The 141,675-nt window shown below is 41.1% G+C and overlaps 7 protein-coding genes, 2 long non-coding RNA genes and 2 other non-coding genes across 16 annotated transcripts in view; 4 read left to right on the top strand and 7 right to left on the bottom strand.

Moving 5' to 3' along the window:
- Nucleotides 1-3,318, bottom strand: part of rpl4 (ribosomal protein L4) — a 4,286-nt gene extending 968 nt beyond the window's left edge. Inside the window, exons 1-6 of the mRNA XM_088299248.1 lie at nucleotides 3,151-3,318; nucleotides 1,720-1,891; nucleotides 1,533-1,639; nucleotides 1,184-1,322; nucleotides 798-922; nucleotides 552-681 (exon numbers count right to left, since the gene is read on the bottom strand). Coding sequence (XP_088155374.1) covers nucleotides 552-681; nucleotides 798-922; nucleotides 1,184-1,322; nucleotides 1,533-1,639; nucleotides 1,720-1,891; nucleotides 3,151-3,153 — 676 coding nt within the window. The 5' untranslated portion in view covers nucleotides 3,154-3,318. The remainder of the gene's footprint in view (nucleotides 1-551; nucleotides 682-797; nucleotides 923-1,183; nucleotides 1,323-1,532; nucleotides 1,640-1,719; nucleotides 1,892-3,150) is intronic.
- LOC148335088 (small nucleolar RNA SNORD16) lies at nucleotides 1,013-1,112 on the bottom strand. Its single transcript, XR_015844176.1, has one exon. It is a non-coding gene; the product is annotated as a small nucleolar RNA SNORD16 (small nucleolar RNA).
- LOC148335087 (small nucleolar RNA SNORD16) lies at nucleotides 1,384-1,482 on the bottom strand. Its single transcript, XR_015844177.1, has one exon. It is a non-coding gene; the product is annotated as a small nucleolar RNA SNORD16 (small nucleolar RNA).
- Nucleotides 3,319-3,648: 330 nt separating the features above from the next.
- Nucleotides 3,649-8,946, top strand: zwilch (zwilch kinetochore protein). Its single transcript, XM_088298931.1, has 18 exons — nucleotides 3,649-3,773; nucleotides 3,894-3,936; nucleotides 4,010-4,105; nucleotides 4,208-4,332; nucleotides 4,809-4,996; nucleotides 5,097-5,173; nucleotides 5,237-5,392; nucleotides 5,474-5,545; nucleotides 5,851-5,944; nucleotides 6,024-6,076; nucleotides 6,554-6,647; nucleotides 6,730-6,809; nucleotides 6,899-7,055; nucleotides 7,327-7,355; nucleotides 7,423-7,559; nucleotides 7,637-7,732; nucleotides 8,411-8,526; nucleotides 8,610-8,946. Exons 1-18 carry the CDS (start codon nucleotides 3,724-3,726, stop codon nucleotides 8,696-8,698), a joined length of 1,752 nt encoding a protein of 583 aa, XP_088155057.1. The 5' UTR covers nucleotides 3,649-3,723; the 3' UTR covers nucleotides 8,699-8,946.
- lctlb (lactase-like b) lies at nucleotides 8,818-16,348 on the bottom strand. 4 transcript variants are annotated; one of them, XR_015844107.1, is made up of 16 exons: nucleotides 16,029-16,347; nucleotides 14,838-15,012; nucleotides 14,082-14,242; nucleotides 13,922-14,009; nucleotides 13,567-13,676; nucleotides 13,355-13,483; nucleotides 13,178-13,273; nucleotides 12,699-12,753; nucleotides 12,460-12,621; nucleotides 10,986-11,263; nucleotides 10,785-10,911; nucleotides 10,500-10,699; nucleotides 9,966-10,029; nucleotides 9,603-9,680; nucleotides 9,290-9,334; nucleotides 9,030-9,129 (listed from the first exon to the last, which is right to left on the bottom strand). XR_015844107.1 is itself a non-coding variant. In XM_088298926.1 (15 exons), the coding sequence occupies exons 2-15, from the start codon at nucleotides 14,962-14,964 to the stop codon at nucleotides 9,014-9,016; spliced, it is 1,758 nt and encodes a 585-aa protein (XP_088155052.1). In that variant the 5' UTR covers nucleotides 14,965-15,012; nucleotides 16,029-16,348; the 3' UTR covers nucleotides 8,818-9,013. The 4 variants fall into 4 exon arrangements, 3 of the variants coding, with proteins under 3 accessions (XP_088155052.1, XP_088155054.1, XP_088155053.1); XM_088298926.1 differs by lacking the exon at nucleotides 9,603-9,680 and having other exon boundaries at nucleotides 8,818-9,129; nucleotides 16,029-16,348; XM_088298928.1 differs by lacking the exon at nucleotides 9,290-9,334 and having other exon boundaries at nucleotides 8,818-9,129.
- A 47-nt stretch (nucleotides 16,349-16,395) lies between these two features.
- snapc5 (small nuclear RNA activating complex, polypeptide 5) lies at nucleotides 16,396-19,153 on the bottom strand. Its single transcript, XM_088298930.1, has 4 exons — nucleotides 19,002-19,153; nucleotides 17,407-17,527; nucleotides 17,248-17,328; nucleotides 16,396-17,134 (listed from the first exon to the last, which is right to left on the bottom strand). Exons 1-4 carry the CDS (start codon nucleotides 19,103-19,105, stop codon nucleotides 16,928-16,930), a joined length of 513 nt encoding a protein of 170 aa, XP_088155056.1. The 5' UTR covers nucleotides 19,106-19,153; the 3' UTR covers nucleotides 16,396-16,927.
- Nucleotides 19,154-36,577: 17,424 nt separating this feature from the next.
- LOC148335082 (uncharacterized) lies at nucleotides 36,578-36,999 on the top strand. The gene is made up of 3 exons (XR_015844097.1): nucleotides 36,578-36,637; nucleotides 36,741-36,792; nucleotides 36,944-36,999. It is a non-coding gene; the product is annotated as an uncharacterized LOC148335082 (long non-coding RNA).
- Nucleotides 37,000-71,133: 34,134 nt separating this feature from the next.
- On the top strand, nucleotides 71,134-96,631 carry smad6b (SMAD family member 6b). Of its 2 annotated transcripts, XM_088298777.1 has the most exons (4): nucleotides 71,135-72,550; nucleotides 75,996-76,052; nucleotides 76,499-76,576; nucleotides 95,730-96,631. In XM_088298777.1, exons 1-4 carry the CDS (start codon nucleotides 71,782-71,784, stop codon nucleotides 96,269-96,271), a joined length of 1,446 nt encoding a protein of 481 aa, XP_088154903.1. In that variant the 5' UTR covers nucleotides 71,135-71,781; the 3' UTR covers nucleotides 96,272-96,631. The 2 variants fall into 2 exon arrangements, with proteins under 2 accessions (XP_088154904.1, XP_088154903.1); XM_088298778.1 differs by lacking the exon at nucleotides 76,499-76,576 and having other exon boundaries at nucleotides 71,134-72,550.
- A 3,037-nt stretch (nucleotides 96,632-99,668) lies between these two features.
- Nucleotides 99,669-101,762, bottom strand: LOC148335080 (uncharacterized). The gene is made up of 3 exons (XR_015844039.1): nucleotides 101,558-101,762; nucleotides 100,452-100,596; nucleotides 99,669-100,309 (listed from the first exon to the last, which is right to left on the bottom strand). It is a non-coding gene; the product is annotated as an uncharacterized LOC148335080 (long non-coding RNA).
- smad3b (SMAD family member 3b) lies at nucleotides 101,595-133,548 on the top strand. Of its 2 annotated transcripts, XM_088298051.1 has the most exons (14): nucleotides 101,595-101,804; nucleotides 102,220-102,287; nucleotides 117,629-117,695; nucleotides 119,081-119,187; nucleotides 122,739-122,800; nucleotides 125,283-125,767; nucleotides 127,184-127,377; nucleotides 127,464-127,598; nucleotides 127,863-127,937; nucleotides 128,033-128,083; nucleotides 129,957-130,169; nucleotides 130,452-130,589; nucleotides 131,034-131,178; nucleotides 131,977-133,548. In XM_088298051.1, the coding sequence occupies exons 6-14, from the start codon at nucleotides 125,565-125,567 to the stop codon at nucleotides 132,098-132,100; spliced, it is 1,278 nt and encodes a 425-aa protein (XP_088154177.1). In that variant the 5' UTR covers nucleotides 101,595-101,804; nucleotides 102,220-102,287; nucleotides 117,629-117,695; nucleotides 119,081-119,187; nucleotides 122,739-122,800; nucleotides 125,283-125,564; the 3' UTR covers nucleotides 132,101-133,548. The 2 variants fall into 2 exon arrangements, with proteins under 2 accessions (XP_088154177.1, XP_088154178.1); XM_088298052.1 differs by lacking the exons at nucleotides 117,629-117,695; nucleotides 119,081-119,187.
- A 518-nt stretch (nucleotides 133,549-134,066) lies between these two features.
- Nucleotides 134,067-137,178, bottom strand: aagab (alpha and gamma adaptin binding protein). The gene is made up of 10 exons (XM_088298053.1): nucleotides 137,000-137,178; nucleotides 136,532-136,722; nucleotides 136,362-136,458; nucleotides 136,184-136,273; nucleotides 135,487-135,570; nucleotides 135,322-135,401; nucleotides 135,156-135,243; nucleotides 134,796-134,900; nucleotides 134,653-134,702; nucleotides 134,067-134,561 (listed from the first exon to the last, which is right to left on the bottom strand). The coding sequence occupies exons 1-10, from the start codon at nucleotides 137,088-137,090 to the stop codon at nucleotides 134,487-134,489; spliced, it is 951 nt and encodes a 316-aa protein (XP_088154179.1). The 5' UTR covers nucleotides 137,091-137,178; the 3' UTR covers nucleotides 134,067-134,486.
- Between the last annotated feature and the right edge of the window lie 4,497 nt (nucleotides 137,179-141,675).

The following is a 141,675-nucleotide window of genomic DNA, read 5'->3' as shown; positions in this document are numbered from 1 at the left end:
ATAATCAAAACCAATCACAATTTTTAGTAGATCGGTACTGGGTTAAAAAAAAAAAAATCTGAATTTAAATTGACAGTCATGACAAATGAAAACAGGAGCTTAATCGGATGCGTCCATTCATCCAATTGTACGTGCGCTCATCAAGAGACACTCAACAGGAAGTCACGGCTCCCTGGTAGTAAATGCACATTCACGTCAGGGTCCATTCGAGGTCGTACAAGTTTGCCTGTACTGTTCTAGTCGCAAGGCAATTTTAATCATTTGCGATCTGTGCGGCACCAGTTAAATGAAATGAAAAGATTTGGTTTATTTGGTATGAAAAACTGCCACACCACACCTATGGCCGTATAAAAAGGTATGTTGGGATCCCACATTCAGGAAAAAAAGTTGAGAATTTGGGTCGAGAATGTGTATCAGCACACATGCCCAAGTGACTTGGACTGTGTTGCATATGCTCTACACTAAGAAAAACAAGGAACACACGGTAGCCTTTGAAGATTTTTTGGAAACTGCTCATAACCACTTCTAGCATCAACAATATGAAAACTTACCAGGAATATTTCTGAATGCCTTTGTGACACCAGCATCTTGGTTATAAATGACACAAGGCCCTCTGCGTTGAATGCGTCGACGATTACGCATTTTCCCCTTTCCAGCACGCATGCGCTGAGAGGCATAGACCTATAAAGGGAGATCTTTGTTAGAGCACGGCAAAAACTGTTGAGCACATTGATATACTCCACGATTATTTCTTTACCATTGTGTAAAATAATGAAACTCTTGGAACTTTTGACTACCTTTTTTATGTCATTCCACGCTTTAAGTTTTTTTAACAGGAGCACTGCCTCTTTCGTCTTCTTGTAGGCCTCAACCTTGTCTTCGACCACCAAAGGCACCTCTGGGATTTCCTCAACACGGTGTCCTGTTGAGAAAGTCACGTCAACATTTGGCACACCACTCCACGACTAAAGGGTTTAGTAACTAAACTAACTAACTAAACTTTAGTTGAACTTGCTCAGATTTAAACACACATCACTACCCCGAGACAGCATTGAGACAGCAGGCAACTGTCACTGTTCACAGAGTCAGACGCAAATTACACCATCATGGCAAGTGGTGACAACTTTCCCAATGTACTGAATCATAAATTAAGGATTGTGATCCATTTGAGGTATAAACTCACCCTTGGACATGACGAGTGCGGGGATGGCAGACGCAGCCAGAGCAGAGCAAATGGCATAACGCTTCTGGGTCGTGTTGATTTTACGGTGCCAACGGCGCCAGGTCTTGGTGGGGGCAAACATGCGTCCTCCACGACACATCTTGTAGAAAAGTCAAGATTATAACGCAATCACTGACAGTATTTAAAATACTACACTTGAATGCTCAGAAACAATGTTCATCAGTCAACTGAGTCAGTATTTGACAGCAGGCATTCTGTCACTGGACACAGTGTCGGACGCAAATTACACCATCAGCGCACGTGTGACCATTACCTAGAAGAAGCACATTGTCACATTGAAAAAAGATACGTTTCCAAAGGCACCCTGGCCGGAACGGTGAGTACCTCCACCTCTCACACGAGGAATACGGGCCACAGCCCTTCCTGTACCCCAGGACTCTGCACTGGTCTGGTGGCCTAAAATACACAGGTTACTGTGTTAACATCACGATACAAAAAGTTTACATGAGGTGATGACAGGTGTTTATTGCACTCACCTGCCAGCTCACTGACTGCATAGGGCTGGCGACTGTTCTTGCGCATGTTGGTATGCACAAAATTCACAACATCAGGGCGAATGGGAGCCCTGAACACGGCAGGCAGGACAATATTCTTGCCTGAGGAGTCTCCTTTCTCGGAGTAAACCGAGATTAGGGGTCGGGCACAGGCCTATAACGAAAAATCATTACTTAGCCTCAACCGCTATTTGATATTAAGAGTACACCAAGTCATTATGCAGATTTTCATTCATTCCATTTCAGCCCGCCGGTTACAATTGTGATCAACAAGAGTAACTGAATTCATAGGGCTCTAAATATAATACCGAGCAATCTTTCAAATTATTTTAAGTAAATATTGACAGAATACAGTGTTGGGGTGATGTTTATGTAGTGGTGCATGTTTGGAATAAATTGTCACATGACCGAAGTTATTTATTTCCTGGTTGCCCTTTGAGAAAATGACCGCCTCAAGAACTCATAAAAAAAAAAGGTTAGCAAAGTATGCTTAAATATTCATAGGACAATGATTTTCAGTACACATTATTTTTAGGGTGTTTGGTAATTATATATTAATCTGCAATCGTTCAAAAGTGATTGGTGTTTTCAAAATGAGCAAAAATATGCATGGTCACAATAGTGACCTGTAGGATAGAGCACTGTAGCTTGGTGCACACATAGCTCTCTATACATACAAATATCTTGTTGTATCCAAGTAATCTCTTCTGTAGATTCCCTTTGAGTGACGCTCTTGATATTTTGGGATTAGGTCATGACAACATTGCAGTTGTGCTTTTTCACAATTAATACTTTTGATCACTTGAAAGGACAACCAAATGACACCTTACTTTGATGTTTACAGAAATGAAAAAAAAAAAAAATCGGGATTAAATGGGTTAATGGCAATCAAATGGATGCAATAAGATTCCGCGTAATCGTCCTACTTGAAACTTTAATCCAGTTTACCAAACAATAAAGACAGTTTTAACTTAATTCGCAGAATGAATACCGTAGCTATCTTTTACGTGCATATTTCAAATACACCAAACGGGGCCTGTTAGCCCACAGAGGTTAGCCTAACTACGCAGGCCTCAAACGCGTACCGCATTTACGTTCAGACATAGCCATGACACAAATATAACTCTAAAACTACATAAAAAAATTGGTCACCAGGGGGCTAGACTAACGTTAACTGTAAACGTGAATTATTTGATTTCCACGGAAGGGTTACGGAAAAAGCCGACACACGTGTCACAATGAGACTAGCTAGTTCAAAATGGCTCCTCGTGCTACTTGCTGTGGCAGGGAGCAATGCACTCGAAAGTTGATATACAAATGTAAATAGCAATACTAGCTGGTAAGATGAAGATGCCGTTGTGAAAATAACTTGACACATACAATACACAAATAGGATTACAAGTGTTTCCTCACCATAGTCGCTATTTGAATTTCGGCTCGCCGGGAACCACGCTCCTCTCGCTATGGCGGCCACAGAAAAAAGGAAGTCACTCAAGTCAGTAATTCACCCATAAAGGTTTATGCCTCCGCCGAAAGGAAACCACTTCCGCCAAAAGCCAAACGCTAACAAAGAAGTTGTAACAACGACAAAATATAAAATAAATTACGTTTTATATTGCTATTTAAGCAATTGATTTATGATTTTACATTCTGAAGATCTAAACGTGTACATTTACGATGGTGCATTTTATAGGAACTATTTCTTTACGCCATGTTGTCGAACGTGGCCTTAAAAAACGGAAGTACTTTCGGAACATGACGGTATTATTTTATATAGTAGATTAATTTCCAAAATTAACGCAAAACAGCGCGGTTTTCTTGAATATATTTCTCCATAATTTATTTATTTTCCTCATTATTTATTTGAAAGTATTACTCTGAGTTGAACTCTGACCTTGTGACGTCATTACTTACAGAGCGCGCGACAGTCGAAATCAAAACAGCAGCTCCCAAGTTGGAGTCGCAATAAAAGCCTTTTCCCCACTAATGGCCACCAAGGTTTTAGCAAGTGTGAAAGAGTTTTTTAGTACACTCAAGTGAGTACTATGTTTTGTTAGATGGTATGCGCTGTTAGAATGTTGAAATCGATAAGCCTTGTTTTGGTAGCCGTTCGTTGTGAAGTGCGTTGAATATTATTCGTGGTTCTCTGTTTATAGGACTCTTCAAGACGATAAAAGCATTCATGGTTGCACTTATGAGGTAATTGCATTTTCTGACGAGGCTGAGTTTTCTCGTCATTTTCTTATTGAGTTGTGAGTACATCTTGTTTCAGGAAGACATCCAAATATTTAAAAAGGATGGCGATAAAATTGCAGTTCTGAATTTATTGGACTACGGGAACCAGGAAGTTTTCATTTGTGAAAAAGCTGTGAGAACCGCTCAATATCACGAACATCTCTGTTGTTTGCCCAAAAATTTAACAAACTAACTTTTTTTTTTAATCCTGTGTATTATTTCTGTTTTCTCATAGGTTCCTAAACTAAACGACTCTGACGATGAATCGACGCTTGAGAAATCAAACTGCATAGACAGCTTTGTGTTAGCTGCCCGTGAAACTGAACTGGCACCACACCCTCTCACCATCCAAAAAGCAAGGTGCTTGCGTTTAAACAAGACCCCAAATTATAAAACCATATTTTATCTAGCCAAATAATCTCATGAGAGGGTCACCAACTTTTTTTTTTTTTTTAAACCAAATGCTACTTCTTGTGTACTGATTAATGGAAAGTGCTCCCAGTCTGATACACATTTCTGAAACAACAAATGTGAAGTCACTAATCATGTCACTGCTTTCTCACAGTACCTTAATTCTCTACATCGATTGAATGTATTAAGAAGCCAATCTGTATCGGTACGCATCACTTTTGTTCTATACATTTCTGCAAGTGTTTACATTTTTTCATTCTTAGGAAATTATGTCTATCACTGGTGAGCCGTTTATAGAACAGGTACACGCCGGGCTACTCATGTGGTCCTTCGGGGTGACTATTTGCCTACAGGCATCATTGTAATGCCCTCTGGTCTATTGTAACAGAATTTTTTTTTTCTCCCGGTTTGTTTTTATTTTTAAGGCAGCTGCTGTCTTGGTACACGCTATCTCAAAATGGCAATGTTCATGCTGTGGATGATCCTGCCCTACAACCTCTGTGGATACGATGTGACATGACAGATCCAGTTCGTACAACCTGGTTTGGAGCTGAAGGTCTCTGCGTGGCCAGTAAAGTGTCTGGTGTCAAGTTATACTCTGTTACATGCACAGGTATTATATATGGATGAAATGCTTAATTCATCTTGAGACACAATGAACCAATGTAACAATGAATGTGACTTTAAAAAAAAAAATCCAATGTAACTGTTAGGCCCTGTGGACAAAAGTGCACTCATAACTTTAAACGAGCTAAAACGAGAGCACAAGAAACGACACCACCCATCCACGGTAAACCAACATCCTACTATTCTACTTGGTGCTTTCTGTTAACTCCTTTTTGGTTGCCTCTAGATGTCAATTAAAGGAAGCGCTCGGTTCATCATGCTTGGCTCCGCTGTGGTTGAAAACACAACAATTGTGTCACAAAGCAGTGTGACTGTAGATTTCAAGTGGAACCATGTCGAGAAGGTCCTCGAGACACCCCCGCAGTCCTCTACAGCTACACTAGTAAGCTGAATTTACACTCAAATGCCACCTGCTCTCAAACCGTAACGGACACTTGGTAACAAACCATTTAAAATGTTGCAGAATATTCAACTTGTCTGTGGAGACACAAAGAGCCCCATGTTTGAGATGTTCAGGGAGCTGCAGTTTCTTCAGGTGATTATGGAGAATTTTCATACATGTTATCAACGATCCTGTAAAGCAAAATAAATGTTTTGTACTTGCTGTGTGGCTGAGGATAAGCCGTGCAGCGAATGGATGGATACGTTTGACGCACCACAGATAAGAGTGTTTTAACAATTCAGTGCTGTAGATAGCAGTGCGGGCATCCACTATAAATGCATTCATGATGGAGATTCTTACCTTCAAAACTGAATTGTTGGTGTGAAAAACAGTTCAATTCTCTGGCACCCTCAATTTTAAACTCTTCCTGTGTTTGTTTATTTATTTTGTTCTTTCAGATTCTTGCTGAAGGTTTAAGAACGGGTGAGGTGGAGTGGTTGGAGCCGTTGGAAAGCAAGTCTACAGTGGAACTGACCAAGGAATACCTTGAAGGTATTTATTTATTTATTTTTTACAGGTTTTGCATGATTACCTATAATAATGTTTTATTTGTTTTTTTATTTTCTTGAAGACCTACAGAGCATCACAAAGTTACAGAGGGAGCATGGTTCAAAACCAACACAGGTACAGTAGAGCCGGGGGGGTATTTTCAGAAAGTATCTATTGATAAGCTTTTGTGTGTCCGTAAGAAAAAAAAATGGATTAAAAACAAAAGGTATACACTTGCTATTCATCGGTCAATGAAAATATACAATGAAATACAACATTCTTTATATGGCGCATTTCACAACAGCTAGAGCTGTAACAAAAATTCAGTATAACATAAAATATCAATAATTAACAACAAAGTCCGGGAAAACAATACATGAAAAATGAATTAATGGTACTAACATATACATTAATAAGCAGAAATGTGGCAGTCTCATGTTGGGTCGAAAGCCAAAGAATAAAAATGGGTCTTCAAACATAAAAGTGAACTATAACTTAAAATTATCTTGTCATTTTTGCTGCTTCTAACATTGTAGCACATTTTCACCCACTGAGTGGGATTAATAATGTCCCCCCCGTGCTGTCTATCATGTTTTTTGTTTGTTTTTAAAGACAGACCCAGAAACTGGCCCTCCGCTTTTGAACTCTTTCTTGGAACGAGGCGATTTGGATTTTGCGGAGCAGCTGTGGGTTCGCATGAGAAAGAGTGAGTCAGTTCCGTCATTAGAGAAACCGGGATTCATGTGGTCGTAACCCAACTCAGACAGCGGTAAATAAACATATTTCAGGTGTTGCCTCCTATCAAGACATTGGAGACAGCTTGAAATTGGTCATCGAGGCCCTGACTAACGGCTACATCAAGCCATGGGTGAGGCTTCTCTCAACTGGTTAAAAAAGAGAAACGACAGGCTGTGTCATTGAATGCCCTGTCATTTATATTATTTGTATTGCCACCAGATTCACAGAGACAGCAGCAGCTCTCTCTGCAAACTCATCCTACAGTCGTACCACCAGAAGATGGGGCATGTGTCGCTTACAGGCCTCATGCCTGTCCAAATGTTGTTAGAAATGGGCCTGGACAAGATGAGGAAAGATTTCTTCAACTACCTCATTGGTACACTCCAAACAACACTTGGAATCAGTATTTTGTGCTCAGCAGATGGTTATTATTGATGATGTTGGTTTGTGTCGACCAAATAGAGTGCACTACCCGGCTGCAATCCGCAAAGGCCATGTTGTTTCAGTCTGAATTTGTCTTCTGAAGAAGACCAGCGTCAGCCATTAAAAATGCTTGCAGTTATTTATATAGAAGGATTGTCCGTGTGTGTGAGAAGTTGTATAGGAAAGGCATTGTGTTTTACGGTATTCCATCTTTTTTTCCACAGGGGAAGAATTGACAACTCCAAACAACTTGGTAAGCTCGAAGACATTTTGCCATTGGCTGTAGAGCAGATATTGAGTATATGTTTGACTCCGCACAGCGTTATTACATGAGTACAGAGGTGGATCTGCAGGAGCAGGTTGTCCGCCTGAGGAAACTGCACCATCTCGTGGAAGTAATTGTGACCTGCAGAACATTCTTTGATATGCCCTCTGACAGCCTTTTCCTCCTTACACTGTAAGTCAAGTTTGCGAATCACATTTTTTTTTTTTAAACCCATTGCTAAAATTTTACTCCATGCTCTTCTCCATTAGGTCGGGTTTACAGCACTACAAAACATCCCCCTATGATGAGACACATGAGTTCAAACTGCAAATCCAACCGGCGATGATCACCCATTTCTACCACAAGTAAGGAAGACAGCTGTCTGCGCAAGACCTGCTCCATTATGTCCAAACTTTCACTTCAAATGCAGCACCCGTGACTTGAAAAGTGCTGTATTATCGTTGGTTTCATTTTCATTCATGTTTTGTTGTTTTAAATATATCTGCAAGTAAGAAATTAAGCTTCCACCATAGCCGCTTCATTAGTTAGATCTGCACTAGGGATAGAAAAAGTAGTTGGTTTGTTTGCGTGATAGCATGTTTTGGCTTAAAGAGAAAGCGGAATCCCGTGCAGCAATTGCTAATTGTATCGAATGAAATACTGTAACACCATCACTTTAATCGAATAACATTTTTGGGTGTTTAATATCCTGGGCATTGGAACAATCTCATATCAGCACTGAACAAAAATGTCATAAAAGTATTTATGCTAAATTAATAAGGATTCCATCTTAACGTATGCACAATTGTAATTACCGTGAAATGTAGACCTGTTTTGATGGGCGCAAAGCTAAAACATTTTTTAAATTATTATTACACATTTTCAGGCAAAGTATAATCGGCTATTATGATTTGTTGCACACCTGATGACCTCTAACTCCACACTTTGTGAATCACTGCATTTAAGCTGTGTTGATGACCCTGTTGTGGTGTCCAGTGGGTTTACAGTCTCCGTGTTTCTATTTGTTCATGTTTTTCCGACAGTGAGCTTCCAGTTGTGTGGGCAGTGGAAGTGTCCAGTGGGCAAGGGCCTCACAAAGTCAAGACAATCTTACAAGTCAGCAACAGACCAGCTGTGGATCACATTATCTTTGAAGGTGGTGAGTTTTGTCCACCCAAACACTTCCAACTGGAAATACCAAATAATGTTTATATAACATAATTTTTCATTCTTCACTTTTAGATCATCCAAATGAAATCATGGAAAATGATAGGAATGAGTCTGTGTGGTTCTCCACCTTGGTGTGCTGCAGCCTTGTCAACTTTGCCTGAATTTACACAACACAGCAATAAAATAGATGCTTCTTTTCATTCTCGTTTCACAAACCTCCCAGGAATCATTTTGTTTCCTGGCAACTTCAACGACCTTGAAGCAAAAACAAAACAGTGAGGGTATTTCACAGCAATGTTTTAATCGGGGAAGATTCCAAAATTTGCTGATTTCTTTGTTATAGCAAACACCGTTTCCACATCAAATTGAAATTCAATCAAAAAGAATGTTTTTATGTGAACACACAATCCATTAAATATCTGATTCACTTCTTCTCTGAGTGGTTGTGTATTGTGGGGTTGTGAATGTTGCAGCGTTTAGTTCCGCCTCTGTAGCAGGAACATGAGGAAGATGGCACTCAGTAAAATGGAGAGAGTGCACACAGTCGGAACAACGATCTCGGTTACCATCTCCATGTGGCTGGTCAGCGGGTCTGTAAAGAAGACAGTATTTTAGAAACTTAACAGCATACCTTGGGTTAGACGCTGCCAATAAAGAATGTCGCAGCACTCAAAGGGTTTGAGTTTTTCAAAAATGTTTAATATTATTTATCGTCCTTATCTTAGCACTTTTGAGCACAGGTGGTGTCTTACCATGTATAAGTCTTAGAATATTGGCAGCAGTACTCCGCTGATCCTCTATTAAAAAAAGAGAAATAACTCAGAGTTGATTAACAATAATTGATAACCCTTTGAGAACTGCAAGCATCTACTAGGAACTATTGAAATAAGCAGCTATGCACCACCACCAGGCAAAATGTCATCACTATTCGATAGCCATCTTGTTTTGTGAACCCGGAAATATGGCCAAATGTTTCATCCTGATTAGGTGACACACTTCATGCAAGTTAGTAAAATGGCGAAGCGGAAGATCACAAAACGACACACGTGAAGTGAAGACTTGTACCCTCAATCAAGTTCTAAACTTCATCATGCACAGGCCAAACCCTTGGCTTTTCTGCATGTTCCGTTGCTTTTCTTCTAGCTGAGGGGGCAAACAAAGAAGATTTCTCACATTTCCTTTGCTCGATTTTGTATTTCCAGTGCCTAAGCTTACTTTAACTCTGCCAAGGTCATTTTTTGTTTACAGAACCACACTAAACGTGCAAAAGGGTTGTCACATCTATAAAGTCAGAATGTGTGTTCTAATGAACAGTTAACCTCTGAAGTTTTATATTTTAGGTCGGAATCTTAATTTGTTTACCCCAGCTAGTTGTTAGTGATAGCAATGTTTTTTTTTTGGTTTGTTCTTTTTTAATCGCAGACTGACCTGCAGCAAGAAGCTGGTTACTTGATGAGCATGTCTCCACAGCTTTCCTCCTCCAGTTCTCAACCTGTGAAGTTGCACAGCACAATTCGAACATTTATTAGTGGGATTCGCACTAGGGTACGATATTTATTCTTTCTTCAGTTGTAGACAGGTAGGTAGCTTCTAAAACGTAGGGCGTTACAGAGGGCAATAAATCATGGTTTTAGTCTTCCTCATTTTGCTAGCTTGTGGGTTTCATATTAGCGTAATTCGACCGAGACAATTAGCATATTGACATCCGTTAAGGGACCGATGTAACCAACCAAAAGTTTTTCAAAATAAAATAATTTTTCAACCGCGAATAATAAACAAACCGGAAGTGCTGATACAGTTTTTTCCCTTCATTTTTGCGCATGACTGGACACAGACAATGTTCGATTAATCTTTCTTTTTTTTTTTTTTTTTTTTAAATAATACATTGAGGTCTACATATGCAGAGTAATGATGAGTGATGAATGATTAGACTCTGATTTGATCATAGTGAGTGCCTCCTACCTCTCTCTGATTGGGAAATCCATTGGAGCTGATGATGCGCTTGTAAAACTGAACGGAAGCTTTAGGATAGCGAGGCTTGTTCTTGTTCCTGAAGTCCACGTAATACAAGCCAAACCTCTCACTGAAGCCTTCATCCCACTCAAACTTGTCCAGCATGGACCATGCGGTGTAACCTTTGAGATTCACGCCATCTCTGAGAGCTGAGCGCAGGATGAGAATGAAATTCAGTTCACTGCCAAATGCATGACTCCAAAACAAACCAAAAAAACGCTTTAACGTCTTCACCTTTTAGCATCTCGTTGATGTAGTCTTTAAAGTACTGTATCCTCCAGTCATCACACAGCTCTGTGCATTGCATCTTCTCAGAGACTCCATTCTCAGTCACATAAATCATTGGGTTACCATACTGAGTCTAAAAAAAGGAATTAAATCAGTACTTCTTTTTTGGTCTAAATATCGTGAGCTGAAACGTTCAGCACCAGTCACCTTAACAAAATTGAGCATGCGTCTGAACCCCCACGGCACAGAATAGAGCCACTCCGAGCCGGGGTCAGGCCACTGGGGGTCAACCAGCTCGGCCAAGTCGCGGTCCATGAAGAAGCTGCTGGTGCCGCGGCCCGACGGGTTATTCTTCTGGGTGATGTAGCGTGTAGTGAAGTGACTGATGCCCAGGAAGTCGCAAGTGCCCTTCATGTAGCTCTTCTCCTGGGGAGAGAACGTGGGCAGGCGAGATGCCCCGAGACCCTGCTGAACACTCTTCCGACCTGCACGCAAATCACTCTCGGTTATTATACAGGCAGGACTGACGCGAAGGTATTTTGTGTTTTTTGTGGTACACTGAAGACATTTGGGTTTCTGATTAAAAGATGAATGTCAGACAAAAGTTCAGAATTCCATCTTGTATTTCATGGTATGTGTGTTCAACATCTCAGGACAGAGCAGAGCTTTTGTTTGAAAGTATTGGAACATGTGTCTCATGAGTGCTTCTAGATGCGTAGTTGTTGCCTTTTTTGGTCTCTTGCTTAATCATTAGATGGCCATGATTCAATAACTGCATTTGCTGTTAAGCAAACATGAAGACCAGGGAGCTGTCTGTGGGAGAAAAGCAAACTATTTTGAATCTGAAAAGAGGGAAATCAATCAGACCTATTGTACAAACATTGGGCATAGCCAATTCAACAGTTTGGAATGTTCTGAAAAATAAAAACCACTGGTGTACTAAGCAACCGACATCCAACAGGTCAGCCAAAGGGTATCAAATTAGCAGTTCATGACAGAAACAGTGTGACAGCTGCGAAGAAACAACAGTCAGTGACATCACTGCCAACCTCCACAGCGCAGGGGTGAAGGTATAACAATCCTCTCCTTCAAGAAGCTTGTGATAAGAAATACAGACCATACTCCTATCATTCCATAATATGCATACCACGCCACGCATCAGCAAAAAGAATCAGAAGGCCAGAATGGAGTTTGCAAAAAAAAAAAAAAAAAAGTGAAGTGGTGAGACTAAGATTAACCTCGACCAAAAGTGATGGAAAGGCCAAAACACTTCATCGGGGAGAAAAATGGAAAGTCTTCGACGGGCAAAGCCAATCACTGGACCTTAACCCAATAGAGTATGCATTTCACATCCCGAGGAGGAGATTGACGGGAGAAACCCCCAGAAGCAGAGAAAAAGTGAAAGAGGCTGCAGTAAAGTCCTGGAAAAATATTTTGAATGAAGGATGCAACAGTCAGGAAGTCAGCGCGTGGCAAGCTTGATGATGCAAAAACTAAATGTTGCGCCATCTACATTTTAGTCACTTGAATTGAATTTAATATCTGTTCCAATACTTTTGCTCACCTAAAAAGTGCGTAGCTTCAAACAAATGTGGCTCTGTCCTGAGTTAATACAACTAAATGTAAAAATGACATTTCTGGAGTAATTGCAATTGCGCTTGGCAGTAAACTGTCAACTTGCCAATGAAGTCTTTCATCACTTGAGGGTAGTCTCCGTGAAAGATGGGCGTTGCAAACCAGCCGAGGGAGAACTGCACGTATCGCTCGGCTGCTTCGATGTCCTTCTGGTTGCTGATGTCTACAGGCTCCCCCCAGTCTGCTGTCAGGGAGATGCCCACAAGACCTGCAAATGCAAGGGGGCGGAGCTAAAAAAAATGCATTGGGAGAAATATACAGTGTGCTCAATGAGTGATCGTCTACCGTTTTGTTTTGGCCTCCACTGCTTATCATACGTGTGCCAAACTTTAGCATGAGCCTGTGGGGAAACAATATTGCATATTTGAGATTATTTTTGTATTTTTTTTATCCTTCTCATTTCAGCTTCTCAACAGCTTCAATCAAAGCAGACTGATCATTTTTGTGTCGAATCAAAATGAAGTATTTGCTTGTACTTTGGAATGCCTGCGTGGGTTTTCTCCATGTACTCTGGTTTCCTCCCACATTCCAACAACATGGTAGGTTAATTGAGCACTGTAAATCGTCCTTCGGTGTGATTGTGAGTATGAATGTTTGTCTTTGTGTGCCCTGTGATTGGCTGGCAACCAGTTCACGGTGTACCAACATCAACATGAATCAATTATTAAAATAATCTTTAGTGTCAGCCCATATGTAGATGGTTTCTATAATTACAAGGTGATAGTTTCGGTGTTAAGAACCAGATTAAGCACCACTTGTCGTACCTTAATAATGTGATGGGCAGCTCGGTATGCACCAGTTCCTCTCGTCCTCAGTCCAGGAGCATGCTCACCTGTTTCATAACCTTCCACTGCCACAGACTAGATAAGAAAGATAAATATGTCAGGCCTTATACAGCAGAACGGTTGAATACGATACGACGGAATGCGAAGCAAGATTACCCATGGATTACTGAATGTAATCCAATACTTGACTCGGTTGCCAAATCTTTCAAAGCACAGGTTGGCAAAGTCATTAAAATGGTTGACCATGCTTATATTCTGCCATCCGCCATATCGCTCTTGTAAGACCTAAAAAAAAAAAAGAAAATGAAGGGACTGAATAAGGGCATTTATTATTTGGGTGGCTCTGCTTGTATTCCATGTTCACCAACCTGTGGTAGATCCCAGTGATACAAAGTCACAATGGGAGTGATCTTGCTCCCCAGCAGGTGATCAATCAGATCGTCATAGTACTGAATTCCTTTTTCATTAATGTGATCAGCTGTGAATTCAATTTTAGAAAATACAATTCATCACATGACTTTTACAAATTACGCAATCGGTGTTCTTTTGTTCCATTCTTTTCAGGTCAGCTTTACAGTTGCCACTGATGGTGCGTGTGTGCGTGTGTGTGTGTGTGTGTTGTGATGAAGAGAATGGGAAATTTCAGCCATCAGTCAGTTTCCCCTCTACATGAATGATTGAAGCAGAGGGAGAATGTATGTGTCGCTCATTTTAGTGGCTCACACTTGATGCCTGTGGGAATGAGTCGAGGCCAAGAGATGGAAAATCGATAGTGGTTAAGCTTGAGTTCCCTCATCAGTGACACGTCATCCTGTCCAACATAAGAAGCAATGAACTACTTGGTTGTGAAATGTGACTTGTCATAACCTCTGGATCCCCCTACCTTGACTTTATAGTAACCCTCACAAGACGAATCCCCCGTGTCATTTTGTTGGATTTTGCCCCTCTTGTGACTGAACACGTCCCAGATGCTCAGGCCTTTTCCATCTTTATCCCAGGCTCCTTCTGTTTGATAGGCTGAACTGCCGGCACCCCACGAAAATCCTGATAGACAAAAACAATAACGATCATTCGCTGATAATCACACAAGGTCTGCTCAAAATGGTTTTAAATTTGTAGTCCCAATGAAGATGACTATAAGATGCTCTCTGTATCTTCTATGCTAATTGTGGAAATACCAGTGGCGGGCCGTCAAGGCCTACAAGGCTATCTCTACTGGCCTAAAAAACAAAAAAAAGATCATATTCTTCACGTTGATCTCACGTTGTATTTTTAGGTGAGAGTTTTTATCCAATCAGAATTCCGCTAGCTTGTGTTGCTAGGCAGGTTTCACAATACCAGTAGCGCGCACTATTCTTTCTTGCTTTTTTAAACCACGATGGCCGAAGGAGGGAAAAGTGCGGATTTAATTGCAGACTCACCTGCGAGGCCATTTTCTTGACGGACCTTTGAAGAAGTAGCTCGGTCGTGCAACACTTAGTAGTGTGTAAGTGTTCATCTGTATATTATTTCTCCAGCCGTGGTGTCATAAATGACGGTATTATGAGGGGGAATTATTCAAGTAGGACTAAGTAGGACTTCACTGAAGGCCCAGGTGTGAAGTGCACGGCCCGCCACTGGGAAATACGTATCATCATACCAGCTGGAAAAGTGCCATAATAGAAGGAGCCGTGGTCGTTCTTTGTCCAGTCGAAGTCCTCAGTCGCAGACACACACAGCACCAACACAAGCACATGGCAAACGGTGAGCGCACTGCCAGACCACATGGTATTCTTCAGCCTTCAGCACCCTTGCGGTCTGCTTGTTGTCCACTTCTGCCACATAATACACGACATATATCAAGAGTTGGCAAACTTTTTGATTCGTGGGCCACAATGGGTCCTAAAATTTGCCAGAGGGGCCAGACCAGGAGGAGATGAATGGAGTGTTTTGGTAACATCGCCTCATCAGAGAAAAAAAATACATATAGTATATAGCGAAAAAATACTATAATTGTATTGTATTTTAAATGAAAATGAACAAAAGCATTACAACAAAATATCTGTTTAGAGTGCGCCTCCTAGTGGGCCCCCTCAGAAAATGTTTTGGGTATTTGGGGGGGGTGAGGAAAACTTATATTTAATATTAACCGCGTTTTTCAACAATATTTTGGATTTGCAAAAAATTAAAAATTCACCACCAATTTTTTTTCCTGAAATCAAGGCCTGCCAGTAGCCCATCTCTGGCAAGAAGCATGTGATGGCCACTGAGGGGTCCTTCATCCCAAACACACAACTCCACTCCCCCATTGAAACTCGATGGCCTGTGAACTCATCTTGCTGAGGCTGACAGAACTCACACAACTATGATTTCACGTCTGTAAGCAAAAAAACATCACCATGCACATTTTGGTCTAACTTACGACCCCCACAGATATTGATAATTTTTAAAATAGATTTGATTTGAATTGATGCAAATGGAGATTCATGTCCACATTTATTGCAATAAGAAAATGATGCACCATAAAAAAAGTCGTACATTAATATTTATACTCTCACAAGCCACCTGCAATGCTCTGGATTATTTTAATGCAACCTTAAGAGACATTGTCCATTAATTTTATGACAATTATAATGCACATAATATTTTACAGCACCTATTTGATGCACATTTTAAAGCGGCATTGTTAAACTAACAACATTTTAAGACTTCTATAATTCCCGCACTATACATTTTAATGTCAATAAAATGCACTTTTATATCATATATTTACATTTGCATTATTAAAACGTTTAATACGACATTTAATGAGAAAACATGTTTAAATGTAGCAAACTCCAATCCAATTTACCTGGCTGTCTTTTATGAAGAGCTCATTTGTCAGAGGTGTGAGTGTTAGCTTAGTCCAGTCCCAGTGCAAATGTTTTTTTTCGTCCTGGGACTGCGGCCCACCAAGGGTAAAGCTGAGCACAGGATGTATAGACGAAAGCTCCTCTATTTTGGCCTGCCTCCCGTAGTAGTGCACGCGTGTGCAGAGCTGGTCCTGCTATGAGTTTCAAAGCTGCTCCTATTGTGAGGCCCGCTGTATTGTTGTAGCTGTAAGAAAATGCTGAATGGTTTGTTGGCAGAAAGTGTTTACACTGCATAACCCATTGGCCGAAGGTACAGCAAGAATGAAACCATTGCTATTGGCTGGTCATAGAAAAATGAAACAAGAACGCTTTTACACATTATTTAATGGGAAAATCATTTACGATCATAATTGTCACCAATGTATAATGCAGATCAGTTACAAATGTAAATAAAAATTACCTTCTAGAACATAAAAACACATGCAAAAACGTTGATTTTGTGCTTATGATATTTTTATATAACCCAGCCATACCGTTTAATGCTAACAGGCACATTTCAACAGTTGATTTGTGGTTTTCAGTTGAACAGTGGCACCTAATTGTCAGATTGGTAGAAAAGAAGCCGCTAAACATCACCAGCTATTTTGGTGTAACATTTCCAACTACATTTGAAACACAGATTGCACAACATACTGAAATCCTAACGTCTTTCTGCAGCTAATAGAGAGGGTACGATGAGCGCCACATTTGAATCCAACAAGCCACAAACTCAGCGACAATAAATTAACTTTCTCAAATAAAAATACTACGCCGGTGGACAAATAACCACATCTATGTAACGTGGTGTCGGATTGTTTAAATACTGAGGTCACATTCAGCATTAAGGAAACTAAGCAGCTCAGTAATCGTCATCATCTATCTCATCATTCCCATCAGGCACAAACCCAAACTCATTGTCATCATCTTCATCCTCCTCTTCCTCCTCATCATCATCATCATCTTTGTCTTCGTCTTCTTCCTCTTCCTCCTCCATATCATAATCAGCAGCAGTGTTCAGTAGAAGCTTGGTGCAGTTAATCTTGTTTTCATCGTCCAGGTTGACATCCTGAAGAGATAAGAACAGAAGGTTTAGTATCATCTTAGTCTGTAAAGACACTATTTTTTAATGCAGGTCATTTTTCACTTCATCTGGTGAATGGACACAGTCTGGTATGCTACCTCAATTTCTGGAATTGGGTATTCAGCTGGTCCTTCCTCAGTTTGAGCTCTTATGATTGATTTCAAGGCACCTTCTTCAAACTAAAACACAGAGTGAACATACTTAATGTAGACTAAAAGCCATTAGTGCCACAACCATTGCTCAAATCTAACGCTCACCTTTAACCTGTTCAGCTGGTCTTGTAGCATGACTTTGATTTTGAGGAGAGTCTCCTCTTCCTTTTTCAACTCCTGTAGACGGCTGTGCATTTTTACTGGTTTTATACCAGCATTCCACAACCTGAAATTTAATTTAGATACGTTTATATTCAACTTTAGTTTCATAGCATATCACAAACGGCAATGCATATCCTAACTAAAAATAAGTGGATGAGTGGTCGGAAAATAGCACTACTGCATTTAACTAAAAGGTATATAAATGCATACATAAGGTGTGTCAGAAAACTTCCTGCACTAGTGTCACAAAGGATAGATTTCAAAACCAAAATGAAAACTAACAGCTCTCCCCTACAGCGTGGGGCAGACCACCAACCAGCACGTCTACATAGAGATCCTCCCGCATTTGCTTCCTTGATTGCAAGACGAGGGAGGCAGAGGTTTTGGCGGGACAATCTATGGCTGCTTCACCTGTACAACGTACTCACTCAAGAAGCCCTGAGTTTCTGACAGCTTTCGGTCGAGGAAAATGTTGACGTTCTGGAACAACAGCTTCCTTGCTCACCCGACCAAGAATTTTGTCATTTTTGTCCTATTTCCCAAGCTCAAGGGGATCATCAAGTGGACTTGTTTTGACCACGCGGACGACAGTAAGATGGCCCTGATGATGGAGTAACAGACGATCCCTGAAGAACCCTTCAAATAGTGCATGAAGCACTAAGAGAAGGTCTCTAGGGCAGGGGTGGGCATACTTTTTGATTGGCGGTCCACAATGGGGTCTAAAATTTGACAGAGGGGCCGGACCAGAAGCAGATGGATGGAGTGTTTTGGTAACCTCCCCTCATCGGAGAAAAAAAATACATTTAATTTTAAATGAAAGTGAACAAAAGCATTACAACAATATATATGTCTTTGAAAAACAACAGTATTTAGAAAATAAAACATTAACACGGTTTATTCATTTAATTTTTTTCAAGTACGGCGGGCCGGATTAAAACGTTTAACGGGCCGCATCTGGTACCCGGGCCGTAGTTTGCACGCGGCTGCTCTCGAGGATTTCTTGTTGTTTGGATGTGGAACAAAACATCAGTGGCACCAGTTCTGAAACTTCTCTGACACACCTCACGTTAGCACAAGTTAGGCGTTCCTACAGAAATGTTATGAACAGGCTATGATATTGATCAGAATCAATATAATAAGAGAGCTATATTCTAACTATTCAGGGCACTATGCACGGACGTATACAATATGCAATAGTGCAATGTGACGATTTAAAATATCTAACATAATCGCAGTGTGAACAAACAGTAGAGGAGATGGATTGTGAATACTGTACATAATGAATACAAATGCCATTTTCCTCATACGCAAATGTGTAACAAAGCGGGCGATTTATTTGCAAAATAGTATTGCGCAGTATAGCGTTGCGCGCCGTTCAATTTTCAAAAACGACGAAAACGATGCCAACTAGAAGAACTGTGACGTTACAAAAATTAAGTTTTAAATGGAAACAATCTGTTCACAATTTGGAATGAGAGCAGCCCGCAAAATGACGGCGTATTTCCGATATATTCCCCTAACCAGACTATTAACATTACCTCTGTTGGCAGTCGTGTTTACAGTTGCATATTAACAGAGAACAATGTGACGGAAACGGCGGAAAGTAGTCTCTGTTTTTAAATTCCTTAATATAAAGGAGCATACGGGAGAAAAACACCACTTCCTATTTACTTCCTTATTCAAGCGTCACTTCCGCATGCTTTAATGTTGTAGGAAATTTTAAAATCCCCAACCGACACGGGAGTCTTTATTTTCGAAGGGATAACTTTACTTTTGAGGACTTTCACCTGTAATAGAAACATATTTTAGCTTTCTTTACATTCTTCACCCTTTCAACGTTTTTTGTTTGACCAATTTAGCGCTGGAACCGAAGATGTTTAATAAGTCAATGAATGTACGACATTCAAACCGTACTTAAATGCAACGTCAGTTCTGCTTGTTGTCTAGCGACATCTCGTGGTAAACAACGGTAATAAGCACCAAGTACTGAAGTACAAGACTTCGAACTTGTATTTGGTTTTATCAGGTAAGACATCTTTACCCGATATTTATTTCGATTGAAACACAATTGGAATTTGTCATATTTGTTTGAGACGAAAAAAAAAGTCACCTACACTTTCGTGCACAGTAGTTCACGTTTATCCAAACTAGTTTTGTGTTGGATTCGACTGCCAATGCACACCCACGTGTTTCCCAAACGTAAGTGTCAACTGATGACGTTACACTTTTTGTAAAGCTAGCTTAGCACAACCCTACTCAGTCAAAACGTACAGAGTTCACGACAGCTAGGACTCAGAAGGCACGGTGTGCTACCTCCTTTCACCTGCATTGTATGCTTAGTTGTGCCTGCTAATTGTCTGTCCTTCCAAGTACTGTAAGTGAATGCAACGGCAACATTTAAATTACATTAGATTTGCTGAGGTACACAACATAATTGTCCTCCCCTCCTCGAGGCCTGCATGTAAATATTCATCAGTCTTCATTACACCGAAGGAGAAGGAGTGAAAAGATAATAAATCACAGATGGTGATCATTGATGAAAACAAGATCTGAAATGCCAAAAACATGTCAGAGGTGCGGAGCCTATTAGGGTCTTTATATGATTCCTTGGCTAAATCCATCCAGATGTGACCATTCATAATCACAGCACACTGGCATGACTGGAGAGAAGCCGAAGCCCCGCCCCGAGGAACAATAGACTTGTTTCTCGTCGCATCCATGTCAAAAGAAGTGCTAGAAATAGTAGCTTGGCCTACCCTTCCAATCATTCGGCATGTGAGTTCAACACGGGTTAAGTGATGTCACATGTCAATGTTCGGATCTACATTTACCCAGTATGTCCAAATCATGACCAAAAGTCACATATACTAGTAGACTGTGAAAAAATAACCAGAAGAACACCTGAATCTCACATGCATGTTTTGCATTGTTATTATGTATAATAGCATCCATCCATTATCTAAGCCGCTTTTCCTCACAAGGGTCGCGGGAATGCAGGAGCCTAACCCAGCTGTCTTAAGGCAGTAGGCAGTACACCCTGGACTGGTTGCCAACCAATCGCAGGGCACACAAAGATGAACAACCATCCTTGCTCACAATCACACAGAGGGGCAACTCAGCGTGTCCAATCGACCTGCCATGCATGTTTTTGGAATGTGGGAGGGACACAGGAGTACCCGCAGAAAACACATACCGGCACGGAGAGAACCTGCAAGCTCCACACAGGAAGGCCAAAGCTAGAATCGAACCCTGCGCCTCTTCACTTTGAGGCCTTCATGCTAACTGGTCATTCACTGTGCCTCCATCTACAATATATATATTTTTTAATTAGTTATATAAATAATAATAAATAAATATGGTTGTTTTTCAGATTTTCCTCAATCGTAAGGCATTCTGAAACTTAACCCCTGAAATACACTAAGTACTGCTGTACTTTGCTTTACAGGTTCCTTAGTATTGCATTTGTGTTTATGAATTTATCAACCATTTATTATTAGAGTTGATGTGTTCCGCGTGCATTTATGTACAGAGCCATGCATGATCGCACTTGGCCTTGCTTGGGAGAATGAAACTGGAGCTGTGTGTCAGTATAGTCACGCCCTGAAGGATTTGGGGAGGTCAGATGAAAAAGTGCTCTGAGAAGCCAGGACAGCCACTGCAGCTGCCGGCCTCTCCGGCACCCACACGAGAGGCCCCGCTGTGGCACCCGTGTTTCCGTGTGGTAGCTTGCAAGTGGCTAATGCGACGCAGTTATCACCCCAGATGCAGTTGCATTCTTCTTGTCATCACACATACTGCTCCAACAGTTCCTTCCTGAATCAAAGCCGCCAGCGTAGCTTAATGGCAGCTGAGGCCAAGGCTCCGTCGCCCGACATGTGGCTGTGAGCGGCCGTCTGCTATGCTCGTGGAGCGTTTGAAGGTGCTCCCACCGTCTGTGGAATGCCGGCCGTGCTGGGCGTTTTGGAAAAGGGGCCTCCCAAAAGGAGAGGAGGAAAGGAGGCGGGGGGGGGAACATAAAAGGCAAGGGGGTGACCTTTGAACAGCGCAGTCGGGCCCGTAAAACGAAGCGTAAGAGCGTTGCAAAAGTGCAGGGATGAAGAGTGAGAGAAGTTGATTATCCAGAGTGAAAGATGATACCTTGAGAGTTTGCGCTGTAATAGGGTAGTGAATGGTTAGAAAGGTCATGTGGTTGTTGTTTCTAGAACTTGACTACATTTCAGTTCTTAAACCAAAGCCGCCATTATGACAGCATTGTAGTAACAATTGCTGCCGTTTCACAAACGAACGCGTTATTGATTGCTGCGATGTGCTCTAGGTCAGGTGAAGGGAAATGAGGGGGTGGCAGATCCAGGATGTTCTCTCTCAAGCGTTCCAGTGAGGTGGACGGGAGCCTCGGGCGCCTGTGAAAGGAAAGACTCATGTGATTCGGGGGCCTTTGTTTCCAAGGAACTACCTCAGCCTTTACATATCCGTTTCCGACCTCCCACACACATACAGTATAGTCGTGCATATCTGCACGCACACACTTCTGGCCGATGGTTCCAGATTGTGTTCACTCTCATCATCACGTTTGAGAGACATTCAGATATGGATGCATATGACGCTGCCGATAACTACTAAGTTGCTGAATGTCATAGAAATGCTAACCATAAATTTACTCGGAGAGACGGAAACAGACATTCAAAACCCAAATCTCAGAACTGTTCATATAAATTGTTTTGTTTATTTTTTTTACCTTTAGCCTAAAAAATAATGTTTTCACATAATAGGATACTCCTTTGCATTTTGCTCTTATAACAATGAGTAGCAAGGTAACCTGAAGTTCACACTACCATCGAAGCTTTGCGTTGACATTTTGTTGGTTACTGACAAATTTATGCCGTTTTCTTGAGCATGCGTTAATGTGAGATTATACCTTAATTATCAAACATCATGTCGATTATCCCATGATGGCACTTGGTTTATAAAAAAAAGAAAAAAAAAGAAATTATTTTGGCTCTATTGTCTTCAAAATGAAACAGAAATAGTATGGTGTTTACTTGCATGTTTTGAATTTCCGGACTATAAGCCGCTTCATTTTTTCCGAGATCTTGAACCATGCGGCCAATACAATGGTGCAGCTTTTCTGTGGATTATAGTTCTATAGTTCAGAAAATACGCGAAATAAATCTTTATTTATTTATTTTTATTTTTTTTCCTGGGTCTGTTCTGTTTTAATTAGCAAAGTTGTTGACCTGTTAAAAGGCACTGTTTTAACAATCTGTTTACGTACCTTTATGTGCATTCACAGTACAAAATCATTCTGTACATCCAGTAAACTCATTTTTTTTCAACATGGAAAACTGTGGCTGATAGTCTGGTGCGGCTTGTATATCTTTTTATTTATTTATTTATTTATTTGTTTATTTATTTATTAATTTATTATTATTTTAATTTCTTTTTTTAATTTTTTTTCTCCCAAAAGAAAGAGTTGCTGCGGCTTATATACAAGTTCGCCTTATGGCCCGAAAATACGGTACATTTATATATGTGTAGAATATAATACCGCAGCATCCAGTCCAACAGGGGGAGCTAACTTTACCATGGATGTTCACATTTGATACATCAAATCACTCCCATGCCAATGGAAAACCATGAATGGCCAGTTGAGCCGAGCGGAAAAGGGCCATTCATTTCTGCGAGTATAATGCATGACTCTTCTTTTTAATGGTGGACTTTACAATTCAGTGCAGATCCCAATAAAGATTGTGCGGCTTTAGAAGAGATCTGCGATACTTTACTGAGTGTCACTTTTGTGTTCTGTTATCACTCATTGAGCAGGAAGTACTTTTAAGACGCATGAGCTTATCCTTGAGACGGCACATTGAAAGCTACTATTGCATCCCGGCGGACATGTTGTCACTAGATCAGAAGGTGATTGATAGTAGCGTTAATCATAGATGAACTACAGGACTGGGATGTGTTTCACAGTGTTTTTTTTTGTCCTTTAGCACTCTGTGTGTGTGCGTGCGTGCGTGTGTCTGTACGTTACTCTGATGGCAGTGATGCTGTTTTCATTTAGCTGGTGTCGTCGTAGTTAAAGCCAAGCGTTACGTTTGTTTCATACGTCGGTATCACTTATGTCTCAACAACTGCTGTAGAAATGAAAACGCAACTTATTTTTCGTGAAATCTATTGATCTTAAGATTTTGTAGCAACACCCCCCCCACACCCAAAATCCAAGAAATTGTTTTCATAAATGGCAATGAAACCACGTTTTACGCCAAAAAGTCATAATGTTGTTTGTGACGTTACAAAGTTTTTACTTCCACTCTTTTCGCGTTCTCCTTTCAATGGAAACCAGTTTTCTCTTGCTACCCTCGCGAGTTCCCAAGATATGATTTTTTTGCCAAGTCACACGCAGTAGACTTAGAAACACCCTGTCTAGTTGTGTCCCGTGTTCAGATGTGACTTATTTCATGCGGGACTGGTTGAAATAGTCTATCCGCCCAAGTCTATTGCACTGCGCGAAATGGAAAAGATTTACAGAATGTTTTGATCTCATGGAAGTGGGAAAGTCAGTGTGTGTGTTTTGAGAACAAGACAGATGCCTGGAAAACTGAACAGAGGCCGAACGTGTTGGCAGATCCAGGATGTAAGGCGATCCAATGTAACCGCAGTAAAACGATTGAGGCTGGGCTGAAATGGAATGAGCGGCTTCTCGCTGCAGGCAGTTGAATGCCACGGGTCACGGCATGACGATTTGGCCCTGGTATGATGTGGTTTGCTCAGGCAGAGTGGGCGGCAGTTTGGAACCCATGCTGCAATGAAGTCCTCTATCACAACTGAAATTTGTAAACTAATTGGCCACCCGTATAGAGCGTTCTTGTTCCACTGCCCTTTCTCCATGGAGCGAGCAAGAATACCTCCACGAGGACAAGACTGTAGCGTGATTAATGACTTTCCTTTCCTCTCCCTCGTATTGTAACCCTCCCCAAGCTGGTTCTTCGGCGGGTCCTTCTCCTCCCTTGATACCTCAAGTTAAACATGCTTGTAATGTCACACCAGCCAGGAGAAAATGATTATTTCTCTGCTGTTGTCGTTTGACAATGATTCCATCGATCATATTTGTCTGTGTCTCTGTTAGAATTGCCTCGCCACATAATGTGATGAAAGATGCTTTGGAATGGGTTATGATGGGCCTTGCATGTCACACGTAGGCCTTTGGTGAAGTCCTACTTAGTCCGACTTGAATAACCCCCCTCATTTTGCCATCATTTATGACACTACAGCTGGAGAAATAATATACAGAAAGACTTACGACTGAGCGTTGGACGACCTAGCTTCTTTTGGAAGGTCCGTCTTGAAAATGGCCTCGCAAGTGTATCCGCAGTTAAATCCACACTCTTTCCTCCTTCAGCCATTGTGGTTTAAAAAAAGCAAGAATATATGATAGATTTTCGAACGGTCGCCAGTTACGACTTCCTGGTGTGTTGATTCCGTATAGCGCTGTCCCCTCACGAGTGAGTGTCCAATCACAAGCCTGACTGTCATCAACTCGTGATCTGATTGGCTATTGCAACTGTCTATCAACTGTAAACACCCCTCACAAATACAGAATAGTATAGTGTGTGCCACTGGTATTATGAAATCTGCCTGGCAACATGAGCTTGCTGAATTCTGGTTGGATAAAAACTCTAACCTAAAAATTCAACACTCGGATATAATAGTACGTCAATGTGAAGAATATGATGATGTTTTCTTAATTATGGTAGGCCAGCAGAGAAGGCTTTGACGCCCCACCACTGGATGAATCCCTCTGACTCGTTTTACCTCAGACTGAAAGATGAAATTAACAAAAGACATTTTTGTTCTCCACAATGTAGTTGGAACACTAAATCCTGAACTGCCACGCTTTTTGATGCGAAATAATTCTGCCAGCCAATGAATGAACTGTATGTTTGGCTCCAGGTCATGTGTTGATTTCACTTTGAATCAACGTGCAAAGGTAGTAACAATGTGAATAAGCCAGAATGTGAAAAAGAATGCTTTCCATTCTGCTTAATTTTCATGCAAGTGTGCCACTTTTTAGTGCGAGAAAAAAATAGACTTATCATTTCGTCTTCAGCAAATACTGCCAATAAAGGCATTTGAGCATTCCTCACATTCTTCTCTGAAAGACTATTGGATTCCAGAGAGGCAAGTTTAAAGGTATTTGTAAACGTCTATTCATTGCCTTGAATTTAAAGTGAGCAACGTGAAGCAGATCAAGATTGAAAGCATGAAAATGGCAAACCTTGATTTGAGGCAAGGCAACGAACGGATAGCGTCAGACTGATTATATATTTTTTTTCTTCAACTCAATAATCGGGAAAGTTGTTGTCTGCTTCCGTAGATCAAAGCGCATCCCTGCTGATGCCAACTTCCACACTGATGACTTGGTGGCAAACAGAGAGTAAATGAAGCCAAACCCAGAAGCAGGGGGAAATCCAAAAAACAAAACATTGAATAAACTGTCAATTGTTTTTTCTTTTTTTTGAAGGGAGGAAAAAAACTATTAGAATCACAAGTCCAATTTTGGGGAATTTGTTTTGAGGCCATATCGTTAAGCCCTACTTTCTATAACCTGTTTTGGAAATTGTTCTCTACTATTGGAGGCCTTGCTGTGTGAAAAGGGAATTATTATTATTATTTTTTTTAAATCTTGTTGTTAAAGTACAGAATCAAGCGTCCACTCTAATTCTCTTTCCCTCATTATGTCCCTTCATTTGTTAAATTTTTTTTGGGTGATGCCCTTTCACCAAATTATCACAAAGCATTAATAACTATCAGTTTTTTGGGTAGTTGGGTTATCACATTTCATGGTACAAGATAGGACAGTAATCATATTTTAGAAGGCAGAAGTGGGCCATTGATCGGAAAAACAAAAGCATACATTTACAAAGCGTCAAATCTAATAACACACTTGGCCCCTATCTTGCTCACGCCGCGTAATATGTGGGATGAATGTGCTCGACTGATATTCATGATATAAATTTAATTAGCTGGGCCGAGTAAAGCGGATTTTAATCATCAAGTTATCAGGCAGTACAGTATCTTGGACTTGCAAGAGACATCTTTGAGAAGGCCAATGTCAGTTAAATACAGTACGATATAGTTGACTCGTTTACTGCCATTGACGGCTAAAGACGTCAAAGATTTTTTTTTTTTTTTTTTAACTCAGCGGGTCGTGAATGAATTACTTACACTGAAAACGGTAGTCTGTGCACATGAAGATCATGTAGTGTTGAGTCTGGTTACATGTCCAACATAGCAAAAGATGTTTTGGTGCTCAGTAGATTTCCTGTGAAGTCCAGAATTGCAAAGCGTTGATTTCACCACACAACTGTGAAGGTAGCGGCCGATGCTAATGACGGTGCAAGACTGAGAGGCCTCATTGGTTGGAGGAATGTGAGAACATGGTGACAAAACCATTTATTTACAGGCACTTCCACTGTGAGGTCTCGCACCAGCGGCCCAAGCGCAAACCCAGAGAAGACACGTTTGTGTATGAACGCTGCAGCGCGAGCGCCACTCCCTTTGATCGCCCCGAGTGACAGTGGTCCTGATCTCCGCGAACACCACGCATCTTGTCCGATATTCCGAGTGTACAAAGTGAGACATTCCAGACATGCGAGCTGCCTGTGACGAATGATAACCCATTTTCAGCCTTCCAGTGCAGTGGGCCTCTTGGCATGATAAATGAAGTTTTCCCCGTATAGTTCAACTTCAGCAACCAGGTCACCATTGCGGGATGGTTTGTCTTGGATTGCTTTGCAGGATTATTTTATGTCTGTAAATCTCTGGGTTGCGGCTATGATATATTTCATGTTGACTTTTTGCACTCGGGATGCCGAATTCATTGTGGGGGCGATGTGTCATCAGTTTATTGCTGATTGGATTAAATGAAGTTGATTACAGATCCTAGACACCATAATAAAAAAACTTGCTGTTTATTCAAGCCAGAATCTCTAGACACGCAGTATAAATGCCATCTACTACTGCCAGATTAGTGAGTGAATATCAGATAATTCTGTTGCTTTTGATAGTATTCCAATGTGTCATTTTTTTATTTGGCTGGATAGATGAAATATGTTTTCTCATTTCACAGTTAAAAAGTCCAAGGTTCTGCTCCATGTTGAAAAAAAAATCATAAAAGTTCAGCAATTTCTGTTCTGGTTGAACAAATTGTGCAAAAAGTGATGCTGTTCCTCTGTTTTCTTACCACGTCACACTCTCCCAAATGTGTTTTAACATGGCGGATTGGCTTCTACTTGGTAAAGAAGATTATTTTTGTACCCACTTGCCTGATGAATTATTTTTTACCATTCGGCGTAATTACTAGCTGGTGAAATAACAAAGATAATGTGTTTTTTCTATCCTAATATATAATGGGTGCTTTGAAATTCGGCTGACCCGCCCGATTTACAAGTTGTTCATGGTACGAGCATTGTTTGAGCGGTGAACTCGGCTCACTTTCGGCAGCAGTTTTGCAGATAGTAAACATTACTTTAAAAAAAAAGGCTTTGAGGTATTTAATGCCACTCCAAATTGAAAGAGAATGACGTGTTTTGTTTTTAAAGCAACCACTCAACTTTACCTTCCCAGAGCTAAATAACAACATTGGCATAGATCGTTATAACCGTCGTAATGGATATTTGGCCACAAATGGTGCATTGACACATGTAGACACACAATATAACAATACTCACAGGCGTATTTTCTTTATCGTCCTGTGGAATAAAACAACTGTTTTTGCAGTCTACAGAGTCACTGACAGTTGTTGTGATAATCTTTTTCGTCTGGGTCTTCCTTCATGTCTCTATTATACTGCCTCCAAGTGGCCAAATTCCAGACATCCGGAGTCATCTTAAGTGAATGATGGCACACAAATTATTTACATTCTGTTTAAATATGTTATGACGATATGTTTCATAAAGTAAATATTATAAAGTGTTATTTTTTTTGTTGAGATCTGGGGGACTAAGATTTTAACACATTTCTAACCAGGGTTGTTAATAATTATGGAGGACAGCGATTCAACTCTTCTAATCTTTTCAACTGAAAATTTACAACATGACGTTTAATTTCTAAATCAAAAGTAAATGTGGATTAAGTTTTCTCTAAATGTGCTTGACTATCATAACAAATATGAACAACTTGCTGTGTCGACAGAGGATCCTGCCAGAAGTGGCGTATTCACCTTTCGCCCATTACTGGACAAAGTTGAAGCGGTCTGTCATGACTCTGGGTTACATTGTTGGGCCAGGCAGGAAGTGTTATGGAGGGGCTGTGGGGGCATTGCTAGGCAACAGGGTGGGCAACTTGGCGTAATGAGCGCAGGGCTCAGGAGCTGTCTGCTCAGTGTTCCAGGCCCTGACGAGAACAGACAGGCTGGCCCGGGACGGCCTGCGTGGAGCTGCCACCACGGCCACCTGCTCACAGCAATCATCACCAGCGCTCTGGCCAGCCACTGATACATCATACAGCCCCAATTAAGAGCTCGGCACGTCCCCCTCCAGCCAGCCATCACGAACACTACAGCGAGTCTGACAAGGCTGCCTTTTTTCCCCTGAACAATCTCTAATTAACAACATTGGTCGTGGCGAAGTTAGGCTGCTGAAGAGGCCCGGCCTCCGCTCGGGTAATCAGCTTAAATACAAGTTTATTTCCTGCCCCCTGTGCCTCGCTGCTTCCAGCAGCGATTGCATTTTTGTATCTGTTTACCTCCAATTTCCTCCCAGTGCTAATGTGTCTTGCAGACACACTGTCACTTCCACTTGAGGCGGCGTTGGCTGATCTTGAGATCTGACAGCCCCGGTGCAGGGATGGAAGTTGTTTTTGAGCAGCGACGTGGTTCTCAATATACGATGAGGATGAAAAACTGGGAATCGTGGATTTAATAATTGCAACTTTCACTCAGGATTGAGGTGCCATCAAACCAAATCCTCGAGCTGAAATGTAGCTCGTGAGGTGACCTCATTACCAGAGCAGGATTAAGTGTGTTTCAGCCGAGGGCAGAGAAGGCGGTGGAATTTCCTTTCATTGGGGAGGTGTTATTGTTGGAGAACTGAATAGAAACCGAGCAAGCGAGATGAAATGTCTTTAGTCCTGATGCACGGCTGCCACTACTGATTGTATGGAATTATGTTTAATCATGTGTCTCGACAAATTCAAACAAACGTCATATTGGCTTGTAGACCAGACGTGACAAATACGAGTGCAGTTGATAGCCGTTATTATAGGATACATTTGCCATTGCGTTTTTCATCCCAGTGCTCAGGGTGTCTCTTCTGGTTTACGCAAAAGTGAAAAAATGGATTTCCATCGTTGAGTTTTCCATGGTTTCATGTAATTATTAAAGTTTGTAATAATACAGCAATGCGCATGACTTATTGCTTTGATCATTCCCTCCTCTAGCTACTTAAACAAGTCCTTTTGTACTGGATTTTGTTACTTATTGCATTTGATATTGCAACAGGCTTTTTTTCCCCCTCTGTTGCTGTGAGTGATATGCGTGTGTGTTCTAAAGCTTGGTCGTGTGGGTGTAATTTTCTTGGCTTGTCTCATCCAATGCAAATTGACGGGTACGGTCTTCTCCACTCAATAGATTAATGACTTGGGGGGTAATTCACAGACTAAGCAGCAGAGGGCGCTGTTTATCAAAAGCATGAGAACAACCGCAGTCCTGTTTTTGTTTAAACTGCACTGAAAATATTTTTTTGCCTTCAAGGTGATTTGCAACCTTCATGGCCCAAGGCTCTGTAAACAAATGAATTGAAGGTGTCCAATGAAATTGAAGTACAGTTTATGATGCGCTATATGAAGTCAGTCACAAGCTTTCGGCAGCTCATCCAGAGGAAGCCACTTGAGGAGTTCCTGGAAACACCTCTCAGATGAGACACAATGCAAACACAACGTTTCCTGTCCCAGTGAAGCACACAACCAGGTAGCCTGTCCAGCTCTTGCATCATTTATGTTCCGCTCCTTGAAATTCACTTGGAATTTGTGAAATGAGTCCTAAGGGCAGTTGTAACCTTTCGTATTATAGAAATGTCATACATGACTCCTGTTTTATTTTTTTTTTCTGCTTTTTTTCCATCTTTCTTTTTTTTTAAAAGAATTTAGGAGGCTGTGTTGGCTGCTTTCATTGCCTGCCATGCATGGAAACTTGCTCGTTGCCCAACACCTAATCTTTTCCTGACCGAAAAGTGGTTTCAATGCTGGATGTTCAACAAATCCATACATGAGGGGGATTTGGGTGTGCGTCTGAAAAGAGGGGAGCAGTCCCGCACTGAGCCTCACTTCTTGCCTGCGTTAGGTCATAGGGCTTGAAAGGGGAGGGAGTCAGTCAGCACCTCAAACCTCGATGCTCTGGTAGCGCCACTATGATTGATTGTTAGGAAAGTGCCCTTTTTTCCCCCCTTTCATGAACGATGGATTTGTACAGGAGGATAGACGGGTGGAATGCTGTTTCTTACATTGCTCCTGAAAACATGGGGATTGACTTAAGGGGCATTTACGAACCAAGCAGTATGGTAACAAAAATCCGCAAAACACTCTGTAGTCTGTTCATTGTTCAGAATTGTGAATTTTGCCATGAGATCATTTCAACTTGACTTTATTCCCCCCGATAGCCAAAAGCATGACACAAACAATGACGATCGGGATGAATTTAAGCATTTTCTCCTCCCTCGTGAGCAACGTTGGCAAAAATCCGACTGGCGGATGTCTCTGAAGGATTGTCCTGAGCGACTGTCGTGATATGTGTTGCGTGTCTTTGCGCCATGATCTGCTTGGATCGCAAATATTAAACTTGTTGAATATATAAGTCTTGCGTGTGGTTAACAGTTCGGCCAAGACGATAGTGGCCAATTAGGAACTGTCCTTAAGTCCGTACTGGTGCCAGATAAAAACAGTAGAACAACTGGTTGCGTTTGTCTAACATGCCTCCTAAGTCATTCACAACGTTAAAAATGTCTGGGAGAAAAAGTTTGCAACCACAATGTACTTACCAGCTAAATATTAGCTTTTTTCTGCCATATCTTTTTTTTTTCTGGCAGTCTATTGCTTCTCACAGGTCATTCTTGGTACTGTGGTGTGTCGCGTTTTTTATTTCGAGTACACGACACGCATTTTTTTTTTCTTTGTTAAAAATCGATATGCGCGTGTCTTGCTGTATTTCTTTCTGTGAAGCCAGTCCTTTAAAAAAAAAAAATCATAAAAGATGGACAAATGTTTGATAGCGTGTGGTTTGTTGTGGCTCTCTGAATGGTCGTTTTTTTTTTGTGGTTTTTTTCCCATGAAGTCAAAGTAAAGCGTTTGACATTTTAAACTTAAGCCTGGCTACTGATCTCTCCTCCTCAAAATCCCTGCCCCCTGGCTGGGATCTGCGTGTGAATTGTGAATCAAATGAGTGGCTTAAACGTGGCTCAGCTTCTCTCCCGCTCTTGTCCTCACCCTCTCATGGTTTAGTACACAGGTGCCTGACTGACGTCTCATTGCTGAACCAAGAAACCCAGAAGTGAATAGAAAGAACAATATTACCTACAAAAATCCCTTCCTGCCTAAACCTCATGGTCTACGAACGAATATGTCATCTATGAGATTCTTTAAAAGCCACAACAGCCAAATTATAAATAGTGAATTGTAAACACAGCTTTTTACTCCCCAAACAGCACCAAATGCAGCTTTTGTTACAAAGTGTACCGGAACCCTTCTCAGACTTGTCACACGAGGCCAATTCGCAGATGAGCTAGGACCGGTGTCACACTGTCCAGATGGGTGTATTTATTTCAATTGATCCCTTTGTACAAATTAAACGCAACATAAGATCCTTATTTTGGCTCTCAATTGCTTCTTCACACAGCCGCGTGTGTCGCTTATGTGTTTATTCACAGTTGCTGTCACTCTCTCTCTCTGTGTCTCTCTCTCAGTTTGAGGGCCAGCACGCGCAACATTTCATTCTGCTCAAAGTGCAAATATTTGAATTTAATACGCACGGTACTTGAGCCGGTTCGGGATGACGAAAACCCACTTCCTCCGTTTCTTCGTCCATCCTTTAAAGAAAAAAAATACTCATCATCATCCATACTTTGTTTCTTTAAAATGGGCGGCGCCCTTTTGGCAGGCACAAACGGACTGCTCCGTGCCTCCTGGGACAAAATGCCCATTTTTTTTAATTTTTTTTTTTAGTTTGTATAAATTAGAATTAAATATTGAAAACTCACCTAACAACCAATGAAACATCTCTAACCAAAAGGTAAAGGTACTTAATAATGCCAAAAATCCCTTCTCCAAAGAAAGCAATGCAACTACTTTCTTTCCTCAAGCGTTTCTTTCGAAAGTATTTCGTCAAAGGATGGGTACAGAAATGATTTCCTTGGAAATACGGTGGAAGCGCCAATAGCGGATTTGGACTTCAGGCAGGAGTTCCTGGAAAAACATGCCTGACAAGTCAAACGAAAAACTTGGTCCCACCGCCAACGTCACAGAACAGATAGTGTTCGACTTTGGAGCTTCTCCTATAACCATCAGTCGCCATGATTTGTTGCCTCAACTAAGGAATGCTCTGTGGTTATTATGCCGCTTCAAGGTCAACGAAAACCTTTAGATGTGAAGTGAAGGACAGTGGCCCGATGGTGTCAGTTTGTTATTGTACTGCATGCCTCATGGCTGCAGCACGTCACTTTCCATCACTTTCCCAGGTTAGCCCCTGAGAGGCTTTAGGCGGCCCTGCTGTTTACAATACCTCCCATTCAGCCCACTGCTCCTCAATGAAATGTCTATTTATAGAGTCCGCTGGCGTGCATAGAGTCATCTGCTTGTTCGGAACGAGGTCTGGTGGTTTTGACAAGGTTAGCTGGATTAAGGCATTGGTGGGAGGGGGTCTGAAGGACAGGTCACAAGGGCCGGTTGGGGGGTGAGAAGGCCACCAGGAGAAGATTGGTCGCCCTGACTTTATTTGATGGTCAGCGTCGGCCCACTATTTAGTTAAATGCTGAGCAGGTGATGAAGCAGTGTTAGCTAAACATTTACTCAATGCCCCAAACTCCAGTTTTATCCCTTTAATGTGGCCGGCGTGTCTGCACTTCAAGCAACCCTGATGCCAAATATGCACCGATTTCTCCTCTAATGACGGGAAGCCAACATGAAACGAGACCTGTTTGAACCACCGAGCGGTATCGTGCACATTGGTCTAACGTGTTACAACGCTCTCCTCTTATGACCCTACCCCGTCACTGAGCCAATGGCCGCTGCCAACGGCCATATCCTCCTGTATCCGATCACAAACTCACTTTCGCAACTCAAACCCTGGAAAATATTTTGTATTCGGCACAGAATGTTTTTGACTAATGCAGCAATTACAATTAGTGGTTGTAAAACAAATAACAAAACTCTGTTTTATGGGAAATGTTTTTTGGCAGAGTTCAATTGAATGAGAGTGAGGGATTGAAGATTGGTCATTTCCTTCCAGAGTTTTTTTCCTTTTATATTTTTGTTTTGAGTCCTTGCTGTTTTCGTCACCGCGGCGCTTCAGCCAACTTGTCCAGCTCTATTGTGCTGCTGGCCTTTCTTTGAACCTGTGTAGCTATAAACATGGCTAAGTGCTCTCCTGCAGAAGCAGGCCCGCAAGAGGACAATACTGTGACAGGAATTTGTTGTACACTGTCGCCAGCCACACGCTTAATTAAACTGGTGCAGCGAGCGGAGATGGGTCTCAGTGGAGCAATAGATCAGAGCTCACTTAAATACAACCTCTGACTTGAGATTGCAACACTTTCGTAAAGCGATCTTACCAGCATTTCCTGTTCATACGCAAATTTATCAACACTTCTGAATTTATACGACCCTTTACACTAACGTTAGTCATTTAATTGACCTTTTTCCTCTGCATTCATGCAGTTTACACACAACATTAATACACAACAGTGTGGAACATTCATGGCTGTGTGAAAAGTGATAACAAATTCAACACAATGGTGTCCTTTTAGATTCCAGGAAACATATCATCAAAATCATCATCTGCCGCCAAAGTTCGTCTGCCCTGAGGCCAATCTCTTCTCGGAGCCTTGCTGCTCAGCCAAAACCTAAACAGCCAGCTGAACTTTCCCTCTCCTTTCATATCAAAATGGAGCCTCTAGTTGAGCTCCGTAAGCTGCTGATTTTGTTTCAAAGACTTTTTGGCCAGCTATCACCTTAGTATCGCCCAGAAAAAACATTGTCACTGTGTGGTCAGGATAAGCTGCTTTGGGATATAGTGCAAATGAATGCCAGTGTGGTCATGTTTGGACAATTTAGAAAAGGCTAGAGCAGAAAAACCCTCAAAGTCATCTAAACATAGGAACTCCTAAACCTTCGAGGCTCTCACGGTCTTGACTGAGTTGCAAGATGACAGACAATCCCTGCCGTAACTAAAGACAGAAACTATCCGGAGGAATGGACAGCTTTGAACATTTTTAGGCCTTACAAGTCTGTTTTTTTTTTTTTTTTAGCACTATTTGAACACTCTAAGTTTGACCAGGTGGTTAAATTCTCTTGTTGGTCTATCACAGGTGTGGGCAAACTACGGCCCGGGGGCCATATGCGGCCCGTTAAACGTTTTAATCCGGCCCGCTGAACTTGAAAATAATTAAATGAATAAACCTTGTTCATGTTTTATTTTCTAAATACTGTGGTTTTTCAAAGACATATATTTTGTTGGAATGTTTTTGTTTACTTTCATTTAAAATTAAATGTTTTTTTTTTTCCGATGAGGTGAGGTTACCAAAACACTCCATCCATCTGCTCCTGGTCCGGCACCTTTGTCAAATTTTAGAACCCACTATGGCCCGCCAATAAAAAAGTTTGCCCACCACTGGTCTATCATGTATATTTTTAAAGTGTACGTGCTCTGCCTCACTTCTACACACAGTCTTGTAATATAAGCGAGTATAAAAACAGTGACTCGACATACATACTTATGGTGGCAGCAAAGTTCACCGCAAGCGATAGTTTCAGCGATAGTAAACAATACTAAAAGCCCGTTGAATTATTCTTTACACTTTTTAATAGTTACTGCTGTATTTTTTTTAATCATTGAAAGTATAATAGTGTAGAATGTATGGATTAATGAGATCCAATTATTTTTAGTTAGAAGGGTGAACTTGTAAGTCAAAGCTCGACTATACTTTTTTTTTTTTACTATGCTCAAGAAGAATATTCACATTTGCACTTTACTTCGTTATTCATATTTCTGGCAACTTGCACTTAAACTCTACCACATTTCACAAATAAAATGTTTACTGTTTCCGTGATACATTTTCATAAACCATCTTCCTTAATCATTAATACAAAATAAAAGTCTGAAGAAATTGTTCCATGACGTGATGCCAGAACCACAGTGCACAAAGTGGATGTCGGAAGCAAATCCTCTCTTTAAATACCTTTTAATTTACTTACTTGTGTCTATTTAATATAAAAAAAATTTGCTTTTATAATTTAGTACAGAAAAAAAGTCTGATTTTTAAAGACTACCAAAGTTATTTTGTGCTGCCACCCAGAAAGCCGCTTAATGAATAAACAGGGTCAAAAAAAGTTCTTTTAAACACACCAGTTCGTCTAAACACAAAACCCGACTCAAGTACAATAGATGCGGTTTGACAATTTATCATCGTACATCATCAAGACATTTTGTTTACCGTGGTTGTGCTCCTGAATACAACATTGCGTCCTCAACATGTGGAGATTGCTAAACCGAAAGGACGTTCTGTTCCCAAATTGGACCACTCTGTCTGGTTGAGAGGACTGAAATCTTCCCAGTCTGAGTTTTGGGTTTACTCTGATCAGAGACAGCTTCATTCATGTCTTCAATTAATGCCTCCACAACCCTCCAGTCATTTTCCACTCTCTAATTTATCTAATAGCTGGGGCAGGGAGGCTGGGAGTAGCACAGCCAGCTTTGCACTGCTCATTAGCTCCAGCACCACGGCCTGTGCTGGATTTAACTTAATAATGAAGCCAAATTAACAGCAACACTGGCCTTGTTCCAGGTGCATTGTGGGCGAACGTTTGGATGAGTGGAAGTGGCGGGGGGGGGAGAACCTGGACAGCTGAGGGGGGAAACGCTAACAACTAAAACATCACTCAAGGAAGTGGAAAGAGATGCTTGCTCAAGGTGAGTCCACATTTGAAACAGTCATACACATATTTACTAAACAATCCTACTGTTTATACTAAAACATAAAAACACATTGATTACTCACCACTGACTCTGACAGGTGATATATGACAACGTTTGCAGAGGGGAGGATGACTGCATGTGCCTGGGAGGTGAGTCTCTCCTCGCTCTCCTCATTAACACCAAATGCAGCTGACATTGCTTTTTAGTTGGGGACATTATTAAGGATTACCTCTCACATCTACCAATGAAATGCTCCCATACACAATACAGATGATTATTATTGTTTTGTTTTTTTTTCAGATCATACAACCTATTGGAATGCGCTCGTAACTGAAGTGTACTCATGTTTCTGGCTGTTGGTGGACATTTTAGATTGAATTACCGTATTTTACGACGCTACTTTTTTCTAGATTTTGAACCATGCGGCTAATACAGCGGTGCAGCTTTTCTGTGGATTTTTCTTTCACCAGTAGGGGCGCTCTATGGTTCAGAAAATTTTTTTTTTTTTCTCTTGGGTCTGTTCTGTTTAATTAGCAAAGTTGTTGGCGTGTTAAGAGGCACTGTTTTAACTGTTTATGTACCTTCATGTGCATTCACAGTACAAAATCGTTCAGTATATGCCGTAAACAACTATTTTTTTTCAACATAGAAAACTGCGGCTTATAGTCTGGTGCAGCTTGTGCATCTTTTTTTCCCCCCCAAGGAGTTTCTGCGTGTTTTATACAAGTGCGTCTTATGGTCCAGAAAGTACGGTACTAGGAAAGGTTTAATATCGTTTTAATATCCTGTCATATACTCAACTAAATCATACTGAAGGCGTGAACAGATCATAATACACTGAAATCCTTTCACAAATCCTCCTGCATTGCGCTTCATTTTGGTCCATTTCGTACCGAGCTTCAAGGACAGATATCTATGTTGTATTTTATCTTTTTGGCACAAGTTACAATTCTGGATCGATGGTCATAATTACCATCACTCTTTGCTCTCACTGGAACCCTTCTGTTCTTTTTCTTTGCCTTTTTCGTGGCGGCATCAATGAACACATGATTGAAGTTTTTTTTATTTAAATTTTTAAAAATTCTTGAGTGCTTATGAGTCGGCATATTTCTAAAATAAGAAAAAAAAATAATGAGTAGGTAACCAAACTGATTATGGCAGAAGTAATAATGACACTAATTTTGATTATTAACGAAATCACGATTCAATTATTCATTGATTTCAAACCGTGGTTTTTATTCAACTATCAAAGCTCAAGTGTAAATAAAACTTAAAAGAGCACCCAGAAAACAAATGAATAACTAAATAAAATATTAAAATGGGGAGCGGCATGAACGTGGTGTCACAGCTACAGAATGCGCGTGGGAAATTCGATTCCAGTCTGAAAATTATTTTTCAGAGGCTAGCAAGAATTCCTATTGTGAACAGCTAAAGTGTTAATCTGCTTTTCATAAAATGCGTGAGTCATAAATGATCAAATGAAAAGGCGATTGTCAAAGATATTCGGGGTCAAAATGCTGCCAAGTGCAGCTTTATCAAGAACGTGTCAAAACTGTTGAATTTGTTGGCCCAAATGTATTTACTCTTTTTTTTTTTTTTTTTTTTTCAAAAACACCCATCTGAGGTACATTTCATGTTATGAGGATTTTATTATTCCCATGATTCATTGATTTAATTTGAAATGAGGTTGGTTTATGTTCATGGTACCCTTTTTAAAAGGCACACAATTAACTATCATCTTTGCAAATACATTTCAAAGCCCTCCACATTCTCCTAATATTTTCCTTTGTCATAAATTGATTTTTGTTCTTGTCGTTTAAGTGACTCAAACCAAAGCATTTGTATAATCATTTTATAATACATTATAATTTTTCACCTTGCAATACTCGTGTGTGAGATGGCGGACTTGTGTTTTTTATGTGTGCATTTATACGAGCAGGTCACAGCCCTCAGTGTTTAGGCAAAGCAAACACACTGTCATTACTGGTATGATTATGGGTCACGCCGAGTTTGAGCAAATATTCTCGAGTCTTTGTTTATTTTTAGATGTTTGCGCTACACAAATGAACACTGCAGTTGCCATAGAGCAGAGTCTGCTTTCATCCCTGACCTGTCCTCGTAGTTAATTAAAATATCAAGCAAGCAAAAGAATACGGGGATTTTCCAATGCCATAGATCGTCGCTTTTGATGGATTTCCAGGACATAGGATGTGGGGTAATAATCAATTCCTTTAGTGGTATTATTTTGGTTGGTTGTGTGCAACTGATTGCTGATTGAGGCAGCCTTTAGGAATCGTTGATCTCATCTTTGCAGTCGAAATAGGCTGTGTTTTGCACGTTGATGTAGACTCAATGATTTCAATAATCAGGCATCTGTATTTGTCATAGATTCTCTCATTGCACATAACCTTTAATTTACACTGTCAAATTGACTTCTTTTTTTTTTTTCAAACGTTGCATTAACTGTAGTCCTATGTTCTATTTTCATGCCAGATGAAAATAAAAGTTGTTCTGGATGGAAATGTTGATGCAAGCCTTGGCTGAGGAGGATCGCATTTCTAAAAGACGCACATCTGCCATCCTCCACGCTGATGGTAAGATAGCCAATAATTAGTACTCAAGATTGTGTGTGTGTGTGTGTGTGTGCGCAACTAGTGACAAAATGCATTCCTGTGTGTGATCACATGCAGTTCTGTGGCAACATTACACTCTGATCTGTAGTTCATCTGGAGCATGCCTGACTCTTTTAGCGGAATTAGAGGCAAATCAAGTAGAACACTTATATGGCTTGTTTAATGTACTAAGCAACTTAAATGACAAACTTTGCGTTCCTGTTTTGTCAACAACTCTCAAAAACAAATATAATCGTATCTACACAAGTGTCGATACACAAGGTCGCTCATCTTTTTATTGGTGATCTGGTTTCAAAGTAAACCCAAGTGACACGTTAACAGAATGCCTGTTCAGCGTCAGAAGGGAGAGGGGGGGGGGTTGACCCGATGGCAACGCTGTTGTCTCGGTAATTACAAGCCTCCCTTGTGGATATTACTGAAATCCCTGCGATCCAGCCGGCCTGGGCGGCCTCTCTCTTGCATTGTCGTACAGGCAGAAGCGGGTCGGGGAGAAAAAAAAAAAATCTGCGTACCAAAAAAGAAAAAAAAAACAAGCCCTCTCCATCTTTCTGCTCAAATTCAACAAGACCAGCACTGTTTTGAATTCATAGTGATGTTTTAGTTTTCCTTTTCCACCTGCATTTTTTTAATAGGCAGTACTTCTGGTATTTTGATAATTAATAATCCTCTCAGTCTCAGGGGTTTCTCATCACATCATTGAATCTTTTTATTTATGCAATAGAAATACAAATTATTTACCTTATATACTGCACACAGTCAGTGAATTTTTGGTTCTCCTCCCTCTGGACGTAATTGCTACATAGCTGCGGCACCAGTGGAAGATTACCAATGGAAACTCCAACTGGGATGAAACAGTTTTCAGATTTACTGCCTCTGGCACTGGTGCAAATGTCATGTAACACTTTGAGCACTGAAGCAGTAGCTCCTATGTTCAACTGTATGGTAAAATAAGTTATGTTTTATGACTAAAGCTATAATTACACGTCCATGTACAGTAATTTGGAACAATATATGGAATGCTGTGAAGTTGTGTTATGGCTACCGCTTTGCATGGCGATTGGTTGCGAGTAATCACACGCTGTTGACAAACTAAACGTGATTTGTGCTTCTCTGTAAGCCAGTCAACTGTCAGTGAAGCATCCACTCACCTCTGTCTGTTGTTGTTGCTATGACAACCACGTCAACAATCCCATGAAGCCAGATCTTCCACGAAGCGAAAATGTTCCCAAACATACGGACGATTGTCATTGCTGCTTTATTAGATTTAGTAGTGGACCCCCAAAATAAGAAATCCAGTGTCTGATGTGAAATATTTTTTTCCAAGCACTGTGTTGAAACATTTGCGGGGTTAAATTAAATTGTGCAGGGTTACCTAATATTGTGGCCAGTGCATTTATAAATTGATGAAGAAATAGAATACAAAACTAAATAGATCGTCATTTTCTTCCGCATGTCATGGTTGCTTTAAATAAATCATTTTTAGTTAGCTCGCATTTATTTACATTGAGGTTTTTTTGTATTTTTACAAACAACATGTAATGTTACACAAACAAAGCTGTATTTCTAAATGAAAGAAACTTTTACTAGATTTTTTTTTAGGCTAAAGCAAACATTGATTCCATAGTACATAAATAATATAATTTTAGCGAGCAAACGTCAAAATTGTTAAACCAACATGAAGACGCCAGTGTATGAAGAGCAACCACTGATTTTAACAGAGTAATGTCAATAAATATTTGTTCAAACTGGTTTGTTTTTTCCTACTAATACAACCTTTTTCATCTCAATTCCAAATTCATTCTCATAATATTTAGACTTCCCTTCTTTCAGTCCGACCGTCATCCTCCTTGTTCAATAGATTGTGAAGATGATGCTTTGATTGTTGCCTTTAGTATATTACTAACGCGAAAAAGTCAGCTGTGTCTAAAATTTGCATAAAGCTGAAGAAATGACTGGTTTGAATGTTGCTCCCTCTGGGTTCAACTCTGTCCTAGGAGCTGCCTACCATCTCCTCCCTTATCTTAATGACCATTAACCGCTTCTGCTTTGTGTCAGCTTGAAGGAAGGGACTGGAAGAGGGAGAAAAAAAAAAGTGTAAAAATGGAGACCGAAGACCCATAGAGATAGTGAGGATAGTGAGAGAGAGAGAGAAGGCCTGCGAGAGAAAATTCCTCTCGGCCGATAAGCGGGAGAAGGAGATCCAGTTTACTGCACAGATAGGGTAGGAATGTGTGGCCAGATGATGATGACCGTGTTGTCCCTATCTCGGCCTGCCAAGACACATCACTGCTGCTCGTCCAAGCTACTGATTTCCCAGCAGAAGAATACTGCATTTGTTGTGCGCTTTCATGACTGTGCCTGGAATGGCTGTCTTACTTCTGCACTATAATAATCATGCACCCCTCATTAGTGTATATTGCTACCGCAGTGTAGTGACATCCAGCCAAAAACACTATACCGGCATACTCGGTATGTGCAACCTCTCCATCTTGTGGTATATAAAATATTCATACATTCCTGTTGTCTAATTTTAGTGTGATGAGTATGCGCCACAAACTTCAGGGCTCAATGCGCCTTCCCCTTGAAAACACACAATTTCATGTGAATTATCGGTCAGCTACAATAGCAACAACATTGACATGAGAGGAAATGGAATCCAGCCCAGACTCGATGGAGCTTGGCCAGGTAGTCAGAGAGGGCATTTAAGCCCTGCAACTGAGCTCCCAGCGTTTTAATTTACAATAAATCACAGTGCATAGATGGCTCCTAAAAAGGCCTGCACAGACACTGTCTGTAGGTCAGAGACGGAGAGAAAGAGCAGATTGGGTTAGTGGGAGCCAGGGCTGAATGAGGCTCAGACTCCCACTCAGCTGTCTCCAGAGGAAATCAAACAAGCCAGTGCGGTTCATTATTTCGTCAGTCGACTCAGCGGCAGAGAGCACTGGCGACACGGCCATTTATTCGGAGTCTCCACTGACCTCGTTTAGCGTGGCTTATAATCAGAGGAGCCGCTTGGCTGCTGTGTAGTGGCATTGCGACTCGAAAGGTCAAGATCTTGGTTGCTTCACATCAAGAAAAGCTCTCCCAACTTGCGCATCTTTTGAGGATGGACCGGCACTCAGTGAAACATGTCTTGTGATCAGACGGATTAAACGGCAGGAAGATGCTGCACCCATGCCATGTTTGAATTGTGAATCGAAAAGCATCACAAATCTAATTTGGGAGTTTGAATCCATTTGGGAGTTGATTTTGGCATCTCATACTTTGAGTCACTCTGGTGTGAATGGAACCGTCCACCCCAGAGCCTAATGGCAACATTCATTCACGTGCAGCATCTTGCGTCATTATCCATGAACCAGGAAGGAAGGAAACTGTTTTTTCCAAATTCCCATAAAAAAATAAGGAAAATTGAAAAAATTAATTCCAGTCATGCGCAGTTCGATGGACGAGTGCTTTGCATCATTTACTCACAATTGTGAGGGTTGTAGCTTGAATCTTAGTTCTGGTCTTCCTGTGTGGAGTTCGTATGATCTGACCATGCCCAGGAGACCAAAGTCTGCAAGGATGGGCTCCAATGATGGACAGGCGACATACAAAATGGATGCATCAAATTCCAGAGCCAAAATGACAGTCATGAAAGCTTTATTATTTAAATTACCAAATAGTATGGTGAAATACTCTTGATATTTAAATATAAAATGTGGACATATGCCAGGAAAACGACAATTTTAATGCCTAATGTTAGAATCCTAAGAGAAACCTGCAGTTTTATTTTTTTAATTATCCGGCAAATATCAATCAAAAACGTGCATGAGAACTGGGGGCAGAAACGGATGCAAATAGTGCCTTACTAGTCGGCACGTTCAGACGCCAGTCTCCTCACTATCACCGCAGCCCGATGAAGCAGATACTACAGGCAGCCCTCACTGCTTCGCAGTCTGCCGTTAGGCGTGACTCGATGGGTGGAGTTGAGTGTTGCTGATATGTGCGTGTGGGGTGGGGATGGCGCGAGAGCTTACATTCTCTTGTGGGAAACAGACGAGAAAATCAGCTAGTGTGTCGAAGACAAAGTGGCACCAGTGGGGCACCACCCAGGCGCAAAGCTAACTAGAGACGTGGGTCATAAATGTTATCACCCAGGCTCCTGTGACATACTAACTTTATCTTACTCATTAAGGTCAGCCCATTGTGTTTCGTCGTCTGGGCTGAATCATCGTCTACACCAGTTTAGGACGGGGTAGAGAACCAGTTTGAGAACATTGGGCATTGTTTGGAAAGTATGTAATCAAATAAAGCCAAAGCCAGACAGGTTTATGATTTATATGTTGAGGAAAGCTAATGGGGCGCTGTGGTGCTATCAACTGCTGCAATACGAGCTACGCTGTTATCTCTTTCTGTCGTATTGCCCCCCCTCGCCCCTCTTGTAATGGTATGTCCCAGTAGCAGGCATGAGGCGCAGGTTACGTGATGTACAAATGATGTTTGACGCGTTCCTAGGCAATTTTTGTCGTTAGCTCATTTCGCGAGTGGGACGATTCGTGAGCTGGACTAAAATCATCCTCCGGCCTTTGTTAATCGTCCCCTTTTTTTTTTTTAAATTCGTCACCCACTTACCCCCGCCCCAAAAATGGGCGTCCGCCGTTCCGCCCATGCCCCGCCCAGCTCTGACAATTTCCAACCATTGGCAGCTATTTTGCGTCATGTGTAAGTAAGATTGTGACAAAAATGTTTGTCATCCATTTGAAATATGATATAATGCATTGCAGCGCCGACTGTAATGTATAATTCGGGTGATCTAGACTGTAACGATATTTTATGGAGTCTCCTTCCTGGTGCAGCCGTGAGAATTCTCATATGTGAGGAAGAGCTTCCCACTGAGACAGTTGACTTTAATATGGCTGGCCAGATGTCTTGAATTTTTTTGAAGTACATTGTTAAACTACAAAGCACCTAATTACACCGAGTGTTATAGTCAAGAGCTCGGAGAATCTTTTAATTGGATAGTCATGAAAATGAAAAGTTGGTCCACATTTAAGTTGAGAGGTTGTCAAGTGCCACATGCAGAGTTGTTATAAGATTAATAACGGCAGTCGTGGGAACAAGATTTTGATCTCCATTAACGTGCATTAACCCACCAGGAATGCTACGTAACATTCTAGTTAAGGTAAACCATTAAAAGGGAGGCAGAGTGAGCTCCGCTTACATTAACTTCTGAGCGCAACCTATAATCAACAAGCTCATGCTTCAACAGTTTTCTTTAGTTATCCTCCCTGACGCACTGTCGCTCCGATACGCCACTTCTTTGGGGACACTCTGAATAACCAAACGGCACATTTGAACAACATTCTGAGTTTCCTACGACACCCACGAGAAGAGGATGACTATTTTGGGGTGATGTGCTCTAATGTTTAATGATCACGTATTTTTTTTGTAAAAAAAAAAAAAAAGGATTGCAAGGAAGAAAAGTTGCAAGAGTGGGAACCCTGAGCATTAATCATACTGCCACCTCGGTGGGTTAGAGAAAGGTGATATGGAGTCATAACACTGTCTAGGTAGGTGATTTATGTCAGCCCTTTTGAAAACATCTCAGACTGGCACACAGCACGGATATTGCTGAATATCCATCCATCCATTTTCCAAGCCACTTCTCCTCACGAGGTTCACGGGGGGTCCTGGAGCCTATCCCAGCTATTTTCGGACCGTAGGCGGGGGACACCCTGAACTGGTTGCCAGCCAATTGCAGGGCACGCATAAACGAACAACCATCCGCGCTTACAATCACACCTAGGGACAATTTAGCGTGTTCGATCAACCTATCATGCATGTTTTTTGGAACGTGGGAGGAAACCGGAGTACCCGGAGAAAACCCACGCATGCACGGGGAGAACATGCAAACTCCATACGGGAAGGCCGGTGTTGATCCCACGACCTCTTTCCCAATTACTCTTCAGTGAGTTGCTTCAAGGCATATCTTCCATTTTGTTGTCATCCAGGAGTGAGGAAACATCAACAGATTCTAAAGTGGATTATTGAAAATACATTGCCCAACCCCCCCCGCCCCCACATCCCGACCTTCATTCCAAACAACACACTATTAAACACATCCTCCGAGCCCAGTGATCACAGTGACATCTTGTTCTTCATTCCTTTGGTGTGCCATAAAAGAGTGTTGGTATTGGTCCTCATCCATATTTGTGATTGTTTCTGTCTTTGAAAAAGCACACTTGATGATGATTGTGTAACTCTCCAGCACAGAGGCAGAGATATTGGAAACAGATGTGGCCGCTTCAAAATATGGGCGGGGTAGTCATGTAATGGGTGGGGTGCTTGAGTTTTTTGGGGATTTTTTTTTTTTTTTTTTTGGGTTCTGGGTAGGACATTCCTCCATTATTGATTGCTGATGCTGTTTGCTTGCGACATGGTTCTAAAAGTCAGGTTAGGTCTAGGAAATAGGGACTTTATTTATCACACTGTAGCTGAAGTTCCACCTTTGTAAAGCCATTTAGGACTTTGATGAAAGGCCGGCTTAGCATTGACTCCTATTTTCGAACACGTTCAAGAGTTGATATGTTGGTCCTGATGTAGACATAGAAACGTACGTATGACGACCTCACCTCAATATCTCAGAGGAAACAATGGTGTTTGAGATGTTTTCAACTACGAGGGAGGGGAAGAAGAAAAAACGTCTTTGTGAAAGTTGGAATGCAAAGCATTCCCCACAATGCCGCACTGCTGCAATTACTCCAGCGACTGGTGCCGGGCCAAGACAATGAGACGACAGCTTGCCGTGTTGAGTGGGAGAGCAGCTCAATTCCCATCTTTCTTCGGCTAGCTTGTTGTAAGCTATAAAACAAATCGGATATTGTTTGTTTTAAAAGAGGTAAATTTATTTCTTGTGTTTGTTAAAAAAAAAAATACATGGAAAGAGGACCTTGAAAAAAATAATCACATTCATTTGCAATCGCAATATTGAGGGGAAGAAAATCACAATTGGATTATTTTTCAAAATCAGTTTGTCCAAAATCCTGACTAGGGCTGAACAATTGAGATTTTTCTGACATATATGAATGATCTGCATCACGTAGCTCGTTGCTGCTGCTGTGCACGGATTTACATGTTATACAAAAAAAAGTCCATGCTGCTGCAGCACAAGCTAGCTAGCATTTAAGCAGCCTTGATAGAAATTACTTCCGGGAGAACGGATGACCTTTTTTTTTGGGAAAATCAGTATCGGTTAGTGTGTTCTGCTTCGTGGGGGCTCCAGAGCTCTTAAAAAAAAAAAAAAAAAAAAGGCAGCTTTGACGATCTCCAAACCACGTTGTCTGAGATCGCAATTTCTGTCCCAAAAGGATAAAACATTCAGCCCTAATCCTGCCTGAAAGATTTCATTCAATTCAATTCATTGGCAACAGTCACGCTTTGTGAAGAGAGACCGAATAGAAAAGAGGCAAGATTAGCCCGGCAGCGGGGAGTAAAGGCGGCGGGAAGGCCAGTGTTGCCAGAGTGTCTGCCTCCCTCTGCCTTTCCGACTGCCTCAGAGCGCCGCCTGCCCTCCCACCGCTGTTATCAGCTGGCTCAGCAGCGGCAAAGAAATGGCTAAACAAGGCACTGTTTATCTCGCAGACTGTATTCACTGCACATCCCAGCCGCTTGACTGTGGCACCACTTAAATCTGCCTGGCTCTACAAAGAAAGGGTCTGCAGACCTGCTCGCAACAACAGTCTGCATGGAGGTGCCTGGGGCGAAGATCAATGAGCGACAGTGTCCCTGCCCTATGAGGCACCGCAGAACCAACAGCGCCCGCTCACCTCTCAAAATCGAGATTTTTATTTTTTGAATCCCACATCAACTCTGTATGATATTTTATGGTATCATTTTATTGTAGTTGTCAAATTTAATTCAAACGTAATTGTCATGTAAGGAGCAGAATTTGGGCCCAGTAGCAGGCGAAAACTTTATGAAACAAATAATAACAGAGAAGAAGGCTAGATGCGGAAGGTATGAAGAATGCTCGCCATTTTGAATTCTTAATATCGGACAAAATAAATGTAATTTACGTCCCATCGCAATTAATCAATTACTCACTCATTCAAGACAACACTTGACAACAGAAGTCAGATTATGTTTCCTTTAATCAATATGAATGGAAGTCAACCTTAATGGTTGCCATGCCAATATCGTAAAATTATACAGTCTGACTGACTCTAATGATGGTATATTAAGATGAGGATAATGTTAATGTGTAAAAGTTCCATTACTACATCTGCCATACAGTGCAGCCGGCCGCGATACTGAGTAATCCAATGATTATAATAATGATGATAATAGTACCCGATGAACGACTTGACCCATTGACTGACCAACCGACGATTGCAAGTTGGTTAAAGAAAATGACGTACCGACGAATGACGGGTGGTGACAAATAACGGACTGGCAAAATGTAGTAAAATGCCCATTACACATTGTTATATAATTATTATCATTAAATCCTGATATTTTAATCTTGAAAAGTTTACTTGCATTTCTGATTGAAACAGTTAGTAAAAAATTGTTGATCAGTGTAATCAATAAATGTGAATATTTTGTAAATGTACTTTCTGTTTTTTCCAAAAATTGGAAAGATTTTGAATTGGCATTATTTGAGATTTATTTGGTCTCAGATATACTGGTCCGGCCCACTTGAGATCGAATGAGTTTGTCACCCCTGTTCTAACTCATCCAAAAATTTCAAAAGAGAATACAAATGTTTAACGTTGATATGGTCCCCAAATGGCACGACAGCACATTTGGACGTTGCTACCTCAGTGGATTCGAATCTTGTGCACAGCAAAGCCGATGTTTACATTAGGTACACAGCTTCCAAATTTTGGAGGTGTTTGTATTATGGAGGTGTGGTGCAGTGAGAAATGTATTTGTCATGCAAGCGGCTTTGAATCCGGTGCGGGACTTTGCCCACAATAGGTTTTTTTTTCCTTCAGAACTCTCTTGGCGCTGTAAGCATTCTTTCTCTCAGTCACACGCACACACACACACACACACATTGAACTGTCCCAGTCTTATCTGCAGACCGAGGAGCTCAGACTCCAGCATGTGCAGACAGCACTATCTAAGCGCTCCACATCTTTGCACACGAGAGATCCGTTTCAGGCATACTGACCCTGAGCTGAACACCCTGCATACTTCATATTTGTCAGAACAAATTTCTCTTGTTTTTTTCCCCTTCCTGAGAAATTCAAGGATAATGTCATGCCTTTTTGCCCCACATGGCTTTTCCCCCAGTCTGTTTATCGATGAGAAATTAGACTTAGTTTATTGTCATTTTGACTTTTTATGAAATGTGTTTGGTTCATTGTTACAAGCATCACCACAGAGGATCTGTCGGTTCGTTTGAGCAGAAAAGTGCCTGAAGAGACACCACCACGTTTTAGGCAGGAATTAGCAGCTCAACGTTTTTTTTTTATGCAAAGCAGGATGACCTGTTCAGTGACATAAACTCGGCATCGCCCAAGCTCTAGTGCAGGCGTGGGCAAACTATGGCCCGGGGGCCACGTGCGGCCCATTAAATGTTTTAATCCGGACCGCCAAACTTGAAAAAAATTAACTGAATAAACCTTGTTCATGTTTTATTTTCTAAATAATGTGGTGTGTCAAACACAGATGTTTTGTTGTAATACTTTTGTTTATTTTCATTTAAAATTATGTATTTCTTTTCTCCAATGAGGTGAGGTTACCAAAACACTCCATCCAACTGCCCCTTGGTCAAATTTTAGAACCCATTGTGGCCCGCCAATCAAAAAGTTTGCCCACTCCTGTTCTAGTGTAAGCTCTCTTGCATTTTGCTGACCGGTCCCAAGTGCTCGCCACAGCAGAGCTCCACCAGATTCCTTGTCACGTAGCCCGTTGCTAGACCTTACATAATAGGAGTTCTTCGATACTTCCTGGATCTTCAATATCACACTACGTTGACTTATCAGCACCACTTGATGAAATGCATGTTTGGGATGCCCAACGAGTGTTGCGGTGTCACTCCTCCGTCATTGCCACATGTGAGACACTCTGTCTTATCTGACCTTTGTGGCCAAGAAGAGTGACGTTTATATGGTCCTGCTTCCTGTTTGGGGATATTTATGATTTGTAGCTTCATGTTGCTTCCAATAATTAGTTCATCGTAAATGAGCAGAGATTTGTTTAGGGTGTTTCTGAAGTGTATGGCTTTAAAAGCATAACATAATAAATTTTCTGTAAGCACTTAGTCAAAGCCCGTCTGTAAACACAGCACGGGATGAGAACCAGCCACTTCTTTCACTAATGGCGGCCATGGAAGAGAATTTACTGTTTACAAAGCGGACAAAACAGTCTGTGATCATTGCGCCATGAATAATGAATACTTTTTCGAAGATGACTCGCTTAAGTAGAGTCATTGGTTATTAATCATTTTGGCTTTGGCAGTACACTGCTTCTAGCTACTTAAATTTTCAGGCTAGTCCTTGAACAATTTATCCTTTGCCTTACAAGAGATTATATTCACTTTACTTATGTATAATTGGGGGACAGTCCCAACATTTTCGCCATCCGTTTTCCAACGGTCACTGGGTGAGACTGTCTAGTGTGGATTCGTTGATTCTGCATAGCGCTGCCCTTTCAATGAGTGTCGAATCACATAACGTGTCCATCACCTTCAAGAAGGCCTTAGGGTCACCAACTCGTGATATGATTGGCTCGCGCAACTTTCTATAAAATCTAAGAGCCCGTTCTGGCAAGACAACCCGGAGCGCAAAAGATGTTAAATCAATGTTGAATTAGGAGTCAGATGGTTGATTGTTGGTATTTCTTTAGTTATAGTTGAAGTCTGATGGTTAATCAACGTTTGTTCAGCATTTTGTCTGCATTGAAGTTTGTGATTCAAAGATGCTGTTGAATTTTCAATGTATTTTGGTTGAATTTAGAAATTTGAAAGCTCAATGTTTAGTCTTAACGTAGATTCAACGCTTAAGCTGAACCATACTGCAACATTGACTCACCCCTATTTTGCTATCAGGGAAGACAGCTGAATTCTGATTAAATGAACTTTTGTCATAAATATGATCCTGAGCTCTTGATTTTTTTTTTTTTTTAGGCCATCAGAGAAGGCCTTGAAGTCCTTAACCGTCCACCACACATTGTTCTAAAACCACTTGCTGCACTTTTGAGTCTTCCTACTCTCACAAAGAACAATCTTAAAGCTGCTTTTTATCAAGGATAATTGGGGAAATGTCTCATTGAGAAAAAGTGTAAAACATGAAATAAGGTTGAGCGTAGGAGAGAATGATTTTGTGTAAGAAGCATATGAGTACCAATAAGAGGGCAAATTTAATATATAGATGTAAAGTGGAGTAAGGGATTAGAGGAAAAAGACATCCTGAAGCTGGACCAGGTCGCAATCCTGTCAGCGGCCGGGCCTTTCTCCCTGCACCTCTGGGGCTGTGGCTATAAAATGAAGGCTTGTCTGAGTTCTCGTTGGAACATCACAGAGTGCTTGGAAAAACAATGCCCCACGGGCTACTTTTATGAACCCAGCTAGGATTGCCAGCCTTCACCTCACTTCTGCTAGCCAGCTAAAGGAAATTTTGCACACTGACCAGAGTAAGAAGAAATTACTGTACACGCGATTACATCTTACGATTTTTCACTTTGGGATCCTTTAGTCACACGCTACTTTGCACTTTCTTTTCTCCTGCTAGCTCCTCTGTCATAACATACATAAGCCTGCTGATTGATGGTCATGTGAGATGCACTCGGGAGGATATCTGACTCAGGATTTTCCGTTAATAGGATTTGAAGCGTGCTTTCGATAGGTGGTGGTTTTGTGGTGAAGTAAAAGAATATGTCATGCTGGTTGTGTGCGTAAATAACACAGTAGTGTTCGACAGCAGTGTACAACTTGGAGGAACGATTGCGAAGGTACCTCAAGGGCTGGGATAACTGGAACCAACATTGTAAGAAGAAGTCTGATTTTTAAAGTCATGGTTGTCCGAGACGACGAGTGACGGTCGGGATCTGGTTCAGTTTGAAAATTGGATCGCGAGTGCAGTGTTGCGACACTGTGAATGTAACAGCCAATTAAAAGTGCACGTGAGGTTTCAAGCACACATATAAATATGTTTAGGGGTTATAAGCTTAAGCAAGATCCAGCCTGCTGTCATGGCACCAAAGCCTGGACCACACACACAATGTGGAAGTCGCTGCATTTTTTTTTTTTAGCCAATCAGATTTTAGCTTCACTGCTCAATGCCTTCTAGAAGGCCCGGTGACAAGTGAGTTTCACCGTCGTCTGATTTGGTTCGATACGTTTAGCTTCTGATTGGTTGAGCTCTCTGCGCATCAAAGCTTGATTTATGATGCCGGTAAATGTCAGACCACGATTGGGTCATAATTAGGTTCTTCTGAAAATGCCTTCCATACGAAAGTAAAATCGGTACTCCGTGAAATCCGTGATTGAATCTAAAATGAATCAAAGTGAATCGAAAATCCAATCGAATCGGGCCCTTGCGTATCGAATTGAATCCATTTTGCAAATGTGAATCCATACATTGTGTTTTACAATACATAACCAAGACATAACCCCAATCTACCACCGAAATGGGATATTGTAGCTGCAAAGTGGAGCTTGAAATGACATTTATATCCATTTTGAGGTTATTTTTGATTCATCACCATATAACACTGAATCATCAGCTTTGCATGTTCCTTTACCGTTCCAAACTATATCGAGGCAGATTAAATTGACCCGTACGCCTTTGTGACTTCAGTTACCTTCAACTTGATCTGCGCTGACGTTTAGACAGGAAGGGCCAAAAGGCAAGCACAGATAAGTACCCTTATTTTTTTCCCAGGGTTTCCTGTTTGAGGCCATCCGTTGCCTGGGCTTGCGCAAATCCCCTTAAAACCGCTGGAGTCAGTCAGGGTGTATCAGGCCCCTGGATCTGCTGTGTGCAGGGCAGGGTGGTGGCCTGTGGTCCGGAGCCGGCCATGGGGAGAGGACAGCTACTGTGAGGGCGCCGAGAGAGTGGGGAGTCACTCAGCCGCAGAAACCCTGTGTTTGTGTATGGAGCGCAGTGCTCTTATCTCCCGCCTGTACTGACGCCACACTCTTCCTGTTTCAAATCTTTACCGCTGATTTTCGCTTCACTCTTGCCTCAGACTCCAGCCAGTCGCGTTGTTTTTATGGCATTCTTGTTCTTTTCAATGGTGATTAGATAGAGTTACTGTGGCGGCATTAAACATCGAGGCATTTCTGGTTTAACAGCACATGAACATGATAACAAACATGAGTTCGACGGTATTAGCCCGCTTTGGCCGCTTTTAAACAATTTTTGATCTCTTCATAGGGAATTTTAAGACATGCATTCTTTTTCCAGCTCGCAGCAACAGTTGGCAATAAGACGCTGGAGAGCAAATATGTGGTAAATAATTTTCTCACTTATTTTACCTGGTCAAAAATGCCAGAATATTAGAAATGATCAGACAATTTGACAACAATGTCATTTTGAAAGTTCTTCCCTTGGGGTGAGAACGAAGCAGCAGGCATCTGTCAGCTCTTCAAATTCATTAAAAAGTGAATAATTGTTACGATGAGCAAATGCGATGCCTCTTGTGGTACCGTTTTTTTGTGTGAAGCAAGTCATGTATTTTCATTGCATTTATTTGTTGTTGTTGTTAATCCAGTTTCACTATTCACGATTGATATCAGATTGGAGAGCTTCACTTAAAAAAAATAAAAATAATGAGCACCGTAAACCAGTCATTTATGAAAGGGAGAAATTTTATGATAGGAATTCCTTCAACAGAGTTTGGATGTCATAACCAATTAGGTATTTTAGATTTGTGGACTTCACAGTTTTGGAGCTATCTGCAGTTTTGATGTAAACTAACAGGCCTCCTTGATAGTTCTGTGGGGAGTTAACACGTCAGGCGAGATTGCGGCGTCTTTCATGCTGTCATTATTGAGCCTATTTAGCCTGTCTTTGTAAACATAGTGATAAAACACTCCCTAAGTGAGAAGCGCTCAGACACCAGGAGCGTCATAATAGCATAACATGACATAAGAATACATCAACTCACGCCATAAGAAGACCCATACTTACTCCTTTTCATTGGATTGTTTTCATTTACGGCCTAGAAGTGTTTGCCGTCTATTTACAGGAATTTTGACAAATAGGATGCACTATAATTGGTTTCATTTATCAAACTGCATTTTATTTCTACAACCCTTCAGTTTTTTAATAATAGTTTTAACACCCAACTTCATTGATTGCTGCTGTTAAAGTCGCAGGTTGTTTTAAGGGCAAAAAGTTAACATATATGAAATGTTTCAGGGCTTTGATAGCATTTCAAAAAATATTCAGAACAATAATAAGGGCAGTAATGCTTTTGGTCTCTTTACATTATATGTGATAAACAAATTTAAAACTTGAAGCTATCTGAGTCGTGTCACCAGCTTAACTGTATTTATAAAGCACTTGAGACTTAAGACAACCACCGCTGTAAACAAAGTGCTGTGCAACAAACAATAAAACAAATTGATAATCAACACAGTAAAAAGCAGAAAAACAGCAAAACCCCCAAAAATGAGTCTCATGCTGAGTCCAAAGCCAAAGAATCAAAATGAGTTTTAAGACGAGTTGTGAAGCAAAGGGGCTTGCTTAACATTTAGTGGGAGGTTATTCCAAAGAGGGCGACCGGCAACGGAAGAGGCTTGATCGCCTCTGAGCCTTCGCTTAGTCCTTGATACCTCCTAGGCACCTGGCAGACCAGTTTAAGATTTGAAAACAAATAAAAGGATCTTAAAAAGAACACTAAAATGTACAGGGAGCCAGTCAAAGGCGTTATGCGCTCCCTCTTATGAGCAGCAGCATTTTGGACCAACTGGAGATTCTTGATGGAGGATTGTCCGACTCCAAAATGAAGTGCATTACAGTGATCCTGTCGAGTTGTGACACTGGCATGATTTACTGAATTTCTTTTTTTTATCGTAAAGGTATAAAAGCCATTAGTGAACTTATGAAACGATAAGCTGACTAAGCAATTAAATAGGCGGACATGAAGATGCATGCGCTTAACTTTGTGGCTGAGCATTTCCTTCAGCTTTACATGCCCGGTTTACTCAAATTGTTGTCTTAAAAACATCCAGACTTTCAATCTTGCGGTGATATAATGCTGCACAACGTTTTAGTTGCATTTTAGATTTGCTCTCATACTATTTTCAACATTTTCAATTGGTTAATAGTGCGTAAAATGACAGTATTGGGACAGACCAATAATGTCAAATATAAAATTGACCGTTTTTGTACGTACACGGTTTCCACCTGAAAGTGACGATGTGTACAATTGATGTCAAATGTTACAACAATAATGTGCATGGTTGTGGATCAGAATGTATAGTTTTGCAAACACGCGTGACATGATTGATTCCTGGTCACTGAAACTGGATTTTAGTCTCCTACTTTGTTTCCAAGGAAGTAGCTCACAAATCATACCGAGAGGCATTGTATAAGATCTAATGAGTGATATGGTTCATGCTGTGAGGTAACGCCGTAGGGAATGTGTCATGTAACAAAAACTTGCAGTAAATATTGCATCACAGCAATTATATTGCCCGGCTTGCTTTTTATTTTTTTTTCCCTCCTGCCTCTCAAAGCAAAAACATTCATCTAAAATACATAAACACTGAAAGATTTCCCCTACTTGTTATTTTCTAGCGTCACTACCAGTCTGCCTGCCTGGCTGCCTGGATGGCTGATTTTGATGGCGCCAAGTGCTGTGCAAATCTGCCCTAATCAGGAACAGCGAGGGGCAGTCTCTATCACATAGGGTTTCTTTCCCTTTCCTTTGTTTTCCACCGATTTCCTTCCTCGTTTTCTTAGATATTGTCTCCCCACTGATGCAAGTCCAAACAGAGGCATATTTAGAAAGTAAACAGATGAATGAGGGGAGGTTCTGCGCCTGGCGTCCATGGAGTCAGGCGCAGAGCGGAGACGTCTCGCATCCACCCACCCTGGTCTGACATAGGCTGTAAATATACAGCATGACAAATGGCGCGGTGTGGCGGCAGCTCCCCAACCAAGTTCTGGCAAGCGGGCCTGATGCCTAAGAGACCAGTCAACAGGCCATGTTTGATTCCGTGTCATAAGAGAAGCATTGTTTATAGGACGGAGAGAGGCTGGAACAAAAACACTAATAACCTTGAGGGGGGTGGCATGCTGGGAAATCCCTTCGTTTCTGGCTTGGGCTTGTTGTTATATAATACTGTATAATGATAAAAGTACATGTTGCCTTTGGACATCCTCACGGTTTGCCAGTTTTCTTCTGAAATTACAGAACTTAGGAAGAACATGTATTTGCCGCAACGTTGCTACACCTGCGCAATGTAGAAAGTAATGGAATTAAACGGAGCGGAATCAAATTGTTATTTTTTTTTTTTAAAGAACAAAGATTAGACATGTCAGAGAGGTTTTGGCAAGAGGTGTGCACTACGGATGTGTTTCTAATACTTTGTCCCGCTGTCATGATGCTAAATACGGTAACACTTCTCAGTATGATGCAGTGCTGGCTTACACCGCTGGTAACGACAACCATAAATAATAATCATAACAAACATGCAAATTAATATTTCGCAGACATCCGCATTCCAGATTTGAGCCTTGATGCTTTTTCTACTTTAGTTATATTAAAAATAATAATAAACATAAACATTGGAAATAAGTATGAATTCAAATACGTGTATAAGTACATTTTAGAGCAGCCATGGGCAAACTGTGGTTTGGGGGCCACATGCGGCCCGTTAAACGTTTTAATCTGGCCCGCTGAATTTGAAAAAAATTAAATGAATAAACCTTGTTAATGTTTTATTTTCTAAATACTGTGGTTTTTCAAAGACATATATATTGTTGTAATGCTTTTGTTCACTTTCATTTCAAATGAATTTTTTTTCATCGAGGAGGTGAGGTTACCAAAACACTCCATCCATCTGCTCCAGGTCCGGCCCCTCTGTCAAATTTTAGACCCCATTGTGGCCCACCAATCAAAACGTTTTAGAGTGTAATGAGGAAAAAAAGATGAGTGAGGGTGTTTTATAAGGAAACGTTTTTTTGAGGCTGCTCTGCACAACCTTGCAAATGTCCTCACTCTTTCAAGCTTATCCTTTCTTCCAACATTTCCTTCCCACGTCTTTTTAAGCACCGGTGACTTAAGTCGCAGTGCACCACCTATTTCTAGCCCTGAGTCGGCTCTCTGGACCAAGGTCACACAGGGAGACCTCCAGCGCCAGACTGGCAGGCGATTCACAGTTTCCTCCAAGATGTGAGATCAAATAAGAGGTTGGGAATCACTTTCATTTACGAATCTTAATCACCAACTACTCCTGTCCAATCAGGAGACAGATTTTTCAATCATGGAGCATGATGAAAATGATGTTTTGTGTCCGCTTCTGTTTTTTTGTTGACTGTCTCACCTTTCAACAAACACAATACCATCCTCATATTATATTTCAGCTAGCTCGATTATGAAAAAAATTATTAATCATGATTATTTTAGTAATAATTGAAATTGCGATTATTCAAATGATTTTTTGTACAAAACAAATGCAAACAATATAAGGACAATATGGTTTCCTCGTATAAACAAACATTTTACTTTCCATACACTTATAAATTGCCGCAGAAGAATTTCAAGAGAACTCCCAAATTTTGAACTCCTGTATACTCACTATAGTATTGGACATTGTAAAATGAGTTCTATTTTATGTTTTTAATCATGTTTGATTTATAATAACGTTTACTCTATATAATAACCATTTTTTTACGATTATGCTAATTTGGAAATCGTTGCGTATAATAATTGTAATTGTAATTGAATTTCGATTAATAGCGCAGCCCTAATTTCAGCCACAGTTTTTTTTTGCAGCAGCAGCAGCAGTCAAATGGAATCTGGAACTCACTTACTCATGCTCGGGACGTGTGCCCACTGTATAGTGTGTCCCTCTTTTGGTGATCGACTTTTAGCACCGGACATGGGCTATGAAGACAACCCGATTGTTTTTTTTAATTTGTCGCTGTCATGGAACCTTTTTCTCTCCATTCCCAGCCCAAAAGAAAAATAATGTCAAGATGTCACTAACAAGCGCATTGATTGGGTCGCAATACCAGCTATGTCTTCGTTTCATGGCGCCTGGACTTATAGGTAACTACAGAACATTTGTCTTTGACAGGACTTTTCTCAAAGCTTGAACACTTGTCTTGCATTCCTGTTCAAGCCAAAGTTAGGGTGTAAATCTTCTTCATCTGCCGTGGACTTGGAAAAGAAATGACTTCATAGGTTTTGTTATACTTTTTACAATGTTTTCTGTCCATGGCGAAATCTTTGGAGATGGTCTGTTAGTTATTTGCCACCCCACATCACATCACATCACGTCACGTCGTGTAGCTTTCATGTGAAATTGAGCTGCAGGTATGTCAGGAATCCTCAGTCCTTCCATCTGTATTTTCAATAAGGTTTTCTTCCCTAGGTTCATTCACTCACTTGATCTCACACTGCCTCAAGCACAGGGCCGTTAAGCGTACGCTGGAACTGCTCGCTTTCAATGCACGATTCAATGCCTCCTGTTCTTCCATGTTATTGACATTGCATGGAGCCGAGCAGTAGAATTTGACCACTAGGCATGGTAATTAGCCTTGTCATGTATAATCAAAGCAGGCATTGTGGATGGGTGAAGTGGAAACTATGCACTGTGGAGAAAGATAGTCACTGAGCCAACAACCAGCGGGGTTTAAATCTGACTCTGGGTTTGAAACATTCAATTGATCGATTTTAATGGATTTTCCGTTTCACAGCCCAATATTGAGTCATAAAACAATATGTAACCGACATAAAACGTAGGTTGGAAAAGCTGTTTATTTAGAGGTAATACCTCATTCCGCCGCAAGGTGGCGCATATCTAATACGTGGTCAGAAAAACACATCTGTCAATGTTGTGATCAAATGAAGTAAACTCTCGTCCAAAATAGTGATTAGGTCACTCATTTGAGTATATAATGAGTATGTTTGCTTATTTGGACAACAAATTGTATGCGTATCTCCCATTCCCTCTCAAAGATTGCAAGATTTATTTATTTTATTATTTCAAGGGAATGCTTTTTTTATGCGCATTTATGTACTTCCATGTCATCTTTCAGGTAAACAAAAGCAACAAAGATGGAGCGTGTTCACCCTGTGGGTGAGTTTAATTGAATTTTACTTTGAACTTAGTTTGAAATCCAAAGACGTAAAATGAATTCTTCATATTAAACATGGTTTCCAAAACAAACGAAAGACATCTGAAGCTTAACAAAAGAGGACATGACCGCAAAATGCGTTCCAAGACCTCCTCCATGATGATTGCCGTCTGCGACTTACTGTCGTCTGTCAAACAGCCGCACATCAGAGGCTAGAATAGCCAAACTGACCTGGAAGTACGTAAACATGCATTAAAAAAAAAAAAAACATTATGAGGAAGCTCAATTTTTGCAAGGGAACACAATCTTTCCAAGGTAATGCAAAGTTTTTTGCGAGGGAACACGAAGCTTTATTTTTTTTCTTCCATGTTACCTTAGGGGCTCCGTATGAACCTGAAGGCATTTAAAATAAACACCAGCCCCTATTTCACAACCCTTACAGGCTTCCTGTTGCTTTGTTTCTTACGATGAAGACAGAATGTCACCATCCGCTCTACAATATTGAATAGATCCCATTCTGTCCAGACCTGTCAATGCATTGGAAAATGTTTGCATTTTTGGGTTGGAGTCACTCAATATCTGCCGCCTTCCTTGCAAATCTCTATACCATTAACAGCAATGGCTGTGATGACATGCGCTTCCTGTAAAGGCCCCGTCTCAGATGGTTTGCTTTGGCTGTTGGTGCCTGTAGCTCTTGGTCTTGAGGCCCTTGTCTATTTCAGGAGGTCATTTGGAGCCGGACACTCTGTCTCCCCGTTGCAGCCAGTCTCCTGATACCGCTATCTACTGCCGGCTTTTAACAGGGAGTAACGGCAATTTATTTGAGTGACGCCAAGCAAGCGCAGTTATCAGGACCCCAACGCCAGATTAGCTGCTCGGGCTCCTAATGAACATCCTTGAACAGGGAAATGGAGGGGGAGAGTATCAGTGAATAACACCATTATTCATGGAAGTGTCAAGATGGTACTTATGGCTTAAAATTTGTCACATAGGCAGAATGTGGAATACTTTCTGCCTGTTCATGTTAAAACGATTAGCTGAGCTTCGAGTATAAAAACTATAGAAGTTTATGATACGCAGCAGGGATGGGCAACTGCCAAATTTATTTTTTGGACTTTACTAACAAACAAATGATCAACATATGGGGAAAATATTTGAAAAAAATCTGAATATGCGAACCCACAGGTACTGAAGTGCATATATGCAGGGGGCGATTTTAATAAAAAAAAATTAAAAAAAGTTGTAATATCACCAATCACCACTAGATGACAGACATGTCTAAGTTCCGCTTGCACGAGGTCTTATACTGCCCTATAATAAAACGTATGTTTTTGGGGGCGCAGATTTGGAAAACAGTAGCTCAATAGTGATTGAGTGATTTTCTTTTTCCCCAAAATTGTACAAAATGAGTTCTTGTGCTTCATATTGTTTTCTTGTTCAGTGGTTTTGTGCCATCCTTGAAAGATATTTTTTTAAAGCACTGGGTAAATAAATTACGTTATGTGGTTATTTTATTGTTTGCTTTTCTTTTCTTTCTTTTTGTTCATAGGTCGTTATATATATATATATATATATATATATATATATATATATATATATATATATATAATTCAAATATACAGCTACTTAGTGCATAATTTGACTCTAATTTGCCTTAACATATTTTGTCCCCCCAAAAAAAAAAAAAAAACTTTGTGAATGACTCAACTTGTTCAGCTACTCTGCTGGTGAGTGTGGCGTCTTATTTCCAAATTGCTTCCTGAGAACCGCTTGGCCCTGGCCATTGTAAATTGTGTCAAAAAAAATCATAAATTGTGTGAGTGAGGAGGTGAAGTCATACTTGGCAGAATGTTTCACTCTGGAATTTTGGAGGATTAGATTTACAAGCGACTAAGAAAATGTACAATGGCTCATACTAAGTGTCTTTGCACGCCCCACCCTTCCCATCTTTATGCACCACACGGCCGCTGTGGAACCAAACAGTAAAGACTGGTGGAAAATGCCCTCATTGAATAAAAAAAAATGACAGCGCCAAAGTGGGTATTCAAACATGATTGAGGGTTTGTTTTTGTCAAAACATTCACGGGGCCTGCTGTTAATAACCTCGACATTTGCCTGCTTACGTGAAACTAAACATGGATTTAATGAGCTTTGACTAATCAGGATGTGGATACTTTAAACTTTACAGAGCATTTGCATGCAAGTGCTATGCCAGCGTGGGTGTATTATATCTTCCCGAGGTGTGAAAATGCGCTCGGTGCCAGTTGGTTTTGGCTCGGACGCTCGTCAGTAGGAACAGTATTTTCATTTTTACAGCATGGCACCGAGGGCAAGAGTTCAGCGAACATGAATGTTTATGAACACATTTGACACATTCAGGCAGTTACACTGAGCTGAGTGCAAATAGGCAGCCAGTTATATCGGTCTCCTCTGCACAACATCAAAGTCGAACGGTGCAATCGCCTCTTAAGCCGCATGCACTCACAAGTGACTGCGAACATGAGTGTGCAACATTATCAAACTTTCAAAACGGCATCCGCTGACTTTGTGAGTCGTTGCTACTATGACATTCAACAACACGCGAGCTGCGTTATGCTGAGAAACTGAGCGCAGAATTGAAATGGTTACATTCATTCCTACATCCAAACTCTATCATTTTTATGTGAACAGTCATGAAATCCAAAACATCTTATTGAGTTTTAAAATAGCAACATTTAGGCCAGATTCTGTACAAACGTAAATCTTATTATATTTCAAACGTAAACAATTGTAAAACTATTTTACTTACCGCTAATCTCTCCAGTGTAGCTCCGCCTCTAAATTTTTAAATGACATCATTATAATTAAATACAAGTTAAGTATCGTATTTGTTTCAGTGTTTCCCCGCCTATCGTGAACCAAGGCACCCATTTTGCATTTGAAAAATGTCATTGCGCACCACCAAAAATCCCACAAAAAGTATTTCTACTGATATACTGATGGCGGCCATTTTGTCACGTCTGTCGACTGAAAATGACATTCCAGTTGCTCAGGGCTCAGATAACGACCAATCATAGCTCAGCTTCATAAACAGGTGAGCCGTGATTGGTCGTTACCTGAGCCCTGAGCAACTGTGATGTCATTTTCAGTTGACAGAAGTGACAAAATGGCCGCCCTCTGAGATGGCTATTGATACTTATACAAACGCAACTTTTCCTGTAGTTTTTGGACTATAAGGCGCACCTGTATACAAACCGCAGCAACTCTTTACAAAAATAAATAAAATAAAATTAAGATTTATTTAACGTATTTTCTGAACTGTAGAGCGCCCCTACTGGTGAAAGAAAAATCCACAGAAAAGCCACGCTGTTGTTTTAGCCGCATGGTTCAGAATCGAGGAAAAAAACAGTGGCTTATAGTCCGGGAAATACGGTAATCAAAATGCCATGTTTAGACTAGTGAAGGCGCAAAGAACATATTATTGCAAATAATTTTCATGGGTTGATTTCCCCTTTAATAAAAAATATAATTATCGGACAAATGAAATAAAATTGAATCACTTCCCACATTGCCACTGATTATCTCTCACGGCTCGCTGGATGACTGACCGACAAATATTGTTTATGTGTGTGTTACAGAAACGAGGAGAGACAATGCAAACGCCTCAAAGATATGCAGCCTATTTGTACACATATCGTTTACTTTAAAGCTCTTTAGCTTTCTTAAAATACTGAATGTCAAGGAAGTCATGCCAAAAATACATACAATACCGATTACATCACGTCCTTTCGTCGGCGTCGACGCCGTTCCTAGCTCTGTATTGTTAGTTGTTTTTATGAGTGTGTCTGTGTGTTTTGCTACGTGGCGACAGGCCCGCACGCCTTTCTGATCACGTTCCGCTCATACGGCCGCTCAACTCCAGACTTTAACCTCAATTCTGTGTTTGTAGTCTTTGAGGTGTGGATTAGTGGAAGTGTTGAGTCAGGCGAGGAGGCAGGAGGTCAGCAAGCAGGCCGCCACTGCTGCCGAATGTGCCGATCGTGGCCCGGATCAAACGGAACGCGTTCTCCTGACATTGGAGAAAAATAAATGACTTGGATTTGTCCCGAAAGGAGATGACGTAGAAAAGCTGTGCTTCAGACACTTTCTCCTTGGACTGACAACCACAGTGCAGCTCCTTGATCGTCAAGAACAAGCGAGCCGACATTCCGCTCTGTACTTTGGCCAACTCTTGAAAATCACTTTTTGTGTTTTCGCATGGCTTTTAATTTGCATTATCATTTGTTTGCTTTGGTTAAGTTGAAGCATGTAACTTAGTTTCCTTTCCTTTCACTTGTGCTGCCAGCATTATAAAGCGAGATTAAATTGTAACGTTGTTTGCCAATTATGGTTGTGATAAGTTAATATTAGACTTAAGTGCATTAAACAAATTAGATTAACTGCAGACGCGTGTTTTGGGTTATTACTCGCAAAAATTATGTGAGGAAAAAAAATGGCACGTAGCCCGTGCACCAATTATAAATACACACACCAAAAAAATGCTCGGTTGTTTTACTAACCCACTCGCTGCATGCGTATCTGAAGATTTTGAGCAGATTAGGTAACCTTATTTTTCGTACAATAAGTTAAAATCCTTCAATTTGGACAAGAATTGACGGTGAGCCTTATAATCTGGTGCGATTTATGTATGGATGTCGAATGGAAGTGGAATGAAGTTTGACTTATTTGCCGTACTGGTTTATAACCCAGTGTTCTCATAGTTTGAAAAATACGGTACTTTTACCCAAAGTTGGGTTCAATTATTGGGTCGAAGACTAGATTTGGGCTGAAGCTGGTCACCATTTTGGACAGTTGTGTACTGAAGATGAAGTCAATTCAATTCAATGTAACATTCTTGGAAACTGTTGGTGGCGAATCACAGCTCTCCCATGAATTATAGTTGCATTGTATCTGGAATATCGATATTCGGAGGAATAACTGTGCAAACCATATCATGTGAGTGACACCATTTTGTTTTTATACGCTACTTTCACGTTACTACAAGATTGCATGTAATGCTATAGTATTTTATGAATGACTATTGGGCTATGAAAAGGAAAATCGATTAAAATCGATATGTCGATTTTTTTTTTTTTTTTTTTTTTTATGATTAATTTTTTACATTTATTTATTTATTTATTTTTTTAAACCCAGCCCTAGCTTTAACCACTTGTTGGATCAAAATCCTCAACCCAATGCACTGCGTATAAATAGACCCAGCGCTGGGTTAACTATTGCACCCAATTTGGGTTACTTTTGACTCAGCAATTTTAGGAGTTCAGTATAAAAAATTGCAGGTATAACAAAGGTTGTTGTTTTTAATTAATATCCAAAGATTAACCACACATCCTACACGTGTCTTTGCTGAGCTGCTGACATTTTTAAGTTAGACTGAAGTTGTCGGACTGTCCTCGCAGAAGGTTTTACGTGCTGTCAAATATGCCAGGCTTGCAGTCAGCATAGTGTGGGGCGGAGCTGGACCTCCCCGAGGGAATCCTACTCAACCGCTGGTGTATTAATACGAGCGCCGTTCGATTTGTTCACACATAATTATGAATGGTTGCAGTGTGAAAGCGTGGCGCTGCCGAGCCAGTGCATTTGAGCGTTTGGACGGGCGGCGAGGTAAAGTGTTGTGCTGCCTGATGGGGATTGTAATGCATTGAACTGTGGGCATCATAATTATTGCAAATGTTCCGGGGGAGTCCGTATTATATTAATGCCTTGAGTGTGACACATGCTTTGAAATATTAATGTCCTAATGAATGTACATTGCTTGTTAACTCCCAATAAGGCTTCCGAGCGCGCATTATCACCATTGATTCATTATGGCTGGCAACAGAGATTACTTTCACACAGGTTGCAAATGAATTCGGCATGTATTTATTGACACGCTGAATGTGCACTGGGATTATGTAGATGTGCACAACACAATGGGATGCTTTTAATGTTTTGTTTGCACTGCTGCTTGCCGAGTGGTAACTGCAGCCTCCTCTCACTTTCCGCTGGTATTTTTACAAGATTTAATTGGTTTATTTTGAGTTCTTAATTTACACATGTATCAAATCATTATTCTGATTGGGCAGTTCCATTACAATTTACTAAAGTGGTGCTGAGAGATACAAATTTGATTTGTTCTGTGTCGACACTAGTTGATGCAAAATGCGCTCAAATATTCATTTCACAGTCAAATGGATGAATGGAGAAGTCCCAAAAAACAGCAACTGTTTTTTTTTTATATCAGGAAAAATGGCTTTCTTGGATATTTTTAAAAACAACAGCAAGAGACATGCAGACGAGAAGAGTTTTTGTTAATGTTATACATGACTCAGTAATCGGCAGTAATATTGCCATTTTGGGAAGATGATAATTACTGTATGCCTGTGAGATTTGTTGTGTTGCTGCACCTGAAAATAAATAAATAAATAAATAAATTCCATACATCATTGTAACACCGCCACATGTATGCTGTTTGTTAGCCCCTCTCTGGCATTTCCTATGAAACGTTAACATTAAGCGAGTAAAGCAATGGTTGTTTTAAATACTCAACGTATTTTCACAATTATTGTAGTGTTCTCATCTCAAATTTTTGCTTGCAAGTGATAGCAGAAAAAAAAAAAAAAAACGGGCAAACGGCACCTATCTCGAAAGACTCTGGTTCCTCATCTTAACGCATCACTATCTTGAAATGTGATATGCCTTTATCCAGGACATTTGGAGATTTGGTTCCATCTTTTAGAACATTAATGTTCTACGCTTCCAACTGTGCCCCATTCATAAAAAAAAAAAAGGCCACCTTTGGAACATGCCTCCCCAAATATTGATTCGATGGAGCATCACATAGTCATTGGCAGTGACTCTCTTGCTCTTAATTATTACGACAACCAATCGTAAATGCATCCAGCTGGTAATTGTGCACTTTAAAACCATAAAGTTCTCTTAAGAACCACAAACGGCGCCATGTTTAAGGCATGGTGGTTTTTAATTGCACTGTAACGCCGCAGCGCGTGATCGTCATGTGGTACAAACGATTGGAAATCTGCACAGAGCCTCCACAGCAATATTTCAGGCTGATTGCCTCAACCCGATTTTAGGCAGTGGCATGCTTGTCAATTGTGTTAACTATACAATAATGGATGTCATCTACATGGCTAAAATCACGCAACAAAAAAAATCTGGTGGATTTGATAAATACACAATATCGATTGTTTAGATGATATTAATGTATCACAGTGCTTGTTTCTTCATAAGTGTTTTCTTGCTTCTCCAACGTGTTGTACACTATCGCTGGCAAGATTCACAAAATATGATCTGTGCTCCGCAAACCACTCTATGGCAGTCTTGCCGCTATGTTCATCGTGATCACAATTTCTTCTGCCACGATTAAGTTTACCTCATCATCTGCGATGTGTGTATGTCTAATCAAGCAGTCAGCCAACCACCAGGGGGCGACGGCATGGTTAAGGCTTCATTAAGTTTCCTAAATAACAAGTGAGCGGCCCCTGCAAAGAGAGCATAAAGTCGAGAGAAGAAGTGCAGAAAGAATCGGAGATGTCATAGTGAGGAGCTAGAGTATTGTGATTGGACCATGTAATAGCATATTCATGCAGTTAGCCCGATTAAATTCTTGGATAAATATTTGTATTCAATTGTTTATATTCATGTGATGCATTTTGCTTTATTGCATTTTGTAAAACTGTTTACAAAGTACATAGACAGTGCAATTAAAATACTGATTTTTTTTTTTCCTTTCCTAACAGTGAATTTTCGTATTGTGATTAGGGCTGGGAATAGATTCAAATTTCCAAAATCAATTTTACTTTCGTATGGAAGGCATTCTTTGAAGAACCAAGGCTGCAATGAATACAAACGCCTTGCTGTAATTGGGTGCATTAGTAAAAATGTTAATATTTACATTAAGAATTGAAGCCAATCATGTATGTTTTATTCAACATGACCTTATCAAAACAATAAATTAAAATGCCTTTGTGCTTGTTGGTGCTCACTTCACTACTTCCTCCATTTTGTTTTAATAGCTACTTTATCATAGTGACAAAGTCTTGTGTGAAGTCTTTTTGGGTGAAAAAGACGTTATTAAAAGTATCAATATATGGTTTTATGAATCAATATTGGGTAACTAAAATGAAATTAGATTTTTTTCAAAACCAATCTTAATTGTAATTAATAATGAGTTAAACCAGGGTTGGGCAAGATTTTTCATTTTCGGGACACAATGGGTTCTAAAATTTGACAGAGGGGCCGGACCCGGAGCAGATGGATGGAATGTTTTCATAACCTTACCTCATCAGGGAAAAATAATACATTTAATTTTAAATGAAAGTGAACAAAAGCATTACAACAAAATGTATTTGACACACAACAGTATTTAGAAAATAAAACATTAACAAGGTTTATTCATTTAATTTTTTTCAACTTCGGCGGGCCGGATTAAAACCTTGAACGGGCCGCATGTGGCCCCCGGGCCGTCGTTTGCCCACACCTGATTTAAACACTAATCAAAATAATTGTGATCGGCTCGTGCAACACCACATTTCATACTGAATGCATCAAGAGCAAAATCAAAACATTTGTCTTTGCTAAACCAAAATTAACTTTAGTGGGCTTGTGATATTGACTGAATACCTTCACAAAAAGGAACGTAATTATTCTTTCAAAAACATAAGGTACCGTAGTAGATGTAATATCCATTGCTGGAATTGTAAAGCCTGCTAAATATGTGTCTGTTATTTTATATCATGATAAGGCATCAAATATCACCTCCAATAAAAAACGACATGCATCTTGCCAACTAAGCTACTCATAAATAAATAAACTACTTCCGCTATGCTTGAAACTTCAGAGCAGGCTGACAGCCATCTCGACATTTTGTTCCCTTGGAATTAATTGAAAGTTGCATGAGACCAATTTAAAGGAAGCGGCTCTATGGAATAGCAGTTTTCTTTTCCTAGTCCGACATGTGATTGAGTTGCAAAAGAGAATGCATTTGCAACAGGTGCCCGTAACACAGCGCAGGCGTGATGGCCTCCGTGTCCTCCCGCTGTAACCTCCCCGTGGCCCAAAAGCCCCCCAGCCAGCCAGGGAAACATGACTCCCGTGCGGACACTGGCACTGACACGGGTGCAACCCTGACAGCTTCAGAGACGGTCCTGGTGACGGCGGCGAGCATGTGCGCGCAAAATACGCAATCGCGGCCGAAAATAACACATATACTTTTCAAGCACGTTTTGTTATGACATCGCTATAAAGAAAAGGATCTGTGCAAAGACGTAATGCTTTTTGCTCAAATATTACAGATTAAACACAACAAGATTTAGGTTTTTTTTTCAACTCATAATAAAACGATAGTTTATTGATGGGAGCTATCTTAAGCAACGTTCATGACTGTCATACAAGTGTAAAAAAGAAGTGAAAGCCTTTTAATAGCGACGCTTAAACAAAATCAAGCATCACATCGCCGTCTGACATGCTAACTTGCCTGACTGAGTTTTTGCGCGACTTTTGATATTATCAAACGTCGGCTAAACTCAAAATGATACGACCTTGCGGGCTTCAGAGAGTCCACTGTGTACTGGAGGAGGTGACTTTTTCCAAGCAGGGGTCGCCAGCCAATGAAGCGTTCTTGCTCTTGAACTCTTTCCCCTCGAGCATCTTGTTACTGCAACTTGGCCGGTGTCTTTGCCACGCTGATTTGCGAGCCAGGACACTGTACCTATTACGAGACCAGATTACATTTAACTTCCCCGTGGTCATCGAATAGTAGTAAAGTGCGGTGACGGGGCAAGTGTCAAACTTTGCTTGAGCAAGAAACTTAACCTCGAGTAGCTCCTGATGAGCTGGTTGCCACCATGCGTTATGACCTTTATGACCTTTGCCTTCAGTCAGTGGATGGAAGTGTGGCTAGCAGTACTGTACGACAATATATCTGACTCCACGTTACATAAGCAGGCACAAATGGGGACTTCCTTTTATTTTTATATTTTTAAGAAAACATATAAAAGGTTTATTCATTTAATTTTTTTCAAGTTCGGCGGGCCGGATTCAAACGTTTAACGGGCCGCATGTGGCCCCGGGGCCGTGTTTTGCCCACGCCTGCGCTAGACTAATAATTTCCATGTTGTGCTTTCTGGGTCATATAGCTGTTGAAGTCATTTTAAAGTATGGTTTTTGACTTCTCACACATGACACGCGAGCTTATCTGGTAACTACTGCGCAGTTACAAACTCTTTGTGAATAATTCGGGCGATGTGTTCTGTACAAAAGGAATCACACTCATAAATACGATTTACAAAAAACAGACATGAGAATTTGGCCATTCCTGACTTTGATCATAATGGAGCAAAAATGCTCAAATATGGTCCGATGTTCGGTCAACAGATTTTTGTATTTTTTTTAATCAGAGATGCACGTTAATTTTTCCAGATGTTTATTTTTGCGTAAATTTCAAATCTGCCTTTATTTTTATTTTCTCTAGCAAATCTGGTTTTTAGAATAATTTAATTATATTATATTTAATATTGTATTGCAACTTATGATAACATTTGTGAAAGCTTTTATTGGTCAAACGTATAAAAAAAAATACAAATAAAAAACCTGATAAGCTCGTAAATTTTTGAAAGCAGCGTCCAAAATATATTAAGGGAGACATAAAACCATCCCTGTTTAAAATTTGCTGCTGACTAGTGTTATTTTTGTGTTTAGCCTAACCACAAAAAAATGTTTATGTTGTTCCCTTTACATCACTACACAACTGATGGCTTTTTTCGCAATCTCGGTCAACTTCTTACTAATAGTACTGCTAATACTAATCCTAACAGTATTTTACTGGCCAAACAAATCATCTTCTTCCAAAGCGCAATTACATAATTATTACATATTATTATTATTACATAAACAAATAGTTACCCAGTTCTAATTAAGATTTTAATCACCTAGTCGGTTACTATCATGTTTTATTTACAAATGAATTACACCATTAACACGAATCCTTCGCAACTCACTTTTGTTGCACGTTGGGTTGACTTTCAAGTCTCAGGCCACAAAGCGTGACCTCTCACTGGCCTCCCGCCCACCAACACGGCTAATTGTGTTTGTTAAAACGCATGGCCGCGCTGCTGCTAGCAATCGAATTTCAGCTCAGGTGGTGGGAGAGAGCTTGACCCCTGCATGCCCTTTTTTCCCAAAAATGACTGCTATGACGACACGCCTTGGGTGCCCACATATAATTGACTCATTCCAACTACAGTGTTACCCTTGCGAATGATACCCACTTGAGTAGCTGCATGTGATAATCAAATGTGAGAATCTTCAGCAACTTACGTACCTTTCTGCTTAAATGATCATTTAAATTGCATTTGGCCTCGATGTTGACATTAGGACTAGTGGCATGTTCATAGATTTTCATCAGTGTCTTTCAGATCATTACTTCACTTCGCTGAGCTATCAAAGCGCCAACTGTGGACAGCAGTAGAGGAACATGCAGGGTGACCATTTTGCAGATCCTTTAATGCAAGTACTGTATGTTAATTACCCTACACCACCTTGACATCTACCCTACAGTTCCAAAGCCCATGTCCTTCAAGTAATTAAAAATGTTCATAGCCACTCAGTATAGGGAAATGTTCTGATTAAAATCTCATTGCTTGCTTTTGTAAGCATTATTTTTATATTGTAAGTATTTTATTTATGGTAATGGCAGCCTGTGCATTTGATACCTGGAAGTTCGCCACTTTCACGCCACAATTATTGAAAAAATCAATAGTATACAAAAATAACTGTACACAACTGTGCAACATACAACATCTGGAGCAATTGGGAATCAATGCTGATCTCACTTGTTTTTGCAAGCAAGCTAGTTGAAGTTACACAGGCCAGCACTATTAATTCTAAAGGGCACATAAGATTGACATGGCTGGTCATAAAAGCACACGAAAGCAATTCAACCAAGAAATATTATGGAATTCTTGGGAATTAATTGATAAAATTGCATTTTTTTTTATCTCGGTAATTGCTTCTTAAAGGGGTTAGCCCAACAGAGAAGGCCTGTTGCAAATAAATGTCATTTGGGGGAAATATCATCCCAACATTGACACCTAACACTGACACATAATTTCAATTTTTTTATAAAATGTGTTAAAATCATGTAATATACACTTAATAGAGCTACTATAATACTCTTCTGTGGAGGTATAGATTCCCCAAAAATATTTTAGAGGAAAAAAAAGAACCTGGGAGTTGCTTGTTGTTTTACAGCCGGGCACAATAACAAGCTTAAATGTAAATAAGTTTTTGGAGAGTGAGTTGAAGTTGAAGCGAGAGGTGGCCGTTTCGCCTTTAAGAGTTAAGAAACTTGAAACCTTGTTTGCGCAACAATCAGTGCAGCTCCCAGCCGCCAAAGTGTCTAGACTAGCACATGATGGTAGTCAGCCAATGGCTCCAGCGCTCTCCTCGGGGGCCCCGCGTGTGCGTGTGTGCGCGTGTATTCGTGTGTGCGTGGGTGCGTGCGCATGTACGTGCGAGCGACCGCGTGTGTATGTGTGTTAGCGAGAGAGAGAGGGGCAGAGAGAGGGAAGGGGGGGGAGTGAAAAAGAGAGAAACGGGGAAAGAAAGCGAGCTGGCTCTCTTGCAGTTTGCTTGGACTCTGAGGAGAGAAGCAGGAATGCGCTTCTTGGTCCCGGGGATCGCTCCTCTTGTTCGCGTCCGCTCGCTTGGATCCGTTGTTGGGATTGTAAAAAAAAGAAAAGAGCTGCAGTGACGTCTCAGGAGGACAAGGATGTTAATGCCGAGCGCGTTGTTTTGCGATTTAATCGTCGCTTTTGTGCTCGGTGCGTGACAAACAAACACAAGTGCCAACTTTTGAAGTCAGCGGGGTTTTGGAGCTTGAGGGTGCTACTTTTTTTCCCTTAATGATGGACTCCACGACTTCTTCGGTGTTCTCAGCTGACTTTTAACCAATCCTACGAGACGCTTTCTTATCGTTTTTTAATTGTTTTGCATTGTGCTCGGAATGTGGCGTTTGGTCGCTCATGTTATTGTCGGGCGCGTAGACGCAAGCCGTGCGTCGCGCGTCTAATGTTGCCGTTTGGCCAGAAGTGCTCGTCGGTCGGCTGTGCATGCCTTGCACGGCGTTTCGCTCACTTCTTCATGTCGAGTGTGTGCAACGTTGGGACAGCCGTAGACGAGTAACCCCCCACCCCCCACCCCGAATAGATAGTCAAGTTGTCGTATGTTCAGGACGAAACGCTCAGGTCTTGTGCGGCGACTCTGGAGAAGCCGTTTGATTCCAGATAAAGAGGGGGACGATGGAAATGGCCAAACTAGCGAGGGGTGCAGGGACGATGTGTTCGCGAACAACCCGCAGAAGATTCCCAAAACGGAGTTCCGACCGGTGACCCCCAGCGGGTCTTTCGTCGGGGACGCCGGGGGCCCCGTGGAGGTGGTGGACCAAGATGGGGGCGCGGGGAGCGAGCAGGACCAACGGGGTCCCCGATCCGCGCAGGACAGCGACTCCAGGACGGTGACGTGCTGCTTATTTAAAGAGCGGGACCACTCCGAGCTCAGGGCTCCAGAGGCGGCCCCGGGTAGCAGGGAACCCGGGTCGTGCCACTTGGCGTTCAGGGGTCTCGGACAGCGGGACGCCGGCTCCCCCGAGGCGGGCCAGGAGGCGATGCCGCGCACCGTGCACGAGCAAGAACTCAAGTCGGCCACGCACTCGCTTTTAAAAAAGCTTAAGGAGAGGGCGCTGGATACTTTACTGGAGGCGGTGGAGTCCAAAGGCGGCCTCCCCAGCGACTGTGTGCTGGTGTCCCGGACTGAGCTGAGGCTGGGCGGCCATGTGGCGTCCCCGCAGCTGCTCGTATGTAAACTGTACCGCTGGTCCGACCTCCAGCATCCAGCCCAGCTCAAACCGCTCTGTGAGTGTAAGAGCTGTTGGGGCCCGGACAGTCCAACTGTATGCTGCAACCCATATCACTATAGCCGCCTCTGTGGGCCAGGTAAGAACTCCACTGGCTGACCTATGCATGTACAATCCTCTTTAACAGTTCCTCTGAAAACTTTTTACACCAAACTCCACCTCTAAAAATACTTAAGTGCCGCCAGCATTAAAATACACAAAGCCCAAGTGTTCAATAAAAATAAGACACTGGGTTTCATTCCTTAAAATGTTTTGTTCGCATGATGCAGTTTGAGCATTAACACTGGCCTCAAATTGTAATACCTAATTAAATGTTTTTAAAACAGCTCTGAAAGATTTGATGCAAGCGCATTGCAATTAAAATTTAAACACAAATAAACTGCACTCAACAGTTGTACTAGTTACTCTACTGTAACATCACGCACAGTTTGAACGTTTTATTTCGTGATACTTTTGTGTACCACTAGGGGGAGTCTACAGAATTACTGATCTGGAGCCGTGTTATTCACCCAAGTAACATATTTTACATTGGAAAAAATGTCAGGACACACTATCATCCAAAAAAAGGCTTATAGACATGAATTACCAGTTAGTAAAATGTTTAATTGTTTGACTTGCCACCATATGTGAACTAAGATTTGTTATTTGTCGTAAATAATTAATATTTGAGTCAATTACATGAAATGTGATCATTTCCCACGTCACACTTTCTCATGGCACGTTTGTTGGGAATCACTCATCTATAGCTAGAATTTGCTAATCATTTGTACCGTAACTTATTTAAGCATTTTTCATCATTTCGTCAATAAATCCAGAATAACTGCTCCTAATCTTTCTTAATTACTGTCATTGATTTAACTCCTTTGCCCAAAGTGAACAATAAACGTCTCGCAGGAATCAAACTGCTAGATTGTCGCATTTACAAGTGTAAATGTACTCTGCATGTAACTAATTTTGTTGAAGTTATTCATATGGGGTTCTTTTGTCCTATTGGAGATATTCAGTCGTGGCTAATGTTAACGTTCCATGAACCTATATACTGCCTTGAAAGAAAAGATTTGTCAGTTTATGTACCAGAACATCACTTACGCTGGCCTGTGACACATTGGCCTCACAATGACGCCGTGTGTTTGCCTCTTCCAAAAAGTTCATCTTTTCACTGCATCCGTTCACTAATGTCTGGCTTGCGACTTTAGAGTCTCTAACGTGTAAGTAGTTTGGAGGTTGAAGACATTTTTTGTACGTTGTCCAACTGTGGTTGAAGTAGATTCCATTGAACAGCCCGGCGATGTCATAATAGTGTTATTGAAGAGAACCTTGGGCTATTGTGCCGTTGTCGTGGGGCTCCCAGACTGATTGGAAACATTAAACTTGAGGCAACGGGCAAGTCTGCAGTTTGGCAAAACCCCCGACACCAGGCCACTTGACCCCGCTGATGCCATGACAACGCACACTATCATGCGCAAAGATGCAAGTGTCAGTATTTCTGTCTCCTCTCTGGCACAGGAGGTGGATTTTCCATAACATCCATGTTTACAAGCCAGCTGGCTGCTTTCGGCTCTTCAAAGGCATGCGTGCAACGCTATCAGATTAAATTCAACTCCGGCGTTGTGCGCACAAAAACACGATTGGGCGAGTTTGTTTAGTTTTTTTCAGGCGGTTACTTTGGATAGACGAAGGTGTGTTGTTGTCAAGTCGCCCCCCCCCTAAAAAACGGGAGCTGCATTTCACATTACACATTTCAGGACGCAGGCTCGTAGTAGACATAGCTCACATGCGTTCACGCGTGGCCCGATAGAGATGGCATTTCTTTCATGCTATTCAAGGCTCAAGCTTTGAATCAAGATCTTAATCACCGACTGGCTTGGACATTGTTTGGAAATGGTAAAGTACGATATGTCCAATTTGGAGATACAAGTGCTCTGTAAAATCGTCTGAAACCGTTTTTCTCAAGAAAATATTTAACAGGTTTTTAAACTTTTTTTTTTTGTCAACTTGGAGGCTACATTGGGCTGAATCCCAAACACATCCCTTTTATTTGGTTGGGCATTGTACATTTCAAATGAGCTCCGTTTCAAGTTGCGCCTTTAAAAGCCCTTTTGTCCTAAGAGGTCCCCTCATGCTATTTAGGTGGAGGAGTGGTGATAATATAAAGTTTGCCTACGACTGGCGCCAGACTGACTCGCCGTGTATCTGAGTGACTGAGTTCAGATCCTGGCAATTACTGCCGCCACTCTTCAAGGACCTGCTGCTATTATGCTTTTCTCCTTCTCCTTTTCCCTGCAGCAAGGTCACACTCTTTCCTCTCTGCCCTCCCTGTGCAAAGAACTCTCCTTATTTCTCTTCTTTACATAAGATAAAAGTGTCCTGTCAGAAATAAGCTGACGTTTACTTTGGATTAATGCTTCCTGTATGTTTATGTTAAACATCGGCGGCATTAGCATATTAGCGCTCTAAGCATTTTGGATCACGATGCAGTTTGTTTCTCTTTTTAGATTTAAAGTTTGTCTTGCAATGTTGCCATCAGCATAACCCGGAATACATATTACTGGAATGTTTACTCACAAAACTACAATATTGAGTTGCCCTTGCACACAACTACAATTGGACACCACAAACATTTTATTGGATCTTTTTAGATAGTTTGAGTGTACCTAATTAAGTGTCTTGGAATGTTTTTGCCACTTTGGCAGGGAGGTATGAATCATGATATCCCAATTTATATCGCAAAGCAATACATTTTTATGGGTACACACTCAGGCCTTGACTGATATGGATTTTTTTTTTAGGTCAATGCCAACAGAATAAAATTCTGACCACCAATTAATTGGCCCATAAATTAAAAAAAAAAAAAAGCATATGGGATGAAACAAACAATAAACATGAATTACAGGCATAACATTTGACTACTGAGACAACTGAGAGAAGAATCTGCAAAAATATGCTTAGTTTTGCTGATTTTGGGAGGGATGGGAGTTGAATGTCAGTATCTTTGTCTTATGCAGGCATGGGCAAACTACGGCCCGGGGGCCACATGCGGCCCGTTAAACGTTTTAATCCGGCCCACCGAACTTGAAAAAAAATAAAATGAATCAACCTTGTTAATGTTTTATTTTCAAAATACTGTGTTTTTTTCAAAGACATATATTGTTGTAAAGCTTTTGTTCACTTTCATTTAAAATTAAATGTATTTTATTTTTCTGAGGTGAGGTTACCAAAACACTCCATCCATCCGCTCCTGGTCCGGCCCCACTGTCAATTTTTCGAACCTATTGTGGCCCGTCAATCCTAAAGTTTGCCCACCCCTGGTCTTATATGTTAATGTGAAAAAAGGCAAAAAAAAAATCTGCCTATTTTACAAGACCTAATATCGGCCAATTAAGTCATCCAGCTGATTAATTAGTCCGTCCCTAGTTCAGAGCAAAGCTCTATTACACATGTTGTCAAAATACACACATGAAAGTTAATTTATTATACTTAATATATGTATTGCTGTGTTTAACTTCATGTATTTCATCTTGCAGAGTCCCCCCCACCTCCATATTCAAGGCTCTCCCCTAATGAAGAACACAAGCCACTGGGTAAGTGGCGCCAATCATCTCAGCTTCACATAACGATGCCTTAATGTACCTCCACGTCCTAACCCTTGATCTACAACGACTTTGTGAACTTCTTTCAATAACGGCTTTAATGGAACTTGGCTCGCTCTCCTCCTGCTCTGGTGAAATATCCATACATCCATTTTTCAAAAAGCGTGGCGTAGTGACTGCTGCGTGTTCTATGGGGCTGGCGGCTCGACGAGCGCGAGGCCAGCTGGAAGCTCTTGTAGGGGGATGTCATCAGTTAAAGCCTGTTAGTGAGCCTGTGCTGTTATCTATTATGGGATGAAACTAATAGTCTTTAGTGGATGGGGAACATGATATTGACACGAGCAATGATGAATAGTAGCAGGAGAACGCCTGTAGCAACATAGCAGGGAGGCTGATGCACCTAATGAGGAGGCTAATTCCTCTTTCCTTCCCTGCAGACCTGTCAGACTCCACATTGTCTTACACTGAAACGGAGGCAGCCAGCTCACCAAACGTCACTCTGGGGGAATTCTCAGGTGGGTGTGCTCCTCCAACTGTCGTCGGAGGAGCTTGTTTTGGAAAATGTTAATCGTGATTATAAGAGACGGATAAATTATATCGATGCTGGTGAGCAGAATATTATTAATGTGTCGTAAGTCATTTGTACAAGAAAGAAGTCAGTGTTCCGAGGAAGTCGTTTTTTGAAGACTTTGTCGAGAATTTCCAAACGTGTGGATTTTGTGGTTGATGTTTTTGAGTGATGCAATCTTCTGGGTATTTTTTTTATAAATAATTCAGTTAAATAGCCGCACAAGACCGGCAATATTTAAAAAAAAGTTGTTTGTTCAGTATTCATTATGAGCTTTCAGTATTTAGAAAGGAAATCATTTGGATAGCGACCCTGTTTTTTTTTTTTTTTTGTCAGAATATTGTACAATTATCCCTGATATTGAGAGCGTTCTGGTGAGCATAGTACTTTTTTTTTTTTTTTTTATCCTACGTGCGACACATTTTGGCTGTACAATTTGTGGACCAAAAAAAAAAGCACGAGAGTTCTTTACGCGCGCACCTTGACAACAGGTCAGTTCTGTATTTTTAGCGCAGCTGTTGAGCATATCTGAATGAATGTACAAACTGACCAGGTTTCATTTTGGCCTTGCGTTTTATTCCCTCTCATTAAAAGCCATTAAGAGCGTGAGCTGCTCAGATAAAGGTTTCATTGTAAGTAGCGGTTCCACAGGGCGTGCGGCCCTCCCCACCCTCTGTTTTCCTTTCAGAAATATTTGAGTGGGATAAAAAGCGTAATAAGATCCGGGCTCATTCAGAAACACACTCACGCACGCAGAACTTGCGCACATGCGTGCGTGCAGACGTACAAGAGTCAATCTAGCGTGGCTTGTCGTGGAAGGGAGGCTTCGGGGGGGGAAACCACCAAAGGAAGTGAGTAGAAACAGACAGTGTCCTCTGATTTGAAATGAAACACGCCTTTCTGGTGGCAGGCAGCGTGAGCTCACAACCCCGCCACCCCACCCGCCCGTCTTCGTACCAGCGCCTCTGACGGCATCACATAAACAGGGAGTACGTACATGCTAGGCTGTGCATTTCCTTGGAGGCTTGAGTCGCTGGTTACCTGGCAGGGAAGTATACGGCCAGAGAGGCCCCCGCTGCTCCCCTGGTAGACGGCTGTCACCACCCAGTGTGGCCCAGTGTGGCGACACTCCCTGAGTCAACAAACGAGGGGCTTGTCAGAGCGTGCACCACAATTCCTGTGAGACTGTGGTGAGCTGGGAGTTTCTCGACATGCGAGGCTTTGGTTTCTCCCTACTGTGTTGCCGCTGGCGCAGGCCGCACTCGGGTGAGAGGCTGACCAGTGGACCAGAAGGTGGTGTTTTTTTCCGTGCTGTGCGCTAATGATTGAAGCCATCCTGGCGCACATTGTGTGATTCAGCATTGAGAATAAGGCGACACATGCGGTTTGTTTTTAACATAGTGAGGCAAGCGATGTTTCCCACCATGAGTTGGTTATAATTGAACAAAACATTTTTACAAAAGAGTTTGGATCAGTACCACTCTCGCCAATGCCTTGAAGCGCTGCATACTTGCAATGAACACAACTCTTAAAAATTATCATCAGTCTGGCATAGTGAACAAATCTTAAAAAAAAAAAAAAAGAGTCTGAAAGCTTTTAATGGCACTCCCAGTTGAACTAAAAAAAACCGAAAAAATTACAATTTGTGTACGGAAAACAAACGCATAACTTCCACAAACTTAATGCTAGTACATTATAGGAAACATAGTTGGGCTAATGAATAGCATTGACCGTATGGGGGATAACACTTTAAGGAATGGACATTTGAACACAAACGGTGCAGCAATGCTTGTAGACCGACAGTATAACAACACTCACAGGTATATATTCTTTATCCTCTGCAAAAAATGACTTGTATTTCTGCATGTTACTGAGCCACTCACAGTAGTTAAGTGAAAGTCTTCTTTTTTCTGCAACACAATTTTAATGCCACAATGAATTTAATCATTAAGCACAAACTGTTGACTTCTTTTCATTCCATTTAATTACTATATGATTTTACAAAGTCCAAATATTGTAGAGTACGATTTTCTTGTTAAAAGCATTTTATTTTAGTCTTTTAACCACTATGTAGGGTTAATAGAGTTACCTTTTTAAAAAGAGTTGTCATTCTGTTTGCGATCGTGTTATAATATATGTGACCAAAGATGGTTACCTGCTCTATAAAGGGGTATGAATCCTATCGCTATTCTCTTCATACTGTACATTTGGAATAATAAAAAAATAAATAATATATATATATATATATATATATATATATATATATAGTTATCTGCCTTGGCACAAATTCTGATTATTTCTAGCCACCACCCCCATGCCTTGCTATACACACGCACGCACACAAAATTACATAAAGATTGCTTTCTTTTCCTGTAATCCTGCAAACAAACAAACAGATTAAAACATAACCTCCCTAGCGAAGCTAATGATGTAAAATATCATCAGGAGCCTCAAGGAAGTCTCCGTCATTTAGCACTCAGTTATGCAGATTAAAGAGACTTGCCCATTTTTTTGTACTCAGACGTCGTGCCTCCCCTACACAGCTCAACTCTCTCTAACCTATACGCCCGTCATGCATACGGTCAAGTCATCGTACATTTAGCATGCAGCTGACCTGGAAATCACACTCCATGTGATCCACCCCGCAGCTCGGCTCGAGAGCTTGCTCGGTGCGTGTATGGGAGCCAGACTCCAAACCCTGACAGGAACAAGTAAACACGAGTGGGTGGGGTGTAATGTGTGGAATAATCAAACCCAGCGTGCGGCCGGGGGCCTCAGAAATGATCGATGTGCATTCTTCTGCGTAGCACCATTGCACTGCAACACATTCGAAATGCTTGCGTAGATAACGTGTCTCTTCTGAACGATTACAACACATTTGCATCAATTTATGCCTGCCAAATACAAAATCTTCACGCCTATTAGTCGCCTTATGATGTTTCCGTTCACATTCCTGATATACTTCTTTGCTGGAGTGTACGTCGTTAAAAAGCATCAAAGCCCATTTGGCGTGTTATCAGTATCTCGGGCTTGTGCTGCTATCTTTAGCCAATATGTGCTCATAGCCATCTGGACCATTCTCAGCGTTTTATTTAAACATGGCTGCGTCACATTGTGGGAGAAAGAAAGCCTCCACCAGACACTCTGGGATGTCTGTTTACGTCAGGTCGACTTGGGAGCATGTGCACGCATAGTATGCCGTGTGTGTGTACTTGCGCTGCCCTCCCAGTGTGCCCGCACACCTGTTTCCTCAGCGCCCGGGTCTCGTCGTGTGCACATCAGAATGAAGGTCTTTGAAGCAGGCCTCATTGCTTCCTGTATGACTGTCTGAGGGCCGCTCGCTCCCTACGCATTCCCTTTATTATGGCACTCTCATTCAGGGAAAACTTGATTTCTCCAGCTGGATTTCTCCTGTTGAAAGACAATTCCCTGGCAAAGACCTCCGAAGCGGAGCGTAACAGATGAGAGTGAATTGAATGGGCAGGCACCTTCTCCCACGCATTGTTACTACAGTGCTTGTGAACACATTGACCCCTTAATCATTGCCCATGTGCAGTAATATTATATGATACATATACCGTGCTATTTTGACGTACAAGTGCCCCAAGTTACGAGTGTTTCAAGATACAAGTCCAACATTTGAGCTTTGAACTGCTAGATACGCCGCTGCTGGAGTGAAATAAAACTCAGCAAGGAGAGTCACAGTCGCTGATGCATTTTTACAATTACTTAACGGGTCAAACACAAATGCAAAATGAGAACGTTCAATCGAATGCTTCAAATCACGCCCAGATTCTCAACATGCAGACTGACACCAGTTTTTACTCACTAGGCCACGCCTCTTAAAGGCATAAAGTCAACATGTAAATACCAATCATAGTTATTATACTTTTTAAAACCAGTTCGTTGCTTTATATTTCTCTTTTATTATGTTTTTTGGTGTCAGTCTCGGTTGATACTGGCCTTATTTCAAGGTATCGGGTACTCACTGAGGCCGCCGATATCAGCTAATGATACTAAAGACTAAAAATAAAAATCAGGTTATGAGTAAGTCTTCCTTGCCAGGATTTGGTGTCGTAATACATTGGCGAATCAAAATGTGCGTCAGAAAGAAGATATTTTTTTTCCCACAAATATCTGTCGTTATATTAATTGAAATTTGATATACAGTTCTCAGTATCTGTCAGTACTCAAGAGAGAATACTCGTACAAGTATCACCTGAAAAAAAATGGTAGCAAACTTAATTGAAACCACATTAAAACAATTGTCTTTTTTGGTTGTAAATGTTTTGTATTTTGTTTTTGTCGACATGCCAACATGTTCCTCTTATAGAAAACAATATTTACGATCAATGAATGATGTAATCCTTCTAACTGTTCCTGCTTTAGACTGCTGTAATATTGTGGCTCCAGCCTGCCTACATTCTTCCATCATCACAGGTTGTGTTCCCAATCAAGCCATGGAATTTGTCGGCATAACACTCTGTACACACACACACGCACTCACGCCGCTGTGACTGCAGGGGCTCCCTCGTATTTACAGGGGTCACATGATCAGGAGGACATACAAAGTGACCTGAGTCACTGTCCTTTTCCCCTTCTTTTCTTTCCCCTTCCTGAGAGTGTGGGAAAGCTGGACAGAAGAAGCGGAAAGACCTTGTGTACATTAGGTGCCCTCTTCCCTGTAATGCACACTTACTAGAGGGCATCGGTAGTCAGAAGTTCCCACCCAGTAATCATTCCGCTTTCTGCACAATATGCCAGCCTGTCTCTGGAGCAAAGTCGCTTTGACAAGCCCACTCATGTATCGACTGAATCTGCCAGGCAAAAGATGGTTAATAGGAATAGACTTCATGTTTGATTGATCGAGGATATTGTAGTGAGCAGGTGCTTGGGCCACTAATAGCTTTTGTTTATTGCCCATTGTGTATTTTATTTTATAGGCAATTTTAGGAAGTTATGCATTTGCATTCTTTGACATGCAAGTGAGAGAATAAAAATATATTCATGATCAATGCCAAGATGAGTGCGCCAGTGTCTGGTGGAGGGGCGCTTTGGAGAAGGGCCTCCGTGGAAACACACGTGATGACTTGATAGAAATGTCACCCAACACAACGACGAAGGGCATGTGATTCTGCTTCCACTTCAAATATGCCCTGTAGACGTTTGTGAACAGTGGGCCTTTCAGACTCTTGTGTGATTAAGGGCTAGAGAATTAAGATTGACACGTCTTGAAATTAATTACAACTCACCTGCCAAAGTGCATTAGAAAAAATTTCAGCTTTTTCTTTTTATATTTGGTGAGCCCTGAGGCGGCAGTTAAGATGTTGTGCTTTAAATCCAATATAAAGTGATCAGAAATATTTCTTGTAAGTTTGACCTCCCAGAGATAATTTGAATGCTAAAAAAAATGGGCAAGTCTATAAAAGGAATGATCAAAATCATGAAAATTCAAGCTATTCTCTCTGCTCTCAAATGCTGTGGACATGTCAGCTTAATGTGCAGAAACCACGTCCCGCTCAACTGTCAGTCAAATACCAGTAGGCTAGTATGACGTAAAAAAAAATGGATGCTACCAAGAACTTCTGGTGTCCTGGTGTCACACAACAACGAGGCGCTCTTAAGTAGCGATGCCAGCAAGAAGGCTCTGTCCACATACTCGCTATCTAGTCCGCCCTCCTTGCTCAACCGATTTTCTCTACGTGAGATGATCACGCTTAAAAGCGGCCACGTTGGTGAACTATCTGAAATTAGAATTCATTTCTAGAAAGGCGTACAACGAAGGCGCTCTAGTTCTTATGAAATGGGTTTTTGACGCCTCACGCTGGGGTTGACGTGTGTCACTGGGCCCCGTTTTAGCCGCACTCGAAAGATTAGGAATAATGAAATAGTTGAGAACATTTTACCGCTCTAGTTTCACAATTGAGTACTCATTAGTTCTCAGTCCTGGCACATTTTTTTTCAATCCGAGATGCAGGTTAACTTTTCGAGATGAAACGTTTTCCCTGATTTATTTATTATTTTTCTCTTGAACATCAAATTTTCAGTTTTTTAATGATTATAATATTCTGACGACAATAATATAATATATAATAGTAATATTCATAGCATGAATTAAAAGTTCAGCAACAGGTAGATTTTTTTTCTGAAATGACAACGCATGTTAAAATATGTATTGTGTGAGCTTTTGTCGGTCAAACTTAAAAACAAAAATACAAATCTGGTGTGCTCGAAAAAAAAATATATATTTTTTTTACAGCAGCAAAAAATCTTATATGTCCATGAACACTCAACAGCATCTCTGATTAAAGGTTTCTGTTGACCAAAGTTACCCTCAACATGTGCAATGTGTTTAGAAAATGGCCTTTAATTTAATGACAATTGGTGAAAATGTAGTTGAAAATTTAAAAATGCAATCTGATTAACAAAAATGTAAACTTCTCCAAATTAAACTGTAAATTTTTGTTTTTTCTCAACATTTTTTTCACATAAAGAATATATACTCCTGCTACAAATGGATGCCGATAAAATCCAATATGACACGCAATTAATTAATAATTTTCAATGCAAACCAAGATCTGCATCTGGCCCACAAGACATGTCGTCTCCAGGTTGTCACGTTCCAACGACCAGATCAGCATCTTGTAGTTTGGGCTCATCTCACCCCCCTCAAGGCAGCCTGGCACGTCTCCTCAGGTTTCCACCGCAGACCTGAATTTTTTTCCCAGCGCCTTCTCCGCGCCTCGCCGCCCACACTCCCTCAGGAACAGCGATGCTCCAGGATACGGGATGTGGAAATAATGTGACTGGAGTGCTTCCACCCTGCCTCCTGAAATCAGGTTTTGCGGATTGTTTATTTGAGGGGAAGGAGTCCTCAGACAAACATCCTGCTTTAAAAAAGCGGCCTGGCTTTTGTAGCAGCGGCGGGGAGGTGGACTGGCCCTTTGACAGCGGGGGGAGCCTGAGGAATGTTGGAGAGACGAGCGATATGTTGGCCGGTCTTGTAGGGGCTCTCGTCACCCCGTTTGTCACGTCTGTACATCCTGAGGGGTCTTGTGCTTTATTCTCTGTGTAGCCGCGTAAAGCCCTTACCCACAATCGCAGTCTCAAGTATCTGTTCCTGTCCTGGGAGGCTGGTTTCCGTTTCCTCTTACGTAACACGCACGCACGCACACTCACACACAGAAATGAGCCATTGATGAGAGCGATAAGCACATTTTTCATTTTCCCTTTCTCAGCATTGTTAGACTGCGATCAGAAATCCACTTTCAACTTTTCCTCTCGAGGGCTGTGCCGCTGAATATCCTCAGTTGGAGTACACGGCAGAAGTTCATGAACATGCCCGGTTGTTGCGTATGCAAGGGTGTGTGCAGGTTTGTAGTTGTTTTGATTGTTTGTAGGTTGATTGCAGTCTAGATTCTTTCCACTCTGACCAAAGAAAAAAAAAAAAAAAAGATGTCATCTGGCCTTTAGCTTAGGACGTATCCATATTCGCTTCAAGATGCGTAGACATCAAGAAAGATAAACATTGAACTCTATTTAAAACGTTATTTATGATCGTTCCGAGGAGTCTGTAATGGTCCGATTCAGTCCAGCTCGCCATGGGACCATTTAGCGCGGTAATCTCCCATCTGATTTGTCCTTCCCCTGCGGGGTGTGTCGGCAAGATGGCGATAGCCGCGTCTGCCCCGTAATTAGTGTGGCATCAGAGTGGCGCGACACCCACTTATGAATTCTACAAAGATGATGGCATCATGTGTCTGCTTATGACAAGACGTGCTTTGTTTGCCGAATAAGGCACATTTTGTGCGCGGCTCGTTGCGATTATCGTAGGAAATTTGTAATTCTTTTTTTTTTGACAAATCAAATGTCTGGTAAAGCTTCGCCGTTTTTGCACGAGACCACCTCTGTGGTTGGTACTGCAAAGGAAGGATGTGCTATTGACCATGTACAGAGAAGTTCTTTTGACTTGGTCAACAATCGATAGTTTGGCTCATATACATTTAGCAGTTGTATGTAAAAATACTCCGTTGCGCCAACGTTTGTAGGTGTACTGGTGTGTATATGCTATCAAATTATCCATTATGTCTTGGTGAGGATCTTGATTATTTTGTGTTTCCAGACCAAGGCTGAAAAACTGATGAAATTCAAGTTGGCATCGTAATGAATTAGAATGTAATGTTCAAATAGCAAAGCCTGCAATTTGGGGGGTGGGGGGAAATTATAATAATTTTTTAGTGCAAGCCTAACCCTAGAGACCAAAACATTTATTTAAAATAAATCTATTGCTTATTGGAATACAAATGGATTTCTTACTTGTTTGTTTAGAACGAAAAATATATTGGAAGAGGACCTTGACAGAAAATAGCGCATATTTAATCGCAATATTGAGAGGGGGGGAATTGCAATTCCAATATTTTACAAAATACTGTAGACCATATTTATTTTCATGATTCAAGTCACACTGGCATTAATAGACCCTCACACCCAAACAATTATATAACGGCACCAGAAGTCTCGGAAGTTGCCTGCAAACTTACAAACAGTTGAACAGAATACAACTACGTCACACTTTTGTCCCTTTTGTTAACAATTCAGCTTTGTTGCAGTTCCGTGCTAAATTGAGGCACATTGTGGTTATATATGATCTTTATATAATCAAAACAACAAATGTCATTGCGGCTTTTTAAAAAAAAAATCCGAACCGAACCGTGCCGTTTAGTCTGGCCCTTGCGCGCACACATAGCGTGGCTGCGGTGCTAATCTAAAGCAGTCCTCGCCGTGGCCTAAAACCTTTTACATGCCACGAGAAACAAGCATGCGGGCTCAGTATTTATCTGTCTTTTGGCCAGCCAGTGTGGTGCCAGCGCTGTCGGGTGTTTGATTAACTTCTGAAGGGCTCACAGATAAAGATTAATCAAAAACCTCATGCATGACTCCGAGTCTAATCTCCTGGCACCATGCTTGTCATTCAAGGTAACACAGTGCGCTGTGTTCAGCCAGAATAATGTGTGTGTGTGCGCAGTCACAGAAACCGTGTGTGCTAAGAAGCCTTCATTTTTAAATTTTTTTTATTATTTTGCTTTGCAAGTGACGTAATCGTGCGTAGGGTTGCCGTTGCCATCTTCGCTGGCTTCACACCGCACGGCAGCACAGCCGCAAAAGCGCCATTCATTCAGCTCAGGGCATGGGGTTAGAGCAACAAATAAGGAGCGTGCAATGCCATTAAAAATGTATGGAATGTCCAACTGTTAGTTTAGTGTTTTAGTGTGCCTCCTCTCAAGGCTAAGAAGGGGAACAATGCTCCCTTTTGAGTCGGCCACTGTAAATGTGCTTGCCTGGCAAAGGCGAGCGGAGGAGGTGCCAGTTGTGGAGGCTGTTTTTATTTTCTCACCATTTTACCCACAATTATAAATCCAGACACTGGCCTTGGCTGACCAGGATTTTGGCCTGTGGTCTGATTGCTGGCTAAAATAGGCTCAAGATTTTTTTTAAATTTTTTTTTTTATCCCCTTCCTCCCCAGAGGAGTGTGGACAGTTGCGCCCGAATCTATAGCCGTCAGTATTTTTAAAACTCAGAATAGCCGGTGCATTCTTTGAGCCATCAGAATGCTGTGTGTGGATTAGCTGCAGAGGCCCATGTCAGTCGACATCTCCAAACAAGCCTTTTACAGCGAGAGGGGAAGGACAGAAGCTCATTGTGGACAGAGAGGAACAATAAAGTGCTTCATTTTCTCTGGCTGTTCACATGTAACTGGAGAAACATGATTTTCTCTCTTTCATTATCTTAAACTTGATCCGCTGGGCATTAATCTCTCGCGCGGCTGTGACGAAACATGGGACCAAGGGTTGACGTGAACATCATTTTGAAATGTGTTTGATGCTTATGCATGACACCTCATTTTTAATGACCCGAAGACTCGGCGAGCTTGAAGTCGGTACTTCAGTCAGTTCTTCAACACCAAAACCTTCCAAGCGCACCATTATGGCCTTTGTTTTTGCCCTTGTTAAAGAATCAAGCCCTCCCCAAACTGCTCACACAAAGTTGCATGAATGGCGACCGGGTTTTTCATTCACCGATTGTCTCAACACTTGAGTCCATATTGTGAATGTCTGCCCTCTGAGAACACAAAATGCTGACTGGCGAAATTCCCTTGAAAGTCATCGATTTTACGTGCAAACCCCGATTGATTTTGTCCCTGGCCTTGTGTTGGAAAAGAAAAAAAAAAAAAATCTGCCGACGTTTGAAATGTTTATTTTACGTGTCTTTTCTTCCGTGTGCCTTTCTTCAAGTCTTGGCTGTGTGACTTCAGTACGTGCAGTCAGGCAGTCGCATTTCAGGGTACGGTTTCGATTAGAGGTCTGGCTGTAACTTCCCCCTCTTCCTCTCTATGTGACTGCCAGCACATAATTTTCTTAATGAAATCCTGCCATTGCCTTTAGCTTCAAGACTTTCTGCAGATGTTGACGGGGAAGGGCCATGCTGGCGATTGGAAATGTTCACTGCTGCAATTTTAATTGATGTCTATGTTGTTGTGAAAGGACTCAATGGGGAGGGTGGGGGGGCAGGGGCGCGTTGTTGTCTGTGTTTGGGGAGCTGGTGTGTGGATGTTCACGGTGCCGCAGTGTGTCTTACAACCCGGCAAGTGTTGTGATTGAAACCTAAACTCTGGTGCCACATTATACTGACAGAACATATTCTCCTCACTGACTCTGATCCACTCGGCCCGATCAATAGGAAATCCTCCGTCCGTCAGTCACGTACGCGGCAAACCAAAAACATGCCTTCCACTTTAAATTAGTCTCGCTAATATAACGGAATAATGGACTTTCTTGTTATTGTTCATTTGATACCAAGCCTTTTTTTTTTTTTTTAAAGAGTGTTGCTTTGGGTTTTGGTTAACATGGCAACAGCTCTTTGGAGCCTGTTCGCCCTCATGTCAAAGTTGCTGTTTCTGTTTCCGTCTTCCAACTGAGAGCTGAGCACATGCCTGTGAAGTGTTCGGTGAAGACATACATGAGTGTCACAATTAAAACAACAAGGCCGTGCTAACGTTTGAAGGATCTGTTTGTTCAACTGAATTGCATTTCTCAATTTTGTGCTTTTTTCATATATACTATTGGTTAGTATTTTTTAAAAAAAAATTTTTTAAAAAATTATTAACCAATTTCAAGTGTTGAAAAAAGCCTGAGAGTTAATCTATGACCACTCTTAGACACACGATGTCTGCCAAGTGTATAATTCAACCTCTTCTTGAAGCTGCAGGAGTCATTCAGCATTGTGTCACCTCAAAATTTACATTTTTTTTTGTTTGTTTTTTTTTTAATGAAAATATTTAGCTTCGATTAATTTGCGTCGACCAGTTTTGCTGTAATGCTTTTCTTTATAGTAGGAAGTCGTCAGCCACAAAGGTTACGTATGCATACAGGTTTTAAGTACCACAAAACTGTCTCGTCTGCACTTTTTTTTATTGCATCACTCATCCCTCTGAGACCTTTAAAATCGAGTTTCGGAAGATGGAATAACAGCAGGTCGCGGCTTTCGTTAGAATTTAAAATGTTTTTTATTTACTTTTTTTTTTTGCAGGGACTTTGATGTCGACGGCCGGGTGGAAGCGACATGTCTAACTTTAGAATAAATTGTCAATTTTTTTGCAAATTATAGTCACATTTAAACATGATTATGGGGAACATCTCTTGGTATTGGAGATGTGAAGATCCCGCCCAACAGCAACGATACGATACTTTTTAAACAAATTAACATCTACCAGTGCTACATTATTAGCTTTGCAGCGTTACACAGTCTCCACTCGGCTGCAGTAGCCCTTTTTTTTTTTTTTTTTGCTGCCCTCAATCTCCTCTTGGATAAAATAGTTCCGGTGGTCAACAGCCACATGGAGAGATTCTAAAACTCGACAAGAGTTCTTCTCAGTAGTGAGTGCTAGCGTTTCTCGTTCCAGCGGGTGCATTCAATTCGTCAAGTTTTTTCGCATTTTTCCACTGTACTGGAAAGTGGAAAACTGAGAAAATCCATCCATCTATCCAAGCTCCCCACAAGAAAAAACATATTTGAGATTCGAACCCCCAACCTCAGAATTGATGCAGATGTGCTAACCACTACCCTCCCCACTGGAAAAATCTGAGTTAGGGTACACGTCTGAAAAACCCAAATAATAAAAAACAAACAAGATCATTCAGTTTGATTTTTTAACATACTCTCAAAGAAAAAAAAAAAGTGCCTTGCTGCACCCTGCCCCCGACGTCCTAACCAGAGTAGGAAGTTTGCAGGCACACGGAGGAGGAGGGGGTGGGTTGAGGAATGTGCAGGGTCCTCTTTACTCAGAGGCTCCAGCCTACTTGGCTGAAATCTGCCTCGCACACTCGCAAACAAACACGAGCGCACACGCACACATGCACACGTAGGTTGTCCGAGGAGGTCAAAGAGCGTAGCCACCCAGCAGGATGTTCACTGAGTGTTTTGCTTTCTGCGCTCGGCTGCCTGCCCTCTTCCACGTCTGCGGGCCTTGACGGCGGCCCGGAGGCACGACTTTCATAAACGCCCCCTCCAATAGTTTTATGAAGGGCACCGAAGGACTCAAGCACACGACTCGCTTGATTGCCACGGCTTTTGGCACTTCGCGGAGCTTCGGAGGAAATGAGTCGCACGTCGTCTTCCTTTCTCCTTACACTGCTCCTCCGTGTTTAGCCCTCTTTGCTCCTTGAAGCCTCTCTGTAATTTATTGATCTAATTTATGGATTGTGTTTGTTATCTGCTACACAAAGGGCGTAGCGCTTTTCCTCCCTGGGGGAGTCGTCCCAGAACGGAGGGAACGTGTAGAGGAAGTGGATGACAATGTGAAGTATTCCCATTGTGACGAGCCAGGCTCGCTTTGCTGGATTCGGTTTCTCACTTTTGCCTTGGCCGTGTTTTGTGGGAGGGCATATCTCTCTTTCCCTCCTTCCTTCTCTCCCCCCGACCCCCTTCTCTGCCAAGCACACCAGACCTCGGGGGAGAGAAAAAAAATCCATAGACATATAAAAGCAGCTTCAGTTGGCGTGTCTGACTGATAAAGCTGACTTTGATGGCAGAGATAGCCCAGACGCCAGCCTAAATGTTGCCTGCTCAGGGTTATAGTCTGCCAGTGGGAGCCATTGTGCACCGAATTAAAGGCCGACTCCATGCACGAGGGGCAGGCTGATGCTTAGGTTGTTGTTTTAGGTAGAAAAAGGTAAAGTATGAGCGGGGTGAGGTGCTAAGGAATGCTCACAAAATGTTACAAGCACAATACAACGACCATAAAGTAAAGTCCTCCTGCACTCTTTTCCCTCACCCCAGCCCCCTTCCAGCCTATCAGTTCATTGGGAAAGACTAATAGCCGGAGGGGAATCTAATCCTTGGCACAGGATGAGAGGCTGCTGCACCCCTCTCCTCCCTTTTCTCCTCGCCGCCCCCCCTTCCCCTCCACTGGACTGCTTAGAGCTGGACTGGAAACAGTGTTTTTTTTTTTTTGTTTTTTTCTTTCCTCCCCTCCGCTGCAGACTAGCAGAGGAATGAGTTCATGTGTGCACTCCACTCTGGATTAACAGAGATGAAGTGTAATGGAGGTGGCCTAGTGAGCAAGGAGGGGAAGCCATTGTTTGTTTGCCTGCCCCCCTGGAAGTTGTGGCGTTTTAACACGGGCTCGTCCCTCTTTCGGCTTTATCGCCCCCTTAAAGTCAATTCTGGACTGCTCTTTAAACTTTCATGCTTGCATTTTTTTTGTGTGTGTGATGTGGTGCTTATCTACAAGTGAGCACAAGGATGTTTGGATGTGAACCTTCTTTGTTGTGACTTTATATTCATCCTGGAGGGGTGAAATCACTTTAAGAGTCTTAACATTTTTCATGATATTTTTTTATGTTGTTTTGCCTGTGACTGTCACGGTCTTAAGATTGACTTTGAATGACTTTAAGGGTAATATAATGATCAATTGTGTTAATTGGCTGCATGACGATCTGTGATAATTGTCTATTTACGATGAGCCTTAAAGGGGAGGTCAAGTCAAATTATTTTCTTGACAATATGTTCTATGTTGCCCAACGAGTCTAATCACCGTATTCTGATTTAATATTGCAATTGTGGAATATAAATTAAGCAATAAAATCCACCGTTTTTTATGTGGCTTATGTCATTTTGAGTCAAAGTCTCAAAATAGCCTAAATATCTCAAATCAAGGTAAAGGTTTTTTTTTTTTTTTTTTTTTTTTTTTACCGGGGAGTTTTATTGTAAGAGCATTTCACGTGTGTCTATTATTTTTTTATTTAAAATCTTAATAAAGTTTTATAACTTACTGAGTTTCTAAACTTTGGTGATGACGTAGAATAGCTTAATTAAGGAATACTGTAATTATAATTTTTGACAGTCCCCCCCCCCATGACTGGCTGTTTACTTATTTTAGGAAATAAGTCAAATTCCCCTTTTTTGGCAGGTCATTTGTCTTAAATTAAGTCATTCGTTTAAAAATAATTTCATTCCTTTTTTCCCCCTTGTTTCTAAGCCTCTTTTTTTTTTTATAATGAATGACATTTCAAAGACGTGTGTTTAACTTTCAGTGAATTAGATTTGGAGTCATTGAAGAATATATTTTTTAAGTGTATCAGGAAAATGTTTGTCAAGTCGTTCCAAGTTGTTTGCCGATGTCCAACAACAGCAATGAGCGCACTTTGAATCTCGTTATGTAACGTGTTGCAGCTCATTAACTCCTTTTGCGTGTTAGGCGCGTCCGAAGAGGAAGTGTACACACGCCGTGTTGTGGGCGCGTGGGCTCTGAGAGTGACACTAAGAGGAGAGACTTTTGAGAATAAAATAACAATAATAACATGTGCTACTATTCTAATGGGTAAACGGAGCTGTTAAAGGGCGATGAGGTTAAATGGATGCAGAGCACCAGTAATTGCTCCCATCCTGCCACGACTCCACCCTGAGCAGACCCTCTCAAAGGCCAACGTGGATTCAAAGAGTTGGGCGCCTCTGCTGTGGTCAGAGGGGAGGAAGACACACGCCTTCCCCTAATTCACCGCCTCGTGTCGTATTTGAACGGCCCGGCCCGCCTGTGCGTTCCCTCTCTTGCTTTATGTCCAGCTTGCTCACATCGTATCACATTTATCACCGATGAAATTGAGGCTTGATCATCATTTCTTTGTTTGTTAGCGAGACGATTTCGTTGTGGACTGGTGGAATTGTTGGAGGGTCTTTAGTAAAATAAACGTGATGAGATTCCGCCTGTTGAGGCATTTCTCAGCAAGTAGAGTCGGAATCTTAACTCATTCACTGCTATGGATGTTTATAGTCCTCAACTGGAGTTCAACTGTTTAGTCTTCAGTGTGAATATATTCATCAAGTATGTTTTTAAACTAGCAGGCTTGGAAATTGTGAAATTCGGCGTTATAAACTTGTTGTGACTCATAGATCCCTGCACATTGCGCTGTTTCGTTGCTTTGGGTTTGAGATCAGCACAGATTTTGAATAGATGATAAGGATTTGGCAGTGAATCTCTGCTCGTCGTGTCGATTATGAGGGAGGGAAATGCAAACAGAACTTTTGGGCACCTATACTTGAACAACGTATGTTTGTGTATGCTTTAAAATGAACTAGGTAGAAAGTGTGTCACACTGTTGTGATAAAAAATGTTTCACTTAATGGAGAGAATGAGGAAAAAAGCCACTGAAATTCCAGCGATATTAATTTAAAAAAAATGTTTAGGCCAATGGCGATTTCGATATTTGTCCAAATAAAATTCCCAAAACAGATTAATTAAAAAAAATACATATTGAATAAAATTACTTTTTTTTTGGTCCCTTCCCACTTACAACAATGAAGATATGAATTATAAGCGGAGCATGTGACTGTTTTGCAATACTTTGTACTTTCAATATTAAACTTTACAACAGAGAGAAACAAATGGCAATTGGGTATTTTTTTTTTTTTTTTTGCGAATGTTATTCTCTTTGTATTACGTTGTAATGTGTTAAAATAAGAAAAGAATCTCGGTGGGGCCCTGATAATGTTTGTGATAGTGACAAAATAGGGAAATGATATAGCATCCAGCCACACACCTGATAGTCTTTTGACAAATCAGTTAACGTTGGCAATATTTAATTGTTGCTTGGGTGGTTAGTAAGCAGAATTTTCCATTCAATTGAACTGTTCCAAATAGAAAATAAATATTAAAAGATTAAACTCTCCCGCCAATCTCGGTAACATTCCACCAAACATTTAATGTGTCCTCATGTTTCCCATTTCGCATTCTTGGGTTAAAAGAAGTTAAACCGCAAAACTCATTGACGCGTAAGGCAAGATGCGAAAATATTAGAAAACATTGAATGTGTCCTAGCTCCATTCTGGTGTATAACCTTCTCTTCCTACCTAACACCCTTTGTTGAGTCTACGCTTTGTTTTGGAATGAGTGTGTCACACGCCGAGGCCTACTTCTCATCAAACATTTGCTCCAGTTTCGAGTTATGCAAAATCATTTAGTCCAACTCTTAAGACATGCGTCGCTGAAGAAGGCGAGCGGTTGCCGTGGTGATTTTCCAAGCGTCCAGCTGCTCGCTGATAGTCGTGCTCCGTCAAAGAGATCCTAATGAGCACTTCTTTCAAAGCTCTCACCTCAGTGAAGAGCCAAAACACACAAGTTGAGGACAAAAACACAAACACGTCTGGTTCGCAGACACGTGCGCAAAAGCACACGTAGACGCTTTGACACAACGGAGAAGCAGGAAAAGGCTTGGCTCACCGTGCATTCATTGTCTTCCCTCTGGCTTGACATTAGGTACATTTCTAACCTTTGTCCCGTTCGGCGCTCTTCCTGGTCCGCATAGCCGTCTCGAAAAATGATATTCATGATTAGTTTTGATTGGGTTATTCATTGATTTCAAAACAAAACCAGAACAACCGGAAACTAAATAACAAACTAAGAATAGTAATCCATGAAAATAATAATACAAAACAATAAATAAAAATGAACACTGGCTGTTCCAGCTGTTGTGCGCCTTGGCCTCTTAAAGGCAGTGCGGTGCCTTGCACGTGTGGAGCACACACTCGCCATTTCCCAATTTGCGTTCTCGTCCGTTCGTGATCTCATGAAATGTTATTAGTCGGGACCGAGTCCTGTTCCAATTGAAAGAACGCGTAAATCAAAAACGCACGACTACCCAGATGTTGATCCCGTTTTCGACAGTTTCTTAACATTTGAGCATTTTTAGGATACTCGTCTGTATGTATTGCGACAGCGTTTGTGTGTGAATATTTGGGATTTGAAGGAAGTTGCACGTTAGTGGGATTTTACATTTTAGAATTTGCGCGCTCACTGTACCGATGGGAATACCTAAATTCTCTTGTTTTTTGGGGTTTTCAAACCTTACTATTCAAACTAAATGTTTTATTCCCTCACATACAAATTTATTTGATATTTTTTTAAGAGAATAGGCATCCTGTAGCTCAAAAACTCGACATGATAGAGAAAAACTAAGATCAGCATCCAGAAAAATTGTTAAAAACAAGTTGTCAGACCTAACTCAACAAAAATTATTCTCCAGTGTCACGTTTTTATGATCGGCAGAAGCCAAATTAAAAAATCACGATTACATTCGGCCCACTCGGTTCTAGGCTACGTGTGAAAAGTAGATAGCGGCGATCAAAGAGAAGGCGACGTTAGCCATTTGGCCTTTTGTGTGCACACTTTGCAAGCTTACCTTGATGTGTGGGCTCCGTTTGATTTGAGACAATAGAGGGGGCCGTAAACAAGTTGGGTCTGACTTCTTTGTACAGGCCGCTCGCAGTAAACGCTCAGCTCCGAGTGGAGGAGTCGCAGTGTGGAATTCACTAATGGCACATGCATGTTGGGGCCCCTCCGAAAGGGTGAAGTGGTGTGGAGGGGGGTCGTTTCAGCCACCAGTGTGTGCGCAAACACACAGAGAGACTGTCTGCAGCCCCCCCGACTCCCACTCAGTCACTTCTGGTCGTGCATTGCACAGAAAAGCCCGAAGCCAGCAGGCGCAATTGTGTCTGCGCACGTCTGGCTTTTCGCTAATCTTTTCCGCAAACTTCATTAACGCGGCAAATGCAAAGCATTACTCGGACGGGAGACGTCTTTGCTTCCTCCACCTTCAAGGCGTCTGTTAATGCGGCGGGCGGTCATTACGCGCCGAGAGCACACAGGCTGAAAGGAATGGGGCCACAGGCCTTGGGCTTTAAATCCTCTGTGCCAATAGACTCTGTGAAGCAAAATAATGGCATCACTCTGTGTGTGAGTTAATGGGAGCTGATAGCATGAAGGCCGGGGGGTCAGCGGGTCACGGGCTTGTGCTAAGTTGTCAGGGAGCTGAATGCCGTCCCTGGGCCCACAGCAGGGGGAAGAGTGGTGCGCTGGGGGAGGGGGACCCCCTGCCTCAGCCCTATCACCCCCTCCCTTCTCTTGTCCTACTGTGGAATGTGAGGAGAAAGACATGATCATATTCTGTAGGAGTAAGAAAAAAAAATTGCGGAAAGACATACAAACTCTTATTCACTACGGACATATTTCTTGAGGCATGTAAACGGGCGGCATGTTTGTGCGTAGATGGACCTCCACCGAGGGAGCACTAAGTCACGAGAGCCGTCGCTGAAAAGTGTTCACAGACAGCAGCCATGAAAAGTGAATTAGCAAGCAGATTTACTGGTCATTGGGAGATGCCAAATTCATTCCTCTGTGACAAGGACACGTTTTGGGCTTCATCTGACTAGTGGAAACATTGAGTGTGTACGTAGTTGGGTTTCAGTTGTGACGGTGACCTCTTGAGGCGGTGGCGGGAATTGCAGGTGTTCCCTCGGGTTGACCTCGATACACCCTCGGGATATGTATAGTTATTCGCCTGTGTGTGTGTTGGATGGATGCGTAAGCGGCGGTATTTATACAAGGCTTCGATTTCAATACAGTGCCTCCTTCAGTATTTATAGCGTAGCCATCTGCTCGCAACAATAAAAAAGCAGATCCCTCCAAACGTAAGCCTTCCTTTTTACTAGCTGTGTTTGCTTGTGTTGATGTTTTGACTCCAGCGCGTCTCCCTGCGTGTCTTTGCAGATGCCAGCATGTCACCTGACGCCCCCAAGCAGAGCCATTGGTGCAACGTGGCGTACTGGGAGCACCGCACTCGCGTGGGCCGCCTCTACACAGTGTACGAGCACTCCGTCAGCATCTTCTACGATCTACCTCAGGGCACGGGCTTCTGCCTGGGCCAGCTCAACCTGGAGCACCGCAGCAGCACGGTGCAGCGCACGCGCGGCAAAATCGGCTACGGCATCCTCCTCAGCAAAGAGCCGGACGGCGTGTGGGCGTATAACCGCAGCGAACACCCCATCTTTGTCAACTCGCCCACGCTGGACGCGCCCAACGGCAGGAGCTTGGTGGTGCGCAAGGTGATGCCGGGTTTCTCCATCAAGGTGTTTGACTACGAGCGCTCGTGCCTGCTGCGCTACGCGGCCGAGCCCGAGCTCCTGGACGGACCTTATGACCCCAACAGCGTTCGGATCAGTTTCGCCAAGGGCTGGGGACCCTGCTACTCCAGACAGTTCATCACCTCCTGCCCCTGTTGGCTGGAGATCCTCCTGAACAACCACAGATAACACGGACGGACCCCACACACCATCCCAAATATCATCTACCTAGATTTAATATAAAGTTTTATATATTATATGAAATATATATTATACTTGTAAATACGGAGTCATTTTTACAATGTCATTATTTATGTATGGTGCAATGTGTATATGGACAAGAGGAAAAAAAATGGAAAATGCACTTTGGCTTATCTATATTATATATATAAATATATATAAAGATAAAGAAAATTTCAATACCAACTTGAGAAATTATACAGCAAAATTAGGACTGAGCCTGGATTTGATGTATAGTTTTTATATACTATTAATATCCAGACGCAAAGCTAACCATTCACACATTGATAATAAAGTATTCGCATAATACGCCGCCTTGTTTCCGTCTGTTCCATCTGTGCTTTTGCTTTGCCTCGACATTTTTTTTAAATTATAATTGTGAAAACCTGATGTGCTGGAGAAAAAAGATTCTCAATCAGCGGAAAATAAATGAAAAAAAAAACATCGTACAGAAAATTTTATTTGCAGCTGATTTTAAGTCGAAAGTTTTTTTTTTTTCTAGTTGGTGTTAATATGAGAGCTGGAAGGAGCATTCACAGCTAAAAACAAGGAGCGCGAAAGTACCGATACCAGGAATCGATATCAGGCCAATAATTATTTAAAGGTATCGGGTATTCAAAAAGGGTGCCGGTCCAATATAATCTTTTAATAAATAAGCATATTGTTGTATACTTCAATACGAAAAAAAAAATGTTTTCATTTGTAAATATCTGTCATTGTACTCATTGAAATTTTATGTATCAAAACCACGAGCAGAACCGGTACTTGGAAACGGTTTCAGTGAGTATTCTAGAAAGAATATTTGATTTAATCAGTCTGTTAAAAAAAAATGGGATCCAACATCCCAACTAAAAACAAGTCAAATGTCTAATTAATAAAAATAATATGGATGGCGTATATTTTCCATAATCATTGAGAAGGATTTTTTTCAGTTTCAGGTTATACATTTGCTAGACAATCATTATAAGCCAATGGCTGCCTTCGCACATAAAATGCTCACTTTTGAGCAACACGGTCAGACAGTTAACCGTTTTGCAACATGTTGAAGTATTTTGAATATTATTTTAATAGATGACCTCAGCTTCATAATCGCAACTAACTTGGTTGTATGTGTCAACCACCCTTTGTTTGCATTATTTTGACTTGCCCACTTGGCCTTGAGGTCCTATGAAGCCAAAGCGATGGAGATGATGGTGGCCGTCTTTGCATTGACGTCAAACTCAAACATGAGTACGACCCATGCATGTTCGCCAGGGTCTCACAATGAACGTCGAAAGAGTCCGGGGGATCCAGCAACTTGAGACGGCCTCTGTAACGGTGGAATGTGCCTTTTTTTTTTTTTACAAGCCTACTGGAATCTTCCAAACTGCTGCCAGGGTGGATGTGGTTTCTCTGGCTTCCTTCATAATTACTGATGTTGGGTTAGATCGGCGGTGCGCTGGCGGTGAGCGTGCGTCGGTGTTTGCCAGCGTTCAGCAAAGGAGCCATTCAGCGCCGCTCGTTCTGCTTTCATGAGCAGCTTTTAATAGACGAGCATCCATGTCCGCTTAAGAGAGCATTTGAAAAAGGTCATTACAACGAGGAGCGCTTTTAAACTCGATAATACCATTTTCCGATTGAATGTGCTGCTGAGCGAGGCGTCTCGCTTCTTCCCCTTCCATAAAGCGGCCCAGACAGCCTCCTCCAGGCCCGCTGCCTGTCTGGAGCCAACATTGTGGAGAGGAGTGGCTCCACTCTGCCTCTGCTCGCTTCCCTACAACTGGGGGCCATTATCCTGCTCCTTTGTGTCTCTGTTATGGGGAAAAAAGGGTCCAGATCACCACTGGAGAGGAACTAGCAGACAATTATATACAATATACCGGGGTGGGCGAGGAGCTAAGGCTCCTAGAGCGGCCACATTATAAAAGCCACCAACGAGGATAGAAGGGGCTTTAATTAGATGTGGGGGAGCCAAGTGACAGTTCATATATAGTGCATACATCTTGTTTGAGGATGGCACTGCAAGGAAAAGTCTTTATTGGCTGTTTTAGGCATGGCTTTGATTAGCCCGCCTCAATCATTTCCTGCAGAGGTCAGCCCAACAAGCAATTTTAGTTGATTCCAAACGTGTGCTCGGGTCATGCCACATAGCAGAACCTGCGTTGTACGCCACTAAAAAGCCCAATTCTGCTAAGCAGCAAGCATGTGTGTGAGCGCACTGTTGCTTTTTAAAGCTGAGTTTCCAAAGCCTGTTATTAGGTTTTGCGTGGTGCCAAAGCCTCAGTACATTCCTCAGACTGCAGCCTTTCCCGACGCCGACGACCCTGCAACGAAGCACTGAGAACTGTTCGCGTATTGCTCTCAAGTCACGAAATGAATCTGAAGAATCAACAAACATGTTGCGTCACAATGAAGCAAACGTTCTGTTTTTATTTTGGATGAGTGGGCAAAGAAGACAATTTCATGAATAAAACTGGGGTCAAGTACCTAGTGGGTGGAGCTAGACACCATGCAGCCTGCTGATTGGCTGACCCAGAATTGTCATTATTTATTGTTCAGCAAGAGTGAGTCATATTTTTTGGCATTGCTGATTACGTTCACACTTCAAGTGAACTGTCTGATGACAAAAAAAAAAAAGGGGGGGGGGTCATCTTGACAACTTTTGGCCATCTCCTCCATGACTAAAGGGGAGTCTTAAACTATTGGGAGGAAGCAATGAGGAGCACAAGTATATTTTATAATAATACAGTTCTGTACTACTGCATTTTTTACCGACTTCTATCTTTTTTTTTTTTTTTAAGCCGCAAGCCACCATTTGAGATTACATGTTTCAATCGCTGATTAGTAGTTTAGAGAGCAGGATTACACAAAAACGAGCAATGTGAAATTTGGAGGGTTGCTTCGTATTAAAATTGTAGGACCTTTTGGTTATAGTATATAAAAGTGTTGCACATTTGAGATTTTATCGAGCTGCTGCTTACAATGTTACCGAAATGGGATGGGAGTCATCCAAACTCTCGCATGTCGTTTTGCAAAATCGCAATCTCAACCGGGAAGTTGACTTCTAATGACCATATATTTAAAGTTTTTACTAGATTATTTATTTTATTAATCTTGTCATATAATTTTTAAACATATGCATATAATATATATTCTCATTCATTATAAGTTTGGCCTTGGTGGAGCTCTGCTCTTCTAGTTAAAGTACAAAAAAAAAAATCACATTGAGCAAAGAAATTCTTCCTTTTAAATTTAGATTTTAAATAATAAAAGATAAATACTGAAGGGAAATGAGGGGCAGACAGTGTACAGAATTTAAATACAATTTATTTTAAGCAAAAAGGACAGCATTTGAGTTAGCAGGCATTCGATTGTTTGCAGCGGTCTTGCATTCAAGTGGTAATGATTACAAAATAAAAATGACACATCGTGGTTGACAAGTTGTGATGTTGTTTGCTTGTTTGTTCAGGGGTGTGATGACATTTGGGTGGAAGCTGTTTTTTATTCTTGTTGTTCTGGCTGTGAAGCTAATGTTCTGTGGCACGGGTGTGAAGCCCACCCCACGGTTGTATTATGCCGTTCTAATGACATGATGGAGAGCCTTCTTGTCCTCTACGGTACAGTTCCCACACCGGACTGCGATGGAGTCGGTCAGGATGCTCTCCACCGCGCATCTGTAGAACTTTGAGAGGAAATCCAGATGATTTTCTATCTCTCTGTTGAGCTTTAAGTGCAGATCTCTGACAAACCAACCTAAGTATAGTAACAAATAATTTGCACTTTGTTTTTGCCCGCACCACTGCTGTTTATGTGGATGACATCCCATAATGGAACCCGAGCCAGATCTGACGTTGCCGTTCCAAACTGTACTGAGCTGTGCTAAAATGAACTGGAGAGCTCAGAGGAAACATGGCTATAATAAAGTCAATTGTTTAGTTAAGTCAGGCAGATGCGGCGCAGCTTGCTGCCACTCCATTTCATGACCTCGTCGTACTGCACATCTGGCCCCTGTAAAAAAAAAAAAACACACATACACACAGTGAGTTAATAGCACCTTTGGAGACGAGTGGAGATTATACGGAGCGGCCGGAACAACTTCCTGCTCTTCCTCTTGTCATGAACGCCACCTCACAACGTGTCTTCGTCTCACCTCTGCAAAGGGTGTTAATTATGGCTCCTCGCAGCTGCCGTGCTCGCCACTTACAGGGCATGCTGACACATGCCGGTGTGCTGGGGATCCACGCTCTCACGGGGGATTATGGGAAGGCACGCTAGCCTGGCCCAATTTTGGCTCACTGAAATGCGTCAAATTTAGGCTGGCAAATTGGAATCAATGTGACTGACAATAAAGTGCACCAATTGAATTATTTTGTCTGCCCAGAAATATGTTTTCTTGACTGTCCAACTTTTCTACACCCTGGTATGATACTTAAGTGTCCTTGTAGGGTAACTATATTTTAATAGTTAACAACAACTACTTGTCCCATACCGGGTAACATTTTAAAATGTTACTAGTTAACACCTATTGCTACATGGGTACTGATGTACTGCATGCTAGTAGCAAGTACGCCAACGTTGGATAAATGGCGTATTAGTACTCAGACTAACTCAGACCATAGCTTGTGACTAAAAAATAAGTCAGGAAAAGCCTTCTAGAACATCTGAACTTTATTTGAGGTGAATCACAGAGACTTTAAAAGGTGGCAGCTGTGTGCTGACCACCATTTACAACTGATATTGAATGTCATTAATAAATTCTGATCTCAGCTACCACCCCAGGTATTAAGGGTGTGCACACTTGTGCAATTACACTATCTCACTCGCAGGATATCAAGATTTGAGTCGTATGAGTATTCATTCAATATCCTAACCCTAGTGTGTTATACGCAATGTGTAGACTAAAGTAATCTCACAATTGCAGCGCAGTAGTTTACGCAGACATTTTAATGGCATAATCATGAGCTAAAGTGTCACGGTAATGGATTAAAAATACTTTGTAACCTTAATAAGTAGAAATTTGGCATATCTCTATTCTAGTGGCATAGTTATTTTTCAGCTTACTTTGTACTTCAACTCCTTACATTTTACGTTAAAAAAAAGCCTTCTTCCAACTTAATTTTGGATAGTGTTCATTACAATTTATCATTGTTCAAAACACTAATCCAGATGAATCACGCAAGGATAGATAGAGTAGTTTTATCGTGGTCGGACGAGAAGTAATTCCAACACTTTTGGTTTGTTCGTGATGCATCGCACCTGCATTTGACGCCCATCAATGAAAATTCCCCACTCAAACTCGCCGCAGACGGCCGGCAAGACGTCCAACTTTCCGTGTCCCAACCGAGGAGCAGCAGCAGCGAGGATATTCGAAGGCAGAAAAGCCAGCCAACCATCACACATCCCTGGTTGAAATTGGGGACATTTTTCAAAAATGACGAATTTAGAGTGCCACCACCTTATGGCTTTCAAAAACTCGTTGTCAAGCTTGAATAACCATACTAAGGTAAGATGGTTTATTTTATTGTCGAGGGTGGGAAACTTAATTAGACTTCAGATAAATGTTATAATATAAGTTTAATTTATTGTGTAGAAAATGGACTATAGCGCTAGCTAATAGTATGCGAGCTAGCTGTTTGCTAATAGTATGTGAGCTAGCTTTTAGCTAATGTATGTGAGCTAGCTGTTAGCTAAAAGCACGATTGTATTTGTTATGCCTGGGTACTTATCGAGACATGCCATTGTTTGCTGGCAAGCATCAGGCTGTGATTCAATGTTGCAAGCTAGTTTGGTGGGCTGTGTGTGATATTTGAAATTTGACTTTGGCCAAAACAGAATTTATATATGTCTATTATTGTTATTTGAAGTTGTAGTATTGGTATATGCAATATTTGTAAGTAACACAAATGACTTTTGGCCAGATTTGTCATCTTACATCCGTGGCCCTCACACATCTCAAGTTTGGACGCACACTTCCCAACCAATATAGGTTAGTGATTACACACCATTGAAGTTGGACTTTTTGTACCATTACCAACCATGTTTATACGATCAGGACCCATAGACCATACTGAAATGAATTTGACTTTCTCACTTCAGTATTATTTGTCTCCTTGCATAAGTGTTTTAGTTTTCATACTGAAAATTCTCAAAGGGCTTTCTATAGTGACCTACAGTGTTTTGTACTGGAAAAGTAAAATGAAGGAACATATGACAGGAGGCTGGATTGAAGTCACTGATGGTGTAGACTTCCTTCCTTTTCTGCCCCTCTTTGTCCGTTCTGCTTTTCTGTGTAAAAGCTACAGGCAGATAAATGCAGGATCTTCTGTCATGGCTCTGATGGGAGAATTTTATGAGATCTGTTGGGCCACCAAGCGAGCATTCAACACATGACTTGCCACTTTGTCAGAAGCCAAAAAGCACACCAGTGGTGATGCTCCTCTGCACATCTTCTAGCTTGCTCCTTCCCTCCCTCCGGCTCTCCTTCCCGCCCTCGGGTAATTACAGGGTGCAAAAGGGGCCTCTCTGACGTACGAAAAGGATTTATTTTAGTGAGTTTCCACAGAGGTTAAAAGAATGCCACAGTGTGAGCGCATACACGCACACACACACACACACACACACGCACACGCAGAAAATCTGATGCCGTTCATCAACAGCGTATCACCTTGTTTAATTCCCATCATGCAAGCACAATGAGCTCCTTTGTGGTGTGTTATGTTTAAAAAAAGAATTTCAGCGATTTGTTTCGAAAAAAAATCCACATTCTGCGCCTCCTATATCCTGTTGTCGACCTTGTTTGAGTGTAGTCACGCATGCACGCACTCAGTGTGATACAATGCAGGCGGCCGTATCTATTTCGCCAACAATTCAATTTGCTTTTAATTACACCATTGTAGAAACTCATTTAATTGCATTAAGTTGCAAAGGATGTCTGCTCGTTTTTTTCCACCTTCATGCACAAAGGAGTTTCACTGATGAGAGGAGTGTGTATGCACATATGTGCGTGGGTGTGTGTGTTTGTGTGATAGTGTGTCAAAAAGGCCCTGTAATTTATAGGAGCCTTTAATAGAGCTGCTTTCCAGGCTATAATCAAACCTCTTCCAGACCCTGCTATCGAAATTGTGAGGCAATAGCACATGAATGCTGCCATGCTCACACTCATTCTGCCTCGGGCACTTTTGGAGGGTGGAAATGGGAATTTTTGGGAGCGCTCCGTTGTGCAGTAGTGGAAAGTAACAAAGTAGAAATATTTAGTGCACTTGGAGGGGGAGTTAAAACCTCTGGCAAGATTTGAATGTAACCATTTTACTAATTACCCACCGCGAGTCTTTGACCCAAGTCACACCCCTCACGGACATGCACAAGCACGGTTCTATTTTTATTTTTTATTTACATAATCTCTTGATTGATATTTTTGCGTACAACAAATTAACTATACAAAAACAAACCAACCATAAAATGGATAATGGAATCTATGGATCAAAACCCATGATTTTAATAACCACAAATTATAAGAATTTATCGTAATTTGGATTTATTTTTAAGGTCTTTAAACACAATTTTAAATGATTACAAACACATTTAAAAACATATATAGTGAGAGTGCGAAAGACCTTAATCTCATGACAAATGAACCAAAATCTCTTGCTTTCTGTCGGCATAAAACGCAGGATGCGAGAGGATTGAGATATTCAATAATCTCTTACTCATCTCTTCGGCAGAAATTAGGCTGAATTTGAAATACTGTTTTCACTGTCTTCTTTTCCTGTAAAGTGGTCAAAAGTGGACTTACACCCAAAACTACAAAAATGAGTTGAGACAGTAAACCTACAAAATACCCAAATCGCGAACCCACACCCCACAATACTGTATAAATATCGTTCAAAATATTTTCATTTTATTAAGTATTTTCATTAAATAATATTTTGTCCACCAACAGTGCCTTCTATTGACCAGCTGTCACTGGACTTTTGTCCTGTGCCATTTTAAAAACCAACAGGTTCTAGCGTTCAAGGATTATCGAAAAAAAAAAATCTGAAAAAAAAAACAACTGTTCAGTTTAAATTATGAACTATTTTAACATTTTTTTATGTTCGTCAGATCACAACATAATCTATGGGAACACTTTGTTATACTCTTCCATTTTTTCTTTTATTTACAGTATATACATTACAGGATGTACTTTTTGACTTGTACAAAGAAATCCATTTTTTGTGTGTCTGTAAATCTCCCGCAGTTAAGCACGGAGTACTTTTGCCACCTCTGCCATTGAGGAATATAAGTCTCCATATGAAAAGATGTCAAGCTGCTTTCTGACTACTCGTAAAAGTGAAGCTCTAGGATCCCCCCCCCCGCTCCTAATACGTTCCATATTGTGAGTTTAAATGGGGTGGATTCAGGAAATGCAGTCACACTGCGTTGCCTTCCAAGCTTCCAGTCTGAGGTTTGGCATGCACCGCCAGTGGTTGAGTGCAGGCGGGCTGATTGGGTGCCGCTCATGTGGCCTTCCCTCCTCCTCCTCCTCCTCCTCCTCAACATGTCCACGTCGCCGCTTCTCTTTCGCCTCGGCTCGTGTGTTGTTTGCTGCTTTCTCCCCCTTCGACCTGTGTGTGTTTACATCCTGCAACTTTATGTCAACTTGTTGTGTACAAGTACGCGGAGAAGGTCAGAATTTAGAGTGGTGGAAAAAAAAATCCCCTTTTTTCACGATGAAAGCCACATTTAAGGCTAGAGTTTGCTTATGAAGGCTGCGTAAAGCCCAACCACGTCAGCTCTTTAATTAACCTGTTTGTCTTATTTTAATCATCCGTTGGTTGCACTCGGTAATTTCCTGTCGTGTTGTCATCGCTGTTAAATCATGACACACAGCACAAAAAATCCAGTCCCTTGTAAGAAAAAATAAAAAAATATTTTTTTTAACCTTTGGCAAAGTCAACTGAAGTGCTTTTTTTAGTAGCCATTGGACTAAAATAAAAGTTTTTTTTACCGAAATTAATTCATTTCTACACTTAGCACACAGCTTCTAATAAGATAATTAGACCTTTTTTTTAACCTAGAAAAAAATCATATGAGGGCAAAATGGGTTTTATCATCTCTCTTTGGCTGCATCTTGTAACTCTAAGTAAATTGTTTCAGAAACCATCACATCCGAGGGAAAACAACCAATACGAGACGAGCAGATGCCTTTGAGTATCGTTGTACTCTCTGCATGTCTTGCTCCCGCTTGTGTTCAAATGTTAGGATCGTCTATGCTGTACTTGACCGCCTTGTTGCTTTCTTGGTGCTCATCCATTGTTGCGAGAGGGGAGCAGGCATCACTTGTTGGTGAGAAGGCAGAAGATGAGTGAGGAGGCTGCAGAGGTCATGTTACACATTCCACGGCCACGCACTACAGTCTCCACACGAACATACCTGCTGAGTGTGTGTCTATGTGTGCCAGCGTGGGGTCTGGAATGTGTGTATGCGCACAAAAACACACACACACACACAGACGCATGCACACGCACACACACTGGCGGCTGTGTCCTGCACCTCGATGACTATAATGTGTGGCTGTGGGCATCAGTGTGACATCAGCTGACAATGGACTCAGATGTTTTGTCCACTTAGCACAGAAAAACTGTCTCGTAACGACTCTGTCACCAGTGACATTTCGGCGAGTGCTCCACCGGATGGTGCTTTATATTCAAGATAGAGTAAAACATTCCGTTACAGCACCAGGTGGGCATTAGTGGTAGCGCTCCGAAGTGGTTTGGATCCTATTTGACTGGCGGGACCTTTTGTGTTCGCCGAGGTTGCCCTGAGTCCCGCTCTGCCCTTTTGTCGTATGGTGTTTCACAAGGTTGTTTTTTGGGGCCCTTGTTGTTTTCGTTATACTTGCTGCCCCTTGGCATGGAATTTCCCTCCATTGATAAAGTTGGATTGTAGTGCGTGTGTGTGCGTATAAAAAAAAAAAACCTGAATAAAACAGATTATTGTATTCTTAGCTAATTAATTAATTTATCGTGAAAGCAATATTTTTTTACGTATATATTTTGCAGCCCTAGTGTGTGTGTATTGTGTGTAAATAACATTTGCTTGGCAACTAGGCTGGGGCGTATCCTGTTCCTGGCCTAAAATCAGTTAATACAGAAAATGGAGGGATTATTGCTATTAGTGCATTGTTGGAAGAGAAATTGGAATGGAAAATAGCACAGCATTAAGTGTGTGCAAACGGTGACCTGTCATTCTACATGTTCAGTCATTTTGTTATAATTTGAATTGGGAGTGTCGGGCCATTAACATTCGTGTTTATTTGACTGTTTTGGAACTGCACCTGTGTGATTCATTGGAGGGTAGGGCTGCAACTGCTTTTACTGTCTGCTCGTCTGCTGTTTCTCAAATAATCATTTAACTTTAGTTAGTCCCGCAATGAGATTTTTATATTCAGAAACAAAAGACAAAGAAAGAAAATATGCAGCAGATAAGTACAATACATAAGACTAATATTACAAAACATTTATATATTTACTTTTATTTTAAACTGGGATCACGCCAAAGGTAGAATCCAGGTCAGCCTTTTGGTGTCGTACAAACTAAATTCTTGTTGATGGCATGGATCCAATAGAGTCTGGCTGCAGCCATGCAGACCCCACTTTAGGGATTAGCAGCATCCTAAAGCTAAGATAACTAACTGAGTAGATGTCATTCCTTCATTTTTTTAAATTTTTTTTTTTGCAATGTTTGACGGGGTGACAAACGGGCGAACGACAGAGGTGTTTATACGCTGTGGACACTAACTCAAGCTTGTGTTTTGAGTTTCCTGGGCTGTGAAATGGTCTTGGACTTCAAAAGAAATATTTATGATGTTAACTTCATCGCATTTCATAAATCAATGTCATGCTCTGCAGTAAACTTTGCATTGGCACGCTGCAGTGACACGCCATTGACAGTTTATTAAATCTTAAGCAAGGTGTTGCATATTCTGCTAGCAGCTTCTTAAAACTTATTAAACACTGAGTGGCAGGAACTTGGCCTTTAAAGTATCCACAGGAGACATGTTTAGTTCCCCGGGCATGGGGCTTTAGTGTGGGGGGTGGGGGGGGTGCATGTACCACAAGTGTCCCTTGAGGGCTCCCCAGGCATGAAGAGCAGCCACTCCTAATAACACCTCTTATTCCCAGAGGCCTGTGCAACACGATCCCTGCGTTTGACATTCCTTCAGCTTTTGTTTGCCTCCGTACCCGCTGTGTTCCCTCACTTGTCCCGTGCCATCCCGTACCGGACGTCTTAATCTGCTGCTGTCTTTCATCTGGCTCCTGTTAAAGCCCAAACAGAGAAACTGTGAATGCTGATGTCTGTCAGCACCCCTACAAAAGAGAGCAGGCGAACAGCAAACATATGCTTTCTCTATGAGGAAAGAGAGGAGTGCATGAAATGATGTTGGATAGCAGGCCGGTATTGTGAAAGCTCCAATTTACACTTGGTGGTTGCATTGATGTGCGAAAAACAGTTGATACCCTGGGCGAGCACATATGTGAAAATTACTGTGCAGATGCAAGCTTTTTGGGGGGGCGGTTGTGCATCTGTTGTATTGCCTGTAAACAGACATATTGCTTGTCCTGTACCCCACAAAAAACTTCTAAGTTGCTCACTCAGTAAGATGCCATACTGTTAGTAATATTAGTTTCTTTTCTGCAGAGATATGTTTTTTGATATTGTTATTATTGTCTGTCTACAAATGTTGCTCTGCCATTTGTCTTCTATATAAATTGCTTCCACAGCAAGACTGACGCTTCCCTCTGGAAAACACCACAGTTTATTAATAGTGTATTCGATATAAATTTTTCCTTAATCAACATGCTCTAATTTGAGTCACAGATGATGATTTGAAATCCATCCCCTGAAATTTTGGTAAACTCTACAATTCATTATGTCAATTGATTGCTCTCCTCATGTTTCTCCCCAGTGAGGAGCAGCATTCCTCCATCACTACACGGATCTCCGTGTTGCCCCTGCAGCCTTTCTATTTATCCCATAGATCAAATACCTATCGTCAGCGTATCTGACGTTGCGCTGAGGTAAACCAGCTCCTTTGCTTATCTCTGCTGCTCTCCTGTCATCTCGCTGATGTGCCGCTCAGAGATTCCCAGGCAGATTTATGTGAGTAGCCTTCCCACCTGGCCTGTAGTGGCAGGTCCAAGTGACTGCAGCGGCGTGTCAGAGCCGCTCGTCTTCTTACAGCCGCTCGTGTTCTTACAGCCATTAACACGGCTGCCTGTTGCAAATAGATGGAATGAGCCTTCGGGAAGAGGCGGCGGGGTCAGTCAGAGCGCAGTCAATTTGCAGAAAGTTTCATGGAGGAGCACAGCTATGTACATCAATGGAGAAAATCGGTGCAGGTGAATGAAGAGATGCTAAGTAGTACATCTAGTTCCCACAGACACGGTATAGTGTTAGAATGCTGAAAAATAGCAACTACAAATTAATAGAGGGATAGAGAGATCGCCAGATGCCATGCAAATATACCCCCCTTGTGGCTGAGAACAATGTAGAAGGTGACATTTACAGCAATGTGATTTTTATTTTAGACATTTAATCTGGTAATGCCATGACATGGTGGTTTTTATATAGCCTTCATCTTGCCTTTTTATCCTCTTGCAAAATACTCTTGCACATTTTGTCATCGCTCCCATAAGGCTGAATCCACCTATATCACATTTTGGTCAATTTCATATTTTTAAACATTATATCTTAAGTGTTGGTTTTGCTCTCATTAGTGATGCAATATTAATGGTTGAAGAAAAATATCATTTTTGGGGTCTCCTGTAACGTGATGATTTTGGAGGTGTGAGGATGCCAGTGTTATATACCAGCTTTACTCCAAATGGAATTAATTTGGTCTTCGATACAAAATACCCCAGAAGGACGGTGTGAAAACTTTATTTTTTTTTTAAACCAAAATAAGAAATCAGTTTGTTGCACATGATTTGGAATTTATATATATATATATATGATATTATATTAGTTCACCTCCTCAGTGGGATTCTTCAACTTCTGCATCACTCAGCATTCACTTTTGTCAGGATAATTGAAATTTCTAGTGGTTGTAGAGTGGCTCCTTTTGGCCTGTACTGACAGAAAGGGACGATCCCGAGGAATGAATACAAATGCACTAATAACTGCCCCGCGGGCCGCTGCTAATCAGGATAATAGCAGAGGCGCCTTTGCAATCTCCAAGAAGGAGAAGTGAATCGTCCTCACACTTCTCTGCTGCGTTCTTGCTGGATGGCTGACATGCGGCAGCTTGCCACTCGTGCTCGCGCCCTCATCACAACACGGCTGCCCTTCATTCCACAACACATGCAAACTGAATTATGTGCTTGTCAAACATGTTCTATGGCCCCTGGAGGTCCGCTGTCAACATTTGATTTTCCTCCACCCATAGAGCTTCAGTATATGTAACATCCATCAATTAGGTGAGGTTGTCATGTGTTAGTTAATTAGTTACTTTACATGTTGTTTACTCAAGTGTTTCCATGTATGTTGGTCATGACAAAAGTTCCGCCATATCATTTCTATTAAACATTGCACATTATAATTCTTACAGAGGAAATTTAGTTCATGCTCTGGCTAGCATTGCTCCGACATGTGCCGTTTTATTTTTTTCCCCGACAGTACTTGAATCATAACCCTCATAAGAAAATGTAGCAATATGTGCATCAATTTACCTTTGAATCAAATGAATTGTTGTGTTATTCCATGCTCCACTTTGGCAGTCGCCATAGCCGGTGTTTGGGTGCAGCAAGAGATGTGCTTGTGTTTCGCGTTTTTGTCTGGGCCGCAGCGATCCGACGTTACGCTCAGGGCAGTCGTCCTGGCATCCTACGGGGCCACACAGCGTGGTCTGTACACCAGTCCAACAGAAAAAGGCAGGTGGTTGTCGTAGCTCCAGACGCACTGTTGGAAGGCGATCCAACTTTACCACACGACAAGCCAGAGAACTGCTCTATTTTTTTCAGACTGCACAAATATTAGTGTGTCCATTATGTGGTTGCACCTACAGACTACATGGCTTGACAGACAGCCCGAATTTGTTTTCATCCTTTTTATCTTCCCCTCCCTGCTCCCCTCCACCCCCAGCAGACTTTTCATATCAAAGTGTGCTTTCCAGCAGACCTAAATCTCAAACAAGAACGCTTTTGTTAACTTGTTCTCCAACAGCCAGGAACACCTTGTCAACTCCTCTTCAGTAGCTGTGCAAGATGAAGAGAGGTTGAAGGGGATCCTTGTGGCTCCTTTTCCGCATACAAAAGACCCTGTTTTTGTGTGTGACTGTGACTATGAAATGAAATGCATTCATATTGTCTTAAAGAGGAGGCATGCGCATAATACATCGGGCCCTTCCAAAGTCAATCAATGCAACCCAAACATTTGCGGGCCCTTGAGACCAGGGGGTGGGCAAACTACGGCTCAGGGGCCACATCAGGCCCGTTAAGCGTTTTAATCCGGCCGGACGAACTTGAAAAAAATGAAATGAATTAACCTTGTTAATGTTTTATTTTCTAAATAATGTGGTGTGTCAAAGACATATATATTGTTGGAATGTTTTTGTTCATTTTCATTCAGAATTAAATGTGTTTTTTTTCTCCGATGAGGTGAGGTTACCAAAACACTCCATCCATCTGCTCCTGGTTCGGCCACTCTGTCAAATTTTAGAACCCATTGTGTCCCGCCACCCCAGCTTTAGACAATGTGTTTGCTGTTTTATTTTTTTTTTTTAAAGAGAGAGAAAAGTGTTAAAACCATAAAACTTCAGACAACAAAATTCAGTCGCACATCTCCTTTCACTCAAAAATCGATTGATCCACCCCATCTTTCCCACCTCAAGTTCAGAGCTGCTACCACAATCTGCGCACAGCTATACCTTTCAGTGGTGTAAGTAGGCCTCAGTAACAACGGATTGGGCCCTGTATAAGTCTAGCACAAGGTTCTGTATAAATGTGCTCTTGGGTAGAAGTTTCTTTCTATTGGTATTTTGCTCCACTTTGCACTGGTAGAATTGGGAGTAACGGGGCCCTGTGGGATGGAAGTCGACTTTTTCCGGCCAATCCTCGTGGGCTCACTCATTTGCATCAGAAACCGGGTGGTCGTAGTGAAAACCCTAGGACAGCGTACCTGACATTGCATCAACAAAAAACACACCCAAGCCCAAAGTACAGCTGAGGCTGGCAGCTGTTAAATATTTTCAATTTCTGGATGTGGACGGGTGTTTCACGACGTATAGACTGGTTTCTGCATCTCCCACGATGCATTGCGGGCCGATGTATTGAAAGGCTAGCCCCACGATCAAAGCGTCATTTTCAATTCGGCATGTCTTGTATGTTGCGTGTCATTGGTGGCTGTAATAGTCGGGGAGAAAGGGTGGAAAAGTTAAAGTAACTCACTGAGTGGCGAAGGTTTGTGAGATTGTCTACAAGTCTCAATTTTCTTTTTGTCAGGATTCGCTCAATGCTGCAAACAGCTGCAAAGTCGTGGGATGTAATTTTGATCAATGTAGCAGTTTGTTTATATCTGTTATTGGATATAAAACACTGGATATCTATTTATTTGATCTATTATATAGTGAAACAGGCCCAGTTGGTTCAGTTGCCTTTTCTAAGGGACATGACCCAAAAATGTACAAGCAGGTGGAAGGACAAATGCACACACGCCGCCTCAACTCTTCTAACGCCTAAGCCATGTTTAATTTTTTTTTTTTAAATGGCGCGACCCTAGTGAGGAGAAGCGGTACAGATAATGGATGGATGGATGATTTTTTTCTGTTTAGTTAATGTGGAGACCAAAACATCTTTAATGTCATGAGTTAATGTCAACACATTGCAGGGCATGGATGCGTATCTTTTGTTGACAAAGATCTTGAGATTGATATTTGAGTTTGTTCCCACACACACAATAAAAAATGGGGGGTGACGTCATAGCTGAGAGGACATTCTTCAAGTGTGTCACTTGACCACACTTGGACGTCAGTAGAATATTTGTTTGTGGCAGCAGCGACCTGGCACCTGTGACAGTCACTCAGAACACTTCCCATGCTAAATGTCAACTTTAAGTGACCTCTGTGCACAAAGAAACTTGCTCTGAAATGCGAGCCAGGCTGTAGGCATGGAAATGAACATTTACATTGACTTGCGATATACACCATAGGAGGAGACCAAGAAAATAGAACACGGTGGCTGGCGGCCAGCTGAGGCGCCAGATGTGCATGCTTGTTTGGGCCTCGTCCCGTAGTGTTGTAAGCGTGTCGAGCCGAGTCGGCTACCGGACACACTCGGAGGGATCTGGGCGGCAGATGACAGCTCGCAGCGTGACAGCGAACCGGTGGACTATTAAGCCTTTAAAGATGGATCAGACAATGTTTGGTTTCATTAAAGTGGAGCCATGAAATGGATTAGCTGCAGATAACTTTGATATTTTCATTTCAATATGAAACCAATTGACTCGGATGTGATGTGACATTTTCTAGTGGTTAGTGGTGTTCTTATGATGATTTTGGAGTACAGTGGATGATTAATTTGACTAACTAGGACATTGATAGATGGGCTTTTTCTGTCATACTGAGGAGCTACGTTTAGGAAACCTTTTGAACATATCGCAGTAATACGAATTTATTTTATTTTTTTATGACTTTGAATTATAATTTTTAAACAAGTCATTATGACTTGACAGCAGTGCATTCAAATATATCAAATATCCAAATCTGCGCGTGCCAAACATAAATTTTCAGTTATGATCAATTACCACTAGATGGCAGACATATCTTAGTTGCGCTTACGCTTGGTCTTAAACTTCCCTTTTTTTTTTTTTTTGTAGATTTCGGATGATATGCAGAACAAACACAGTACCTCAATAATATAAAAAAAATGGACTGAGTTGATTTTTGTTTTTGCACTTAATGTTGGTTTCTTGTTTAACAGTTTAGTGCTGTCCTTGAATGTTTTTTTTTATGCAAGAGAGCACTTTGCACTGGAAAAAAATAGTATGTGGATTTGCAGATCTTTAGTTACACGCATTGAGAAATGTATTCTCCAAAAATTTAATAATTAAGTGCATGTATTTTTCACTTCTGTATTTACTTCGTTGATATTTAAAATGGCATTTTTTTTTTTGGTCACACATCTAGTTGAAAAGTGTGACAATGATGAAAAAATTGTGGCCCTCTCCATGGTTTAGGTTACCCATCACTTATCTGGATGGAATATTGCTTAGTTAATAAAACACACACCCTGAATAAACAAATTGAATTCAAAATCAGAAATATTTGAGAATCAAATATTACAGTTTACAACTATTGTCCAATTCATGCGTGTCCTGCCTCTGTTATTTCTTCGCAGGTGTTTTTAAACATTGTATATTTTTCCATGCATTTTATTCACAGCTATTTTCTTTAATGCATTTTAGCTTTTTTGTTCATACAAAAACTGATTTTGCAGTCACTGGAGAAAAACAGCACGGAAAACCATGGACAAAGTTGCTCTTACATTTTTTTTTTTTGATTGACAGTCTGCAAATGTGTTTTCATGTGGATAGAGATTGGGAAAATATGTTTTGCGTGTGCGTGCGGACTTGGCCTGAACGTGATCAACAATATATTGGACCTTTGCTCAGTCTTGTTGCTGTGACCTCGCTCGTATGGTTCTAATGTTGGCAGGACACGACCAAACATTCTTGTCCGATGAATCTCCTTCTTGACTATGTTCGCATTTTCTCCTCCAGCACACCATCTTGTCCTCTTATTGCCCAGCGTTTACCCCCCCCCCCCTGCCCCCACTTTTTTTTTTCCATTCAGTCAGGGAGAGAGAAGGCTGCCTGTTCCCACACTACTGCGTGAACGCTTGTTTGCTTTCAACCTTAAGTTACACACAGGGAAACAAATTGCACTATTTTTAAGACCTTTGGGGGGGGGGTGTACTCTACCTTGTGAGTTATAAAATTTGATTCACCTAAATAAAGAAATGATTATTGATATTTTTCTGAATGGCCTTCGCTGAGGGCCACATGCAGAGGCTTCTGCTGACCGGCCAGAGTGAGCGTGCAACAGCTTTGTGAGGGGAGTGGAAGTGTTCTGTCATGGTTAAACACAAGCGTCTGGTGTTGATTAAGGACCATTTGTTTCTGTCAGAACACAAAGCAACAGCCTCCTCCCCGGATGATAAATAAGTTAGCGCAATTAAAGTAAAGGGGAGGATGAAAAGGGCTTGTTCATCAATTAAATACTTTCACACTGGGATGTTCTGCTTGTTCTAGCTGCCGTCAAAAGCTTTTTCTTCCAAAAGTAATCATTTGTTATGGGATGTAATTTAGTGAGAATAAAAAGATTTTAACTTTGACTTTTTGAAAATGTTGTCAAAGTCGACACAGACTTGCAAAAACAATGAAGCGTCCGTGCCAGGCCATTGGTGTGACACATTTAAGCTTGCAATGGATGGAACGAGGCCTCCGGTCTCCCGTTAATAACAAGTCAGCTAAAAGGATTATTTGACCTTTTTCTTTAGCGGAAAATAATGTTACAATATTTAACTACAGGCGGCACGGTGGAGGACGTAATGTTTTTGTCCGTTAAAAGAATAAAGTTCCCCTTAGAAGTCAATTGTTAGTTATTGGACATAAAGTTTTGGTGACAAAGCAGGAGCTTTGAACTATTGAATGCTGGCAACGCTATAAACGTTTTGAGAAGGGCATCAATTACTCTAATTACCATACTCTTAATTGCAACTGCTACTGCCCACTCATTTGAAGACACATTTTTATTCTTTGGCTTTCGACTAAACATGTTCTGCTGTTCTTATGGTATCTACTATAAATGTGTTTTAATTTGAGTTCTAGTTTACTGCTAATTTATACGACACCATATGTAAAGTGCTTTGTTACTGCTCCAGCTATTGTCAAATGCGCTATGTAAATAAAGTTTTTATTGTATTATATCACTATTACTAACTTATCATCAACAGTATCAACAGCCATATCTTATCATAGGACCTCCCGGGGCAAGCAAAAATTTAGGAAAGTCAGAGAAAATGAATACAGAATGACGTGATTTGGAAATTAATGGCAAATTTTGTGAGTAATTTAAATGGCAAAGTTGCATTCTCGGTTAGCATGTCTGCCTCACACTTGTACGACTCTTTACAACTTGCGCAATGCTCATTCACAACCATTTTATTTTCCAACGCGCACGGACGTATGAAGATTGTCGTCTTGTCAGATGGACATTTTACTACTCAGTAGAGCAATATAACGGATGAGTTTTTCGGTTCTTCAGTCTTGTTGTCCAACGTTTACTTTTTAATAAGTTACCATAGGCCTTGTAAACAAATGACCAAAAGGTCATTTTCATTCCATTTTCACTGAGAAATAGCCTAATTGAAACGACTATTCCTTGATGTTGCCCATTTCGTACATGCACACCCGGTCATAGCCATGCATAATAAACCAAGTAGCTGATGACCGGCCTAATGCTTGTTCTTTGTCTAAATAGCCAAGATAAAGACGGAGTGGAGAGTGGTAAGCAGTAGCCTCGCCACTCCACCCTCCCCTCCCGTCCTCCCCGAGGGGATCGGATGTTCTCAGCCGTTATAAGCAAGCAAAGCTGGCGGCCGGCAGACCGTCTGGCTCCAGAGCGGTGCGGGCACACACACGCACGCGCGCACTCTCACACACACAATGCCAGACCTTCTGTCATGAGGTTTGCTTTCACTGAGGTCAGCTAAACAAGGCCGGAGGCCTCAAAACGTGGTCGTGAGGCTCCGCCGGCGTCACACACTCATGATTTATTTCCTTCTTCGAGGCGACAGTGTCACTGTGCTGTTTGTGTTTGGGTGAGGGTGCGTGTGTACATGTTTGCACTGTCACTCTGTCCTGTGCTAAGTTACATCACGTTCCACCCTCTCACCTTAATGTTGTGACTGGAATAAAACCGTGTGTATGTTCTCACTGTTCGCTTCACTCCTGTGTGTTCACTCACATTTAAAACTGTTTTCGTCAATTTTGTCGCTATTACCAACACAGTTCTTTGCAGGAATAATTTGAACTGGAGATGATTTTTTTTTTCCGCTTGCATGCATTTTGTGTTGGCGGGTGGAGGGTCTTCAAACATTCCGTCTTCAAAACTTACATTTGAAACATGAGCCTGCCATTAGTCAGTCTGATGTTTTTTTTGGGCTGTTAAATCAGTTCTGGTTATTTTAGCTAATCATATCCACTAAAACGTGGCAAGAGCATCATTACGTATATAAATAGACCACAGCATACGGCACACATGCACAGGTGTCAAACTCGAGGGCCGGGAGCCGGGCTTGGCCCGTCAAATCATTTTATGTGGCCCATGAAAGCAAATCAACTTCCATGATACTTGCTAAAATTGGTACCAAAAATTAAAATTGTTGTATTTAATAAATAATACAAATGAAAATATTTCATGCATTTTTTTCACGTTATTATTATAACTTGAACAAAAATGGACCAAACTTCCATTCTTGACTTCAGATTTCAAAACTAGTTATTCATAAATTTGTCGTGTAATGGTTATGTAATATGTGGTGGTGATTAAACAATTTTATGGTTTCAAAATCATAACGGCCCTCTGTGGGAAACTATAATAATAATAATAATAATAATGTGTTATTAAGTTTGACCCCCCCTGATAAGGCAATGTAATCATAAATTCTTACTTAAAAATATGCTAGTTGTCTGATTTGATTGACTGTTGGCGATACTCATACTTATTGTCACTTATTCCTGCTTTTGACAAAAATATTGTCAAAATGTGCACCAGCGTCTCTTCATGAAAACAAAATTCATCCCTTGCATTGCGTCTCCATGGATTGCACGTGTACCTAATTATCGACCCGTGATTATCTCCAAGGCATTATTTTCAACAGTCATTAGGTTTACTCTTCAGTGTGGTGATGTTCTATATCAATTGTCCGTCTTAATTCCAACTGACTTGACATTTGCTCCCCTCATTTTGGGGTTGTGCCAGCTTGACTGCACTCACAGGAGAACATAGTAACTTTTTTTTCAGTGACTTATTCCTGCTGTGGCTGTTTTTCATTTCACAGTTAATCCTCTTCCTCGTGGCCCACCTTTAAGTATGCACCCCCTCCCTCTTCTCTTACTTCAACTCTTCTGATGTTCACTTACAACTTAAAAATAGCTCCACTCACTGTTATGTTTACACTCACTTCTCTTTGGGAGGTAGGAAATCAAGGACTTTTTTGTGTGTGTGTGTGTGTGCGTTTGACTGAGTGTGTGTCGTGTCCTCAGTGCTTCTCAAAATGTGTTTCGCAGACCAATGACGATCCCTGAGAAAATCCTTCGTGGTTTGAGGAAAAGCTTGGTCATGCCTCAAGTCACGGTAATATTTTAATCAACATTTTTGCACAGTTTATACTTGATTGTCATAAAAGTAACCCCCCTCTTCCAATTTACCCCAATGAACGGCAATCAAACAGGCTTACTCAAATGCATGTAACTTATCATCACTTGTTTTTGTGTAACAACGACTTTCAATCTTGAGGCAACATCATGCCTCACAGCTACCGCAGAGAGAAGAGATGACCAGTCCAGGGTGTGTCCCGTCTGTCACCCCAAATCATCTTGAATGGGTTACATGTGAGGGACATAGTAATAGAAACAACTCCTGGTTTGATACCGTGCACTTCTCCAAACTAAAACACAAGAAACATACAGATTGACTGTTGAAAAACTAATTTTTTAACTGCAGTGGGCTGTGCAGTCACGAGCAGATTTGTGCCCTTAAAATGTTGCCTTTTCTCTTGCCATTGCTCTCACTCGTCTTTCCAGTCCAACCTTCCCTCCTTTTTCTCCTCCTTTTCCTTCTCACCAACCATGCCCCCCCTCCTCCTCTTCCTCCTCCCTCTCCCTCTCATTGAATGAGCTGCCCTCAGATTACTGGGGCTTGTGGAGGTCTATCAGAAACATGTGTGCTGGGTTGAGGGCGGCTGATGGGAAGTCCTGCGTCAGGCGGCGCAGCCTCATTTCTCCTAAAGAGCAAAGTTAAGAGAAAAAAAAAAACTGTGAGCCAGTTCAAGGCACAAACTCACTGGCTTCTTACAGGATATGATTTTCCACTGAAAAAAAAGTAACCCGAGTGACTCTCGTAAAGGAGCATGTTGTTTGCTCCATGCTAATCCTTTACTTTGCTACAAAACTTAAGTTTTTTTTTTTCAAATTATAGTGCACTGTAACTACATATAATTCTAACTGAAAAAAGTTCATTCTGTCTCTTGATCATAATTAAACTTGTTTTTTTTTCTCTCAGACGTTTTTTTTTAGGTTGTAATTTACTTAACATGTTTCGGTGGCAGTCTTTTAACGCTGAAGAAGGTGAATCAACAATCACATCAAAATACAATGTATATACACAGTATCTCTCTCTCTCTCCCTCTCTCTCTCTCTCACATATACTTAATATCGTAAGCTATAGAAAGTATTCAAACAAATGTTACACTGCCATCAAGTGGCGTGTATGTTTAGTGTCTGGTGAGGACTGAATTGCCAAAGCCAAATTTATAGTTGAATAAATCTACATAATGTGGATTATATTGCGTTGTACTGCTTTGTTGTCCCAGATAAGAAGAGGAAACTGGATAGATGAATGAATGTGCGTTGTTGTACTTGATTTTACTGTTATACTTGACAATATTTATTATTTAACTAAACTCTTTAATTCTATTATATCAATGTAAATACTTTTTTACATTTGCTTTTTTTTCTAAGTTGTAAGAAAAGTTAGAAGAATGCCGCTGAGACAAGAAAAGATCAGTCCAACCCCTCCGTCAAGCCTGTGGGCCAGGAAGCAGAGTGGAAAAATCCACAGCATTTAGGTAAAGCCGCATGTCATAAAGGCAGCACTAATGAGCCAGAGGTTTTAAGAAGGGAGGGGGGGGGCAAATGGTTCACATATGGATATGAAAGAGCACAGGCATCACAGCTACGTTGTGTATTTAATGAAGCAAAGTCATCCGGTTGCACATTTTTTTTTCTATTTGAGTCTCCCCACTATTCTTGTTTGCTTGTCTGAGAAAACCTCTAGAAGCTATCCTGTTGAGACCTTGGGCAAAATAAAATTTTTAAATGTATTTTTATTTTTTTGTAATTTCCTGCCCCTTAGAGCAAAATCAGCAACTCACAATTTTGAATTTTATAAAAATGTTTTTTTTTTTTTTTTATTAGTCCAATTTCCAATTGTATCAATTTGTTTTGGAGAAATCGACTCAAAATTAAGAAGTTTGAAAATGCCTTCTGGTAATGAAGATTATCCCCACCCAAAATATTGGGTGGAACGCTTTTATATTTTACAGGTTGAAGTGGACAAGCGCGCATTTTGGGGGCGATCAGTCGCCGTTTCAGAAAACACAGTGACAAACCAAGAAACATGGCAATGTTTTATTTTTTTTTAATTAATGTAATTACTGATTTATTTTTTTACATGCGCATCGACTATATAAATGCCAATGTTAAGCTCAATCAAGTGTCCCTTTAAGGATTTTCAGTATGTTTCTTTTCTTAATGATTCGTATTACTAATTAAGCAATATCTTAATCTCTTGTCCTTATATTTGTGTTTCGGGTCAGCAAGAAAGCAAAGATCCTTTGAGCCCATCCCAACACAAAAAATCATTTGAAAGGCCATGGTGTCCTCTTCTGAGCACACCAGGACTTGGTAGGGTAGCTCAAATGGGTCAAAATATGTATACCAAAGTCAAATGTCCACTACAACGGACACAAATTCACAAGATGTGTCTCAGGAGGGTAATATAGGCCTATATCAATTTTGACAATAATAATCTTTCGAGGCTAAGAGAGTTACAATGGCTACTATTATGAGCTCTATCTTGGGTCTCTTTCTGGCCCTAAATTCTGATGATAATGCAAGCATTGAGCACACACTGTAGTGCCAATGCATAATAGATACATGATGCAACAAGCTTGATTGCTTTCTTTTCCTTTCCTGGAGCCACATTAAATCTTCTGCTAAGCCACATTAAACTCCATTTCCTTTGCATGCTTAAGATGATAAGACGCAAGTTTTAACAAGGGACGGTAGGGTGATAAAACCGAAGTGTTTTATGGATCCAACAACATCATAAAATGTAGAAACTCAAGATCTTGAGAACCTTATTTAATCTTTTTTAAAAGAAGGGGTTCACGTGTCTTAAGAATATAAGCAAGTGTTTGAATTAAAGGGGAAGTCTCTCCGTGCCTGCATGGGTTTTCACCGGGCACTCCGGTTTCCTCCCACATTCCAAAGACATACATTGGTAGGTTGATTGGACAATCTGAATTTCCCCTAGGTGTGTTCGTGAGCGCGAGTGGTTGTTCGTCTTTGTGTGCTGGGACAGGCTCCAGCACACCTGCGACCCTTGTGAGGAAAAGCGGGTCAGATAATTGATGGATAGTCCAAACATGGCATTCTGATTAATATTGCATTGGTGGAATATGAGCTAAGCAGAATATCCAGTCCACATGTTTTTTTGGAATAAAACGCATTCAATTTACATGAAGATAAAGTACAAGAAACCTGCATGTTTACAGTTGCTACAACCCTAACACTAATGAGAAGCCATTATCAGGGAACTGCATAAAAAAAGAGAGAGGCCAATAAGTGCCTCAAGTGCCTGAAGCGCTCTGAAATAAGCAAGTTTTAATGTTCAAGAGCAAGGCTTAATTATCCATACATGGCTATTCACAAGCATATCGCCAAAGGGCTGCGGCTATCACAAGCTAATAGAAGTCGGCGTTACTACGTGCAGTCAGAATTATTCACTGCATTACCCACCATTCATAGCACGTATTAACACAGGCAATTTCATGCATATGGATACAGTGGCTCTTAGCGGGGGAGCTTTCTGATTGCTCGGAAACTAATTTCACAATCATTAGTTTTGGAGGTGGAGTGAGTGATCGCGTGTGTGCAGCAGATTTCAGAAGATGACAACTTCCTCTGAGTTTTAGTAAAGGGAAATAAAGAGGTAAAAATTAATTTGGGGAAAATAGGAATAGACATGGGGATGAAGGCACTTGATATATACTGTGAATGTGCCATTTTGTGAACAGAGTTGTTTTTTGGTTTTTTTGAATGTGCAGGCCAAACATGAAGCCATTTAGCCTCGGGGAAGAGTTAATGAGTCATAGCCAAGTGCTGCATCCCATACATATGTAAGATGGGCAGATATTTTGCAAATCCTCTGATTCAACTTAATTCAGTTATGGACCATTGTACGCAATAAACATGTAAATTGAGCTTATGGAAGACACTATAAATCTGAGGCCTTGATTTATTGATCAAACTAAAATGAACGTTAAGCAAAGGCAAGAATAAATCAAAAACATTGCGTTAAAAATAACACGAAATGAAATGGCGCATTTGCAGAATGGTCATTGTGACTTTATTACCAAAATAGAAGTCAATGCAAATGTCATGTGAATAAAGCCAAAGAACGCATAATAACAGAAAACTGAGCGTGTTCTGCATGCATGCGAATGCAAATCACATTTATGTTTACAAAGACACAATTGCACACATTTTGTTGCTATTTTTTCTTGAGCTTTTATAAACCGCTATCATTAAACACAAACAGTCGTGTTCAGCAATGACCACTAGATGGCAGTGTTACCTAGGGACCATCTGAGAACGATTCAAACGTATTATTGGATCTGTTTGACTCAGCAATAGATTGCTTGAAGTCAATGATGCAAAAGAAGTTTATCCATCTCGTGTAAAGAAAATTTAGACGAGTAAATGGAAGGGGTTGATTTAATAATTCAAAACCTGATCATGCTTTTACTGCAGCAAATCTAACCAAACCCCAATGGGCAATTTAAGTTCCGACTGGTGTTCAGCTGTTACAAAAAAACACCAAAAGCAGAGAAACGCAACAACAGCTTGTCCATGTCCACCAGAGGTCACCAACATGTGTAGGACCCTGCGAGACATTGTGATTTTCTAGGAATGTTGCCGATATCAACATTTGAAAATTTAAACACTTGAAGAGATTTATAGAAATAAAGTTTTGCAAATTTATACATATTTTAAGGTGTTGTTAATCCTTTTTAAAATGAAAAATAATTAACACTATCAGTGTCTTCTCACAAATGAATATCTTTATCTTTAAATATTAATAATAGCATATAACTGACTGACATTTGAGCACAACTATTATTTTAGATTGGAGGATTAAAATGGCAGCCCTTCGCATTCGTCAGTACCCAAGAAATAGTTCTGAGTTTCAAAACGTTTGTCGTTCCGTGCTCTACAGCAAATAAATGACCTGCAATTTCTATCTTAAACTAAAAAAGGCTTACATTATTGACTCAAATTGTGGCCAAGGGTGTTTATTTACTCAACTGTGTGTGTCCCCTGTGTTTATTTAAAGGAGTCATCAACATGCTGATGTCTGCTGAGAATTTACCCTCCAAGCAGTAATCAAGCCATGAGGTATGTTTGCGGCATGGTATAAGGATTACAGCGATAAAGGTGTGAGCTATACTGTACAGTATTTGAGGATACAATATCTAGTGATGGCGGGGTGCCAGTAGTGAGCGAGGAACATGACCATGTGAAAGCATGATGTGTTTTTCAAATGAACAGCAGCTTTTGGAACATAATCCAAACGTTACAAGAAGCACTCGGTTTCATTTGAATTCAGACTTGATCAATGAGACAATTGTCTCCCAATATAATAACAAACCTCGGGCATGTGGAGATCACCTGCACCAGTCAGAGGAAAGAGATATGGAGGGGGTGGTTTTGCGCCTGCATGCGTGCATGTGTGTGTGTGTGCGTGTGTCTCGGAGTAAATGTGTCCCAGTTTTGTAGGTGCCACCATCTGGGAAGCAAGTGATGGCTGCGAGCAATAGATAACACTTAACTCTTAACATTTCTGGGTTAACCCAAATTGGGTGAAATAGCTAAGCCAGCAATGGGACCAAAATGGACCAAGCTCATTGGTGGAGCTAGAGGGGGGGAGCCACGGGTGGGCACTGGCTCCCACTGAAATATGCTTGGGCCCCCTCAGATGTCAGGCCAGCTAATAGATTTTTGGGTTTTGTTTGATTTTTCTGGGAATGTTTTTCCACATTTCCCTCCGTTCTCTGTATTTAAAAAAATGATTGTTTTGCTCTAACAAACCCATACTGATGAGTTAAAGCTACCGGGTTATCAGTATAGCTGCCGTTAAAAATAAGTGTATTGCAACTATTTTCTAAGATGCAAAGTTGCTTTTCCACATTAAGTCACGTATGGTACAGTTTTTGCACCGAATGGCTTTCTTAATGCATCCCACCTGTTTTTTGTTATCCGGGATTGGCAATGGAAATTGGGATATGGTGCAAAGGGTCTTGTGTAGGGACCCAACTGGATGTCAATGTTTGCCCTGATCGGCTAGCCAACCATCATCAACATTTTCTTAGAATGTTACATTAAATTTACTTCAACTTCAGTAAGAACAGAACTGTCCAGAATGGCAACCAGTTTCGGCTCTTCAGCCCACCGAAAACCAATATTCAACCCAATCTGCAGGGTCAAGAGAAGATATAAAATGCAGGATTAGACCTCACCCTTTTGGAGTTTTTTTTCAATTTCCCTTGATGAAAATTACTGGCTTAGGAAACTAAAACTTCTATCTAATTACACAGTTTATTTTTACATTGTGTGCTAAACTGTTTGGGGAAAAAATGTCTCGTATCAACTAAATTATGAATGAGACAGTATGTCTAGTGTGAGTCTTTATCAAAATGATGTTTCTATATGGAGACACAAAAGTTATATTTCCTCTAATTGCTAGTACAACCTTGTCAAGGTATTGTTGTGACAGCAGCCCAGCTGATCACAAGCTCCTTGTTTCCCACGTTTCCCCTGAATGCTCCATCACAATGCCATTGTTACGCATACGATTGTCTGCACTTATTACTTATTCACACAGTCGCCCGGCCTTTTGTCCCAAATCATTCCTCACTCGCTCCGTAAGGCCTTTGCTGGGCCTGCTGTGGCCCATCTGCCACCCAGTCTCACACAACCCCCCCTAAAATCCCCTCACAAGGACACACGCAACATCTCTCCACACCAGCTGTCCGACTCCTGCCACCTCCCCGCCATAGCAACAAGGTGCGGGACATGGATTATAGCATCGATTAGAATACCGGTATACGCATTTTCTCAGATGGTTTAATGTGCGCGCATGTTTAGCATGAGAATATGTTATGCATCAGTGCTGAATTCCTGATGTTGCGTAAAACTAAAGTCATTTTCTAGGGGTAGCATTAGTTGGAAGTCACAGGTTCAAGACACAAACTTTCATGATGGAGACTGGTTGCTGCCTATCTAATTTATTGCCCTTGAGTAGTGATTCCCAACCACTGTAACTCAGGTTTATTCTATTGAACTTAATTGGTAAGAAATTTATTATTTATTGATTACAAATAATGTATCTGTCAGATGACTGTAACGACATGTAGCTCTAGGCAGATGGTACAGTTTATTTCTATCTATCCACCTGTAGCCATTTATACAACAACGTAATAGTTTTTTGTTCAACTTGGCAGGCCCATCATGAAGTGAGTAAACTGAGACAAGCTCATCATTTCAACATGAAATGTTTAGCTAATGAGAATGTTTGGGTATAACTTGGCAAATTATTACATATTCATTATTATATACAGAGTTGTGACATAAATGCAGTCCTATAACATTGAAAAACTGTTATGCATTAACTTTATATTTCGAGCAGTAAAAATACATGACTACATTACCTAATGGGCAAAACAAAAAATATGCCTTCACTTCTTCTTCTTATTATTGTTTATATTAATGTTAATATGATTATTCATGACCACGATTTTTGACGACGTTTTTCTTTTTTAAATTTTAAATGTGTTTTTAAAACAGGCGTCTTTGTTTATGTGCTGGCTACTCGGTGCAGGTGTAGGGATGAGCAGCTGATGGAGGAGGAGAAGGAGGAGGAGGAGGAGACGACTGGCGGATGTTCTGCTCCACACTGACCGTCACTTCGTCAACTTGAGCGGACTGAGACGCGAGCGAGAGCCCCTCCCGGCTACCGGTCATCCGTGTGCCTGGGAAGTGCAGTCGAGCAAAGGATTTAACCGACTGGCTCACAGGGCGAAAAGCGCCTGAGTGGTGTTTCTTTCAACCCTGGATAGGAGGCTTGAAATCAAATCAGTGTTGATTAATTTCGACATTTAACATGTCCATCTTACCATTCACGCCTCCCATAGTGAAGAGGCTTCTCGGCTGGAAGAAAGGAGAGCAGAACGGCCAAGAGGAAAAATGGTGTGAAAAGGCTGTGAAAAGTCTGGTGAAGAAGTTGAAAAAGACCGGACAGTTGGACGAGTTGGAAAAGGCCATCACCACGCAGAATGTCAACACCAAATGTTTAACTATACCAAGGTAAGGAACCCGAGCTAAGCTAAGCTAAGCTAGCGCTAATGACAGCTAGCGCCTGTCTGGTAAGTTAGCTTGTTACCGTTAGCATTGCTAATATAACAACCTGAAAAAAGATTCCTTGGTTGTTTACACACGTTTATGGGCTTTATGGATGAGAAAAAACATGCTTTTTTGGAGGTTGACGTGTTAGGATTCGGGGTAATTTCAAATTAATGGTCATATGAAATACTTATTTCTCATCTTTGGTTTATTACCTTGTATATGCATACGAGATAAATTATTGGAATTGAGTGGTTCCTATGGGTAGGTGTGTGTGTGTGTGTGTGTGTGCGTGTGCGTGCGTGCGCGCGCGCGCGCCCTGCAGTGATGATCACGTAACCTCCAAAGTGAAGAAACAATTCAAGTTTTTGGTTGGTCACACTAAATTATTTTAACTGTGGCGAAAGAGGTGGGCAAAAGTATGACTCAGGGGATGTTTACACTGGACTTTATGTTGTTTAGAAAAGATGGAACCACTCTCTAATAGTGACATGTGAGTACGTGCTACGATTGAGTGCCTAATGATTATATGTGATATAAAAATGGCTGGATGGACAGATTGTACTAAAAGGCTGATTAAATATTTTACAATATGTTAAGATCATAATGTTAAGTAATTTTGATCTAAATGGGATCATATCTACTCTTGGGCTGGTACACAATAAACAGGGAATATCCCCAAGTTGTTTTACACCGCCCTCAGAATGTGGGTGGCAGCTGACATTAAAATATCATTTTTTTGGGGTGCGAATGCCCTCCAGACTATGGGGCCACTGTTTTGATTGTAGGTCAGATGCTGCAGGTTTATAAAGTAGGAGCTGTCTGCTGGACACATGACAGGGAATTATTTGATTCTTCAATGTCAACTTGTACCATGTACAATGGAACCTCTAACTTTGATAAAGCTACAAATAAATTAACATTGTCAATTATTCTCATCAGTCTTAAATAAGTGATGGACTTGGGTGAGGAAGTAGAGAGGAAGCTTACTGCTTGGAAGGCAAATCACCTTGCATAGACTTTTAGTCAGCATCAAGGAACAGATTGTGTTGGGATTTCCATTTCCCAACCACAAATGATAATGAATGATGAGCAGTAGTGGCATGGTTGACCGCATGTCTAGAGGCAAGAGTAACCCAGGGCACTCATTCATATTGTATTGGATGTTATTCAAAACTTTTGGATTCTTCCTGCTTTATAAAGAAGCTTGATCCCTTTAACTCCGAAGACTCTTGGTTTGGAATTCGGAAGGATGATAAGGAAATTCCATAAATGTGTTTGAAGATGATATGTTGAATTTAGGCCAAACCTTTCGGGTTGAAAGTCTAAATAATGAAATGGATGTGTCGTGACACTCCCATTGTTGTTGGAACGTTTCAGATCATTAGATGGTCGACTCCAGGTCTCACACAGAAAAGGTCTCCCTCACGTCATCTACTGCCGCCTGTGGCGCTGGCCCGACTTGCAGTCACACCATGAGCTGAGGGCCGTCGACCAGTGCGAATACGCCTTTCACACAAAGAAAGATGAAGTGTGCGTGAACCCTTATCACTACCAGAGGGTGGAGACGCCAAGTGAGTGGCGCTTGCTTCCACACGTTTCAAATAACTATTCAAAAAGCAAAAAGTGGTCTTTGACGAAGATACCTGTGTTTCTCCAGTTTTGCCGCCTGTTCTAGTTCCACGACATCCAGATATCCCAGCAGAATTCCCACCACTGGATGACTATAGTCCCTCCATCCCTGAGAACACAAACTTCCCTGCTGGCATTGAACCACAGAGTAACTACATACCTGGTGAGAACCAAGTCTATTCATCGTCCACAGAGGAATAAAAGTATGTAATTGCCTTAATTCTAAAAAGAATGAATTCAAGTCTCCTTGACTTCCTTGAATAGTGCTATATAATTTCAAATTATTGCAATTCTTATTAATGACAACTTTCACATCCACAAGGCACATTTTACAGGTGTTTTACCAATTGTAAAACATGTTATTGCCAAGTTTTGATGCGAGTGAGTTATTTGGGTTTTCTAAAAATCGCTAAAATGCTATTTCCAGAAACCCCACCACCGGGGTACCTGAGTGAGGATGGCGAGACAAGTGATCACCAACTTAACCACAGCATGGACACAGGTGAGTCCACTCTATTGACAACTTTGGCCGCAAAATTTAAATTAGGCACTCTGTCTATACAGTATATGGACCCAATGTGTTGTTCTGTATTTCAGGTTCACCCAGCCTGTCACCAAATCCTGTGTCACCTACAAACAATAATCTTGGTGAGAACGCACAGATATTGACTTTACAAGTGTATCATTTATTATGTGTACCCAGTGGTGGATAATAAAGGCCTTCAAAGCCTTCTCTGCTGGCCTAACAAAATCAGGATATGATCATATTCTTCGCATTGATGTCATATTATATCCTAGTGTTTTATTTTAAGGTGAGGGGTTTTATCCAATCAGAATTCAGCTAGCTCATGTTGCCAGGCAGATTTCCTAATTCTAGTTGCATGCATTGTTCGTCGGAGGCCTTCAGATTTACAATCGTGCAGGAGTCTGTTCTGTGTGAGTGAAGAGGGATTTTACTGTTGATAGACAGCTGCGACAACCAATCAGATCATGAGTTGATGACAGTAAGGCCTTCTCGCTGGCCTTACGTTGAAGGTGATGAACGCGTCTTGTCATTTGATACTCACTTGTGAGGGGGCAGCGCTATGCGGAATCAACACGCCCGAAAGTCGTAACTGGCTACCGTTTGAAAATCTAAAATATATTCTTGCTTTTTTAAACCACAATGGCCGAAGGGGGGGAAAGTGTGGATTTAATTGCAGATACACTTGCAAGGCCATTTTCAAAACGGATGTTCCAAGAGAAGTTAGGTTGTCCAACACTCACTCAGTCGTGCGTAAGTGTGTTTCTGTATTTTTTCACATCCAATATAAGAGCAGAATTAAATTCATACTATACAAAGATAATGCTGTTTTGAGGCATGATGCTGTTTTTTTTATGTTGGTAACCTCATTTAGTTACATGGGGCAGACTATATACACTGTAGTTATTTACAGCCACTCTCAGACATCAACGTGTAGGTGTACCTAATGTTGGTTGGTGGAGTATATACCATATGTCCTCCATTTGGGGCTTCTAAAGATTAATTAGCAGGCGTGGTGCCCACTTGAATAAATAGATGCCGCCTTTTCCTTCTGAAAACAAGCTCTGCTACTAGATAATGACCTTTAACTACGGCCGCATTTCCACCAAGCGGTACGGTTTCTCTCCCAACGGCATGGTTATGTACTGTACACACTCATTTAGATAGCTTGGGATAGCGGCAAGAATAAATAGTGTGACATCATAGCAGCAGAACAGTGTGTAACTCACATGCAATTAAAAGGAGAAGAAACACAAATGTCTCTAAGTCGCACACAAAGTCTGAGGTCTTACTTAAAATAACTTTATTCTTTAAACAAGCCAAGCCGCGAGACTCAAATAGATCCCCCATTTGAATAAACACTTGGGACTGGTACATCTGAAAAAAGAAACACCCACGCTCACAATTGAGGAACGAGTGTTCGACAAAAGATCAAAATAAGGTGTCATCCAGGGGTGAAAAATTCATTGTTAAAATAATCCATTTTAATGTACCATTTTGGATTGTAATAGTGCATAGGTTTGTCAGTTTTTGCTTGCTCACCAGCTATTAGGCATTTTTTTGGTGATGTATTTGAGGCAACTACATCAAGTAGAATACAGTGGACAGCATTTGTGATGCTCAACCTTAAAGCCAGTAAAAGAGTTACTGTGGTATGAATGGGGTCATTGTCTGTGTTGTGTTCAAGTCTGCAGGGAGATCAGGTACGGACAGCTGCAGGTAATGTAATAATGGGAATATCTGGTTGCCAGGCTATTAAATCTATGTGCAAAAGCCAAAGGGAGGTCAGCATTTAAAAAATAAATAAATAAATTAGCTTCGTCCTGTCTCGCCCATCAACCTTCCTGGCTGGGGTCGTGGGAAAGAACTGCTGGAGACAAATCAAAGGCAACAGTCATCTGCGGTGTGCATCGTCACAATTCAATGTTAACCACATTTGTTATCCTTTGGTCTTGTTTTCGTGTAGACACCTTAACCACTTGGCTTTCTTTCACGCAGACCTACAACCTGTGACGTACTGCGAATCTGCCTTCTGGTGCTCCATCTCCTACTACGAGCTCAACCAGCGTGTCGGAGAGACGTTCCACGCCTCCCAGCCCTCTCTAACGGTCGACGGCTTCACTGACCCCTCCAACTCGGAGCGTTTCTGTCTGGGCCTGTTGTCCAACGTAAACCGCAATTCTGCTGTTGAGCTCACTCGCAGACATATAGGTAATTATTTGGGATGTTGTAAAGCGGGGTACTAACTCCGGGTTGCATGACTTGAGATTTTTTTGGGGGGTTTTTAAACACAGAAGGATTTTTAAAAAGTTTTATTTACCTTAAACACCAGTTGACCCTGTAAAAATTAATAAATAAAGCTAAGCGTGATTTCCCCTCCCCGATCTGCTTCGGAATAGAAAATCAAAGTTGAATCAACTTGAGTCAACAAGTTTATATTTTGGAGTTGCGGTGATGGTGTATAATAAATATAACGTTCTTTTACCTTTTTAGGCCGGGGCGTTAGGTTGTACTACATCGGTGGGGAAGTGTTTGCAGAGTGTCTCAGTGACAGCGCCATCTTTGTCCAGAGTCCGAATTGCAACCAGCGCTATGGATGGCATCCCGCAACTGTCTGCAAGATCCCTCCAGGTGCGCACACACAAGAGGATATACATAAACTTTCAAGATGAGTACATTTCTAATGTAATGTTTCTCAACCTTTGTTGAGCCAAGGAAGGCACATACCTAACATTAGAAAAATCTCATGGCACAAAACCAAAATGTCTCAAGATATGTAATACTGAAATAATGATGTTCTTGTCTCACTTCATTCATAAAGGTGCTTAACAGTCGAGGCCAGATAAGTTGCAATGTTTTACCATTGTGTGAATGGCAACTGTGAGATAAACACATTTTACCTTTTTCTACTAGTTGAAGAGCATTTACAGTCATTGCTCTACCAAAGATACATTTACAATTGATCATTTTTCAACCAAACAAATGAGATTAGTTCATTTCCCGTAGCCCACTTGATGATCACTCTCAGCTCTGGTTGAGAAGCACTGCTCCTCATTTAAACCCTCTCTTTGTTAGGTTGCAACTTGAAGATCTTCAACAACCAGGAGTTTGCCGCTCTTCTTGCCCAGTCGGTCAACCAGGGCTTCGAAGCGGTTTACCAGCTCACCAGGATGTGCACCATTCGCATGAGTTTTGTCAAAGGATGGGGTGCAGAGTACAGGTAAATTGTGTCATCAGATGGCGCTCTTCACATCTTCTCATGTTTTCAAGTCAGCCCCTTTTATTCCCATTTGTACTTTTCAAGATGGAATTCACTCTCTATATATGCCTGGCTCTGTTGTCAGAGCCTCTTGTTTTCCTTGTCAATGTTCTTGGCTGAATAAGAAGAGGCGTTGTGATAATGGTCACGATCATGAGCATGCTGAGGAAGGAAGCTGCGGGGGGAGGGCTCTGCTAAGAGCAAGCATGAGGCCATTGAGTCACGGCGAAGGAATGTGGTCGGCATGCAGTAGGAGGTGAACGTGTATCAGAGACACTCGCGAGGGGGATTCCCAAAAGGCCAGAGTCCTGCTTGTGTTTCTGGCACCCCGGATGACTTCAGAATGAACAATTTATCGAATTCAAATCTGCATCGCAGTGTAGTAGAATTACATTTTTAAATCACAAAGGCTGCAGTTTAGGGAAGAGGGTTGCACGGCTGTTTCTTTTAATGTGTATATTATTTATTTATAGTGTCTAAATAGGTTCCGCGCTTAATTAGTGCAATCCACATTTACTTACCATTGTCTCATCAAAGATGAAAAGTTGAAGTGACAGCCACTGATCTGTTTGCATTATTGTAATCTGATAATGATTTACGCCACACTTGTTCGGTATAATCTTGAGTTGTCTTAATTTATGGTTCATTTGCCTTTATTATAACACAAGATGAAACTGTGTTTCTTGGCTTTTTACTGTTTGCGTTGGTCCAATCTTAGTGTCATGTAAATTGTTTAATGACCTTTCTTCCCTTTTGCAGACGTCAGACAGTGACCAGCACCCCCTGCTGGATAGAGCTGCATCTAAACGGTCCTTTGCAGTGGCTGGACAAGGTTCTCACACAGATGGGTTCTCCAAGCATCCACTGCTCCAGCGTGTCTTAGAGGAAGACACCAGTTTTCTCCGGTTTCTCACTCTCTCAGTGCAGATAAGGAAAGAGACGGTATTCAGCAGATCGGCCTCCCTTGCTGTAACGTTTTAACCTCACACACGTGCTGCACTTTGCTTTGCACTGTCTAAATGTGATGGTCCTTTGTTTTGCGTGTTCCACGTGCGGCCACCGGGTATTATCTGTAGTTTCCAGACACAGCCTTTTGTTTTCGTCATTGAGATATAAACTAACCATGCATAGCAACAGTGTTTTGTTCAGTGATGCCAATGTAGTTCCACCAACAAAGAGCGGGACGTTTTCATGAAACTTGGTGGAGGGGCGGGGCAGATCGAGGCGATTTACTTTCACACATCTTACATTTTCATTGATTTTTCTCAGGAAGTACAACAGAAACCTTAATACAAAATTAGCAAGTTTCTTGATGCTCCACAAATAGAGCCGCCCCCACTTAAATTTCGACTTTGTTAGGTTGGCGTGACAACATTTCATGTTTGTTTGTCAGAATTTAAAACATTGATTCTATGAATTAATTATACAATTTAACTGGTCATAGTGTTCCAGTATAATTCTTTTAAAATGACCATAATCAATGCGATAAAATTAATGTAATGTTTTAAGTACAAGGTACTTTTCCCCCTACAATAGTTCATCATATTAATGAGGATAACTTTGGTTGGTGTTTATTCTAAACAAAATAAGCGCTTGGATTTAAAAAAAAAAAAGAAAAACTTGTATGAAAAACTATTTTGCTCAGTGAAAATACATTTTCTAAGTTATTTTTGCATATCGTCCTGCATGGGAATATATTTTTTATTATTGTCTCAGTGTGATTGTACAGAATTATTTATAGCTTGTGATTTCTTGTAGTTATGCATCGATGGGGAAAAAAACAGGACTTCACGCGACGGACATGATGGAACAGGCAGGTGCATACTTTCATGACTCCTGCTTTTTCTCAGATCTGGTCGACTTGTAAATGCACAAGATTAGTGTACAGAACACCGACTGGTGAAACATGGTTTTGTTAATGGTCTGCACAGTTGTTGAGGCATGTTTGGTCGGAAGGTCTTCTCGCATCGTTAAAAAAAGTGGCCAATCTGCTGTGTGAGTGAATGATCCACTACTGTTGATTGGTGTAAAGTTTCCGTTCGAGTGACTTGTGTGTCTAAAAGTGTATGTTCAATGCCACAGTGTAAGGCATGCGTAATTTGCCTCCTGTCTTTGAAGTTGCCATGTCATGCTCTTAACAGTACACAACCTAATCTATTAAGTCAGTCACGCAGTACATACAACAATGCATTGGGTAGATGAGAGAACAGTCTCCTTGGTGTCTCATGTACATGTATTTTTGTCTCGTCACTTTGAGTGAAATGTGTTCTTAAATGGCCTTTTATTTTGTTATGTGTAAAGTCTAATAAATAGAGTAAAAATTAATGTGAAGTATTTGCTTCCAATGCCAGTGATTGACATTTTTCAGGTAGCATGCAGTGGAATGGTTTGTATTGATGTGAATAAAGACACTGATATCGTCACTGTAACTAAAGTAAGTCCATCCAGTAATGGAGTGATTCTCGTCCACCTTGTCATTGCACGGATTTTGTAAAAATAATTAGTGGTTTATTTGATAATCAATTATTGTACCTCTAATGGGTCCAACATTATTTGCCACCAATGATGTAATCTTTGTTCCTCTATCTATGCCGATCTATCGATATGCAGTGACGGGCAGAAAAATTGAAATCTCTTCCCCCACCACGATACATTTTAGTGCATTTCCATTCAGTGACTTTTTTGTGCGGTGTGCCTTGAGTTTTCAAATGTAAAATATGTGCTTTGGCTCAATACAGGCGATGTGACACTGCATTACTGTACTGTATTTGCATGTGACAATAGACAGTTCCAGCAGAGCATCATCATTGAGTTGACTCGAAGAAATGAAAAGAACCATTCACACGCACTGAAGACAAGAAGTCTCTGTTGACATAACAGATCGTTCATTATTTGTTTGACAGTTCATCCTTTGTGACTTGACAGAATATTCATTACTTGTATGACATTTAATCTTGAAATAAGGCACAGTATGCCACTTTCAAATACTGGTGACAATAGTACCTCAACGATAAACACATAAATGTAATGTTCTGCCTTGATTGTTTGTTATACATCACTGAGGAAGACAACAGCGTCTGATCCTTTGATTGCCTCTCTTTTGCCCAAAATCAATAATGCCCCATTGAAGGAGCCAAACCTGCCTACTATACGTCCGCTGGCACTTTCACTTGCCAAGTGCAAGCAGCCATTCGAAGGGGCGCTGGACCTTGCGTAACAGCCAGGGAAGGTAGAAAGAGATATGTTGACGAGGTCACAGTTCACTTCTGTTAACTTTCCTCACCAGATAAGCCGTCTATCTCATCATCATCGCCGCCAATAGCCGTCCAAAAAGCTTTTGCTACCTGGAATGCAGAATTGGGCCACAGTTTACACGGATGCTCGTAGCTGATAGAGACTACTCTGTGACTCGTAAGTCTAGTTGAAGCAATTCACCTTCTCTGCATGAACCTTTCTCTGCTCATGCGGTAATGATGAAGCTTTGTCTGTGTGTTGGAAGGAAAATGGCATATTACTATCTTATGTGATGCGTCACAGATAAAATGCTTTTGGTTTCAAATGTGTTTCGATTAATTTACCTTTCATCTCTTTTAATTTGGTAAAGAGGCGTTCAAAATTATCCACGTCTGCATCTCCAGCTGTGAGATTTGCTAGCTCCTGAATGTCCAAATTTGTCATTGCATCTAAGAGGATCAACAGTTGATTTTAAAATGATACGCCATACTGTACTGTGCAAAATCTTTAGGCCTGCATTAGAATTTTTTTAATGTGACCTACTAACAACTTAATGAGTCCAGTTCGAGGTTCTATAGGTTGAGTATGAAAAACTAAGCTCATGGTGGCCTCACATTAGCACAGTCCTGTATATACTTACTTCTATTTATATCATTCAGCATGAATCCAAACCTAATTGATAATACAAACAGCCATTTCCTCACCAACAACTGTGTTTGCTGTTGAGATGTCTGTCTCTGTATGATGAGTCACTTCATTAGTGAGTGTGCCCTCTGCTGGTAGACTAGAAGACTGAAACAGAATTACAAAGCAATCATTTCAAACTAACATGAGCGTAATGGACTTAAAATAAGCTAGGGTGGCACTGACTTGTGGATCTTGAGAACTGCGAGGGTGGTTGTGTCGAGCAGCCACCAAACTGCTCATGAGTCCGAAGCTCTGATTGTTGCCTATGATGTGGCAGAAAACAAAATATATAAATAGTATAAAGCAACTGAAAAGAACTAATTCTAAATCCAATTAAGTTTAACTGACCATCTTTCATCTCTACGCTGGTCCACACATTTGCATTGAGTGCCTGGACAATTCTCTTTACTCCTGTGGATTCTGGAAAATCATCTGCGCATAAAAAGGTGATGACACAAACGTCACGTGTGTGATTGAACGAGAGTCAGCATGTATAGTATTGATAACATTAAGACCGTTAAAGTGCTATAAAAATGTAAGTTATGACAGTATAAAAACAGATGTTCTATAAGACATGCAACTCTTTGGCGGCTATTGTTTCAAATCTCACATGTGTTGGTGCAAATTTGGAAATGACAATATTTTTTCTGTATATTAAAAAAAAAAAAAAACAGTTCAAGGACGAGTATTGCAGAACATGACCAAACCTTAGCATTCATGCAGACAAGCTCGGGCGAAATGGCGATGAGATGATTTATTTTACAAGTGTGTATGAAATTCATAGACCTGCGCATTAATCGGTATCCAAGAAGGCGATTTCAGTTTCAAAAAGGTTTGAGGCCCAAAAGTCTAGACTGGAGTTTTAATCAATGTTATTTAAAGAGTGCTTTTCTTTCCATATAAAAAAAAGCATGTGAAGTGGACATACTTGTTACGGTAACAATAGGCATGTTCCACATTGTCATTATGTATTTATATGACTCTTTAATGTATTCATTAAAATTAGATCATGCATGTAGAAAAAAATATTTCAAGTGTCTCTCACCATCTTCATCAGGCAACTCCTGAGGATTGAACTCCACCAGTTCGAAGCTGTGTGCCAAACACCACTGTTGTGCTTCGTGTCTGGTAACACCTTGAAAATAAATCCATCTTAACAAAACATACGCAGCCACACAGAATTGTATTAACAATTTCACACTGGCAATGTACAGGAAACATACCATCTTCACAAACTCGCTCACAGACGAGAATCAGCACCTCTGGAGTAATGTCCTCCACCACTGATATCCACGGATGAAGCTTTTCCAAACCATCCTTCTGCAAAATGTACAATGCAATTTCTTTTAAAACTGTTCCGTTTCCAATCTATCATAATCACAAGCTTTCATACCTTTTTACTATCAAAATAAGCAACGAAAGCCTGCATGGTCTGCGCAATCTCTGACGACATTTGAAAAGTGCTGGGCACGACACATAGACTGACATCCGCTGTGTAATACTTGTTATTGATGGTCCATGGATACCACACAACTGTTTGTTCTCGTTTGCTCGCTTCTGGCAACGTCTTCGTTCCTAAAATTTCTGCGACAAAAAAAAACACACACAAATAAGATAACTGCCTAATAAGTCATACGTACAACAAACTTGACCGGATCTGTTTGGCTAAATGGCTTCAACGTTAGCATAGCTAGCTTCACATTTTACCACTTGAATACGTTAACATCGCTATTTACAAGCTCAATAAATGTGTAATATTTTGGCAAATGTCCGAGCAACCAAAGGTGTTCATACTCGCGAGGTTTGACAGTTTGAGATTATTTCTACAATTCCTGAAGCTAACGGCCTTTACAGCACTTACGTTTTATAATTTCTTCTTCTTTAAAAGTGGCGTCGCTGCTAGTGACAACAACGCAAGGAATTGGTATTGTGGCATCCTCCGAGTCTGACATTTTCTTTAAAATGCTCCTGCAGTAGCTCAGCTTCGGGTAGCTGGTAGCGTCACGTGACGTTTTTTTTTTTTTGGATGAACTTTCAACTGCGACGTATCTTCCGGTTTAATGGCCGATCCAAGAAATCGGTGTTTGTACTGTTTAAAATTGCTTCGCCGGCGCTATAGAAATTTACATATTACGAATTTTTGTTAAAGTAAAGTGAATCGCACCCGAATAGCCAGCCCTAACCCACTAATTGTGTTAGTTAAAATGTATTTTTGTATTTTTCATTCTTTTATCTCATTAAATAATTGGTTTATTGAAGTGTAAACAATGACATTAAAAACATGGGTAAAATGAATATATTTTACTGAATATTTAGCCTTTGTTCCAAATAATTTGTCAATCAAATCTCATTGTTTTAATGGTGTTAAATAAAAATAAAACAATGACAACTTACAACGGTAAGTATAAGGGTATTTTAGAATAAGGATTTATGTTCTAAATGTTTCTTGCACATTATTATTATATTACTATAGTATTTGATGTACATATTAGTAACATTGAGTAAATGGTTAAATGTTTCCTGTTTCCTCCTCCCTTTCAAACATGTACACATTTTATTTTGTTAGTTTAATTTGGTCTGTTTAGTTTTTCTTATGTCAATCTCACGCATATTAGAAATAAAGAATTCATTTATTCATAAATGAGCAATGTGAATGCACTGTTTCTTTCTTGCGGAAGCATATTGCATAGAAATATACGTACAGAAGCATATTTTTGATTTAATGTGAACCCGTTTGCGTTAAACCACAAAATGTATTGCATTAAAATAGCTAATTATGTGTTTTAATATACACTTTCATACCTGGACCATTTGTCTGTTTTAAAAATCAAAAGTGACCCTTTAGTACAAAATTCCGCCCATCTCTGATTTTAAATGATCTAAATAATATGTTCATTATGCATTATACTTAACAAGATCTTTTTAGATGTGTGCATCACAGCATGCCAAGAACCAAGTAAGAACTATAAATGTAGGTTAATGTAAGATGGATGTAGGTTAATGTATCGTGCATCCTTAGAGGCTACTCTTGCACCCAGTGGAATTCCTGAGCATCTTAAAAAAATTATAGAACTACATACACCAGTTTTGCATCCTAATTTCTAATGATTCAATCATTTTATTGGGAACAGACAACAATCAATACATGACGTTTGGCAGCATGATCTTGGATTATTAGCACATCTGCCCAGCATTGAAAGGTTCTTGATTTGAATGTCAGGCCTTCCGCTGTGGAGTTTGCATGTTCTGGTATTCTGGCATTCTTCCTCTTTCCAGAGACATGCATGTTATTATATATGTATATATATAGATATTATAGGTTAAGTGAGAATGTTTGTTTGAACTGCATGTCCCTAAATTACCTCCAATAGAGTCCAGCTCTGCTGTGACCCTAATGAGTACAAGCAGTATAGAACATGGATGGATAGATAAAGGAACATCATATTTTTCACTTATTCACTTTGAAAAGGTTTACATTGATTTCCTTTGTCCAGAGTGTGTTTTGATATTAATTGCACATATAGCCTACCCCGTGCCTCAAGACAAATTACCTTGTGAAACAACTAAGACGAATTGTCTATCATTATTCCTTTCACCCATGTGTACTCTTTCAGTCTGCAGGACAGGCTCTTCATGCTGGAGTGAAGAGTGATGGGAGCCCTCTGCATTAATAGATGCTTAAAGGTCTCACGCACGGAGCAATGGTGACATAAAGGTCACCAGGCTTAATGCTGACAGCGTACCCCTCTCGCAACAAACACATCCATCTTTGCAAAGGTTGGTGTTACTTTTAGGTATAGTTTACACACTTTCTACTGTTAAGTTTTGGCGACTCAATGCCTGAGGTGACGTGACAAGGAAGAGGCCGAGACTGTCACGGTGATATTGTACAGATGGAAGAGTTGGCTGCAGAAAGCAGCAGATTGCAACACATCAGTATTCTTCGAAAGAAACAGGCGCTTGATTGCTGCGCTATGGGCTAGTGCTCCACAGCTGTCTCAGGACAGACGTCCATACCTGCTCTAGCATGCCAATAAGACAGCCGTAGCGTCCCCAACTGCTAATCACTGGCTATCTGCCGACTCCTTCTCCTTCTGAGAGTCACACTAGCTTTACAATGCGCTGCAACTGTGCCAGGTTGGGCTTCTCTGTTTTAGCGGACCAAAAAAAATGGTGCCACGTTTTCTCAGCAGTGTTGGACACAGATGTGTGCCTTTGAGCGCAGCATCTCTCAGCACCTGGCCTCTTCTTGTGGTCTGTCAGAGAGCTCAGTGGTCTGCAGCGAACAAGGATGAGGGAGTGGGGAGTGGGAAGTGGACTTTAAGTGACGTCAGGTTCTGCACAAACTTGTGTTTTATGAGTGATGACATATTTGAGTCAAAGTGAGAACAAAAATTAGAAGGCATAAGAAGCTTCTCAGTTTTTTTTTACTTAGTTTATACCTTTAGTGAAGTACACTCTTAAAACTGGTCAATTTTGTAATTCAGCTGTTGGATTCATAGTTGTTTTTATTTATTTTGGAATGCAAACCAATAGTAATGCCCGGTTTTCATTTTTCTTCACATTTTCAGTATATTTTAATTTGTATGTCATTTCAGTTGCTATCGTGGGTTTTTCTGTCTTTAACGTTAGGGTGCCAACGACAATACAATACAACTTTAGCTCAGGTAAAATGCAATTGGCGTCCCGTGGCCCCTGGATGTATATATATATATATATATATATATATATATATATATATATATATATTGTCAATATCAAAATAGCATTTTTGTTACACTTCTTGATTAGGAAGTGTGTGGTCCTAAGTGGCCCCCAGTAGCGCTGATGAACAATCGTGGGCCCCTTCCCTCATTTACATTGCCCAACCCTGACTTAGATATACTTTATCGTTCTCACAGCGCTTGAAGTTGTTTTTACACTTAGTCCCTGTCAGCCATCCAGACAACGTTTAACATTCCAGATAATCTCGAACGCCTTGAAGAACACCAGAGTGAGTCGACACAACCACCATTGAACGTGTGGACTGCAACATAGTGTTACATGTCATTGTCAACGGATAGTAATTTTAGAAGCTTTTCAGTGCTCACTTAAATGATTAAATAATGCAGTTTCATGTTGCCCCTTATCAGCACTGATCTTTGTCGGTGCACTCATCAAGCTAGCACATATTTAAGAGCACTGACACTTCTTCAATCAGCACCTCCAAGTTCATTTAGTTTTAGCACCACTCTGTGTGTGTATACATGCGCAAAATGTATGTTCCCTCTCTTTAAACATTCAACGCCTGTTAATTAAACCTGCTTATCTTCCCCTGGCAGTGGCATCATGTACCTCGCTGATTGGGTTAATTGTGAGAAGATGTTTCTAAAGTAAACACTTAAATTAATGAATGTGTTTTTTTTTATGCTTGGTTCACTTCTGTTAGCTCAGAGAGAGATTGCTTTGTTGTTTGAGCAATGTAGCGATGTGATGATTTGTGTGTGTGATCACTCCCCTCTCCATCCTCAGCATCTGGCAGCCAACCGGAAACGCACCCAGTCTTCCGAGTGAACCGTTATCCACATCACTTCATTAGGTAGCGTTCTCTTCTTGTGTTCACACAAGCACGCACACATTTTATCCGGCAATCTCTTGTTTCACCACGGAGGAACTCGGTCACGTTCAAATGATTTTCTGCAGGAAGATGACTGTCCTCATGCCGGGGAACAGAACAATTTTGTCTCAATAGCCCTTTAATTTGCAGATTAGGCAAATGAAAAGCCATTACATTAAATATTTGCAATTGGCACAAAGGTGTTGTTTTCCTACTGTGATAAAATCTAATAAAGCGAAGACAAAATTGTCTCCGCATCCAACGCAGCACAAACTATGATCCCTGTTCCGATTGAAGCGCCACGCTCACATTTCGACTGTAATCAGCAATGCGCATTGTAAATCATTTTGCGTCTAAAATTATTGGGCCTAATTACAAGCAGATGGAATGCTTTATGTGCACTCAGGGTGGCTACAGAGGGTGCTGTGTGAACAAGGATAATTAGAAAGTTGAACCCCATTGTTGTTAATTAGCATGAATCCAATCATTTAATTACCTTGATTCAGTTGAGGATTGTGGCTCAGGCAGAAATCCAGAGTGCACTACTGGAGGTGATGCTGGATGGAGCCCAGCAGTGACTGGACATGATGCAACAGGTCCTCCCCTGCTGAAATATGAACCCAAATTAATCATCAGTCTACACCTCTGTATGATTAGACTTAACGACCCCACCCCCAAGGTCTATTAGCGAACTCAACAGGGGGTAGTTGTGCCGAGATACACATTCTGAGTAAAGGCAATTAGAGAAGATAGGAAACAGTGGTGTTGACATATTTTGTGGCCTTGTTCTGACAGGATACCCTCCAGAGCCGTGTGGTTGAGCTTGAGGCAATTTGCCATCCTGCGGAACATCCGCAAAGGCAGACGGGTAAGGAAATAAAAGGTAGGGGGTTGTCATCGACTAATACCTTAGCACGTATTCTAATCTTCTGCATGTCATA

This window comes from Idiotropiscis lumnitzeri, chromosome 6, assembly GCF_059441095.1.
Source record: "Idiotropiscis lumnitzeri isolate Australia: NSW breed Sydney's pygmy pipehorse chromosome 6, RoL_Ilum_1.0, whole genome shotgun sequence".
Taxonomy (NCBI): Eukaryota; Metazoa; Chordata; class Actinopteri; order Syngnathiformes; family Syngnathidae; genus Idiotropiscis; species Idiotropiscis lumnitzeri.
The sequence above is the reverse complement of the archived record's forward strand: the minus strand, read 5'-3'. Positions and strand labels throughout refer to the sequence as shown.

What these genes read in the sequence shown, in the direction of transcription:
- aagab (XM_088298053.1), bottom strand. Translation starts at nt 137,090, where the DNA reads ATGTCAGACTCGGAGGATGCCACAATACCAATTCCTTGCGTTGTTGTC. An exon ending in CTTATTTTGATAGTAAAAAG is followed by an intron (nt 136,459 to 136,531) that starts GTATGAAAGCTT and finishes TACATTTTGCAG; the next exon opens with AAGGATGGTTTGGAAAAGCT. An exon ending in CAAATTAAAAGAGATGAAAG is followed by an intron (nt 134,703 to 134,795) that starts GTAAATTAATCG and finishes TCCAACACACAG; the next exon opens with ACAAAGCTTCATCATTACCG.
- smad3b (XM_088298052.1), top strand. Translation starts at nt 125,565, where the DNA reads ATGTCCATCTTACCATTCACGCCTCCCATAGTGAAGAGGCTTCTCGGC. An exon ending in GCTCACTCGCAGACATATAG is followed by an intron (nt 130,170 to 130,451) that starts GTAATTATTTGG and finishes TTACCTTTTTAG; the next exon opens with GCCGGGGCGTTAGGTTGTAC. An exon ending in GGATGGGGTGCAGAGTACAG is followed by an intron (nt 131,179 to 131,976) that starts GTAAATTGTGTC and finishes TCCCTTTTGCAG; the next exon opens with ACGTCAGACAGTGACCAGCA.
- snapc5 (XM_088298930.1), bottom strand. Translation starts at nt 19,105, where the DNA reads ATGCTCCTTTATATTAAGGAATTTAAAAACAGAGACTACTTTCCGCCG. An exon ending in AAACACGACTGCCAACAGAG is followed by an intron (nt 17,528 to 19,001) that starts GTAATGTTAATA and finishes ATTAAATTTCAG; the next exon opens with GTTGTGGAATGCTGGTATAA. An exon ending in ACCAGCTGAACAGGTTAAAG is followed by an intron (nt 17,329 to 17,406) that starts GTGAGCGTTAGA and finishes TCTGTGTTTTAG; the next exon opens with TTTGAAGAAGGTGCCTTGAA.
- lctlb (XM_088298926.1), bottom strand. Translation starts at nt 14,964, where the DNA reads ATGTGGTCTGGCAGTGCGCTCACCGTTTGCCATGTGCTTGTGTTGGTG. An exon ending in CATTCCCACAGGCATCAAGT is followed by an intron (nt 13,677 to 13,921) that starts GTGAGCCACTAA and finishes TTGAATTCACAG; the next exon opens with CTGATCACATTAATGAAAAA. An exon ending in CTGCCCATCACATTATTAAG is followed by an intron (nt 12,754 to 13,177) that starts GTACGACAAGTG and finishes GTTTCCCCACAG; the next exon opens with GCTCATGCTAAAGTTTGGCA.
- smad6b (XM_088298777.1), top strand. Translation starts at nt 71,782, where the DNA reads ATGTTCAGGACGAAACGCTCAGGTCTTGTGCGGCGACTCTGGAGAAGC. An exon ending in TAGCCGCCTCTGTGGGCCAG is followed by an intron (nt 72,551 to 75,995) that starts GTAAGAACTCCA and finishes TTCATCTTGCAG; the next exon opens with AGTCCCCCCCACCTCCATAT. An exon ending in TGAAGAACACAAGCCACTGG is followed by an intron (nt 76,053 to 76,498) that starts GTAAGTGGCGCC and finishes CCTTCCCTGCAG; the next exon opens with ACCTGTCAGACTCCACATTG.
- zwilch (XM_088298931.1), top strand. Translation starts at nt 3,724, where the DNA reads ATGGCCACCAAGGTTTTAGCAAGTGTGAAAGAGTTTTTTAGTACACTC. An exon ending in CTCACCATCCAAAAAGCAAG is followed by an intron (nt 4,333 to 4,808) that starts GTGCTTGCGTTT and finishes TTTATTTTTAAG; the next exon opens with GCAGCTGCTGTCTTGGTACA. An exon ending in TTTCTTCAACTACCTCATTG is followed by an intron (nt 7,056 to 7,326) that starts GTACACTCCAAA and finishes TTTTTTCCACAG; the next exon opens with GGGAAGAATTGACAACTCCA.